General features: G+C 39.6%; 2 protein-coding genes across 3 annotated transcripts; one reads left to right on the top strand and one right to left on the bottom strand.

The window, feature by feature from the left end:
* Nucleotides 1-440: 440 nt before the first annotated feature.
* Nucleotides 441-55676, bottom strand: LOC128448108 (gamma-aminobutyric acid receptor subunit gamma-3). Of its 2 annotated transcripts, none has more exons than XM_053430655.1 (9): nt 55624-55676; nt 55266-55408; nt 33853-33920; nt 23331-23551; nt 16706-16788; nt 9485-9622; nt 5896-6048; nt 2461-2660; nt 441-719 (listed from the first exon to the last, which is right to left on the bottom strand). In XM_053430655.1, the coding sequence occupies exons 1-9, from the start codon at nt 55674-55676 to the stop codon at nt 441-443; spliced, it is 1338 nt and encodes a 445-aa protein (XP_053286630.1). The 2 variants fall into 2 exon arrangements, with proteins under 2 accessions (XP_053286630.1, XP_053286631.1); XM_053430656.1 differs by lacking the exon at nt 55624-55676 and adding an exon at nt 2317-2333 and having other exon boundaries at nt 2457-2660; nt 55266-55359.
* A 14012-nt stretch (nt 55677-69688) lies between these two features.
* Nucleotides 69689-117847, top strand: gabrb3 (gamma-aminobutyric acid type A receptor subunit beta3). The gene is made up of 10 exons (XM_053431413.1): nt 69689-69783; nt 88097-88144; nt 89816-89907; nt 90007-90074; nt 102632-102852; nt 103115-103197; nt 103777-103914; nt 105878-106030; nt 112857-113101; nt 115825-117847. Exons 1-10 carry the CDS (start codon nt 69689-69691, stop codon nt 116170-116172), a joined length of 1491 nt encoding a protein of 496 aa, XP_053287388.1. The 3' UTR covers nt 116173-117847.
* Nucleotides 117848-121896: the final 4049 nt, after the last annotated feature.

Raw genomic sequence — 121896 nt, 5'->3', positions numbered from 1 at the left:
AAAGCTCTGCATGAGAAAAGCCGTGATCAGTCAAAGCCAGGCTCTTTTAATTATCACTTAATAAATAATGTCTCCCTGATTATTGTAGCATATAGTATCTACCCCTCCAGAGGAAGGCACTATGAATGGTTTGAGTGTCATTGGAGTTTCATCAACTGGATTTGACTGATGGCTGGATAATAACTTGTCTGCACATTCCCTACGACACAAGTCATCCCCCTGACTGAGAAGTTAGGAGTCGTTCTTTGTCTATGTATTGTCATAGAAGACAGTCCATCGTGTCCTCACTGCCGCCCTGTTTGGCACAGGCCTACTGACACACGTTGGTTTCCAGGTGCCACAACAAAGAGTTAATTTGGTGTTACCTTGTATTACACTTGAATTTCTTCTGTTAAATTGTGCTGTACTCCGTTTGAAACCCAATAGGCTCCTGCAGAGTGCTAAAGGTAGAGATAGCCCACCCAGTAGACCACGTTGAAGAGTATGAAGGAGGTGGGGAAAAAGACGCGTGAGTACGCATCCAGTTCAAGTAGATCTACGTGGATGTGTCCTTTTCTCCATCCACCTTCTTTACACTCCTCGAAGCAGCAGAAGAAGCTCTGGCAGTCTTTCCCATCCAGACACTCGTATACGCAAGCGTCCTCAAAGTCCTGCCAGTACATGGAGTTGTTCAGAGTGATGACGGTGTGTGGAGGTCGCACGTCCAGGACAGAGTAGTTCTGAGGAGACAGAGTGACAGTCCTAATAGCAAAAACTTTGCTGGTGCAGATTAGATGGTTTATAAGTTGATTGTGTAAACTAGAATAGGTCTATCTTCCCATATTTTCCTGCTTATTCTCACCATCGTGGCTGACATGTGCCCTTAACCTCATGTTTAGTGATACACAATATGACACCAGCAGATTACAAGGTAGAGCAGCGACCTCACAGACTGTTTACAGTTGGTGAACGCTCTGGTAACTGGTTATTACTATCCACATTGAAACAAAGACGTCACATCTGAATGTAGGAACATTTGACTGAACACAAGATGTATGTGAATAAAATATAGAATATTAATCACATGCAGGAAAATAAATCTGAGAAATCCAGTCTTAGTTTTTTTAATTATGAAATAAATCCTACATCAAACAAACACTCCAGATTACCTATGGAGGTGGTTTGACAAAATGATCTTATATTTAGATTTATAGTACAGTGAAAACAAGTTTATTTGGAATAAAAAAGCTCATAATTATATTGTCACAGTTCAATTCAGAGATATACATTTAAAGATTCAGTGAGTATGATTTAGGTGAAAGGGATCTACTGGCAGAAATTGAACATAAAAAAATCTTAGGGAAGTTTTCAATAGTGTGTTTCATACAAATTGTACTAATTGTCGTTTTCTTTAACTTAGAATTGGCCATTTATATTGAAATACCTTATCTGTGGAAGATGACATGTGTTTCTACAGTAGTCCAAACTGGACAAAATCCAAACACCTTTTGAGTTTTTATGCCAATCAATCAATCAATCAAATTTTATTTGTACAGCCAATATTAACAAATCGCAATTTGCCTAAAGGGGCTTAATAGGGTGTGATATCCTCTGTCCTCAACCCTCAAAAAGAGGAAGGAAAAACGACAAAACAATTATTAAGAGGGGGAAAATAACAAGGAAACCTCAGAGAGAGCCACATGTGAGGGATCCCTCGCCCAAGACGGACAAAAGTGTAATAGATGCAACGTGTAACGGAGGACATCCGAAAAATAAGAGTATTTACAACATTGATTAGAATAAACTGTTTGTAACATGATGGAAGGTAAATGAATTGGGAGATATTGTCAGTAATGGTGTTGTAATGTAATAAGTATCTGAGTAGGTTTATCGAATATCAAGCAGTCTTGTTGTAATCAGACCACGGTCAGCTGCTACCAGGATCAGGATCCATCCCCACAATCAGATGCCACCATTATACCAATACAACTGATGGCTACCACAGGTTCTCTTTCATGTTTGGAAGGGGAGGGGGAAGTGAGGGGTCTTCAGCTGCAACATGCAACTTCACCACTAGATTTCACTAAATTCTACACACTGAACCTTTAATGTTCCAGAAATTGAACCTTTGAGTGATTTTAAGCTCTGCTCTTCTCTGGGCTCTCCACCTTTAGTTGTTGATGGGCTAGAAAAGGCCCTCAGTCTTGGAAGCTGATGACGTGTGTCCCTTAACATAGTGACAGTCTTATCAGAAGAGCTTATAAAGGGCAACAGCATAACATCATCTCAACGCTGAACAGTTTTCTCACTTCAGTCTTGTGATAATAAAGCCAAAGCATTATCAAAAAATCTTACTGTACCTAATAGCATCATCTCAATCTGCATGTTATCATTTCCTTATAAGTTAGTTAGTGGATTCGTTTGAGGAATGCCTTTAGGGAATATTGATTTAACAGATGTGTATGGAAAAGATCCACTTACTGGTCGTTTAGGCTTCATACAGCTGAGTTTTCTGGCGCTGTTTGAGTAGTAATTCAATGTTGCATACTCCATCAGAGCAGCGAAGACAAACAGGAAGCAGACAGAGACAAACAGGTCCATGGCAGTGACATAAGACACTCTGGGTAATGACGTCCTGGCCACAGTACTGAGAGTAGTCATAGTCAGAACTGTGGTGATACCTGAGGGTCAGAAGAGAGGACGAACAGACGTTAGAACTGCTCACATGTAGTGATGGAAATTCACAATCTTTAGCCTGATTCTGTCATATATACACACATCCTTCTCCCCCTGAAACCAAAGCTGGTCTTGATAAATGATTTAACTCACTCTCTGTGATATAACATTTGTTCCCTTTGACATTCAAATCGCAAGAGAGACCAACATTGCAGGACAACCAAATAAAATAAAATCTCGTCATTGTTTAAGTGCAAAATCAAACTGACTGAATTTTAAAAATGAAAATGTTCAGCAGTGACAAGCAGGATGACGACAACAGAAATTAAGTGGATCCTGGTCAATTGAAGTATTTAATGGATCTGTGCTGTGTTTGCCTGGAGACTCATCTCTGGAATGAGATGCACACTTTATTTTTCTTAGCATAGAGAGAACGTAGACTACATAAAAACCTTTTATTTTTTTTAGCAGAGGATAATGGTTTTCAGACCGTGTCCCAGATTTGCTACACTCTGACAGAGCTTAACAATTAATCATTTTTATAATAATAATTTGATGCCTGCGAAATGAATCAGCAGCTCTACTTTGTTATAAGTTTATCAATTTGCATTATTTCCATTCATTTTTTGCTTTATTTTTACATGCAGTGACACTTCCTATCCCTTCAGTTGCTGAACACTGCATCAACTTCACCTGTACACGCCTAGTTCCTGTCCCTGCATTTCCCTCAAGGGAACCCTGTATATGGTGTGCTCCGTGTAGCTGCCAGTTCCAGGTTGTGTTTTCTACCTCATGGTTGAAGGCCCTACACTTACACCAGCTTGCCTTACGTGTCCTCATGCTCATCTTAGATGGAGAACCTTACATGCTAAACATTACCTCCTAAACATTAGTACATTACAGATGCCATTGTAACCATGTTAGAATTTAACTTAAAGAGCTGCTTTATCAGCTTCCCATTGCTTTACTAAGCTGTAAAAGCAAACAATTGCCTATTTCATCCAGCAGACATGGTAACCATTAGAATTTATGGCCACTATCCTTTTTTTTGTCGCCATCTTGTGCTGATGGTGTCATTTTGAAGCCAGAGTCTGCGCAGTATTGTGGAACTGGAACTGTGGTGTCGAGGTCCCATCAATGAATGTGCTTGAGCAATCGCAAGTTAGTCTCAGCTGTCAATCATCACATTTCACTGCATTTTTTAACATCAAATGAATAATTGGAACCAAATTAGAAACATGAACACTTGAGCATAAATCAGTGTGTATGAATTACCTGAAATGACAAAAAACATCATTTGACAGAAACTTGTCTTATAAGTTTGTTGTTTTGGATTTAATTTTAGGGATGTTTTTGTTATCACTACGAACGACCTCTTTCACAAAGTAATTTTGGTGCTCTGATCATTTAAGGAAATGTGGGGATAGGGTGCTGCAAAAAACTGTAATGGTAAAACCATAGATTCATGCAGCTTTAGGCTTCTCTGGGTTACTGCATGGAGTCAACCTCTCTTTTATTATTAACAGAACCATATCTTTATCCTAACTGGGTGAATTAGCGCAGAACAGCAGATGTTTCTGAATTCACTCAGATTGACAGGCATTTCTGAATGATTTCATGTTCTCCTCTCCCTCTCCTCCATAATATGAGGAAAAAACACACATCTGCGACTGTTTCACTGAGGTTCCCATGGTAACAAGCTGGCCCCATCTATTTCAGGCGGACGTCTCACACTTTTCCTCTAGCCTCTGCTTGCCACAGTGATTACCCCTACCTGCCTTCTGCTGACGCACAGATCCTACAGTCTTTATTCTTTACGATAAAATAAGCTTTGGATTTTGAGAGAGGGAAAAGTCTGGGACACATGTATCCCTACTGACGGGCAGCTTAATGTGGATGTAACTGTTAGGTTTGCCATCGAATGTGCAACACATGAATGAGGTGTCAGCTGGTTGAGGGCACAATGCATGAGACGGCTTAACCTCCAAGCTGGTTTAGTCTGTGCTAACATGCTACAGTGCTTAGTTATAGCGTCATGTTTGTGCCACATTAGTGAGCGTGCAGTGGGACTCTCGCAAGCACATACTTTATATTTTGAACATAAACCATTAAACTGATCACACAACATTTTTTCCTGTGCGCGCTCAACTCTGCCTGAGCGATCCCTTGAGTTGGCACAGCGTACTTATAATATCACAAAGTCAGCCAATCACGGACTGGGAGGAAACAACTGTTTTACGTCCACAAGAAGCAAGCAAGGGATTTTTCAAACGACTGAGTTTTTATTCACACTTGAGTGGAAAAAATATGCTACGCGCTCAGAAAACTCCCACTGAGTGCTCACTTATACTTTTACCCATACTTAGTACAGCTAAATATTATATTATTATATTATTCTGACTCACACCTGAAGTGAAAGGTTTGCTTCCTGGCAACTCACTCTAGTTCATTACTCCATGTAAGTAGCTTCATCTTTTCTCTCACATGGTCTCCATTTGCCTTAGTACATTTACAATTAAGGTTCATTCATTGTCTTCATTCTTTCTCCTGATTTACAAGCAATTGTTCATGGTGCTTTGATGAAAAGATGACACACTCATTCCTTTTCTACCTTTATCCCTCTTCATCAGTGGTGAATGTAGTTTAGAGCACAGTGTGAGCAGATGAAACAACTGCAGGGGGTTTCACTGTGAGTAGTGGCTGATGTTTTCCTCACACTCGCTCACCTTCGCAAAAGTGATGCAATTAAGAGCCGAGTGAAAATCATGCATTCAAATTATTCCAAAGCAAAAAATCATAATGTCTTACATTTTTTGGCCTTAAACTTTGAAGTTGGTGTATCTCAATTAACAGTTTTCCCTGAAAGGCTCAGCGAACACATCTCCACTGAAACATATGAATTTTGGATAACATATAAACATAAAAAGGAAAAAAAAAAGAGACTGAAATCAGTTACCTTAACCAGAATGTTCCACAGGACTGCAACAACAACAAATGGAGTGTGTACACAGGAGGGGGAAAAGCACAACAAAACAGAAGAAGAAGCAGATGGAGTGACGCAAGTTAAGTGGCAAATAAATATCCACATAATAAAGAGAATGACACATAAAAACGGAGCATATTCAAATCAAAACATGGCTAAAATGGAAGTTCAAAAATGTTGACTCAAAAGCAGAGTTTCAGACACACCCTTTGTCCTGGTATGGATAGAGCTACTGAACCACAGTGAGTCCACAATACCTAAAGCCGTTCTGGCTGGCGTGGCGTCCTTTTTGATCCAGAAGGACACCCAGGAGAGGACCACGGTGAGGATGCAGGGGATGTAAGTCTGGATGGTGAAGTAGCCCATTCTCCTGCTCAGGTCAAAGAACACCGTCATCACCACATAGTCCCCTGTGGCCATGACAACAGCAGAGCTCCATGTCAAACTTTGCAGACACACACATACCTGCTGACATATACTAGACACTCTGTTCTGTGATGTGTATAAAACTCTACTCTATACATAAGAATGAAGTATTTATTATTCATTATAATATTGTGTTTTAATATATAATGACTATAATATTTAACATAAAGTGCTGTGTATACTATAACACTATCTTCAGCTAATTTCAGATAATGTTATTTGTAAGAAATGATTGGTTTATTAATTTGATATGAAACAGTGCTCATTAATCAACAGACCAAATACTGTAAATTAACCAGAGTTGGCTTTATTGGCCATTCATTATCTGTTGTTCCAAATCAGGTATTACAAGGCAACCCCGAAAAACAATATAATGACCTGTTTTATAAAATTAATAATTTCGATGGACAATTAATGTGCATTTGACATGGCAATCAAACTAGACCCTTAATATAGTATAATATAATAATTATATGAATAATCACCTTTGATTAAACACATAAGCAAAATAAGCAAAAAAAACATGATTCAAATAAATTATAAAAATCAAAACAGTGTAATGCAACACTCAGATACAACACAAATACACATGAAAACTCAATCACATTAGAGAAAGTGAAGTGATTACAGATAATCACAAGTTTATTTTAAGGCATGTCTGAAGTGAATATTGAAAGGTTAAACAATTACCAACGTTCCTCAAGTCAACAGGTCATTGATTGGTGGAGCTGACTGAAATTAGTGTTATTTTTTTTCCTGGTGTGCCTGAAGTTAGTGAGGTTTACTTTGATAGTATGTTGTCACCTTTTTAACATGCTTTTGAAATGATAGATTTGAATCTAGAATGATTCCAATGCATTTAAAATCCGACGCCCCCTTTAACTTGTCTCCTTTAACAAAGGCATCACGTCAGCTTTATATAAGAGAACCTTTGACATACCAAGTTATGTTACTGCTGTGCATACAATTTCAAATCATTTAAAAGCATGATGGTCACAAAATTTAACCCAATTTTTGATAGAATCTATTGTTGTTTTTCAAGAGTAAATATAATTACTAGGGATGCACCGATATATCGGCCGAACATCGGTAGCGGCCGATATTCGCCTCGTTTACTGATATCGGCTTATCGGTAATAAACTTGACTTTCACCGATATCATTGGCCGATGTTCATATTTGTGGTAAAACCGCTGGGCACGTGCCGCGGCTGGGGGAGCAGTCGCTCCGTCGCCCTCCTCTCCGCGCCGCCGGAGGCTCAGTGTGCGGCACCGGGAGGTCCTCATCCGGTGGCACCTCACGGCGTCACTGGTGGGGGGGCTTTCTTTCTCTTGGACAGCGGGGCGGTGTCCATCGCTGGCGCGGAAGGCGGGCCGTTGAAGGGGACTGGGTACGCGGTCGGCGGCGGCCACTCTGGACGCGTGTCGGGCCCTTCTCGCGGATCACCTCAGCTACGGCGACCGCTGGGGGAACCCTCCGGCTGGCGCCTAGCAGCTGACTGAGAACTGGTGCGGACCAGGGGAATCCGACTGTTTAATTAAAACAAGCATCGCGAAGGGCCACGGTGGGTGTTGACGCGATGTGATTTCTGCCCGACACTAAAAACAGGTAAAACTGAGGAGGGCTTGTTAAGTTATCTTGACTCACGCAGTGTAACTTGGTGTAAAAAGTATGAGCGTAGCGTCTGTTTAAGTATTTTATTCTCATGTGCATCGGCTCTATTCATCCGTCTCATGCACAGGTAACAAGGGAATTGACAACATACGTTATACACACAGAAGCCGTAACATATCTAATAAACGGGCAATACTGCTACCGTAAATCAATGAGAAGAGCGTTCTCTATAATGATACTTTAACAGGGCTGTTTTAGACAGGGTAAAAGGGTGCTGTTTTAAATTATCCTTGTGGTATTTTGACCAAAATATGTTACAGACATTTCATTAAGATCCCAAGGAACCATTTCAACTTGCGGTAAAATGGGCCTAATATGTCTCTGTTAAATAAAGTTTAGTTAAATCAGAGATTGTTTCATAAATCTGATTCAATTTGTGCTCATTAAAAGATAAGAGTAATGAATAGTGCTTTTTAAATAATGATTTAATTATTTTTCTGGCACAAAAGGGTGAATGAATAACAACAAAAAGAAAATAAACAAATATCGGTATCGGTATCGGCTATCGGCCAGATTGTTATTTTAAATATCGGTATTGGCCAAGAATTTCCATATCGGTGCATCCCTAATAATTACATTTTGTAGTTACCTCTATAGTATATACTTTACTTTCCACCATTCCTCACTGCTGAAGCATAGGATAGCTGTGAAGTAGATTCGAACTGCTTGTCATTTTACCACGCAGAATCAACCACAACTAAAACGTCAATTCTGTTCGACAGCTGCAATATGACAACTAAAGGTAATTTCTTAGCAAGCTGCTGGAAGTGAACATGATGCATTAGCCTTAATAAGGACCACTATTGCAGCTGTGACTCCGGAGGTCATCCAATAATCGCAAGGTTAGTGGATCGATTCCTAGCTCCTCCAGTCTGCATGTTGAAGTGACCTTGGGCAATACACTGAACCCTAATTGTCCCTGATGACAGTGTGTGAATGTGATCTGTGACCTATAATCACTTTGTGTGTTTGCGGAAGCTATGATTATTATACGGCTCCATTTTGTCCTTTTAACCCATGTCTGTAAAAACCTTGAGAAGATGTGCATAAATTAAGACAAATAGAAGTAGACAGAAGACTGTCCATACAATTATAAGTTAACCTATTATGACTACACTAAGCCACTTTGACGTTTTATATTTATAGATTTTTACAATACCCATGTTGTAGTTAACAGGTTAATCATGCATTGAGATGGTGCTTTGTTAGGGGAAAGGTAGACGGATCTGCAGCTCTAGCTGTCTATATCTGTTTTCAGACATGAACTCTAACAAATGTCCGGACTTTCTCCGGAGTTTGCATTTCACACATGAACAATGCAGCAGGAGATTCTCCTTCAGACTTGTTCCCAAGAACACAAATCTCTGGAGTGTTCAATGTCGCACCACTTTTTCATCCTGAGATATTTGTATTGTTTTTGTTTTTTCATTTTTTCATCAGCAGCGTGTTGGAAAAATGCATCAGCACACCCACTTGCTCGCAGTGAAACGTCCGGAGGATCTCCTGCTGTGTTCTCACATTAGTTAATTTGGACATTATCCGGAGTGTTTATTAGGAGGATGGCAGAATAAACTCTGGAGAAAGTCCTGGGCCTCTCACAGGGACAATTCTCGCATACATCTCCTCCAACTAATATGGGATTATTTGGAGTTCTGTGCATGACTGAAAGCATCTTGTGAAAGTCACTGCAAGCCACAGCCTCATCATATTGCATATATTAAACCTGGGAAAGTAACAGTGGCTCTTACCTGCTGTAGTCTTTATTATGTCTGTAGTGTTTCTCAGGCCCATAAAATCAAACTGGTAGAGACGCCAGTTTCTTTGATCAGACGCCTCCACAGAGTTCTTCCTCCACTTGTAAATCATCTCGTCTCGTGGGTATCCATCTGCAATTACATAGAGCATGTGTGTGAGCCTAGGTGCTACATGGCACATCCTCATGATGGATACCTGTGCAGACAGACCTAGGGCCACCCAGAGCAACATTTGTCTTGTGCCGGAGGCTGGTTAATGAATAGACAGTCTGGAATGAAGACAGAGGCAGAAGTAGGGCTGGGCGATAAACCGATTTTATCGATTAACTCGAGTGTGTAGCTCACGTCGACTTGTTTAAATGAAAATCGGTTTTCTCTTCAACATCCGCGAACGCCCTCTCAGCTCCCGTAGTTCGGAATGAGCTCACCCCTCCCCCCGCACAGAGCGCGCATTTACCAAAGTGATACGCAAACATGGCAGCGAGTAGGGAAGAATATGTTCCTAAGAAAGGCACGGTGTCATCCGTCATTTGGAATTGGTTCGCTTTCGAAAGGTGAGATTTAGAGCAGACAACACCCCGCTGCAAAGTCTGTTTGAAGTCTGTTGCTAGCAAAGGCAGCAGTACGACAAATTTACTGCAGCACCTCAGGCAAAAACATCCCGGCGAATGGGAGAAATGTTGCGCGCAGCGGAATGAGAGAGACCGCGGCACCACAAGCACCACACGCACAGCTAGTAAAATACAGACAACCCTCACACAAACCTTTGCCAACTGCATCCCATATGAGAAGAATTCGCCCCGCTGGAAAGCCATTACTGATGCGATTGCTATGTATATAGCAAAGGATATGGTGCCGATGTATACGGTGGAAAAGCCAGGCTTCATTAATATGCAAAAAGTTGATTTATTCACTGATTTATGCTGATGGATGCTTTGTTTAATGTTATGTTGGCACTTTATCAGAACAACCTCTTATTGTTATTAATATTTCATGTTTACAGAAATATTTTATTTTATATTTTATGTATTTTACATTTTATGTTATGTTACATGTTACACTGTTTACAAGGGCAGGGCCTGCCATAATGCCTGCTTGGCTAGTTGTTCGTGATTGCACTTAAACCCCAAGGGGGGAAATCAAAATAATAAAAGGAAATATATTATTTTGGAACAACTAATTATTTGTCCTCTGCATATGATTTTGGGGGGGGGGGGGGGGGGGGGGGGGGGGGGTGTAAATCGATTTAAATCGGAAATCGGAATTTTTGGGGAAAAAATCGGGGATTTTTTTTTTAGGCCATATCGCCCAGCCCTAGGCAGAAGGAATGTAGATTAAACGAAAGCTTTGGTTCAATAAGGTACTGAATCAATCTTGATGTTGTGCCTGACCTTCACATGATGTGCACCAAGCCTAGGAGTGCTTTTACAATCGATTAAGTGAGGTTAGTGATGGGTTAACGATTGTGTCTCTGTTTTGGTGTTGCACCAGCCGGAGTCCTTCTCGTCTTAAATAGACATATAATCGTTTTAAGAAGAAAGCTAACAACATTATGATCGTCCCTGATGGCACTTTGATGTAATAGGCTTTCAATTAGGAAAAACATGAACTGTGAGAGAGAATGTTGCCCTAAATAGTAATCGTTTTCAAACCTGCTTTAAGGATCAATTGCAATAACATTTACCACTGTTATTATTTGATATTAAATATGTTGTCACAGATTCACTTCTGAATTCAAAATTTGCAGAAAATAATCGTTTATTGTTGAATAGCTTATGAATAGACAGAACAGGCCAAGTTCTGGTGAAGCATCATACAGGGTACACACAGCAGACATAAAATGTTTATTCATCGTCGACATATTTGGTTGCAGGAACTTAAGCATAAGTGAATTTCTAAAGAATTTCTGTAGCCATCTAGAGTTTTGTATTTCACCTGCACTGGTATGCTGGTAGTTCGTGCCTCTTTTCAACTACCATTAATTCAAGGTCTTTTAAGTTTGCAGGATTCCTTGTCAAGCTCTCCAAAGGCTTTCAACAGGTGAACCCCTTGCCTCAAACCCAGTTTTCCTAATAATTTTGGTAATACTCTGATTCCATCATTCATTCACTGAAAGCCCTCTTCCTCTTTGTTGGACTTATTGGTGGCTGGCCAACAACGTCAAGGTACTTTATCGGCATCTACCGCTGTGTTTCTCTTTCCCCCATGGGTGACATATACATACAGTGCCTTGCATAAGTATTCACCCCCTTTGGATTTTTCTACATTTTGTCATGGTATAACCACAGATTAAAATTTATTTCATCGTGAGTTTATGTAATGGACCAACACAAAATAGTGCATCATTTGGAAGTGGGGGGAAATATTACATGGATTTCACAATTATTTACAAATAAAAATCTGAAAAGTGTTGAGTGCATATGTATTCACCCCCTTTACTGTGAAACCCCTAACAAAGATCTGGTGCGACCAATTGCATTCACAAGTCACATTTGCAAGTCACATAATTAGTAAATAGGGTCCACCTGTCTGCAATTTAATCTCAGTATAAATACACCTGTTCTGTGACGGACTCAGAGTTTGTTGGAGATCATTACTGAACAAACAGCATCATGAAGACCAAGGAGCTCACCAAACAGGTCAGGGATAAAGTTGTGGAGAAATATGAAGCAGGGTTAGGTTATAAAAAAATATCCAGAGCTTTGAACATCTCTCTGAGCACCATAAAATCCATCATAAGAAAATGGAAAGAATATGGCACAACCGCAAACCTACCAAGAGGAGGCCGTCCACCCAAACTGAAGAGTCGGACAAGGAGAAAATGAATCAGAGAAGCAACCAGGAGGCACATGGTTACTCTGGAGGAGTTGCAGAGATCCACAGCTGAGGGAGAATCTGTCCACAGGACAACTATTAGTCGTCTACTCCACAAATCTGGCCTTTATGGAAGAGTGGCAAGAAGAAAGCCATTGTTGAAAGGGATCCATAAAAAATCCCGTTTGGAGTTTGCCAGAAGCCATGTGGGAGACACAGCAAACATGTGGAAGAAGGTGCTCTGGTCAGATGAGACCAAAATTGAACTTTTTGGCCTCAATGCAAAACGCTATGTGTGGCGAAAACCCAACACTGCCCATCACCCTGAGCACACCATCCCAACAGGGAAACATGGTGGTGGTAGCATCATGCTGTGGGGATGCTTCTCTTCAGCAGGTACAGGGAAACTGGTCAGAATAGAGGGAAAGATGGATGGAGCCAAATACAGGGAAATCCTTGAAGAAAATCTGATGCAGTCTGCAAAAGACTTGCGACTGGGGCGGAGGTTCATCTTCCAGCAGGACAATGACCCTAAACATACAGCCAGAGCTACAAAGGAATGGTTTGGATTAAAGAATGTTAATGTCTTAAAATGGCCCAGTCAAAGCCCAGACCTCAATCCAATAGAGAATCTATGGCAAGACTTGAAGATTGCGGTTCACAGACGGTCTCCATCCAATCTGACTGAGCTTCATCTTTTTTGCCAAGAAGAATGGACAAACCTTTCCATCTCTAGATGTGCAAAGCTGGTAGAGACATACCCCAAAAGACTTGCAGCTGTAATTGCAGCGAAAGGGGGTTCTACCAAGTATTGACACAGGGGGGTGAATACTTATGCACCCAACAGATGTCAACTTTTTTGTTCTCATTATTGTTTGTGTCACAATAAAATTTATTTTGCACCTCCAAAGTACTATGCATGTTTTGTTGATCAAACGGGAAAAAGTTTATTTAAGTCTATTTGAATTCCAGTTAGTAACAGTACATAATGGGAAAAAGTCCAAGGGGGGTGAATACTTATGCAAGGCACTGTATTACTGAAATCCAGTAGCTAAACAAACGGATGCACTCTACTTGCAAATATTTCTATTCTGGTTCCATCTGTCCTTAGAATGTTATCCCAGAAAAAGTGTATCTGGGAAAGCTGTGGTCAATCCTCACTGGCCTTATCAATGGCGCCCTACTTGGTTTAGCACATGGTGTATGGAACCGGCTGAAACACAACTCCAGATTTCTCCAGGTCACCTTGAAGCTCTTTTTATGTCCTGCGTATTTCGACAATCCACAGCAGCCTTCAGACGTCTCTTTTTAGAAATATCTCCTAGCACTGACTTATTATCTTTTTGGATAACATTTCCTGTGCTCTCAGGCAGCTCTCTCCTCTTTGGCATTGTGAGAAAGAAACTGAAAAAAAATTGCCCCCTTTTTATGCAGTAAAACCATCATCCATTAGGTATTTATACATCTTTTGAAGAACTTATTTAATTTCATCCAGAGTAACCATTATTATCTGGAATACATTTTCTTATCTTGTGTCATTTATATAAGAAATTATTTTTTTCAGTAACCTGAGGAACCAATCAGATTTTCTACTTTATACAACATATTTTTTCACATATGAAGATGTAACGTGAAAAGAGATAAAATAGAAATTGATTTATAGATTTTGAATTATTTTTTCACATGAGTCTTTTTTTCCTCAAACTTTCTTATCTGGGTTTCCCTGGGCAGTGTTTCAGTACCAAGTCACTATGACGATGGTAACACAAAGATGCATGTTAGTTTAAAAAAAATATTTGGAAGATATTTACATGAGTCATACCAGTTCCACTGTTTATAGGGACATCTGACTATTGTTTTTTGACTTGGATCAGTCTCCTCAAAATGTTTCCGTGTATTAACGGCAAAATAATCATCTGCATGTTCGGTCAGTTTTGCATTCAAAAAGAAAAATAGGCCAGTGTAGTGATTTCTGCAGAAATATCCAGTGTAAAAGGGATTATCACCACCGTGCAAGAGGAAGATTAATTTACAACTGCAGGAAACTGGATAGCTCTCAGTAATGAAAAGGTCTTATTGTCCAAAAACATTTAATTCTAGCTTTCAGCAGCCTTATATTACTGAGTGTTTTGATGTCCCACATTGAAATGTCCTGATGGAGATGTGACTCTAACAGGAGGAACTAGGGCAACTACAAAAAAACAGACCGTAAAATTACAGTAAATTCAGTTTGAGTGGAAATATTTCACAAATTTTGTGAAATATTTTCACATAATCACATATAATGCAAACATGTAGCTGTGAACAAAATAGCCAAGTACAATGTTATGGTTTGTAAACGACTGTTAATTTGTCATTTTTTGACCGCAGCAACTTATCCAGTTTTTTGATTAACACGTTAGCAAACAAATGCTCTTTCAAACATCCAGCAGAAGCGAGGCAATGTTAGCAATTTATATAATTATATATCTATCGTGACAACATAAATGTCAGTTCAATATCCACTTTATTTTAGCTCTGCTCCAGTCTATAAAGACAAATATCTGATTGTCAGATGGAATATAGTTTTGCTTATTAGAATATTTGTCAGCAGCTGGTTGCTGTGGCTGAAAGACGATTAAATCATAACAGAGTAAATTTATAGTTCATAAAGCAAAACAAATAATAATAAAAGGCTTCATAGGGCTTTAATTCTCTAAAATAAAAAAAATCCACCTGTGCAGTTTTTTACTATTAAAATTTCATATTAAGGGAGCAATCACATTTTCTGTAACTTAAACTTCTTAACGAGAATAGTAATATTTGAGATTGCCCGAAGAAAGTCTTTCACCGAAATATCAGAATTTTATGATATGCACCTATGATACATTCTTTTTTTATTGCTTAACATTTTGTGCTAAACCAAGTAGGGCGCCAATGCAAAAAATATATTTTTTTAATACATTTACTTTTATGAATCAAGTTTTTATTAATTTCGTTTTAATTGTATTTTTAGTAATATATTATAAATTATATGATTAAAATATATTTTGGGAATATTTGGGAAATTTCTTTCCATGTGTATAATTATGTATCGGTTACAACATAATACCTGCATTGGTTCCACAAATACATATTGTTCTATTCATTTTACTATTACATCATTTCAGACATGACCTCCGGGTTAAATCTGGGGAAATAGCTACGGAGTTTTCCCAGAATTTTCCTGTCACACACACGCAACACAGCAGGAGGTTCTCCGCTCAGACGCATTCACAACAGTCACAAAGCCTCTGCATCCTTCAGGCAAGAGGCGGAACCGCCTGGTGCAACAGACAGAGGCAGGATTATACGTATTAACTCCACTGCAGAGATCACATGATCATATTTACAGCACCACAACACCATCAGCTCTTATCGCCACAAACTCTCTACATATCTACTTCGGTGTACTCTACATGTTTGAAAACGCCTTTTAATCAGGAGATATTTGTGTGATAGAAGTGTAGTGAACCCCCCCCACCCCACCACACACACGACTTCTCCCCAGAAACTGCGAAGTGTCTCACTCTGACATATATCATCACACATGCACCTCCTCTGCAGAAATACAGGAACTGTGGAGTTCAGTGCATGTCTGAAAGGAGCTTTAGTAAACAACCTGATAACTGCGCTCCCTTTATGTCTGTTTATTTATGCTTCATATTTGGAATGCACTCAGTTGATCATTCCAATTCCCCATAGACATAATGGATTTGTAATGGCTAAAAAAGGTTGTAATGTCCCCTCAGATGAAGCCAAGCAGTTATCTTGATACCAAACATGAAGGCCACTAGAGATCCACTGCAGATAACATGTCACTCATGCAGCATGATTCATTTAGTGCTAGATACAGGACAGTTAAAGTCAGGTAGATGAACGACATTCACTCTGTCGAGCTGTTATGAAGCGGATTTGCTTGAGCCAAAGGTTAGTCCACAGTACTTGGGGTCAAGTTGTGTTTTACTTATAATATGATAATATAGTATAGTATATGTGATAGGTTGAGATTTAATTTGTACTTCTGCCGCAGTATTCTTCAGTTTATTGTACTTTTGTGGACAGAGGAGCTGAATAAGGTTGTTCAAATGTTGCCATAGCTACATGCAAACCAGCCTCTTTATGAGAGGCTTCAGATACAACATGCTGCTGGCTTGTAAATGAACATGTTTTGGGGTCAGGTTTTGGTGAATGAGCAGTAGCCATGGTGAATGTTACATGGATCTCTAATGACAATGCAGCAGGCCAACACAGTCATGTTAACGTGTTTTTTTCCCAGATAAGCCGATGCATCTCTACTGCTGAGGCTTCCTGAGACTCTTTGGAGTTCACTTTTAATGAAAGCAGATATAGAGATCAATGTTGTGTGGCAGGTGTACTTACAGCTGGAAAAGATGAGAGGGCAGGAGTGCTCGTCCATGGGAAAGTTGTGCAGCTGAAGCTGGCATTCTGCGTTTATTGTCAGTCTGCAAGGAAAAGAGGGAATGTTTACTGTTTAGCTACAGTAGAAAACCACATGGATAAATACATTTTTATTTTATTTACTGGCAAAGTATCTTGTATAATTTGATTATTATAATACAACATTATCATATGAGTGAATGCATTGGTGCATATTTTTTTTTAAGTTGTCCCTCAGCCTCTAGAGCAGTTACGATTATTACAAACGTCTTGACCAGTTAACAGTTGCCATCCCTCTGCGGTTTAGGGATTTGATGAGAATAATTCATTAGCGTGAGACTGAGTTGTGAGATTGAAACTCATTGAGCTTCAGAACATATATGGACGGGAGCTGGGAAAAATCTGCCCTTTACAGCCTCATTCAGTTTCTACATAAATTGCCAATCAACTTCAATTGTTGTTAACAAAGACCTTAAGACCTTTTTTAAAAATAACCACCAGCCCTCATTGGCAGCTGCGGCTCAGGAGCTCGAGTTGGTTGCCCACTAAACAGAAGGTTAGTGGCTTGATCTCGGACCCGTTCACCCCCATTCAGGTCTTTGATTGGTCATTACAACTAGAACAGCGCTTTATAAATACAGATAACAAATTAAAGGTTGTGAGTCCATGTTTTGTTTGGATTTTTTAGATGTGCACAAGGGGACACATTCATCAGCAGGTAATAAAGTAAATATTGTAAATGCAACATCATTGCATTCTTGTTAAAATGCTGTGTGCTTTATGTAAGACTGCATTAAATGAGAGCTATTATCTATGAGAGAAATAACCTGAACTGGAAACACCAAGATGTATTCTGCTGACTTTTATCGGCCTCCGAAGGACACCTAGGCCCTGCAGTGTGGACAGACCTTTGACAGCTTCCATTGGCCAATAACTTACAAAAGTCATAAAACACACATTTCTAGATGTGATGAACATGTGTTCCAGTGAAAATAGCATTCAAATCATCTGACTGAGAAACAAGCAAAGTCTGCTTTCTGTTCAAGTTTGGGCTGCAATTGCAGTCATGCTTAAGTAATCTACATTTTTCTTTTAATTGGGTCCCAGGATTGTGTCGATTGCTCAACAAAACTGAAATAGCCGACGTGCAAAGTCTAAACTGAATCCAGTTGAACATGGACGTGCAACAGCTTCATTGCAGATACACCAGGTTGGATGAAAACAAAGCCCTACACATAACGTCCAGCACACAAACTATAGAAGGTGACAGTATATTCTAGAACTCCAGGGTATTACCAGAGGCCAAGAAAACAAAGATTTAAAAGGAGCACTGCACTAGTGGATGAAAATACTCAGCTCACTCATTTGCTTGGATAGTAGCGATCAGAAAATGGATTAACTTTTACTGCAAAGCAATTAAATAAGTATTGAGTTTTGTTTGTCCAATCACATATATGCATGCATAGACACCTATATATCCTTTTTCATATTATTAAAAAACAGTGTTTGGCAGTCTGAGAAGCCTTTCAATTCACAAATCTGTGTCAAACATTAGCATTGCCATTGTGAGGATGGTAGCCAGTCAATATTACATCCAGCTCAAAGCACCACTACTACTACTTACGGCCTCTCAGAAGTTCTTTAGCCCCTTTTATGAGTGTGTCTTCAAGGCAGCAAGGCTGCAGCTTCAGTCTACCTCACAATTATGTATTAATGGCATGAACCTGGATTCGAGGAGGCAATGTTCTTCTCTATCAATGTGTGTGCAAAAGGAAGATCTAGATGCTCCAGCCTGACATGGAAGCTGTGACACTGTTTCTGGCCTTGTTTGCAAAGGATTGAAACAGCAATTTAGTGGCATTTTTCTTTAAAAAGGGTCTTTTGTCCACTATATAGCAATTCCAAGAAAATTTGTATAATAAATATGTAAGATAACATAAAAGACAAGAGCAGAGAAAGCTCTTTAAAATCCCCCTGCTCTGGTATGAATTTCATTACAGCACGGAATTGGAAAATTACCATGTGTACGGGAGAGGCATGGATATCCTGAAATGTCATCTCTGTTTATTCCAGCCAAGCCACTGCACAATTAATACTAAATGACATTTCACTGTCTTCCTCTCAAGCCATCAACGGATTTAGTGCTAAAAGTGTGCACGCTCCTGAATAGTCAACATCAAAGGACTGCATGAGAAAAGGATGCAGCTGGGCTTTGTTTGTGACTCGACTAGCTCTCTATGAATTGTTACATTTCCCTGGGCCCAACACGATGCATCACAGATCGTGTAATATTCCACATCTGTAATACATCAGTATTTACCTGACAGTAGCTATTAAGAATCTGGAGTTACCAAGTTGTCATATTTGTTTTTCATGGAATAAGCGATAATAGTTGCAAAAGTAAAATACTGAACATCCTCCCTCCCACTCAAGTTGATGAGACGGTACCAAGAAAAGGAAAATTAAGACAAAAAACAGACAAATAAAAAATTCAATTATATTTCTCTATCATGATTGGTCACTGGTGGCGGACTGCCCGTGGGGTTCACAGGAGCATTTCCCATTGGCATGAGAGCAGTTTCGGTTTTGCAATGACCAGTCAACTTGACCAGCAATGATAAAACAAGCTGGAACGAATTGATGGATCTCTTGGCACAGGCACAACTCTTAGCTTACCTGTTAACCTACTATGTTGGCTGCTCTGCTGGATTACAGTGGCGCAGCTAATACCAGGTCTCTCTTTCTACAATTAGTTTGTCATGGATACATTTTTACATTTGTTGGACGATTATATTTTCTTAAATATATTTAGTTATCTGGTTGACTTTCTTGCCCAATGAACATAGTGGCCATAGTTGTCTACATCAAGAAAATAGGATTAGCTTACACAATTAACGGTCTCTAGGACTCCTAGTCTCTTGGTTTTTGGAAGGATGGCCAGGGATGGAGTCAGATTACCAGCCTGAATTATGATTTCTATCCGCACCTGTTGTGTATATCTACTCTTTTCAAGATGCAGGCAATTCATTAAACTTCTCTTCATGTGTATATGAGAATGAGATTGAGTAGACCTCTAGGCTGTAAGAATCATAGGCAAGTAATGTATGTTGGTAAAGACTGAAGCATCTTTCTGGGATTAAGAAATATATGGAGGAATATTCTTGGGTCAGAAGCCAAGGAAAACAAAGAATGATGATGGATTAATGAATGATTTGGGAATATAGTCAGAAATGAACTTCCTGAAAGTGCATAACTTCGCTGGCCGGGACGTCTCACACAAGCACAATAAAGGAAAACCGTAATGCCAAAGCCACAACACAACTACAAAAGCGTCTCACAGAATCACAACCACAGTTAACGTAAGTGACAATGCAACAAGCAAAATAACTTACTGCGGTCATGACCGCAGTAAAAACATCGGTTAAAAACGTGGACAAGCAGGCCCCTGCTTGTAATGAATTTGTCTATGACATTTGTTAAGGTACAGGTGGAGCAGCCAAAAAGGGAGAAAACTAAAGTTTTTTAATAAAAAAATGTTGGTGCAACAAGCACCTCTATCGTAACACCTCAAATAGACAGGGATCACATTTCAAGCGGCAGCTAGCTTGTCCGGGTTTTCAGAAAATACCGTCCCACTGTCAAAATCCATTGTTACTCACTTCGTTTGTGTTTGTGTTTCCGTTGTGTGGCTTTTGTTTTTGTGTTATCACTTTTGCATTCATGTTTTCTGTAAATGTGCTTGTGTTAGACATCTTGGTCTCTGTACATAATGTTTAAACCCAGTTTAGATCAGACTACCACTGCTATCTTACCTATATGTTCTCAGATGGTGTAACGTTTTTGATAAGGTCTTAATGCTGTAAATCAGCACCTTAATTGTGATCTAGTCTATAATCCAGTAAATTATTTAGAGTTATAGTAGGAAGTTTTGGGGAAGGTTCATTTTTAGGGACAACTGAGAGAGGAAGTAAACTTTTTCGTGACAGATATTTGAATGCTGGAATAGCTTTTGTGCCAAATCCGATAGGTACTGTCTTTGCTGTATTAACATTCAAATGTTATGACAATGCCGAAAGATGCTTATTAGTGAAAGAGCCCTTTATACTAATGTGGTGTGCTACAATTACAAAGTGTGCTTTAAGGCACAAGGGTGGCTGCCTTGGTAAATTGATGTTGGAAATTAACTGCAGTTTGCGCAGCAATTGCTAATAATAGGGGCTAATTGCTTTGTGGTGTTCTTTTTGGGGAAAGTTAGCATCACAAATTGTTTCACATGAGAGTCTTAGTGATAGAGGCTGCTTGAATTTGTGACAATGTTAACAAATTGGTTTATTGATAAATATTATTGGTTCCAAACAGGTCATATAAATTGTCACACTGCACAGAAAATTCGGGATTTGTGAATTGCATTACAGGAACAATGTTAAGAAATGCTAATGATGATTTCAGATAACACACTATGTAATAACCTGCACACCTGCACTTCTTTTCTTAGACCGTCGCACTGTTCGGACTGTTTGTATTGTTTTGTTTTGCTTTGCTTTGTTTTGTTTTGTTATGTTTGTTTTTGTGATGTGTATTCTGTCTAAGCACCTGAGAGCCACTTTACAGAGTCAAATTCCCTGTTTGTGCAAACTTACTTGGCCAATAAACCTGATTCTGATTCTGATTAGACTGAATGTATAAATAGAGATTTTTTCCCTCAAACTACATTAATTGAGTTATGCTCAGGTTTAAATGATCCAATTTAAAAAGGTAATTATTTCCATTCTAAGTATTCTCTCAATCTATAATAGCCCCTAGCTCTATAACTATGTAAGCAACTAATTTGGATAATGTCGACTATCTTGACTCAATAGTTAATAAACATAGGATATGCCCCAGAATGGGCCTGCCGGCTTTCCAACACGTAATCCTCTATTTAGAAAATCTGATTCTGCAGTGAGTATCACAAGGGTCATAGAAGAGGGTGCTAATGGAGAGTCGGGTGAGAGACGTCTAGTAATTAAATAATATTTGATTAGGTTGTCAGCCAGATTCAGCTATTGTATCTGTGAAATGCCAATCACTGGCACATTAATAACTTGTGTGATCAGTCATTTGGTGGAGTGTTTCAATATGATCACTTTCCATTATTGATTAATCAAAATAAACAGATTAATCTATTAATAGTTTTTCTATAAACAATAAGATCACGTTGCAATTTCCCCCGGAGATCTGGATTGTTGAAACAAGAGAACATTTGGCATTTTGTCTTGAAATATTACAGAAACATTTATGATGAATATACAGGGTTCGTACGGTCATGGAAAACCTGGAAAAGTCATGGAATTTTAAAATGTGTTTTTCCAGGCCTGGAAAAGTCATGGAAAAAAATAATCTCCCAAAAGTTTTGGAAAAGTCATGGAATTTTGTTATATTAATATTTTCATGTTGTTCATTTTAGGGATGGACATAATTAATAGACGATGAGTTTCGTCGATGACATAATTTTTTCATGGATGAAAACTATTGCATGTTCGCTATGTGGCAGGATGTCGGAATATCCGAGTTGCCTTGAACGCAGCACAGCGAGGACGTTTGCATTTGGAGAAAGCAGCCCGGAGCTAACCTGCGCTGCTCGGCTTCATTTCCGCACACGGACCTCAGTCCACATGGACGGGAACCCGGACAGACCCGGGTCTGTGTCAGGGGTTCCGGGAGTTAGGGCGTGACAATAACTTGATTGAGAGGGCGAGAACAGTCAAATTCAGCTAGCTCCAAACGGGGCTTAGTTTAGAGTACAGCAGCGCATATTTTCAAGTGTTACCAGTGAACAGATCCCGTTTAACTGCCACAAGAGTTGTTCATCTTCGAATAAAGATCTCAATGAGGAAACACGCTTAGTTTTTTTATTTTCACTGCATTTTAATATAGCTTATTAGTGAATATTAATATGAAAATATTAATGATTAATCGAAAATCGATCGTTAATTCTCCCAACGATCGATTAAGACCATTTAATTGAATGCCCATCCCTAGTTCATTTACGCTGAGTTTTAAATAATTCATATGCTTTTAAAGAAATACGCTCAAATATAAGCAGGCATACTTGGGTTTGTGTAATTTAAAGTATACTGTATGCCTTGGAATTCTCATTGTTAGTTTGAATACTACATTGTCACTTTTTCGCGAATACACCGAGATTTCACAAAATGTTCGGTCATGGAAATTTGGTTTAAAGTCATGGAAAAGTCATGGAGATCCACTGGTCAAAATGTGTATGAACCCTGAATATATGCATGACATAAATGTTGCAGCTCTACAATATACCTAATCACCTATAATTGATGATACTGTTTGAAACGCCACTGTTGACATGGCAAGGTTCAGGTACATGTAATTAACTAGTAAATGGGTGCAACAAATATGCACAGCCGCAGATAACAGTGCTAATTATTTTGCTGGTATTTTCCCTGACAGACTGCAGGAGCACACAGAAGAACTGGTGATAAGACATCCTGTATAATTAAGGTCGAAACTCCCAATATATGTATATACATTTTTAATCCTCGTCCCTTAATGGTAAAAGCTTTAGCTCGATTTATCTTTTAAAATGTGTTTTTACCTTAAGGTGTAAAGTATTTTCCCATCATTCCATATTCTGAGCAGCTGGTTCGGCATCGTAATCCAATGGGAATCCGCATTCTTGGAGTTCCTGAAGATGGTGTCTGGCAGCCAAATAAGTCCGACCATATTGCTGTTTAGAGTCAGTATCTTCATTGTGCTGTTGTATCTCAGACGGCTGTCAATCCACGTCTGGGCAAAGATGATGTCGATTTGGTATTCCTAAAATAAGGAAAAACAAGACATGGAAGTGGATAAATGTGCAGTGTCACTTGGTTTCGTTTAATTTCCAAAACATCATAATAATTCAGTTCTGTATTCTCAGCAAGAGACAAACAGAAAGGAACTAATTCACCTGCAACTCAATAGAATCGATTTTCCTTATAAATGGCCGTGAGTAGAAGCATTATGTGTTTCAGCAGCACATCTCTGTGTGCGATCTACCATTCATCACTTTCACCAGCAGCACCCACTGTCATTTTACATGTTCTCTGGGCCATAGGTGGAGCACAGACCTCAACTGGCATCTCTCACTGATCTGCCTAACTCACCATTGTGCTGACCACAAACTCCAGGGAAGCAGTGCAAGTGTTTTCAGCAATAACTGCACACCAGCACAAACTCTATTTTGTTGAAAGAGATTTACAGTTGGAAATACACAATCTATTAGATCTGAAGTGTCACACTTAGTGTCAGGTTCATGAGTATGCCATTGATATTGACAACTCCAGCCATCAGAGCGCAGCATTGGGTGAAGGTGGTGAGGGGGATTTTTGCACATGCCTGCAAACAGGGGAATTGCATTGAAATCAAGTAATAACCATGCATGTGTTGGACAGAGTAACACAGACTCAGTGCAGTTTATATTAACAGCATCGACCTCGGGTCCATTTCTGACGGAAAAAATGAATGCCTTTCAAGTTCAGGTCGGTAGTTTGGCTTGGACCAAATTATTCGTCCAGAGCTGTATGGAGCTGCTCTCTATTCATTCTTTTACAGGTTGACACAGAAGAGCAGATTTATCATTCAGATTCACGTGTCTCTTCTTGCTTGTGTGTTTTGCTTGAGATTAAAGTAGTTTGGGGTCCAGTCTGGGATGACCTCCCCCATCACCAGTCAGTTGTCTAGTGTGAACTCAAACGACTCCACGACTCCTGATTACACATCATGAAGTTGTGTGGTGTAAACTGTGCAGCTATCTGTCAAATTTGAAAGTTGTGTAGTGTGATCTCAGCTTTAGTGGGTTCACACGCTCGCACAAACAAATCCACAAATTCTCCTAAGCAACAGTTGGGCTTTAGAGGCATCTTTGGTGACAATATATAAACAGATAAATATGTAACATAATGAAAATATTCAGTCTGTCCTGCAACTTTCATAATGCTGACCTACCTTAATTACATTTGACCTTCTACCATGTCTCTGCACCAGTTTGAATAGCTCACTAATTAGAATAACGTCTATAGTCAAGAGAGCCACTAGGTGCTCATGACCTGTAATTGTTTGGCACTCAGCTGGTTTTAATAAAGGAGAAGAAGAAAAAACCTGAACAATTTTGTTAGATTTAATGACCAGAGGAGGAAAAGTGCTGCAAATAAAGTAAACAAGTGTAAAGCGATGGGAGAATCACATTAGGAAATGGTGAGTTACAGAAAACACACCTGAATCTCCAGCTTAGTAATGTCTTCTATAATTCCACAAGAGAGTGTATGTTAAACTATGCCGAAAGAGTCCCACCCCCCTCCGCCCTTGCGGCTGCCTGCAGCTGCTTTGAGCCCTTAAAGGAGGCTGCGCTGTGAAGAAAATGGGTCTTTCACTGCAAAACCTCAGAGGATCTGCTATATTAAGGCTGCTGAGTTAGAGGTACTGTATATACTCGCAGTAAAATCAAAGCTACTGCTGCACACTGAAGTGGACCCTACATGATGAAATTATTCAAACTGGAGTGCGGATCAGTTTTACCCCAGGGAAATGGGATGCTCGTGTTTTGCAATGCAGAGGTACACACTGCATAGACAAAAGTATTTCTGTCCTATAGCTTTGGTGTATTTATGGTCTTAGGCTGTTCATTCAGGGGCCTGTGTGACTGGGGTTAACTAACATTGACTGAATAAATAATTGTAACTTTTACATGATAAAAAAAGAGTGTAGATTGGAGTCCAACATTTGAGGAATTTATTATTTTCCTTTTACTCAAATTTCATCGAATGAAACCCGCTGTCTATTCTTATTCATATTTCAACAGTAAGGTTAAAGATGCAGAACAATTATGAATTTTACTTATTGGACAGTCTTTGGTTTTTATCACCGTTCGCTACATTAACACATGGTTTTTGCATTACCGACTTCCCAACATGGATTTACCATTGTTTTATAGCTCCTCCTCTATTAATTATATTGTAATTGTCATGTTGCAATTCAACTTCAACACTGTTAAATGCAGTTGTACCTGCTGCTCTTTTTGTCATTGTGATCTGTTGACCACACAACAAGGCATGACATTTAGTATATTTTTAATAGAAAAAACTGTGGCAACAAAGTGGCATCTAATAATATTGAATAAATCTAAAGTGCTGCGCTACAATTTAAAAGTTAAATTCAAATACTTATTGTATATGTGCTAATATATAAGTTAGAATAAGGACTGTTTAGTGAATCCAAATCAATTTCACCCTAATTATAAGGGACTGTAAATTCATTTTGTGCTGTTAATTGGTAAATCTAAATCCAATTCACCCATATAGTTAGTAAATATAAATGAGTTTCACACGGATAAATGGTAAATATAAATAAATTTGACCCAGATAATTAATAATCTAATAGATAAATAAACGTTTCTTGGAAAATTAGTAAATGTAAATAGGTTTTCCTTTTGAAATTGATTGTGATTAAACTGGTTTAGATAAGTTAATTTATTCAATGTTTTTTAATAAAATATGGTATGGAGTAGCATTTAAAATCCACTCAATTATATTACATGTAGCTTTGTTGCCATAATATTTAAGCAACCCTTGATCACAATTTGTACAGTTCAGTTCCACTTAAGAAAAATCGTACTATTACAAAACACTATTTTAGACACCGAGTGCAGTGCCTGTTCTAAACATGCCTACTGCGGTGGACTGTTTACTTGGGAGGATGCTGGTTGCAGCTTTCCTTCTGAAACTCCACACTTTGTATAACATGAAACTAAATTTGCTATATTACTGTTCAAATGTGTGTCTTATATACAAGTTTGAATGATTTACTCAATTTATTTGTTTCATGTATTGCATGTCAGCTGTTTCAGAGGACTGTGAAGCAATCGACACAATCTTCCATCTCAAGTTTACAGCTTTTAAAACAAAAGCTCTGTATTTCCACTCAATATAGAAATCCTTGCAAAAAACAAAAGGAACAAGGGTTACATGATTGTGCTCCAAGGAATTTTGCAGTCTTGTCAGAAATCTGAACCAGTGAATGTCAGTCCAATATGGTGAAATAAAAATAAGTACATTTTTCGAATGATCTGGCAGAGATTTTGACCTGAGGTTGAACCCAGGTGCCGACCACTGCTTTAGTTTATCAGAGGACATAGAAGAAGATGGTCAACAGACTCCCCAGCCTGTCTTATTAAACATAAACAGAGAAGTTATAATGTCCTTATCTGCTCCTTCTCCTACTTTCCTATTAGCATCCCCAACCGTCTCTGTCCTTGATCAGTGCTGTTCAGTGTAGAAGTAACTCCTTTTATTCAGACAAGAAATAGTTACAACTTTAACATTTTACCATAGGGGTGTGCCCAGTAGCTTAGTACGCATCCTAGCTTACTGGTATGCGAACCAGAGTATGAGAGTTAGATGGGGGAGCATCTTATCAACCCCTTTTAAGGTTGGTAACGGGGTCAGGCAGGGGGGTATATTATCCCCAGCGCTTTTCAATCTCTATATGGACGACCTTTCCAGGCAGCTGAGGGGATGCAGAACAGGTTGTATGATAGGTGATTCCCTGGTCAACCACTTTATGTATGCAGACGATCTAGCTATACTTTCCCCTAGTAGCAGTGGGTTTCAACAGCTGCTTAACATCTGCACTAATTATAGGGTAGATTTTGATGTGAAATATAATGCCAAGAAGAGCATGGTAATGGTCTTTAGGACTAAGGATGACATGGATATTAAGTTTCCTGCCTTTCATCTTTCTGGGCAAACTCTGGGGGTGTCCAATAGTACCAAATACTTAGGGCACATTATTACAGATACGTTGGAGGATGATGCCGACATTTTCAGACAGAGGGGATTGCTCTATGTCCAAGCTAACATGTTGATTAGAAAATTCCACCACTGTACAGTTGATGTAAAGATTAATTTGTTTAGAGCCTACTGCACCCCTCTCTATACAGCTCCACTCTGGGTCAATTACAAGAAGGAGAGCTTGCGTAAGTTGAAAGTGCCCCATAATGACTGTCTTAGGATACTCCTGAAGAAACCCAGGAGTACTAGAGCAAGTGAGCTGTTCTGTAATATGGGTCTAACCAACTTCATGGCCTTGCTGAGGAACCTTACTTTTAAGTTTATGAGTCGGCTGGACAGCTCTACAAATTGTATAATTGATATGATGACAGACCCTGGCCGCAGGGCAGTGGGGCTCACAAACAAGCCCCCTGCATCACACTGACTCTGTATCACACTGACTCTGCTGACCCTCCCCCCCTCGCACATAATTTATAACTCTATATTATTGGCATTATCACCAATCTATGCACCTTAGAACCGCACAAAACTCTTACTGTATATATTGTTGTTCAATATTGTTGTTGTTTTTATATTGTTGTTTCTAAATTGTTGTTTGTATATTGTTGTTTGTACAGTGCACCAACCACACCAAGGCAATTTCCTGTATGTGCAAATATACATGGCAATAAAAAGAATTCTGATTCTGATTCTGATCTAAGATCTGGGAACACTGGCATGAGTGCCTTTTTTAGCCCTTTTTCCTAGTATATTTTTATGTAATGTATTGTTTGTATGTATTGTTTTTTATCATGTGGGCCTTGAGCCTGTAATAAAGTTTATATATATATATAAGTAAAATAAACATGTTCCTGCCTAAATGTGTGGGTATATTTAGGGTAGAGGGCTGACTTAATGTTCAAAAGTCCAGTTCTCTTCTCTGCACTACTGTAAATTAGGACAAAGCATGCAGCTCCAGCTCGGCAGTGTGAGGCAGAACTTGCAGTAAAAGCCATACAGTCCATACTGTATCTGTCCTGTGCTTTGAGACGTCTTGTCATGTTCCCTTGTCCGGGACCTTGTGTCCTCATTAGACCCAGTTTAAGGTCACTTGCAACAAAGGAAACTTCATCACCCACCTGGAGTGACCTGCTGCTCGTTGCCAAGTGCACAGACACAGTTAGAAGGGGGAATGTCTACTTTGGTCCAAAGTGCTTCAGTGCAACCACAGCCAGGGTTGCGCTGACCACATATGCACTTTCTATGTGGGGAACTTCAGCAATCGTTTTCTGAGGTAACCAGTCCAACAAAGATCAGGGTCAATGCTTTTACATTTCTTGATGTATTTCAATAACAATTCAGGAAACACAATAGGTAAAAATAAAACATTTTAGTTTTTTCAAGTTTTCAAGAATTGCCTGCTAAAAGGAACATAATACACTGTATCGTGGCCCTACATCCAATTATTAGTTCAATGCCGAATCTAATGCACTCTGTTACGTGAATTGTTCCTTTTTGTTTTTACTACATCCAGTATCTGCTTCAAATATTACCCCTTCTGAAAAGATAAGGGCTTCGATCGTAGTAAGTAGAACGGTAGAAGTACAGGCTGTCTATTCATCGCTTATGGTAATCCAAACCTTACATTACTCTTCAAATGAATTTAGGGACTGTCTGTCGTGGCACTAGAAAAGACACAGAGGGAGATCGTAGTGTGCTCACACTGGTGTCATGAAAGTTGAGAGCACAGGTGTAACAGGAAAGATCTATTTTGATCGATCATTACATTCTGATTGAACAGCACTGGAAGCATATTAATATTCCACTGAGATCTGTTGTGTTTGTGGCATTACCAAGAGCCTCATTACATGATCCTCATGCTAGTGACTTCATTACCAAAGTCTTTCAGCCAGAAAAAAACGAACGGAAAAGAAATAGGAATTAGATGAACCACTGCGGTTTATTGAGGGAAATACACTTTTTGCTTTTGCTACCTGAGTCATCCAATAACTAAGTTGGACCAGCTAACTTACCCTTTGAAGATAATAAAAAATATCAAGCCCATCTCATTTCACAGCAGGTATGAGCCAAACAATTAGTGAGCTGCAAATTGCGGGGACATTGCAAATTAATATTGTGCTGGGAGCCAAAAGAAAGCCACAGTACCAGGCATGTTGCTTTAGCCCTGCCAGCAGCTCACTTATGCAGTTGGAAATGAACTGGCAAGAACACTGTATTTCTCTGGGTATCCGGTGTGTGACAGACTTTGAGTGAGTGGCTTTATCCACATATGACAATAGCATTGGGGATCCCAATGGCGTCGGCTTTTGCTTTGGAAGGAAAATCTGGATTGCACAAGGTTGCCTTTGACACTGCATGACCTCAGTGTAAAAATAGCTTCTGTATAATTACAAAAATGCTGCCTTCTCCAACTTAACATATTGTTTGTTGCTTCTTCTGAATGAGTCACTCATGCTGTGGTTAATCATTAGTGAGTCTGTGGAAGAAAAAAATGACAGTTGAGTGGATGGAAGGTGGTTGACAAAAAATAGGATGCTCACTACAAGTGTAAAAAAAAATGACTGATCACAGTCAAATATGCATGTAGAACGTTTTTGCACACACTTGCGATAGCCTGTAATCTCCGGATAGGTAATATGACTGCATGGAAACAGCTACTAGTAATATGTTGGGAATCAGACGGATTTTATTTCACAGTTTGGTCAACTACAACATATGACGCCTGTAGCACTGTATTGTATTTGTTGAGATATTGTTGCAGCTGTATGGAAAACATATATTTTCAACCAAGACACAATGCTAAAATCATAGTGTGAGTCCTTGTACACACGATACATACTGTATATGTGGAAAATTGCAAATTCAGTCCCAGGGTCATTTTGGTGCCTACAGTTAAAAGGGGTTGAAAGTGAAAATATTAAAATATCTTATAAGAATTGAACATGTCTTCTGAGTGAAAGTCCTATTTTATATACAACAAATCTTGTTTCATGTATGCACTTTGTCAGTGTTTGTACCTAAACTAAGCATTGTTGTTTTGGCAAGAACTAACCAAGTGGCTTCGCTGCCTGAACCTCACAAAACAGCAAGTGCCACCTACAAACAATCAGAAAGGAAAAACTACAAATAAGCAATATTACAATGCGTGCAACTAAACAGTGTGCCAATGAACAAGCTCCATTCTTACCATGTGAACTACATTCTTTGTCATCTATGCACTCAATATTTATGCTGGACCTAACCATAAACTTGTTTTTCGTAAAAACCTAACCAAGTCGTTTTATTGCCAAAACGTTTAACAACAAGATAAAATAAATAAAAAAATACATAATAAGTCTATTAATTCCTCAAAAACTCTGTAGATCTTGAGAACCATTCTTCTTATCTGCTTCACACTTAGAAGGTGTAGAATAGACTCCAGCAGCCAATCCTCTCAAAACATTCAGGCATTGTATGTAGGTATCCCCACCTGTTTGTCAAAAGTCTGATACTTTAATGAGTCAATGTTAATAAGTTTGAATATTGCAAATCTTTTTGATTGTACTTTGATAGTTTTCCTCTAAAGAGAAGGAAATGAATCACCATCTATCTCTTGGAGAAGTCATGACACCCTGAATTATACCCTGCATTGTAATTAGAAACAATACAAGTATGACAACTGTTGCCACTGTGTATAGCTCCTTCTGACAATAGGGTTTCAAATGAGCTAGTCACACGGTAAAGAGGGGATGTTGACATACTTGTCATAGTAGCACTGGAGATGCAGGAGAATGCAGCAGTGCTGTTTCACATTAAACAGAGTAACAGGCTGTTATCTGTGCATGGGTGCTGAATATTTCAGAAATACCATCATAAAAAACAGGACTTAACTTTTCAATACAATGTCCCATAGAAGGCTGATATGACAAGATATAAAAATGACAGGGACTGAACAATATTATAAATTACACAACTAGCAGAGATATAAAATGTTTCAACATGTGATTAGAATACGCACATTTGAAGTGTCATCTTACTGTGTCAAGAAAATACATGTGTTCACAACCATTGTATTGTCAGTGACTTGCTGTTTGTTGGAAGCACACACAGATCTGTGCAAGCACAGCTTATTCCTTTTTCAGATACTCAGACCCAATGCTGAGTTCAGCTTATACAACCAGCAGGTGTTCTGCAAGAGGTGGCACCAGACCAGGTAGAAAACACACTCACACATCACAACAGTGTAACATCCGTGTGTTACGCCCAACTTAGACTTGAAAATGAATCATCCAAAATAACTGATAATGCCAGTGTAGTTCAGCAGGGCCGTCCTGCTGATTTGATCTTAAACACATCTGTTTAACGATAAAATTATTCTACATATCGTATAAGTATTCCTGTTATTTCCCAAAATGCCTTTGCTGTACATATAAAGAATAATATGGTGTAAGTTGAGAAGCAAGAAGAGGCTTCTGCAACAAAAAGCTTTTGATGTATCTCACCTAAACCAAAATATATTTACTTTACTTACGCAGTATACTTAAGTTTAGATAATATGCAATGCTGCTCTGTAAATTGACTAAATTTAAATACCAATTATCACATAGTATCAGCTCTAAATCATTTAATGAAGAGAAACTGTTTTACAGAGTACAAGCTAAGGAAGAGAGCCATTATAAGCACCACTCAGTGTCTTGATTTAGCAGTGGAGCAGAGGGGTCGACAGTAACACAGCAAACAGAAGATCTTTAAGTGACTCTCATTTCTAGTGTCATAATTCAGACTTTCTCCAATATTTGTTGGTCCTCAGGGACATTATCCTATTTAGATAATTAGTAAGAAACAAGTGATTAGAATCTTGTCATTCAAAGAGAAATAATTTTAGTCATCATCATACTCGAACCACAGTATCAACATCAGTGTTCTTCGTGAGGTGGGCTGTCCAATAAAGCTGCTTTCAGACATACACTGGACCCCGGAGTTTCTCTTCAGACTCTATGGAGCAATGTCTGAGTAAGAGACTCAGAGTTTCTGCGGACCGTCCGCAGGAGGGGATCTCCCACTTGATTACAACGAGCAAATGGGGAGGTTGATGGTTCTAACACCCGACAAAATAATGAAAATAAATAAAATTTCTCCAGGTAACAAAAGTGGTGTCATACACGTAGAAGACACGGACGAAGATGTCAAGATAGTTAGTGGTGGTAATAAGTGTTGATGTGAATGCATCTGAGCAGAGAACCCCCTGCTGCATTGTGCATGTGGGAAAGACAAACTGCAGAGAAAGTCCAGACCTAATTCTCTGGAGAACCTCCACTGGTTAAAAATGTCTCAAGTCCCTTGTCTGTTTTGCTCTGCAGTTCTTTCAATCTGATGTTAAATCTGTTTTTCCTCTTAATTAAAGATCTCTCTCAGCCCGTCCATCTGACCATCGATACTCTTTAAGCTTTTCATAAACCCATAACTCCATTACTTGACAATTCTTTATGTATACTCAACTCTACGTATCCAGGAAAATTCTGCCTCTCACCCTCCTCTTCCAGTCAGTACGCTCCCTCTTATCTCCCACTTTCCTTCCTTCTCTCCCCTCAGCCTCAAAGTTAAAGCCTGTCTCTCTACAGACTCATAAAGTCTTGTAAGCTGTGATTTAAAAAGGGAGGATAAAGTCACGCCTCTGGGAGACAACCCTCGCCAGCCCCTGATAAACACAGTAGTGTCTAAACAGCATAACATCTCTCAATTTCAGATTCATACACCATTTATAGCTGCAGTCTAACACAACCATCCTGTGGTGTCATCCAAGTGTCCGTCAGCCCCGACATTTAAATTCGACTCGAAATGTCCGTTATCCTCCAAGCCCGGAGCCACGGTCGCTCCGGGCTAAGTAAAGTACGCTGTTAATGTCTACCATTCTTTCTAATTTTGCAACAGTTACAACTCCTTTTTATTTGTCCATCTTGTTTACTCTGTGTCATCACGCAGTCTGTAACTGTTGTATGTCAATGCTGAAGAAATCTGTGAAAACTCCAATCAGACGTTAGAATGAGATTGAGAAGAATAGATGTCTATATAACGTGACTACGGTCACAATACTCGACATGCATGAATCTGTCATTGGTTAATGTATGTGTGACTTTATTCAGGTTAAGATAATCAGAAAAGACTGTTTAAATGTCAATGTCTTATTCAGACTCTTGTCGGAATCTGGTTAACATTAGAATATTGTAAACATAATCTCTGTTCCCACCATTGCACCAAACACGTTACTTACGCTCACCTCATGAGCAACAGTTTTAGCTCGGGTCCACTTACCATATTTATTGAAGACACTGGTCCAATGCTGTTCACAAATATGTCGACATCTATGACAGTTGGTTTAACTGTGGAGAAAAGAGCAAAAGAATAATGTGACTTAATAATTAAGTCACATTTAGATAGCATAGCGTTGTCTTTTGTGAATCAATGAGAGGCAAAGTGAAATCAAACCAGTGACTTAATTGTAAAGAATCTTTTGTAAATTGAGTGAAACAATCTTCAGGGAATCTAATTGTAAATTAAAAGATATCATTAATATCATATGATGAGGAATGATGTGTTAATCTAAAAAGGCTGTTGATCGTGTCATGTTAAAGTTAATGCGTTACTACATATCATTTTTGACTTTGTTGTTGTGATTTATGGATGTATATGTATAAGCGTTAGGTCGTGTGTTTAGTCCTATGGGAATCAGAGATACCTTGAAAAATGTATTTCTGAACTATATATTCTCTGACTTTTGTTTGACTTCTTCATGACATCACTTGTATAATGTCATAAGATGCGGAATCATTTTCTGATCAATATTAGCTTTAACAAAGGTATTTTGAAAATGTGTTTTCAGTCAATTTATTTTCTTGACCTTGACCTTCGGCTGATCAGCTCTAATCTGATCATCAGAAGATACTCTCCCAAGTCATATTTTGTATATACAATCACTGACACAAACACACACCGACACACACACACGTATATATTGCAGTGAAAATATGAGTTATAATGTGACAGGAGCAAAAGGAAAAATGGCAAGGAACTGCTTGGGGTTCAGAAAATATATTACATATATTACACCAAAATATAATTTAGTGCAGCTATAAGCAAAACAGGGATTCAATGTTCCCCCTTATGGGTGAAGGATGGGCAATTCAGTATGTGAATCTTTTTTCCAATACTGGTTATGTACCATAACCTACAGCAGCACATCAACATACAGCAGTACACACAGCTCATATTTGAGGCTGTTGGACGGGAATGGGATTCTTCCTCCTGGTTCAGACTGCTTCTCTCTTGGTGGAACACCCCTGGCTTTGGAACAACACTGCTGCTCTTCAGGATTTCATGCTCAGTGTAAGAGTGTCACTTAAAGCTTGAACTTTTTAGCCAGCTAAGTGGCAGATGTGACATAGTGCTGCCATGAGCATTTACATTTGCATCGCAAAGAGCTCCTCCATCATTTTACATTACCTGTCTTTGGAGTCTTTGTGTCTCGGCCGATTAAATCCATAGCGAGAATTTTTCCACCTGCCAGTTTCCATTTCAGCATTGGGTTCACGTGCTAACAGATGGCACACTAGAGAACACTTCTGCAGTGTCCCTGCTGATGCAGCTTTTCTAATGCACTATATTTGTCACAGCACAACACCTGGTGAACAAAGAGACTCTATAAAGCAGTGGAATTAGGACGGCTTCAAAGATTTTAGCGTCAAATGATTCTAAAGCATTTTGTGATAACTCACTTGTATGTTTCTGTAAATCGAGTCTTAATCAGCGACCGCTTCATGCCACATAACCAGCGACGGGACAGGGCTAACTAGTCAATGTGTGTAACCTGTCAGGTACCTACATCAGCTCCGAAGCAGTATGTGCTGTGACCTGGGAAGCTGCCACCAAGGGAAGACATTTAGCGCAGCGAATCAGCCCTGCTGGTTTGTCCTCAACTCACCACGGCTCTGCTTCTCAAGCCTCTTCTTGTGCTTATATGCAGACAGCCTGCTGGTACCACTCAATTGAGGCTTTAATGACCAGAGATCAATAACGACCACAGGAGTTTCAAAGAGTTTGAATCAATTCACTCTCTAATAGTAAACCAATAAGTGAAGATAAGGTATTCCAATAACAGAGTTTCAGAGCAGTCATTATGTTAAAAACAGACAAAGAGGAGAAGAGAAAAACATGATACTTTTGTGATCCCATTGGAAAGATAAACCAGCTCATTACACTGTTTCCAAAAGAGAATATCACCAGCGCTAAAAAGGTTTCATTTTAATTTCAGTACAGCACATTCTCCATTATAAAAAGGTCCACTGCTACGTAATCCCCTTTCATATGAATTAGACTGATATGCAACTAATTGCATCAGTAATAATGTTCAGCAGGAAGAGGTCTGACATTCATACAGTGCAATGAAAATTAAGAATGTGTGGGTCCGTTTAGTGGATTGGCGCACAAGGACTTTGATCAAATTCACTGAGAGCATTGTCTATCTTCATGCACAGATTAGGTTTGAATTGATTCTCCTCACCTTGTGTCTCTTTAGATTATCGGCCCCTTAAAAGCCATAAAGGATGTCATGTCCAGCTGTACATTACACAAAGAAGACCAGCAGGAGCACCTATAGAAACAGTTGTACAATGCACAATGCACATATATGTGCCCACTACTTTCATTCATAAGAGCACAGTGTGCCATTGAAAGAAGAGTCAGGTGAAGTGGAACATAAGTCAATGCGTGGTGGTAAACTATTATTTTCCCAAATACATTTGTCTCATAGATTTTTTAAGATGCCCTTCATCAGTGGTGCATATCAGTGTAGAGCAACTAACGTAGTGTGGTTATTTCACCCAATTCAAATGACTGATGCTGTGGACAATGGTCTGACTGACACACCTAGCAAACTGAAAATAACAGAATGCATGACCCCTGCAAAACAGTGTTAGCATTTGCACGGGGAGGGGGGGGGGGGGGGGGAACACTCTAAAAAATGGCTAATTCCCTACAAATACAGAACAAGACGTATGTCTGCTGCATTAATGCACAATCCAAATCTTCATCAATACTTCCCATTTTTAGCTCGGTGGTTGTTTTTGTTCATGTAGCAAAAGGGCATATTAAAAAACAGTAACTGGGAGTGGAAGGGTAAGAGAAATCGGCAATAGGCATTGAAGGGCAGATTTGTACCAACACCGACATCCAGTTTGAAGCTGTTTATATCCATGAACTTCTGAGAATATTCTCACAATTGAGTACTGACTTTTTCAGGAGTTTACCTTTCACCCATTAACAACGCAGCAGGGAATTCTCCAATTAGAAACATTCACAACACTGGAGACTCCGAAGCGGTCAGGTGAGGGCCGGCGCAGAGGGCAGAAGCAGGATGTAAAGTATACGTTCCACTGCTAGGATCATTTTTTTTACAGCACATCAACACTGGCCTGTTTTACCATAAACACTTACATCTTGTTGTCTTTCTAAAGGGACATCATCATCAGTGTCCTTTATGTGTATGGCAGTTCTACGGCTTAGACAGGAAATTGTTGTACCTTGCAATGAAACACCAAAGGGATGGATGATGCACATTTCTTGATCAGGAAAAGTGATGTGCTGTTGCATTGCTTGTGTCGGTCTATAAAGATAATCCTGGGAAATGTGTTGTAAAGACAATTGGCTTTTCAATGGTTTTTCTTGTGTTCACTTTGTCCTTTTGACATTTTTAATATAGGCAATGAAGCTGGATTACATTACTTCCTCTATTACAGGGGTGTCTAAACTTTTTATCCTGAGGGCCACATACAGAAACAAATGTGAAGGTCTGGGCCACTCACACCACCACGCCCCCCTGCCCTGGAGCGGACTGTTGACAGTGCGCCTCAATCGCGTAGCTTAGGGCGGGGGGCGTGGCGCCACCTAGTGTCAAAACTGAGTAGTACAATACAGTGGGCCATAGTCCATTACATTACAATTCATTTAGCTGACGCTTTTATCCAAAGCGATTTGCAATCAGTGTATTCAAGGGAAGGGGAGAGTGGGGTAATGTGAGACTCCCCCTGTATCTAGGCAACGGAACACATTTGTGGTCATGTGATCATTATGTTTTCAAGCCCCTCCCATTCAACCCTTGCCATGAAGGAGAAGTTGGTGCTGATGCTGTAGTTAGAATGTTTTTTCACAAAAATGTTTTTGCATGTAAAAGTAAATTTTCTTGCATCAACTGTTGTATCAAAACAAATTGATTCAGGTAGAAAAACTTATATCTGTCACACCGCGGTGAGATCATGTCTTGTTTTGTGTTTTTTGTCTCGTCATTTCCGGTTTTATTTTGAAAAGTAACTCCTCTCGTTTCAGGTCACTTGCCCTTCCTCATGTGTCACCGGTCTGATCGTCTCCCCTGATTCCTGATTGTGTCCACCTGTTCCCTTTTCCCCCATGTGTTCATATAGTCTGTGTCTCCCTCTGTGCCAGTGTGTCGTCTTTTGTCGTCATTCAAGCCCGAGCCATAGATACCAGAGTCATAGTCTAAGTTTTGCTTAGCCTCGTGCTTATAGTTTTACCTCAGTTGAGTGATTATTCTTTGTAGCCTTTTTTTTGTTTCAGTGTTTAGTCTTACTTAGGTTTATTGAATGAAGCCTTGTTTTTCCTCCCTTTGGAGCGCTTTTGTTTTTGTACCATAGTTTACTCTGTGTGGAGGATAAATAAAACATTCTCCTAACACATCCACTCTGCGTCTGAGTCCTTCCTTTCGCCCGGCCTGACAATATCATACATGTTGGTGAACTTCCAACATATAAAACCATGTGATTGATGCTAGCTGAAGATTAGCCTGAATTGCTAAGAGATGTTGTTTTTTCTAAAATGTTGGCTGTGGGGTAAAGTGAGACATGTAGCACAAGTTAAGTTAAGTCTTAACCATATTTTAGTGTAATATTACATTACATATGTTTTATTTTTAATGCCTTAAACATTGTAGAAAAGCCATCATCCAAAGAAACTACACCAGGAAGACAACCTGGGGCAAAACACCCCTCCCAGAGATGGAGAGTGCAGCCGCTGAGGTCATGCAAGGAAAGAAGTCCTTAAGAAAAGCTGGAAGGGATAGAAATATTGACAAGACAACCCTCAAAAGATTCATAAATAAAAAAGAGAAAGGGAAAGTAAAATCAGTAGTCTGGGGTGCAGTAGCTTAGGCAAAGAGAATATTCACAGATGAGATGGAGGAGCTGGCCAAACACTTGAAACAACTAGCTGACCAGTTCCATGGCCTTGCTCCAGTTAAGTGCCGTGAACTGGCATTTGAATACGCAGAGAAAAACAATATCCCTGTCCCTGCCAATTGGACAGAGAAACAATGTGCAGGCAAGCTAGGGTGTGCAAGAGATCACATGAATCATAATAATCATAAATGTGCTTAATTGACCTATTACAACATGTGTTGTTATTGTAGTTTTAAAGTGGAAAAGGTAAGTGGATCACTTTACCCCCTTGATTTCTCTGGTCTGTCTCACTTTACCCCTAAGCTGGGGTAAAGTGGGACATAAGACCACTTTTTTACAAACAATCATATTTTCACTGGCCTTTGTCCTGAAGACATTCTGATCATTTCCATTGCTAAGAAACATCCTGAATTAATAGGAAATGTGTAAATTTTACTGATATATGATTTTAGCTCGCCTAGAGGGGAGCAAATGTAAAAAATGTCTCACATTACCCCGTTCTACTAGCCTGGATGCCAGACGAATTTAGCCCCGCCCACAACAGATTTGGTCGGGCAGTTCGGTCTGGAGTCGCTCCATTGGGAAAAAATTATGGCCGGACCGGGCCAATCAGATTGTCAGGGCGGGCTTAATATGATGATTGACAGATGATCAACGGTAACGTAATCAACCACGTCACCAAAGTGCCCTCGGGTTGAATTCGTTTTCAACAAACATGCCTGCCGCTGGCGAGCTGAGATGTGTAGATGCTGCCATTGAGTCTGTTTTAGAAGACATCGACAGCGCATTCATTTTGAAAGAGGAACACAGAACGTGGAGGCGACGCCAAAGCACCGCGCTAATCCCTATCGCCCCGGCGCTTGGCTGTTCACAACGGACACTGAAGCGACGCTGAACCGCCGGGCAGCGCTAATAATAACACCCGTTGATCCAGTAGTTCGCTGCACGGCTTTGTGCCAGTCACACCGGAGGCTGAAGCACCACGCTGCGCCAAGGCTGCCTCGCGGTGCTTCAGCCTCCGGTGTGACCGGCACAAAGTTTTAACATGGGAGTGGATGGGAGCCAGCTGTTATTTAAGGCTTGGCGCTGCGCTGCGATGCGTTGCTTAGCATACGTCACATACTACGTTGCTCTGATTGGTTGTAGGTCTATCCAATTGAGCGAAGAGGAATTTTACTTCCTGGTCAGTTGAAACACGCCCCATCATTTTTTCCCAATGGAGCGACTCCAGGCCGAACTGCCCGACCAAAATGTTGTGGGCGGGGCTAAGTTCGTCTGGCATCCAGGCTACCGTTCTACCCTACTCGAGGGTACAAACCCAGAACAACAAGAATCAAGAAAGTACAATTTCTTCAAAAATAGAGCAAAACTACAAAGTGCTATAAGTAACTGCCATTTCAGTGCTTTTTTTTTTTTTTTTTTATTAAAATTTTTTTGAGGCGGGCCAATTTAAAATGGATGGCGGGCCGCAGATGGCCCGCGGGCCGTAGTTTGGATACCCCTGCTCTATTATACAATGCTAATTGTGTTGGAGACTACAGTGCCACTGAGCAGCGGCAAGGCCGTCACTGGTCATTCAGTAAATGGGGACAGCTCATTAACTTTAGGGACATAGATTACTGAACTCGAAATTAATTAAAGTTGTGTGTGGGCTGTTTATCAGTGCAGCCATCTCTGAATGGTCAACTCCCAAATACACTTTACTGTTTGCGATGCTTTCTCCTCAAATGCCGATAAAAACGAAGCATCTGAAACTGGGTCTTTTTAAATAAGCGCAGATTAGACGAGAAAACAACAGTGAATGAACTCTCCCAGGGGGATGGTATACTCTGCTCTGCAATGGGTAATAAGTACTTGGAGATAAAATCAAGCAGTGAGTGGGAGAGGGAAGCAATAGCCTCTTGGGAGATTTATTTGGCATTAGGGTGGGCAGAGGATGATGAACAGGTCAGCTGAGGAACTAGCTAATTTCCAGGTTTTGCCCCGTCTGGTGAATGTACATTAGCTGCTGGTGAAGAGCAGAGAAAGACATGTAGAGACGTCTCTTTTTGTCATCCTGACTGATAGTTATGGAAAACATATCGAAATAGTATTTGAATGAGTTTTTCAGTACGTATTTTTATTCATACAAGACCGAGTAGAAAAAGCAAACAATGTAATGAATCTATTCAGCATTTATAAATTACGTATTGAGGAGAATAAATCCTGTAAATCTCTTTTTTTCCACCTCTCTCAATACTTTACTGTCTGTGTGTGCACCATCTCAGAAGACCAACTCTCTGTTTAGAAACGTCAGAAATATTTAATGACTTTCTCTGATGTTAAAGGTCAGACTGATCAATTAGTTTAACCTGTGATGCCCTGTGAAATGTCCAGAGTGGGTTTTTCATCTTCCCACCACATTCTCTCCTGAACGCCTCCTCTGTCTGGATGATAATCCATCTTTGATTTTCAATAAACCCTCATTACTAATCACAAAACGGTCCGAGGCAGTGAGTAGGTGTTGCCCACTCTGCATATTAGTGACTGTTGATCAGTGCTGGAATTAAGAGGATTAACTTCATCAATCAAAATCACAATACTCACTAAGAACAATTTCTTTTAGATGATGAAAATAGACAAATCACACGTGGTTTAATGGTTCATAGAACTAAAACAAAAAATGGTCTTATTATAACATAATGGGTTGTAGCTTATATTAAAGTTTGATTTACTGAACTGTTCTTTTTTTTTCTTACATTGAACGGCAACTTCAGAGGTCTGTAAGGCAAGCAACACAATTGTATTGCCACTTGATATAAAGAATTGCAGCAACAAAAAAGAACATGCTTTTAGTTTGTAGAGGAATGACAAAAGAGGAGCTGATTCAATGAATGTTGCTGCCATGATGGAGATCAACGCCTGTGTCTCTCGTGATTGTCTGTGTCAGTCTGATATGGGTGAAACAAAAATTATCAAATCATCAGAATGATCCGAAGGGACATATTTTATTGCTGGTGTACCAGTTTTTGAAATATAGGCCTCCTACCAGACATTTGGTCTGTTAAGCCCGGGTCTCACTGACTGCAAGGCGCTGTTTACCTGTTTATTTAAAGCGTGTTAATACTGAACTTATGAGGTGTCCAATGCCACACTGCACTTCCTTGGGCCATTAACAATACACATGTCAAATGTGAAGCCAAGATAAGGTCATTGAGATATGAGTTCCACATACAAAAAGATGGGTAGGGTGATAAAAAGATTTCATTGACATACTGTAGAGACACCTCCCCCTAAAATAAAAAACTCCATTATTCAGTGATCAAGATTTGTATTTACAGAGTCAATCTTTCCAGTTTCTGCATCATTCTTGTTCAACATTTCATAATCTGAAAGTTGTGCTTAAAGTTGATTTAACAACCCTAACCTTTGTAATTACTGTGATTTTCTATCTGACAATTGGGACTTATACATATCTATGAACCTATAACATAAAACCAACATTTTCTCATAACTTAGATATATTGTCTCATAATATTCACTGCAAGATTGTGTTTTGGTTTACACCGCATCTACCATGGTGTCGGCTCTCATCACCATAAACCCTCTTGGCATATTCATCGATGTCCTCTACAATTGTGATTCCGCTTTTTCACCCAGAGATGTTTGTCTTATTTTAGTTTTTATCAATTCTATGTGTTTCACATGCGATTCTGCAGACACTACACTACCAGGCGAAAAAAGTCCGCGGAAAGTCTGGAGGCTCCTCCACAGACAAACTGCGACGGATCCCTCTGTGCTAGTCTGAAAATAGCTATACTAACCGTATGAATCAAAGGCAGTGCTGTTTTTTTATTTCCTTCATATACAAATGGAAAACTTCAAGAGCAGATCAGTTCTATTACTGTGTAGATACAGCAAGCCTTGTGTTTTTTCTTTAAAAACACAAGGCGACTTTGGCTGAGGGGTAGAGTGGTCGTCCTCCAACCTGAAGGTTGGCAGTTCGATCCCCAGTCTGACCCATCTACATGCCGAAGTGTCCTTGGGCAAGATGCTGAACCCTGAATGGCCCTCCATAGAATAACAAAATGCTGCGAATAGATGCACTGTATGAATGTGTGTGTGAATGGGTGAATGTAAAACTGTACTGTAAAGCGCTTTGAGTGGTCATCAAGACTAGAAAAGCGCTATATAAATACAAAACCATTTACCATTTAACTATTGTTAAAGTGACCGCTGCGTTGTCAAGCAATCAATCACTTCAATAAGCAGGAAAGCAGTTCATGTAGTCAGTCACACAATATTCTTTCTGTAGTCTGGGTCTTCATTCTCATGATAACTGATGCTATAAAGACTTCAGCCTTTTGTCTCACTGTCTAGGTTTGCTACTTGAGAAATGCCAAAGGCTCTGAAATATTCAAAAAGCAGAACAGATCACCTCCCTCAGGCAATACTGTACCACAGCCGTTCATCTGTCACCCATTAAGGAAGGCAGCAGAGCTAGTTAAATGAAAATAACCGCACAATGGCATGAAATCCTTGACCCTTATTTAGGCACTAGTGCAGTATCTATTTTAAACCTGCCTGTTTAGAATATACTGTTCTCTTGTTCTGTATTAAAGCTCTGGAGCTACTTCAGAATTATACCTTGTCATTAGTGAGTCCTCAAACAGTTCTACAATATACTGTCACTTTTTATTGTTTGGGTGCAGGACTTTGTTTATGGTGCAGAGTGAAGTTAGAAAACGTTTTGTTCATTCTACCTGGTTTGTCTGCAGTAAAGATTTTAGGGTTTAACAATTGACACAAATGGAGCGACCCTTGCGAGCTAATTCAGGCAACCAACTCGAGCAGCACTGCTCTAATCATGCAACATACTTCATGTGACATACCTTACCCTCCACAATCATCTATGATACACACAAGGTATACAACTAAAAATAAGGCAACCAGAGTTCTGTAAAATGCACATCTGAGAGTTAAACAACAAGCTTGAAATTATTCCTCCATCCTCACGTTTCATCAGTTTTGTTCCCCTGACATTGCGACACACAGCTATGATTAACTACAATGAACTAAACCCACAATGTGTTAGCAAGATCAGTCAACCACTGTTATCTGCAGAGCTCCTTCTGACAGATCCTGACAGCCATTTTGGTAAACAATATAGTTACTGGGTGACAGTCCAAGTCTCTACTTGTCTATGATTTTTCTTGTGTGTGAAAAGGTGCTGGATGAAACAACATCTTCCTTTTGTACTTTCTTCTACACCAGTATTTTTTGTACTTATATTTCTAAATCTTCTGTTTCGTCGTGCCTTGCTGAAAGCCTATTATGTTACTGTGAAGGTCTCAGCTTTAAAAGTTTTGTGTCTTGACATTATGCACAATAGAGAAACAAAAAATGCTGCTGGCAATTACAAAGGGATTTTCTCCAAGTCTGTTGTAGAGAGACACTTGGAACTAGTGTTGCACTGTGAAGTGGTTTAGTTCAAATGCTTCAACATCACCAACGTCACTTTACATTCAAGACATGTGGTGGACATGCCCCTTGTTGCTTACCCAGGGTCAATTACAACCTTTAAAAAGTCACATTCATTTATGCTCAAAAGGACAAGGTCAAATTACTTCAGTGCACCGTCTGCTATGTAAGGGCCAGCATCAAAATAGATGACTTTCTAATTTACTCATCTCTGGTTTGTCGTTTGTGGAATTGAAAATAAAAAGCGAATTGCTCACATTTAGTCTATTGTTGTAGCTTTGAGGTTGTCCATACAAATTAATTTAGCCACGTTGGCCAGGCAGCCAGGGGGAATACAGATCTTTGGTACACTCAGAATATTTATCTGAAGCCTCAGACTTTGTATCTGGATAAGTGCTAGGTACAGACAAAATAATACATGTAGTATCCTGTTCAAACATATGGCAAAGAAATTGAACATTTAATAATATTCATATTAAACTCCTCTGACTTCTGTTTGACTGTCTTTGGTTAAGTTTGAATTTACAATAATGGACCACACAAAATTTCAATTACAGTCAGTTTCTGTCTGAAAAGGCTGTAACCGAATTAATGGAAAACTTATTATCTCAGCTTTATTCCCACACAAGAAGATGATCTTGTTAATCTTGCAGCAGCTTCGCTGCATACAACATTCAACCCTGCTGCCCCTCTGAAAAAGAAGGTAATGCATCAGAGGAGATTAGCTCGATGGAAAAATTCACTATCACATGCATTAAGCAGACCTCCGGATGTCGGAAAGGAAGTGTTGGGGTGCATTGAAATTTCACCATACTGGGTGAATTTCACCTCGCCTGGAAAGATGGTTTGATAGCCTACAATAAAAGCCGCCATAATACCAGAACCTCTTATTATTCATCATTAGTAGAAGAACAACCTCAGGTTCCACTTCAGGAGTGTAGACCGGCTGACAGAGAGTCATAGCTCTATTGAGCTGCCTGTTCCTGCAGCAGTAATGAATTCATGAGCTTCTTCACATTTTTCTTTTAAAATCATCAGAGAAAAATTCATCACTTTCTTACCATGACTGGTGGTAGGTTAAGTGTTGTCCTGTACAGCAGCCTTCAACTCGCCTGTAAAGCCTGATTTATTTGCTTCCCCTCTATAGATCTCTCTGAGCTGACTTTAATAGTTCTTTTATCCTAACCATCAACTTGTCTTTCAGACGAAGGCTGCTCACTGCAGAGATTACAGTAATTAAACCAGGACTTTAAAAATTCTACCCTTGACCCAGATATTTTAACACTATTGACCTATATCCACCCCTTCAATTCGTTAACCCTTGAATAGGCTTTTACAAACCAATTACATGATTATTTGTGCAGGTTTGTTTGAAGATTTTCAGTCAGGAATTAGGACTCATCCACGCACAGAAACAGTACCACTGTAAGATCCTAATGAAGCTTCTGGATCTTAGTGCTGAATCGATTTAAAGACACTGCACTAGGCTGATTAAAGTCATACTTATCATATTTATTGTAGCTCATTTACTCACTGACTCACCGATTCACACAAAAGTTATTCATGGAGTTCCACAAGGTTTTGTGCTGGGACATTTTACACAGATGAGACACAGCTTTAATTATTTATGAGGCTAGATGTAAACTAGAGTACGCACTTCTTGACTTGTATCTTGTATATTGGAAAGTATCTCATTATCCCAATAGATCAATACATCATTCTCCAAATACAAACTTACTTATGGTTCCTTTAGTATCTAAGAGTATACAATGGGAGGCATTCTACCAGAGCTACAAGCTACCAGAGCTACCAGACTCCTCTCTTGTGGAATCAGTTTCCAGTTTGAGTTTCAAGAGAGAGACACCATCTCTACATTTAAAGTTAGACTTTAAACTTCACTCTTTGATAGAGCTTATAGTTCGGGCTGGCTCAGGTGAGTCCTGAACCATCTCATAGTTTTGTGGCTCTAGGACTTCATTACTGGCGGAAGTCTCATCATGCACTGAGCACTTATTGTTCTTCTACTACATCTTCTCTCTCCATGCATTAATATCACACTACTACTGTAAACCACTAACTGTGTCTTCTCTCTGTCAGAGTTTTCCTCTTTCCTCTCTCTCCCTGCCCTTACTCTGAATTTTAAAACTTGCAAAGTTTTATTGATACAAGGAATGCCAGGGAGATACAGCTATTTTTCAAATATGACTTGATTAATTTTACAATATTAGAAACAATAATCCACAAACGTAAAAACAATTATGAACACGTAAGAAATAAAGCCAAATAAACATAAAATGCAATGTAAAAAACACACAATATATAACATTAAAGCAATATATAAACAAGCTCAATTAATACACAAGCATTGAGTCGGCCCTGAGTCAGCTAAAATGGATTTAACGAGATTAAAAAGGGATTAGCTCGTCTAATTTTGCTTTTTTCTTGAGGGATTAATAAATTGTAACAGTCAATTTCTCAACCATGAATCTCATAAACTATTGAGACCTAGTTCCGTGTGAAGGTCAGCTATAGCTGAAAAGAGATGTCAGGTAACCAGGAGGTTTGCCAATAGGTGCTTTGTAGATACAAATAAGGCTTTGTTGTTCTCTTCTCTCAGCCAACAACTGCCACCCACATTCTCATGATGCCTTCTTAAGTCGTCTGTAGTTACGAATCCAAGGGTGCATCAAGAGATTTAAGCACAGAGGCAGATAAGTGCCAATAAATGACATCACAATAATCCACGACAGATAAAAAGGTTGGCTGTACAATAAGATTTCTGTAATGACTGGTAATACATGTGTTAATTATATAAAAGAATATGAGTTGTGTGTGTCTGTGGATGTGTCTAAGGTTTCTTGGTGAAAAGGTCCTTTTCATAGTCTGAATATGATTTTAACACGTCTCCATCTCCTCCCTCTATCCAGAAAAGAAGACCTGGATACAAACGCTGCCATCTTGCACTGAGGACGTTATTTGGAGCCAGAGAGTGCGTGATCAAATAATTAATCAAAACAAGACCTACTGGGAAAAGAACCCTGCAACAAATCCCAGTGTGATAAGAACTAAAATGACAGGAACCATCTATGAGAGAAATGTTTTTGACGTGTACCATGAATTTCTAGTGTAGTCCATAGTCCATCCATTAACATGGAGGAGAAAAGTTAAGGACCTTTGTTGAGATATCTATGCTTCTCTGTATCTTGTGACTATATTTTACCTATATCCTGTGAATAAATATCAGCTGTTTAGTCTATATAATCAATAGTGCATAATACGAAGTATAAACTGTGAACTGTTTAACTGAAAACAACATGTTTTCTACCGTTGGTTCCTCAGACGAACTATGAGCCAGAAGGATGGAAACAGGAAGCTGATACCCAGACAATACTTAGAATAAGCTTGCGCTACAACTGTTTTTATAAGGTGTCTTCTTTTGACTCAGACGCAGGGTCAGACACAGGGCACAACCACAGAAAGAGCAACGAAACAGGAACCAGACATAGCAACCGACAGGTAACCATGCAAATAAATTTGTGACAATCTGATAAAGTAAAACACAGGTTGAGGTGACGGTGAGGGAGGGCTGCTCGATTATGGAAAAAATCATAATCACGATTATTTTGGACAATATCAAAATCACTGTCTCATTATATATAATGTGGACTTAGAAAGAAACAAGGCTTCTTCTCGACATGATCCAGAGAACCTGGTGACGTGTCCGGCAGAACCCCAGAGACTCTCTGTAAGTATTGTTCTTATACAATAAACTTGTTACTGTGAAACTTTTGAACATTGAACTTTTCTAAATCAGTGCCTTTCCCACTTGAACCTTGAATCTACAAACACGACGCTGTCCGGTCCGGGCGACGATCGGTCTCAACACCTTTCGACAGCCAGCCACCAGGAGGCAGTTTACAGGTTTTTGGCTTTCCTCCACTATCATGCGGATTGTAGGAGATAGTCTGTTAAGATAAACAGCTGATTTACTTGATATTACATTCTAGCCTGGATGCCAGACGAACTAAGCCCCTCCCACAACATTTGAGGTCGGGAAGTTCGGTCTGGCATCGCGCCGTTGGGGAGAAACTATGCCCGAACAGAAGCTGCTCGAACCAATCAAATTGTCAGGGCGGGCTTTATACGATGATGGAAAGATGATCAACAGTAACGTAATCAACCACTACACCAAAGAGCGCTTTGGCCCCCGGTCTCTCTTTTCGGCGTCGAGTCTATTTTTTGCGCTTGACACAAGCGTATCGCGCCAGGAAACACACTGAAAAATGATTTTAAACGATATCGATGACATATTTTATATGATATAAATGATCAAATATGTATCCCATACTTTGAATTCCCCTTCTGGAGTTTTAATTTTAACAATTTTACCAATGACATTATTAAATGTCCCCCTCTGCCCATCCACTTCAGCCACACAAGCAGTCATAAAGATAAAAAGAAAGAGAGGGGGGGCTACGTATTCTCCACTTAGGCTTTAGTGGAGAATACGTAATTTACCCTCGACACCCGACATTTAACGGAGCAAACAGCGGAGAAGTTCTTCAACATGGATGACATTAAATGAATAATTGAAGTGGAAAAGTACAGTGAGTTGTATGATCCTCGGAACTCTCAGAACTCTCAAAAATGCTGATCGTGCCGGTAAGTTCTCTGTGTATCCTAACATTATTTTTACAACACCGGCAAAAATCGTTTTAACTGATCTACTTCTTCTACTTCTTCCAGCGTGCGTGCAGTTGAGTTCTGTTGACAACAACTATGCGTCGCTTAACATTCATCACATACTACGTTGCTCTGATTGGTTGTAGGTCTATCCAATTAAGTGAAGAGGCATTTTTTTTTCCTGGTTCGGTTTTACAAACGCCCCATAATCACAGCCCAATGGAGCGGTATCAGACTTATATTCTGACTTGAATTATGAGTATGACAACGTCGGGCTAATTACATTCTCCATATTATCTTAAGTAATGCTTTTTTCCACTGCCCTCAAGTGGCAAATAAGAGAGGGAAAAAGTAACATCATATATTGTAAGTTTAAAGTGCTTAAACACTATCATGTATTTGAAAGCTCCTGATTGGTTAAAAAATGGTCTAAGAGGTGAGCTTGTATACAAGGCCACACAGAAATTCTCCTCTGTAAATGTATAATTCCTGATTCCCATTTCTTTTAATGGTCCTGAGGATAAATTATCAAGTTTTCCTGACAAGAATGATTTATATAAATGTAAATACACAGTTAATAACAGTGTGACTCTACAGGATTGGGTTATTAGGTAATAGGTGCCATAAGGTTCTAGTGATAGGATTCATTCCCCTGTTTCTCCCCTCACTGAGCCATTTACTTTCTATCAGGTTAGGAGGCTACCAGCTGATTCGTCAACATATATGCCTGGGTGATTCTCTGTCCATATGTCTGCTGATGCTGCTCGAAAATCTTTAACTTATTACGCTGAATGGTTTTTGTATGTGTTTCAAGAGACAAGCTAAGATTAAGAGCATGGAAGGAGGTAAATTAAATTACCTGAAAGGAGTCACAGCATGAAGCACAAAAAAACAAACACCATATGGCTTTGGAAGCAAGAGGAGACATTGGAGTCAAAGTGGCACTTATGGTGTGAGAGTGAGATAATCTTTCTCAGGACAACGTCAAAATGTATTTTTCACGGCTCGATGTGTGAGCAGTGATGTCAAGTGTACCGGTTTGTTCTTTTACATCCTCTCTTTCTGTCAGATGGGGTTTACCTGGTGTGGTATCCATAGTAACAGGTGTAATAAAACACTCAAGTAATTCAGATGATAGACCATGAATATGATCAACCCTACAGTTACCTAATTAGCTAATTCAATAACCACTATGGGCCCTGGATCCTCAAGGGGCACAAGAGGACAGCGGTTCATTGTGTGGAAATGCTGTAAGATTTGTTATGTACTGTATTATACCATGAATGGAGCCAGCAGTTGGTTAGCTTAGCATAGCATAATAAATAGCACAAGGAGGAAAGTCTAGCTCCATCTGGCTCTGTCCAAAATGAAAAAATCACCCTAAAAACACATTGTCTTCTTTATTCAATGCAAACACCAACACAAATGTTAATATGAAAGGTTGTAGTTCTACTTTGACAGTCACCCTGTAGTGAACAGGAAGTCACTGTGATTGGTTAGGGTCACCATGTGACAGTACTCTTCTGGCATTCTTTCCTCCTTTTGATATTAAAGCCAGTCAGACACCATATGAGACTTCCAGCACGCACATATTTATTGTCTTCTTACCATGAGATGATTGCTTGCGGGTCCCGTTGCAGAGACGAGGTGGATGAATGCTTGTGTGGTGTGAATTTGTGTATATGAGGTGGCCTGACGTCCAACTCAAGTCAACCGTAAGCTTAACGTATAATAATTAAATAATGTCTGAGTCCAAAGTAGCAAAATTTCAAACGGTAATTAACGAAAATCAACATTCTTAAGAGCGTGCGGTTGAAAAACTGTTTCTCTGCGGCGTCTTTGTCTCTCGTTGCCTGGTTTCATTGACCTCATTCCACAGTCTGTGACGTCACTGGCTGTATTAGTCTCAGCTATTCAGCTTTAGTCAAACTTGTTCTTAAAATAAAATGGCTCCAACCAGTACAATTCATAGATATATATATAGGCTAAATGTCTCGGCCAACCGTGTCGAACGTCCGCACATGGCGGCCATCTTGCCACAGTTAGCTCGCTCACCCATAACATTGTGTTGTAGTTGTACGCACTTTTTAAATAACCATAACTTGCTCAATTTTCATCTGATTTTTAAACGGTTTGATTTGTTATAAACGTCAGAGATGTAGTTATGACACTGCCTACTTATGAATAATTATGTTATTTTCTAAAAAATAAAATAATGTTCTATATAGGTAAAAGATTTCCCTTTACAAATATACATCAATAATTATTTTATTTAATTTTATTTAAAAAGTACATATTCCACTACCAACAAAATGTTATGGGTGGGCGAGCTGCCTGTGGCAAGATGGCCGCCATGTGCAGACGTTCGACTCCGTTGGCCGGCAACGCGGACGAGACATCTAGCCTTTATATATATATCTATAGTACAATTATCCATCTTAAACTTGTCACCTGTACATTTATGTTTGTTACGAGTGCATGTTTGAAACTAAGCTTAGATGATCACTTATTTGCCGTAGCTATCAAAAAGAGAGTGGAATAGATTTTTCGTATCTAAGAAAGAAAATAAGTACTTCACTGAAAAGGTCAAGGCAGATTTTGGATTCTTACGTAATGTTGAGGCTTTTCTTGTGGTGTTGCTGTAAGGTGCATGAATCATTACAAATTAACTATACTCGGCAACTTCCTGTACTGGAGAGCTGCATGAGTTCTGGAGTCAAGACATTGTATAAAGCTGTTTGCTTGTCTGGTCTGCTCTGTGCTCAGTGCATTTGATCCACAACACAGGATGCGGAGCCAATGCAGAGATTAGTTACCGTCTTTTTCTTGTGTCATTGCAGTGACCTAGTATAAAGCATAGATATGCACATCTTATTATGGCTTCTCCCTGAAAGCCAAAGACTCATATCATCAGTCAGCCTCCCCTAAGTCTACTGAGGTTCTTCAATTTGAGTATTTCCTTTTTTTGTCAGTGCAAAATTAACTACTTGGGACATTTTGCTCCCCAAATGTAGCTGCAGAGTGAGAGCTCATCACTTTAATGCTGATCTCCAAGGTAAAATAGTCCCACTAGGTGAAGTTGTCCTGTAACTCTTGATGTAGTTTACTGCGACAGGTACAAGGCGGCTGCAAACCTGGACCCAGGTCAACACTGAGGCAGTTGTCCAAAGAGAGAGAGAGAGTGAGAGAGAGAATCTCTACCCGGTCAAGCTCCAAGATAACATTTCTTCTGCCATCTGCTTAGACGTGGTGAATTTATAGGTCACAGCCACTTGCAACATATTCTTGCAAATAAATGTTGCACAGCTCTGATCCGTAGCATTGACTTGTGTATTGTATTAGGTGAACATTGCTGTCACCCAGAATGTCCCACTGAACCCTGTTCATAAATATGGCAGTATGATCCATCATGATTTATAATCATAGAATATTCATATATTAGAGCCAATACCAATTAGACTGACAAATCTTCTTTGGATGTGGCCAAACAACATTCATTTTCAGTTTGTATTTACATTTATTGTTGACCACTTGGGGCAGTACAACATGATAATGTAGCAAATAGATTTGTTAGCCTACACTTAGCTAGTAGTTACCTCTAGACGACACAACAAGAGTTTTGCATATATATATTTTTGTAGATTTAAATCAAGTAAACTTTTGCCTTAGCAATTCAAGAATCTATTCTTATCATTGACTGTTCTTATCATTGACTGTCCTTATGTGCTTAAAAAGATTTCGTTCTGGCACTGTCTTGGCATTGAGAAAAAGTGTTGCACCAGTATCATAGAAAACCCAAACATACTGAACCCTAGTGGCAAACATGTTGGTAACCAGCTCAACATCAAACCCGGGATAGCACTATCTCTTTAATTTAAAAAAAAAAAAGCATAATATTCCATTTCATTATACTTGTTCTTGTCTTGTGTGAAAAGCGAATGAGAGATCCATAGTATGTGACATTAAACTTTCAATGTTTGTTTTCGGCCTTTCTTTCAGCTCCAAGCACCTGTATCAAAATACCCCGAAATAGAACCGCATCAATTTTCAAGCTTCAGCTGCTGTGATCGTGTCCATGTTTATTACATTCTTTCATAGAGCCTAACATATTTTGTCGCGCCCCAGCCACACATGAAGAAAAGTAGTCTAATTTTAGGAAAAACCTCAACTATAAAATCTTCATTCCAGATAAACTAGGTAGGATGAACACAAAATTCCATCTACAACATAGACTGTTCCTAAAAACCTCTGCTCACCCCATCCAGCTCACAAACAATACAGAGTGTTAGTATATATAGTAGAAATGTTTGAGGAGAACTCACTGCTGACAAGGAATAATTCTGAAGTAGCTCTACAGCTTTGACACAGGACAAGAGAGCAGACATGTTTAGAACTGGAACTGCACTAGAGGCAATCATGTCTGAGATATCGCATCCTCTCAAGACTGTTGCTTTAAAACAAAACAGCATGGATGGTTGAAAAATAACACAAACCATGGTATTTTCTAGAGAGATAGAAGTTGCCTTGACAGACATTTGGAGTAACAGAGGCAGAGCCAGGCTCATCAAAACCAAGAAGTAACACATGGTCTGATCATCTCACATGGCGTGAGAAAATGGAAAAGGCTCAAGAGTAATTGAATTGTAGCACTCATATCTCTCTCCTCCACTCAAAGTTTCAATCTCCAAATGTAATTTGTATTCATGAAGACAAGCTGATGAGTTACATGCTGACCTTTGCTACTGTAGGTCAGCGGGTAGGCAACAAACATCTGAAGAAGTGGGTCATCTCACTTGGAGACAGAAACTAAGATAAGACTGTGCACAGCTTTCGAGAAAGATTACACCTATCTTTCTCCAGGTAGTATACATTAAACCTAACTATATTCATATTGTTAATCTAGTATCACCTAGATGTGTAAGAGGGTCAAATTTCAACTTGGCTCGTTCATATTCCAGGTATTCTTAAAAAAAACTAGATTTTTATGTCTCCATTGATTTTATGATGAATTTTATTCTTTTCTTTTTACATTTTTAGCAAATATTATTTAATCATTACCTTCATCAAGTGTGGACCTCACCTTAACTTCCATTCAGTCAAATTACTTTACCTGAATATATGAAGAATTCACAAAAATCGAAAATATATCTGAGCCGATGACTGCTGATTTACAGTATATTTACCATATAAGTACATTTACAGACAATAATATGTTGCTAAAATCTAATTTATTCACAGCTTGTTGTAACTGTGGACATTTTAGTAAGATATCTCACTGTAATATTAGTCAGTTTGATAAAATGATGATAGGTGTAACTTAAATAAACCTATTCTCGATTGCATGGCTTTGGTTAACAATTGGAAGCACTGCTGCCTATTGATTAGTTAAGTGTAATTCAAACCATGGCAGATAAACAGCTGACGTGGTCTCATATCCTTGATGGTTCCAAAATGAAAACACCAGACTTTCGAGACATGACCACACTGCGTCCTCTCCGGCTTCACTTAGGACTGTGTACATGAGCAGCTGACTGCACGACAGAAATCCAGCATCTTCTTACACTGACAAACAAAGCCCGTGCTTATCATATTGTACAGAATTCAAAAGGTGCAAACTTATGAAGACAGTTTATGTTTATAAAATGAGATTAGGTAGGATGGGGAAATTTGCTGTGTTATAGCAGCAAAGAGGTCAGTCCAAAAATAGCCATAAGTTAAAGTAATGAACCAGGAAACATGCTATGTAAATGCAAGGATATTTACAGATATAAATCGAATAGAATATCTACAGTTTGAACAGAATAAATAATTTGATGAATGAACAACGGATTTCGACTGCTGATGCTTCCCCCGGTGACATGTAGTCCACGTCTGAGGGTTTAATTTTCACTGATATCACCCCAAGCCACGTGAAGCAGACGATGAGCTGTCATGTAGGCGTCACAACCATTTGACCAAAAGCACAATGTAACACTTACACCACTGTATCGTTATATATTAACAAAAGCATAGTGATAAATGACTGTTGTGTTCCAGCAACTCATACATTACATTATACCACAATTGATGTATTCAAAGTGATATACAGGCTCATATTGTAAAATCAGCCTTTTTAATGAAGTGTTAAAGATTAGATATTAGTAGTGAATTAATTACAATTGACTAACGAGTGACAGACATCATATATTTGTTCATATATGATATAATTGCAGGTCAGGTCACTTTGAACTCAATATGCTCCATACACCCCTCAGCTCCCTGCATGCTAGGTATTTGCAATCTGCAGCTCTTTAGATGAGAACACATCTATTAGGACATGAGGGACAAAGGTGACATTACCTCCGATATCCGGTCTGAGTTTCTTATCGTACTCTTTCAGCAGATTGTTGAGTATTTCCGTGGCGTCGGTTTCATGTGATTTAGGAGCCAGCATTTGGTTCACTGTGACATCCTCGTAGTCCTCGTACTCCAGTGTCAGAGAGCTGCGGAGGAGGAAGGGAGTTAAAACAAGCGATGCCATGGACGGTGTTATGGGACACACATGTAAACATCAAGATCACGTCCACGCGGCTCCTGGACATAAACTCACACAAAGTTTACTTTTGGTTGACAAACATTCGCAGCGCAGCGCTTTGCTGGAACATAACACGGATTCGCCTTTACGCAGATGCGCCACAAAGAAGAGTGCGCCACTCACCAGGTGTGAAGCAGTGACAGCAGTAGGACACAGGCCAGTGGTTTGGTTGACATGTTTCTGCAGGATGACAACAAGTGGAGCCGTGTGAGAGGACGCAGCGCAGCCGGGAGCGTGTCACAGAGCTGGAGAAAAGCGCGTCATGGTTTGTACTCCAGCAGAAATGCACTCGTGGTTAAAAGTCTGGAGACGGAGTTGTCACATCCTTCCCAGCGGGTCGTCTCCAAGCGAAGCTGCAGCCTCTTTCGCAGTTGCGGTCGCATCCTCGGTTGCGGACGCACTGCTGGTCGAAGACGCGGGTGCGCGCACTGAGAGTGTATCCAGAGCTCCTCCAATTCATCACCAACTCCATGTGGCTAAGTGTGCGTCACTTTCTGAAGGACTACTTCCAGTTCTCGTGCAAACTGGAGCTATGATGATGACTATGAGCTCTCTTTTCTCTTTCTCCAGCACGTCGATCGTATGTGCCAAATACAGTACATGCCTCTGTAACTGGGTTCCAGAGAAAAAGACTTTGGAACAATATTTTAAGATAGATCATTTATACCAGTACCATTAACTTTAACCTCAAAGAAGCAAGTCCTAATCAATAATATTTATTAACATTTAAATAAATTGTCATTGTAATTAAATAGTTAAAAGAAGATGAAAATTCACTCATTATCTACTCACCACTATTTGATGGAGGGGTGAGTGAAGTTTTCGTAAAAACACAGTTTCAGGAGCAAACACTCTGCAGCAAATTGCATACCATTGCTGCAAAGTCTCCTGACTTTGGTACAAGAAGTATATCATCTTTTCATTGCTCTAATTTAATGATTATTATTTTGGTTCTGCACCTGCAGTTTGAGTCTATGCGGCTGCTCTATTGTATTCATTTGAAAGCTTGAATATCAATGTGCTGCAAGAGCTTTTTACAGCAGATGAATGCTACTAATTGGTATTCTACTTGTCACCAGGGTAACCCTGATCATGTCAATAGGTTAACCCTGGTCACTTCACCAGAGTAACCATGATAGCCCTGATCACTTCACCAGAGTAACCATGATAACCAGCAAAACCTAGATCCCGTCACCAGGGTAACCCTGACCACTTAACCAGATAACCATGATAACCAGCGAAACCTAGATCACGTCACCAGGATAACCAAGATAACCCTGATCCTGTCACCAGGGTAACCCTGATCACGTCACCAGGGAAACCCTGATCACGTCACCAGGGTAACCCTGATCACTTCACCAGAGTAATCATGATAACCAGCAAAACCTAGATCACGTCACCAGGTTAACTCTGATCACGTCACCAGGATAACCAGCAAAACCTAGATCCCGTCACCAGGGTAACCCTGATCACTTCACCAAATAACCATGATAACCCTGATCACTTCACCAGAGTAACCATGATAACCAGCAAAACCTAGATCACGTCACCAGGATAACCAAGATAACCCTGATCCTGTCACCAGGGAAACCCTGATCACGTCACCATGATAACCCTGATCACTTCACCAGAGTAACCATGATAACCCTGATCACGTCACCAGGATAACCAGGATAACCCTGATCACGTCACCATATAACAAGCAAAACCTAGATCAGTTCTCCAGAATAACACTGATCACGTCACCAGATAACCAGGATAACCCTGATCACGTCACAAGGATAACCCTGATCACGTCACCAGAATAACCAGAATAACTTTGATCACGTCACCAGGATAACCAGAATAACCCTGATCCCATCACCAGGATAACCCTGATCACGTCACCAGATAATCAGGATAACCCTGATCACGTCATCAGTATAACCACGATAACCCTTATCACGTCACCAGGATAACCCTTTTCGGGTCACTAGAATAACCAGGATAACCCTGAGGGTAAGGGATCAGTCCCGTCACCAGGGTAGCCCTGATCACATCACCAGAATAACCCTGATCACTTCACCAGAATAACCAGGATAACCAGTAAAACCTAGATCAGGTCACCAGAATAACCCTGATCACGTCATCGGAATAACCCGGATAACCCTGATCACATCAATAGGATAACCACGATAACCCTGATCACGTCATCAGTATAACCACGATAACCCTTATCACGTCACCAGGATAACCCTTTTCGGGTCACTAGAATAACCAGGATAACCCTGAGGGTAAGGGATCAGTCCCGTCACCAGGGTAGCCCTGATCACATCACCAGAATAACCCTGATCACTTCACCAGAATAACCAGGATAACCAGCAAAACCTAGATCAGGTCACCAGAATAACCCTGATCACGTCATCGGAATAACCCGGATAACCCTGATCACATCAATAGGATAACCACGATAACCCTGATCACGTCATCAGTATAACCACGATAACCCTTATCACGTCACCAGGATAACCCTTTTCGGGTCACTAGAATAACCAGGATAACCCTGAGGGTAAGGGATCAGTCCCGTCACCAGGGTAGCCCTGATCACATCACCAGAATAACCCTGATCACTTCACCAGAATAACCAGGATAACCAGCAAAACCTAGATCAGGTCACCAGAATAACCCTGATCACGTCACCAGGATAACCCGGATAACCCTGATCACATCAATAGGATAACCACGATAACCCTGATCACTTCACTAGAATAACCAGGATAACCAGCAAAACCTAGATCAGGTCACCAGGATAACCCTGATCACGTCATCAGATAACCAGGATAACCCTGATCACGTCACCAGAATAACCAGTATAACCCTGATCAAGGACCAGGATATCCAGGATAACCCTGATCATGTCACCAGATAACCAGGATAACCCTGATCACGTCAACAGAATAACCAGTATAACCCTGATCACGTCACCAGGATAATCAGGATAACCCTGATCACGTCACCAGGATTGCCCTGATCAAGGACTGGGATATCCAGGATAACCCTGATCACGTCACCAGGATAACCAGGATAACCCTGATCACATCACCAGTATAACCAGGATAACTCAGATTAAGTCACCTGGATTACCATGATCCCGTCACCAAGATAAAGATGATCACGTCACCTGGATAATGATGATCACGTCACCAGGATAATCCTGATCACGTCTCCAGGATAATCCTGATCACGTCACCTGGATAACCAGGATAACCCTTATCACATCAGGTCGATAACAGTGATTATCTCACCAGAATAACCCTGGTCACTTCTACAGAATAACCACGATAACCAGCAAAACCTAGATCACATCACCAGGATAACCCTGATCACGTCACCTGGATAACCCTGATCACTTCACCAGATAACCAGGATAACCAGGACATCCCTGATCACATCACCAATATAACCAGGATAACCCAGATTACGTCACCTGGATAACTATGATCACGTCAACAGGATAATCCTTATCATGTCAACTGGATAACCGTGATTATCTCACCAGAATAACCCTGATCACTTCTACAGAATAACCAGGATAACCAGCAAAACCTAGATTACTTCACCAGAATAATCCTCATCACATCACCAAGAAACCCTGATCACGTCACAAGAATAACCAGGATAAGCCCGATCATGTCACCAGAATATCTCTGATCAACTCACCAGAATAACCAGGATAACCAGCAAAACCTAGATCAAGTCACCAGAATAAGCAGTGATCAAATCATCAGGATAACGCTGATCATGTCGGCAGAATAACCAGGATAGCCCCGATCCCGTCACCAGTGTTATCTGACAAATGAAATTAATTGGCCGCCCCTATTAAATAAATAATCACACTACCCTTGGACAGTCAAATGCAGAACGTCTCTTGAACACGAGAGGAAATAGCACAATTGACCACATGATATATACGAGGGTACCTTCAGTCAGTATTAAGAAGTGAAGTGGCTCCTTTAATCAGCCCCTCTAGAGGAGCAATGAGAGTTTTTTTTCTTTACAGAATATTGCACCTACATCCTGGCCCCTCTTACTTATCATTTGAGATGGATGTATAATTCTAGCAGAGCCTGAGTGGCGCACTGGTGCACAGACAAAGAAAGAGAAAACAGCTATTTCGGCCTTTGTCTGCCCCTGGACGTCTCGCACTGACAAACACAGAGGATTCTTGTAGGGTGGGAATCGACTGTTCACATATATAAATAGTTTCATTTGGATCTGATGATACCAAACAACGTGAATCATGTCTTTACAGCATCAGAGTGAGTCCGACAGCAGATCTTCATGTCAAAACCAAAAGCCACAGCTCCATACAGAGACTCACATGTCTGTGCATGTCTATAGGTGACTGGTTCAGTATGTGGCTCAACAGAGAGTGGGATCCCCTGACACCCATTCTGTCCTGTGCTGCTGCAGCTGACTGCTGTCGTCCTCTGGTGGTTAAAAAGAGAAAAGCAGAAACTAGATAGTGAAGACTGATGATATCATCAGGACTTGAACTCGATAGGGAGGGAACCAAATCTGCGGGAGGAGCACAAACAAACTTGGACAGGATATATATATCATCTACATGAATCAACTGGGACCTTCGTGCTTTGTTAACTAGAGGTTCATAAACTACCCACTGTAATAGAATTACAAATAAAAAGACTCAAAGGAAGGGATTAAGAACACTTGTTTTTAAATTTTCTGTCATAAATTATTACAATTATTAAATACAGTTAATCGAAATATATATAATTATTAAAACAAACAAACATCTATAGGACAAAAGTGGGGTTCCAAGGAAAGCACAGCATGATTTAGAAAATAAAAATTATTTCATTTAGGGTACTCTGTGAAATTTCGCAGGGGGAGGGGGGGGATCTAAGTTACATACACAACTTAACATTTGTAAGATACCTGTTCAGCACCTGCCTGTTTGGAATGAGCTATTAGCTTGGTCTGTGCAAAAGCTCTGGAGCTATTTCAGATTTATTTCTCAGTCATTAGTGAATCCTTCTCAAATAGTTCTACATAAACTGTATTCTATATAAATACAGTATTGTTTTGTGTGGCGGACCTTGTGTGCAGAGTCTATGATGCAGCTTGAAGTTAGAAAAACGTTGTGCTCATTCTACATGGTTTATCTGCAGTGAAGATTTTAAAATCAATGTTTTTCATAAAATTAAACGGAATTAGCTTTATAACCGTTCATGTGTGTGGATTATAAAGAATTTCTAGTGATTAAACTGCTGTTATTTTTCCATACATTACATGTAGTCTATATCAGTGGTCTGCTAACAGTTTTCAGACCTGCACTCTGCGTATTTAATCAATATTTTAGCCTATGAACATATACAAGATCATTGTATAAGCAATCATCCAACCACCAAATTAAAAAAACACACTTTTGCCACATTTCCTACACAGTGAGATTTGATTGGCAAGGGAGTAGAATAATGTGTTGATTCGGTTAAAGGTCACACAGATAATGTCACATTATGCAGTGTTGCCCTGGATGTAAAAGTGTGAGCAGAGAACTTGAGTTTTTCAGTCAGGTCTCTTTTCCTTCACAGGAGGTTTCCAGGTTTGTAAGTTAAAAACAAGAAGTGAAGATGAGCGTGCTTTTTCCTCAGGGCTCCTATAGTAGACTTTCAAACTCCTTCGAAGACAAGGAGGGATATCAAAAGGAAGCCTATCAACAGGATAGTCTTGGCTTTCTTTACTTCCTTTTTATGACACTTTTGTTGATATTGCATTTTTTATTTAGTATTTTTTTAGTTTTAAAATACTCTGTTTGATATGCTGTAGACCTTAATTGCAAATGACACAAGGAGGATTATGTGATGTTCCATGAAAATAAACACACTCCTGAGAGGGTGTCTTCCAAAAATCCATACATAGATATAATCAACGAAAGAGTTTGTTCCTTTGATGCAGTGCAGTAACTTAGTGTGTATGGTCGGTGCATAGATATGGTCACTTAAATACAGAATAAGGATATATACTGTATAAATAAAGACATAATACAGAGATAAAGTCCCCTGTGCTACTGGGGAGGAAAAGCTGATTCAAACTTGAGTCTGCAGCTGAAGTGTTCACTCAGCATCCAGAAATCAATTTATATCAGTGAACTACATGAACAGGCTATAGAAACCTTTTACCCTGATAAATTAGCTGCAGTACAAGTCTGAACATAAGGTACAGCCAGTGTCCTCACGTCCCTGCTGACTAAGCAGTTTTGAAGACATTTCATAGATAGTTCCCATGGTAAAGTTTTCACCTTGTGAGTCTGTGTTTGTGTGTCCTAGTGGCAAAATGTGCTCCTGGAGAAACCCAATGTAACACTGAGTACTTTGGTATGGAATGTCATTTGTGCAGTCCTTATCTTCTCGTCACACCTCTCTCTCTTTTGGCTGTTCTCATATATAAAAAACAATAATACATTTAGTGTCTTGATTTTATTATAATAATTTGGTGGAGAGGACAGGGAGGGAGGTCCAAGAATATATAATATTAAAACACTATTCATCGCATTATGATGATAGTAGTAGCAATATTTATGTTAATAATCAGACCACTATGATAAAATTATTATAATGATCATTACAGTAATAGTTGTTCTAAATAATAGTAAACAATAAGTAAAAACAATACTTATCCTCAACTTGTCGCAACCAATGCTATTTCATATAATTTTGTAAATAATCCATTACTATTATCATCATTACGATCATTAATAATAATCATAACCATAAATAGAATGTCAATTAACTGGGAATGTGCACTCCCCTGTCCACATTGTGGTGGGGGAGAATCTGGTAACTATCGGGGTAAATCCACATTCAGGGAGGACAAACATCGGATTCTTTTTTCATTTCGTTGTTGTGGGTATAATGTTTCTACCTTTTTGTTTGTTTTGTTATTTTAGCTCTAACTGATTGGTCCAGATTTGTTGTGGCTTTTTTTTAAAACATAAAACGGAGCATATACTAATCCATATACATAGATTCTGGACCTTTTAATTTAGTCTTTTATAGCTTCAACCGGTCATAATAAATAACAGATTTTCTTGGCTGGATCAGTGTGTCATGTGTAAAATGTGTGTTTAAAGGTCAACAAGCAAGAGGACAGCGTGGAATATGTCTTGATGGAGCTGTGATGCAGGATGAGAGGATGTCCTCTCCATCAGTATATACTGTAGCCCATCTCTGCTTCTCAAGCTATATACTATGATTGATGTCATTTGGTTCCATCAGTGACAGCTTAATTTGGTGTAGAGTATGGACATGCTGAATGGAAAAAGCAACTTAAATGGAGCTAAATCCTTGACAAACAGCTGTGAGCCAGATGTTACTGCCACAGAGACCCCCAAGATGGATTTAACCGTCCACCAACTGCAGAGGCAGCATGATCTGGATGTGCATGTGTATAATCAAAGGAGAAACAGCACGCGCTGACCGTTGTTCCATCAAGCAAGATTAAGCCAGTGTTTTATCACATCCACTGCATAAATGTATCTAGATATGACCTGTACTCTAGATCCATGCACTATCTACTGAATTATACTATGTGCATTTGTCTGACATCACACAGGAGAGAAAAGTAAAATCCTTGACTGGTGACAATTATTATGACATAATGTTTACAACGTTACCCTCCCCAGCCTAAATTTCATCCTAACCGCCAGGATAGATAGTCGACAGACGGAGTCATCGAAAGCTTTATTTGGAATCCGGTATGCATAACAATTCAGAAAGAAACAGGCGTTAAGGTTTCAATCAAACCCATTGGTCAGCACAGCCTTTTACATAAAAAGACACAATTTAAATAAGATGAGATACATTTAAAAAAATAAAAAATAAAGAATATGGTCAAAGAGAACTGTGCTTCCAAAGAGGGAAGGGCTCAATTGAATCAGAGTGTTACCATAGATAGAAAAAGACTATTGCCAAAAGGATCAAATCTGGATAAAAAGACATCAATAAAATGAAGGTCAAATGAGAACATATTACCTCAAAAAAAGTCATTATTCATATGAGCATTATTTATTGCTTGAGATATTTGCATTTTTGCAACAGCCTCTAACTAAAATTCCCTTAAATGTAATAATCATAATACAATACAACTGGTGTGCGCCATAGATGTATTGAATTGTTGCAGGCCACAGAGAAGGCATAAAGTCACATGAGTAGATCATGCTCATATGTCAGTTGTTCATAGAGCCACACAGACAAGAGATTTAAAATGTCAATCTCGGAGAACTATGAAGACAGCGAAGCCAACTCTGCCCAAGTGTATGTTGTGCATGCAGCCATCGCTCTGACAATCATGCAAAACGCTCGACATTACGAGTTTCAATTTGTTTCAAGCAAAGTTATACTAACCACTCTCACATCTGTGCACTAAAGCTAGGGGTCAAAAGCAGTTGTCTTATCTCAGCATGAAGACTTTAAGATGGAGGATACCGTCTCTCCAAGGTAAAAGTCAATAATAACACAACTTATTCTGACCTAAATTGAAACAATAACTGAAATAAAATAAAAAAACAAGTTGTGTTTGTGACCTGTAGTTTTTTCTTAGCTTAATACAAGTTCAAAATATAGTATAACTGTTTGATAGCATTCAAGCTAATGCTATGTTAGCGTTAAATGTTGAGCAGTGGTGCAAGTCTTTTTTTCTGAGATGGCCACTCCCTCTTTTCTTTATGATAAGCTAAGCATTGTTATATTTATTGTTCGTCAACATGACACTATCGTTCTTCTTATTTATCTCTGAGGAAATAACGAATCAGTATATTTAGAAAATTGGCTCCTTCAATAGACTAACCTTTATTCAAGTCTTTATACTCAGCTAAGCTAACCAGCTACTGACCATGGCTTCAGATTTACAGCACAGACATATGAGTGGTTTCAATATTCTCCTCTCACTCCTGGAAAGAACTGAATAAGCACATTTCTCCAAGTGTCAATCTAATCTTGTGAGTGGTCTTCATTGATAAATTGATATCAATATTTGATCTTACACTTTGGCCTGAAACCCTAAATTTAGCAACCTTAACATTGTTTAACATTATAAACATTTAAATTTCAACAACCTTGTCATTGTGACTTTTTGTCTGTGATTAGACTGATAACCTGTTCAGCTCAGGTCAATCTCTTAACCACATAAGTTCCTTATGACAAAAACATTGTGTATCCAGAATATTTGCAAGTTGTCATAAAAGCTCATAGAAACAAACTTATCTACAAAATAAAATGTTTAAAAAAGCATCATATATTCTGTCAAAATTGCTAAAGCTTAAGCTAGTCTGCTCTTCTTTTTCAACATCCAGTCAATGACACACTAGACTAGAGTAAAACTGGGTTGCTGTATACGCATAACATTGAATCTAACTTTACTGGCTTAGTGGTGCTTTTCTAAAAGCAGGCCATATATATACAAGTACATGTTTCTTCAACTACAACCAAACGTACATACATGATTTCTTAATATAGAAACATAAGCTGCCATTATCCCTTTAGCTTGAAGTCTGGCCATCTCTACATAAACAGAAAAACAATATTAATTGAAAACTAGCCATTCTAGATTCAGAGAAGTAGCAAAAGGTGAGCAAAAAGCATTTGTACTTTATCATGACAAGTATAATGAAAGTTTAAAACTTCTGAAAAATGAATTGCAGGAGATTTCAGTGCATTCATAATGAGTTATCACAATCTGAAGGCAACACATTTATCATGGCTATTCAACTGCTTTTAACAAGGAAGCAAATTCCATGTGCCTGGGCCTAGCCTTGCATTCCTGGACTTGCATTCCTCCTCCAGCCCATTTGTACAAAGTAAGAGTTACAAAGATAAAAGCCAGTTTTGAGTAACAGTACAAATTTTGTTTTTGCATAGCATTTGGCCTTGTTTACCATCATCTACTGTAGACTCAAGGAAAAAATATTATGCCAAATGCTTAACTTAAAAATGTATCTGAATTTGACAAAACCTAAATCTGTGACTGTGATCCCAATGAGATAAACAAAAAATTGTGAGGAAAAGTTGTGTATCCTATCTGTACAATTCTAAGGCAAACATGGCAACATCTTCCTGAAGCAACAGACATGCCATGTAACCCAATGACCTAAGAAAACACATCTATGATACAAGGCCTGGCATTGCAGAGCTTACATAGCCCCTTTGATTACTGGTTCTCTATTGAGGTACGTGGCCCAGTACACCAGGTTGAAAGTCCCAAACAGGACTGGGAATACTATCCTGGACATCTTGTCAATCTTGCTCACGCTGTTGTAAGTCTTTTTGGGGTCTGGGGCCTTGGTTTCAGAGGGTTTGAGCTGAACAGCTGTACTATTTGAAATGGTGGAGATAGATGTGTCCTTTGTAAGGTTGGTGGTATAATTCACACCGGCTGAGCATGTGTTGTTTGGCTTTTTAGACAGAGCCAAAGGGTCTTTTTTCTGCAGAGGAAAAAAAAACATTGATTTAGCTTAAGTACACATAACTCTGAACAAAAGCAGTGCTCCACATCCAATGAATTAAATTAATAACATTGGCACACACACGAAAAAACTAAGATAACAATAAGAGCTGGCCAGTGGTGTTTGAAAGTAGGGATCAATGTGCTCGGGCAATAATGAACTGGCATTCTGCCACAACATCGGCACACTGAGCAGTGTATTAATTGATCCACCATTTTTAACTTCTACACTCTGCCCAATTTATCTCTTACTTTACATAAACGTTTTCACTCCTCCTCCTTTCGTCGCCTCGCACCACTCTTTTACTATCGGGAAGTAACACAGTGAAGACAGTAACAGAGCCTGTCGCTGTGTCGTTAGCTGATTGTGTTACAACAATGTTGGAAATAGAAATGTAAATTTCTATTACTGAATGTGTGAATTTGTGTGTTGTTGACTGTTGTTGGGAATGAGCTGCTGGGTGAATCACAAATACAATAATGTTCCTGGTTGAGGATGTAAATGTGGGGCTTCCTGTCACAGACACTGGACCTCAGCTCTTGAAGAGGGTTTCATCTTTTGCAATTATGATAAATGTTTCTTCAGTTTTTCCAAATTTAAGCTGCACTGCTCAATATTGCAGTTGCTTATATGAGCCCACACAGACTTTTCACCCAACTCTACTGTCACAATAAGTTTATGGGAGCTGTTTAGCTTTTTAGATCATTGTTTTGTAGTTTTACAGCCTGCAACTTGAATGTTGTGGTTCTGTCTCTACATTCTATTCAACCTCATTTAAGCTGCAGCAGGCAGCTGTTTTCAATGAAGAACCTCTCCATCTGTCGAACCAACCAACCAGTAACCTGTAATGTTATCCTTTTAGAGTAGCAGGGTTGGAGAGGCGGGGTAAACTATGGATGGGTCAACAGTCTATCGCAGGGCTGGCATATAGAGACAAACAACCATTCAAGCTCACATTAAAACCTTCAGGCTATTAAGAGTCCTCAGTTAACTTAACCTGCATGTCTTTAGATGGTGTAAGGGAGCCGCAGTACCTGGAGAAAATCCATGCAGGCACAGGCAGAGCAAAACAGAGCAAGGCCCTGGCCCACAGCCCTGACAGTGCCAACCATTGCACCATGCAAAACTCTGATAAACCCAATATAAGGTACTTGCCAAGTACCAAACTGCAAAAGAACAAAGTGTGTAAACAGCTAGTGAACACAGTGAAGCATTTAGCAGCAACTTTACTTTTTAATTCTGGTAAAACAACTGTACTGTATCTGCAGCACCGAAGAGTACATAGAGTCAGCGACTAGCTGGGGACCATTGTCTCTAAAAGGAGAACCACTCCTTAACTCACACATTAACTCACTCACTCACTCACTGACACACACACGAATAGAAAATACCTTGGGTTGTTGGGCTTCCATTGCTTTTTTTCCATCCCAGGCCCAGCTCCTCTTGGTGAAGTAGTTGACTGTTGCAAATTCAATGAGTGCAGAGAAGACAAAGGCATAGCAGACAGCGATGAACCAGTCCATGGCTGTAGCATAAGCCACTTTAGGCAGCGAGTTACGAGCACTGATGCTGAGAGTTGTCATAGTGAGCACTGTGGTCACACCTGGTGGGAAGGAAAACTAGGTCAGTTTTTCTAACTAGACTCACAATTCTGTTGTTCCAACAGATCCAATTATAGTAAGGCACATTCTACTTTCATTTTCATTTTTATTGAAATATTTTTCAGGGCAAAATTTAAATGTTCCATAGGAGATTTATACATTTAATAATGTAACCAGATGCTATTATCAATGTAAAGATATAGAGGATATGGTATTTTGTGAACTAAGCTTCTCTGTTCTTTTGGTTAAGCTCTGGGTACTCGTTCCTGTGAATGTGAGTCCTTCCTTGTAAAACCATGGGCCCTCCGAATGTTTATATAGCAAGATAGCTCCAGGTCCGATTTCAGAGATGGTAACATGACCCATAGGTGGACACCCTAACTTAAACTCTCTTTTTCTGTGCTGTGAAATCTCCTGTAAACACACACAAATACTGTAAACACACATGTCCCAAGCCCACTACCGGGCTGTGAAACCCCCCAAAATAACAGCCTATAGGCTATGCTATAGACTGCACAAAAGATGGACGTGTACACTCTTTCCCATCATCCACAAATCAGCCCAAAATATCCCGGTTACAAACTCTGACATCTTGCACATTTGTAGTCAGAGTCTGCATTGTAGCGATTGGGGGATGTTAACAAGGTCCCACAAATACATTCACTCTGATAATTGACCAATTGCAAGTCGGTCTCGGTTTTCAATCACAATGTTTAACTCCGATCAAATAACTAAAAAAAGCCGAACCAACTGAAAAACACTTAAGAATTCTATGACCTACAATGGAAAACCATCTTCGAGAAAAATTTATTTAACCTGTACTTCGACTTTAGTTCTGTCCATAGGAAGGTGTGGCTTATTTTAGTCCGAGATGCTCACGGTAGTGAGATATTTACCGGCAATGAATACAAAAGTTACAAATATTAATAAAGTGTCTGTGGTTTACAAACTCACCAAAGACAGTCCGTGCTGGAACAGACTCCCTGTTGAGCCAAAAGGAAACCTGGGACAAGATGACTGTCATGAAGCAAGGCATGTAGGTCTGGATGACAAAATAACCGATCTTCCTCTTCAGGTAAAAGTGAGCCATCATCACGGTGTATTGACCTGCGAAAAACAGCAGAGTGTGTGCCTTTTACTTTTCTGACAGTGTCATCCAAATTCTGAATTTCGACAAAAATAGCAGGGAGTAAAACTGGATAAAATAATATCTAATGAACGGGGGGGGGGGGGGGGGGGGGGGTTCTAAGAATTTTAAAAGAGGGTTTGTCTCTCTTCAAGCATTTCCTTTATAAAACAATGTGGCTTCAGTGTTTTTGGGGTGTGTTTTTATCTACTTTAGTCAGCAGCTGTTTACATAGTAGCAAGTGTAAACTATACTTGACAACCTCTATGCCAGACTACAAATATGAGAGTGTGAGCAAAATTTTGGAAAAACAGGTTGGTGGAGAAATCATCATATCCTGTTAACCAACTGAAGATTGCATTTGAAGGATTTTTTTTCTCAAAAATCCTGTCGAGCCATTGAGTCTGATAAACTATAGAAAATCCACAGATGACTGCTGCTTTCTCCTGGCAAAATCGGATTTTTCTGTCTCACTAATCCCTTGTCACAATCTGCATCCTGTATATCTCTCTAGTTCTCTCTCGGCCACCCTCTGTCTCTGCCTCTCTCTCTTTCTATGCGTGTGTGTGTGTGTGTGTGTGTGCGTTTGTGTGTATGTGTGTGCGCAGCAGACAGTCCATCCCATTCTGTCAGGCCAGGCCACACTTGATTGGGGACATACATCCTTGCCTTGCCTGAGCTCGAGCACTAAAACAGACCTGGATAAGCGGTGATTACAAGCAGATGCACAGATGACTGAAGCGGAGGGGAGTTGAGAGGGACCGGAGAAAAAGTTTGGATGGTCTGTGCGATGCGACGACCAGCAACATGTCCTTAATGAAAAGGACACCTGTGTCGCCTTTGCTCCAAGGACTACTATCCAGCAGCCCTGCACTGTGGTGGCACGACCGGGCAAACCCCACTCTGATCTGACCGCCTGCTGGGCTTCAAAGTGGATGGAAATCTCTGAGGCGTGAAAAAATGCGGTTGTGGATTATTTTACTGCTCAGTTTTGGGAGTGCCTGTGGGGAACTGCCATTCATAGCAGAGAACAATGCAGCGATGTTGGTCAACTGGTGAGTACAGATCGAAACCATCTGTTGAGCTTTGCCGCTTTCTATTTTGATCTGAAAGCGCTGATGTGTGTAATGTAATGAAATTACAAGGTTTGCCTATCATCAATTCAATTCCTGTGTCTGTAGTTTCAGCCTCTTTATTTTAACCTGCGGGGTCAAAGGTCAGCCTCGCCCCCTGTGAGCACTTTGCAGAGCTATTCTTGGCTTGTTAAAGAGGGTTTGCACCTCAGATTAGCAATGCTAATTAAGGCCGTGCAGGCTCTGTGTGTCACCCTCTTTAACTGGTCTGAACTCTGATGGGTGGGGAGAGAGTTAGCATCCTATGTGGTAATCTGAAGTCGTTAAGCGTTTGGAGTCGGGATGTTTCAACAGCATGAGCTCAGAATTCTCCCGCTGCGTAGAAATACTTAACCGTTAATGTTACATTATCCAGTGTCAACAGCATCTTTCTCAGGCAGGATGAAGCAACACAGCATAAAGTACAGCTATATGAACACCTCCCATGTAATAAAGTCAATCCCAACACGCATCATAAATGTATTATCATACTTCTTTACATAACAGAATTAAGCAGATGCCGCTTGCCCCCCCCCCCTTCTATCCATGTCTCCGCCGGAGCAGCCACTCCCTGAGCTATGACGTCACTCAGTAAAAGCACAACTGATGGGCCTGCGTACGGATTAACCCTACAGACCCAATGGCTCAGACCATGGATAAGTGATTTTTTTTTTTTTTGCCCACCCCCCCAGCAACTATCCTCTCTTGGCAGCCCCAGAGACAGCTGGATATGTGTGGGAGGCATTCTGAAATCCTTGTGATTCATTCATTGTCTCTATCCCGCTTGATTTGAAAACATTTTCTTCTCACAACATCTTTGGTTGGCACACGCCGTAATAACACAGAGCTGAAAAATGGGGTGGAAACAGGGACTTAACATCCCTGCAGCTGCCGAAAGCCACTGTTTGTGAGTCAGTCTCACTTCACTGTACCTCTGCTGGTATAGATGTCCTCCGTCCCTGCAGTCTGACCAATCAGATGGTACTGATTGAGCCGAGACCCTTCCTCGCCCACCACCACCGATTTGGCTGCTCCCTGTGTCCACGTGTAGACCACCTCTGACACTGGATAAGCATCTGACAAAACAACACAGACAGATTAACACAAATTAGAAAAAATCTAATATTTATCTAAAGCCTGCTGTTAAAAATGTGTTTAAATTTGTGTTTTAATCTCTTAATTTATCTTTTGATATGAGCGGATAAGGGGGGCACAGGGGCACAGTGGGTAGCACTTTTGCTCTTGGTTAGAATCCCTGTGTTTGCATAAGTTTTTTCCTGTTAGGCCAGCTTCCTCCAACAGTCTAAAGACTTGTAGACTGGGGAAACTCTTACTGGTAATTTGTCTGTAGGTATGAGTATAGGTGAATGGTTTTTTGTCTCTGCATGCTGGCCCTGTGACTCGCTGGCAACCTTTACACGTTGTACCCCACCTCTCGCCCAATGTCAGCTGGGATTGGCTCCTGCTCCCCCTGAGACACTCAAAGGATAAGTGGTATAGATAATGGATGCATGTATGTTAAGTGGTGCAGATTAATACATCTTCATTAATACCCTAGCCAACAGCTGACCTATGGCTTTTAAAAAGTGCAAAATGCGAGTAAAAAAAAATGATGAGGATGCACCAATCTCACTTTTTTCTCAAAAAAATAGCAATTCATTAATAATAAAGATAATCTATACATTTTATTAAGATTATCTAGATATTCTGAAATGAGCACAAGGCTGTACAGCAGCTATTACAAATGACCACATGACCACAAATATTCATACATCAATATTTGTTGTGGCTCTGTGCAAAATAATCATATTGTTGTAATATATAGTTATAGTATGGACATTTAATGTAAAGAGAAAGATCCAGTGTAAATAGGTCCCATACTGAAATATGGACCATTAATAATTTCTTTAACTTTGCCTCACAGATAGGAGCCACATGGGTGGCAGTAGATGGAGAAGTAAGGTTGATGTTTCAGTTCCAGGTTTCGTATATCACCTCTACATGTGTTTGTGTGTCAAAGTGCTCTTGAGCAGCACCCTGAAGTTGCTCCTGAGGTACAAAAAACAAACAAACACACACACACTGACTATGTGTTCCCACACACGTTTAGACGGCAGTGGCAACAAGTAATAAAATCCAAGTTAATGCCCTCCAGCCTCGGTGCATGTTCAGTTCATTATGTTCATGTTCGCTGTGAGCTTTTGTTGTTGCTTCCTCTGAGGAAAAGATGAGTTTGACAAATAACATGTTATGTGAATGAAATTTTACATTTATAGTCATGTTAGTTTACAGCTGCGGGCTCCACCTCTGAACTCCGGCAGATACACTCTCACAGGTCAGTTATTTCTACATCTACTGATGCGTAAAAATAAAACCTATTTCCCACGTGTATTGAACTCAGATACATCCAGGTCCTTATTCATATCGACACCGAGCGTTATTTGCACTTTCCACGCGTCTATTTTCGGTCACTATATCTGCACTACAGCATAGAAAATTCACAAAAATGTCACATGATGCCTTCTCTAACAATGTTAAAGAAGGTGAAAACAACTTGCATCAAATCCTCTCAAAAAGTCAACGGCTGTGTTCGATATCACTCACTTAATATATAGTGAGTGATGTGTTGCTGTCTGACTGTTGAGTGACATTTTTATACCCTTTATAGTGGACTCATGTATCCCACAATGCACTGTGATATATAGTGTAAAACTGATGGTCACTAAGCGAGCAATATATACCATCATGCATTGCGCTTGCATGGTTGTCAGGGAAAAAATGGAGGAGAGATGAGAGGATGGAGGGCAGCATGTCTCAGCCTCTTCTCTCTGGCAATTATACTCTTTCTTATTCAGAAAAATATGAATCACCGTGAGGACAGACAGTAAAATAAACATTTTAAGTATAGGTATATAAATGTCCCAAAGCGTTCTGATGCAGATGAAATCGTAAAGTCCTTTACAGAAGTTCTTATATAGTGAGTAGGAGGAAGTGAACGAGTGGGGGAAATTGAACACATATATATAGTCACTCAGTGCAACTGTTATGTGGTCACAAACAATTTTGGCTACAGTTGGTTTTGGTCTCTTCTGGACTTTATTGACCAAAAACTAAAAGATAAATCAACATCAGCCTTATTCCTGATTTGATCTGGTTCTGTTCAGGCACTGTATATTAAGGTGTTTTAAACCTTTGTTTCCTCTAATTACTGATTCACCAGCATGATAAGAACTTGTTCCCCACAAATATTCTAAATCATTCCCACGTTGGTGATATTCTGTTCTCCATCTTCTCAGATGTTGCTAAAAGATGTTGTATGGCTGTGATACAACACTTGACCTTTCACCCACTTTGCTTCATTACACAGAGATTAAGTTGGTGTCACTGTTAAGAGCTGGTGTTTGGATCTGATGTAATCACTCTGAGTGTAACACAATTCGCAGATGTTACTAATGGCATGATCTTATGTGTGAAGGTTGGCACATTTTGACAGATTCGAAGTTTGCTCACAGGGTCATAAGGAAACTTTTTAGACGAGTTGCTAGTACACCGACAGGATGAAGATCTTCTGCTTTAATGTAATTTCAAATACACGCTGAATAAAAACATGTGTTCATTTATTCAAGTTCATTCTGAAGACGAGCAAACAGTGCAAAATGCAAAAGAAAACACCCCTCTTGCTCACAGTGACGCACAAACTGCACACGCTGTACTGTAGCTGCACTAAATCTGTGTGTGTCTCTCTGAGTGCACTGCACTGCAGTGTCCAATCTAACAGCATTGCCTTAATCCAGCAACTGTGGTGTTAGAAGACATCACAGCAATTTAGATTGACCCCAGCCAACCAGTCTGTGGATTATTGTCTCAAAGACACTCCTCATTGTCTTAAACACATCTTTGTACAAGTGACTATGGAGCTATGGAATTTAAAAAAAAATTGTTCAGAACACTCACATGTGCAGGCGTTGTGAGCAAACTTAAATTATTGTGATGTATAAATAAGAAATAAATATACATCACAACTTCATCATCATTAAACCCCCAAATTATTTTGTGTACAGATGAAAATTTCAGGGAGCTCAACCTCATGACTACACACTATGTATAAAAGCAAAAAAGTAGCCATTACTTTCTTTAGAAACTGCATTCTGTTGTTTTTGATTGATTTTAAATATCAATATCACCTTTATTTACCCAGGTAGTTAATCCCTATGAGAGTAAGATTTCTCTCAATATTTACATGAGGCAATCTAAGAAAAAAAACAGATAATATTAATGAGACAATTGAGCATCTTAGATCTGAAGATCTCAAACTGAACTGCCAAACCCCTGTCTATAAAGTTGCCCAATATTATGTTTGGATAAAACAAATGACCTGTAGCATGTGGATTTGTGAGCTTTAGACGTGCTGGTAGCTGGATTTCTACCTTTAAACTGAGCCAGGCCGGTTGTTTTTTCATTTCTAGTCTTTATGCTTAACCAAGATAGGTTGCCGAGCCGCAGCAGCTGGGTTCAACTATATATATATATATAGCTCACAGTGATGAGAATGGTACCAAACTCTTGACGTCTGTTTCTTGAGTGCGTACTGAAAAGAAAAATGTATGTGTACACATCCCTTGCTTTGTTAAATTGTGAAACTATCCTTTACAGAAATGTAAAGGACTCCCTCACACACACAATTTCTTTGTCACATGAACATAACAAAAGCATTCTGCGGGACACATGTACGGTTCGACTGATTTCAACCTTTCCGTCCTTCTTTAAATAATCCAAATCTCCGAAAAGAACCTTTAGATTCTAGCTTTGACATTGCACTATAAATCATATTTCCGGACATGTTGTGTTTGTTCTCACAGACAACGATGGGCTGACATTGCTGTGACGAGTCTGGAGCTGAACTTTGAAGTAGGCCATGTAGTCACATCCTGGAACTGATTCTCAATTAATTTGGGTGAATTGTTAACCTCCTATTAAGCAGGAAGGCGAAGCAAGCGAAATGCAGGTTCACAAATGCAGAGTAATCCACTTCTCTACTATCTATCAGTTCTATCATCATTTAAAAACTCCTAAACTATAGCTAAATTCATTGTGTCTGTCTCAGACCTCAGCTCACATATCAGCAGCTGCATGTGTCTGAAAGTGTTGAACATCAGACGTTAGCATGACCAACTCAAACTTGAATCTACAATCAGGACGTCACACTTACAGAAACACAGTGAGACTTTACATGACACCTGTGCTGTACACAGGAAATGCTGCATGTTGTTCCTCTGTTAAGGTCTGTGTCTACTTCGTGGAACAAAAGCCCACAAATTGAGCTTTTAACAATACAAGTAAATAAACGGACTAACTCATCCTGCCCCCATTTTTAAAACCTTCCCCGTGTTGTCAGTCGGTTGGATATTGTTCCTTTTGCAAAATATTTTCATTCTCTTTATTGTTGAGAATTAGATGAACAGACTGATATCACTCTCATGTCTGCACACGAAGCTACAACCACAAGATGGTTCACGTTAGCTTGGCAGCTACCTGCTAACTAAACAACTCTATAACAACACAATCAAACGATAAACCGACTTTATGAATCAACTGAAATGCTCCTGTAGTGTGAGGGATTTACAGACGTAATGTTACCAAATGTATATGGTCTCCCTGATTTTGACATGAAGTCCTGTGACAGGAACAGCAAAGGCCTACTGAGCGAAAACCTACAATAACCAATTAGGGTGAGGTGTCATTAACCAGATGTTGCGTGCCGACAAAATTTTTATTTTAAACTATTTCGGCTTATCTCCAGATCATGTAGCAAAAATCTTTAAGCTATTCTGATAGCATCTCTTCTGTCGTCACAGTTCTTTTTCTTGTATTTAGTTTTTCGGTTCCAAACACTGCACACAGATGTGCAACCAGCAGCCAATGACGGCCCCGCCTCCATATTTGTTTTCTTCTCTGAAGTCACTTTCTGTGCCCTTAAATCTGTTAAACCTTATATAGACCTTGCTATGTAGCGTTAGCTTTTCCAATACTTAATAGCAGCGAAATCATTTTTTTCATGTAAGTGAAACACTATATCCATTTTTATTCCTCCTAATTGAACCACAGATACAGTTGGTTTCAGTTCGGAGCTCCAGTGGAATAATCATGTAGCAGAGAGCGAGCTCAGTCCATGAGAGGTGATTAACACAACGGCAAAGGGCAGGTCTACCGGAGCTCTGAAAGCCTCCAGCTCGGGGGTGAGTGCTGTCCATTAGGTCAGAGGATTAGCTAGGGTTAATGGAGTCGGAGAAAACAGGATATACTGCACCACTGTAACTTTTCCAGTTTATAACCCTACATGGGATATATTTTTACTTTCACATTAGGATTTCAAAGTTGTCTGGACGACAAAGTGCTTCTTATTCTTCCGTTAACAACCAACTCACCTCCACTGCAGATGGAGAGAAGAGAGAATATTCACGTTCACGTCATAGAAACAATTTTTGAAGGACTTTTCATACTATAGTATATATTTGTAATATTTACATGTATTATCTCCATGAGGTTATTTGATTGATAGTTTGTTATCAGGATTAGGTAAAACTCCTACTTTTCTGGAGGAGCAGACCCCCACATTGATTTTTTTCACTTTCTTTAATATTGCAAGATTCTATGTTTGCATTGACTTCTCAGGGAATAATTAATGGATCTTAAAGAAAAATCTGATTCATATTCATGAGCATGTTCAATTTGGATTAGTTCCACATAAAAATCAGGACCAGCCAATTTAAATGCAGTTTCATAAGGGGACACTACTGAGTGACATTCTAGTTGATTAATATATTTATTACAATTTAAATGTATCGTAAATCAGCAGTTTAAGACAAGTAAAGTTGTACAATGTTGAGAAGTATTCTTATTGAACTTATTTCTACACCATCTGATGCATGAGGATTGTCCTGTAGGAAGTTTAGTGTGTATCAGGCTTCACATGACGAAGAGCAGCCCAGTGACCTGAACCTCACTGTTTATAATGAATAATGAAGGCAAAGCAAACTACTAGTGTACAACATTCTTATGAACTTCTGCGGCATAAATATTCTTTCATTTCCATGGTGTACATTTTTTTTTATGAATATGTTTGGTTCCTGGATGAGCTCAATTCAACAAAAACATGAATGATAAATGAATCCCTGTTTTTAAAATGGTTTATTTTTTGTGATTTAATTTCAGTAACACTGATACATTGAATAATGTACATTTGAACGACAGCTGGGGAGAGAATTCTGAAACTTTCTACTGGTTAACATATATAGCATATAAGTGTGCTTATAAAGAAAATGGAAATCAATGTGCATTCCCGTCCATATGTTCCTTCAGTATTTATTTGCTAGGTCTCTTTTCATTGCACTTTACAGCATATTGCTTACCAACCCGTCCTTTACTAACCTTAATGTTGGTTTTTCTCTGGCTTTTTTCATAAATTGAAAATTTGCATATAAACAGATGGAAATGCACTTTGTGTGTTTCCTTTCTTTGACTGTTAATTGTCTGTGATGTAGCCGTTGCAAACAATTGGATAAATACAGTTGTACTGAAGTTTCTCAGCTAACTGTGATCTCCATCACTGTATGTACGGGAAACCAGGTGAAGACTGCAGGCAGGTTCTGTCTTTCTGAGCTACCAGATAAGTTAACGGACAAAGAGCGCTCGGTGTCAGGTGGAATGTGGTCATGGTGTCTGATTAACACCATCAGCTCGGGCTGGAGGTGACCAAAGGGGGCGTGGGAATGGCTAAATGTCATGACAAATGCGCCGTGCTGCCTTTGAGTCCAAAGAGGCCAGAACCAACCCTCCATACATCAGCGGCAGGGGATACCTTAAATACTAATCTTAAGCTTACATGACAGGAGCTCATCAGATATTTTTGTACCGCTGGAGCTGTGGGAGGAAACCTAACTAGCTTAGAGGGCTGGGCACAAGCCACAAGAGGGTTTTAGCTGAGCATGTGGGAGGTGTGGGATTGGATTTCTAAATCTTACCTTGGTGGTAAATGGTTTGTGTGTAAGTGTGTGTTTCAAATATTTCCCATTAAATGTAGCTGAGGCAGTGAAGGATGCAGGGGAGCAGCCCTGACACGATGATTAATGGTTTAATCAGGATCAGTGTGTCCGTGTCTACATGGCTATCTCCGGCTCTGCCACAACAATAGCTTTGCACCTGAGGGACACAGGCTGTCAGACACACAACGGTCCATATGTCCCCGTGTCCCCTGCACGGATAATGACACTGCAGCTGATGCCATGCCAAACCTATAGGTGACTTCTCTCACTGATGACCTCACATGCTTTAAGACTTTGCTCTTGTGTCAATGATGTGCAGCTCAACCATATGACACATTAACACTGTAACCTTTCCTGCATTATTTAATTTAACCCGCACTGTGTCAGTTACTTAGAGACATGTTTACTCACAGCTTCCAAATTTAAGGGGACAAGCATGGGCGTCCATTGGGAAGTCCTCCAGCTGCATGGGGCATTCTGCTGATATCGTCAGTCTGAAAGGAGAAGTTGTGCAGAAAATCAATTGAATATGTCATCATCATTACCATCACCATTTTCACAAATGATCCTTTTCATCCTTCAGATCTTTTTAAATGAATACTTGTTTGTCGTTTAGGTTCAGCTATGTTTGGTATATGGAGATAAAAATCACAGTGTTTCTAATATATTTAACAGCTGACTTCAACTTTTCCCAGCACAGCAGAGTGAGCAGCTGAGCCACCAGAGGGAGCCATAGTGATGCAAATTTAGTAAAAATTACACAATTTTATCTGGAAAATGAAGCTTGAGAAACATTTAAATATTTGAGCTTTATATTATGCAGTGTGGCGGCCACCTGTTTTCAGAAATTGAAATAAAGTTTTACTGAAAACAAAACCGAGAACAAACATACCCATACCGTGATGAAGATGTTTAACTGCTGAGCCTCCACACAGAAAAGCGTGAACTACACAACCTTATCTAATGCTGCCCTCTGCTGGCCACACTCAAAACAGTAAAAGCTACTGTCACATTGAACATGTATACAAATACCTACTAATGCCAGGGGACAATAGGAGTGACTGACCACAAATCATTAAAATGTCTCCTTTAAAATCTGATCTCCAGCTGTGCAGCCAAGCTCCATTCACAACCACAGAACTTTGTATCAAACTGTAGTAGGAATCCAAGATGTAACTATGCCAGGTTGAAATAGGAGGGGAACAATATATACCAAATCAAGAATCAGAGCTGCAACTAGTTGATGTTTTCAAATGTTTTCATGATCGTTAAATCACCTGATTTCTTTTTTGGAAATAGTTGTTTATTTTATGACACATGGAAATAGTCAGAACTTTGAAGAGCCAAACGTCTTGATTTGTTTGAAAAGTGTTTAATTCAAGAGGCTGGAGATGCATCATTGATCACGTGTCATTGTTTCACTGAAGCAATAATCGATTTACACACTAGTTATTCTCTGCAGATCGACTTATTGATTAATCAACTAATTGTCTACTATAATAATACATCACCTTTAAAGAAATCATGCTGCATAATGAATCGTTTTCATTTGGACACTCAACAAAATTAAGTACAATTTTGAATGCAGGGTGTTTTCTTGTGTATATATAGTAAATATTGTGCTATTGCTGCTTTAATCTAAAGAGCACAGTATGTCCTCTACCACTAATAAAAGCAAATATACTCTACATACATGAAATCTAAATGGACCACAGAAGTGGGACTTCAGTAACTGAATGGCCACCTGCTGGCTGAGCTGTGAAAAAATGCAACACAACAACACACACTGACCTTCAATTGTAAATAGTGAAAAGAAGAATAGAAATACTGAGGCTGGACTGAATGTGTTATATTACCAAGCAGATTACTGTTTTGTTTACTGGTTCATTCGGTGAGTTTCATCATATATCAACTCCTAGTGGAGCTTAACAGGGACATTTCTGGTGTTGTCTATTGTATATTGGAACTTTTATTCCCTATTGAAGAACATGTTGTATGTCTACATCAGGGTATAATTAGTTGATTATTGATTAACTAATTGCTTCTCACATGTAATAATTGACTGTTTTTCTCTGTTTTTAATCGTAACCTCAGCACATTTTGTTTTATGGATTGTTGGTGACACATAAGAATCAATACGGACATGGCACTTTTAACTGTTCTTATAGACAAATATCTTTATTTTGTCAGTGGAAGTAGAGTAGAAGCGGTTATTTAGAATTTATTTGAGATAAGACAAAGTGTTATTATCTAAGTGCCGATCTACCACCTGATGTCCTGGTCATCTAGGTTCCTCTAGCTGCACAGAGCTCTAAAATATTCCTGAGCATGACTAATATCCAATAAGGGACTTTGAAGTAAATGGGCCTCACTGAATGGCTTTAATTAGTCAAATGTATAGGGTACTGACTTTGCAATAAATCATAACGACCCATAAGGAACTTGCAGACACACAGATGAATAACCCATTTGAACAAAAGAGGGGAACTGCTGTACACTGGTTCATGTAATGCTTTAGATAAATAGGAAATGATCGTTATCTGCTGTGTAATACTATAAATACACTGCATGCGAGGCGTGCACTGCTTTGATCAAAACAACATCTTTCCTCTCAGAGATTTCTTCATGGTACACGAGCTGGGGCACTGCACAGTAATGCATGCATAAAATGTTTCTCTAATAACCTTGTTCCCAGAACACAAACGCATTAACGGGCCATTGTGAACCCATTTCTAATGGCTCGCAGTGTTTGAAAATGAGCCGTAGATTTGAGGTAATTTTGAAGTCGGTGGATCAATAGTCATTTTTGACTTGCAGCCATCTCCATTTCCTCCAACTTCCTTTGTTAATATTTGATTTAGAGGATTTATTGTCCTGATAAGATGATGATCCAGCACTGAACTGAGAGTGGATGTAAATTAGATGATTCCTTCTGAGATGTAATATCACTTTCCATAGAATTGGCCGTTTTATTTTCTCTCATTTGGCTTCCACAGTTAACATTAAAGAGTGCAGATAAGCAAAAATATGTAATTTTCAACCCTTAAGTGACACCTGTCTATTGCAGCTCATTCATCTTATCTACTAATTCCACTCAAGTCTCTGTTTTTCTGTCTCTGCATATGTATTCTTAATGGCCCAGGGAAGGGCAGTCTCAAATCTGGTGTGATTTGGACATACTATATGTTCAATATTAATCAGTGAGACCTCAATCCTAATCTATGTCCTCGGATAAACTACAGCAGCAGTCGGTGACTGGGTCAAACAGCCGGTCAAAATCTCTGTCAATTATTAATTGTATTATAATTCCCAGGTGTTGCAGGGGCTGATCGTTTACTTTCTGCAATGTGTTATATTGAGCTGAATTAAAGAGCTATTTGACAGAGAAGTTGTGAACCTGGGACTACAGATTGTGTTGATTGCTGAACAGATCTCTGAAATAGCCAAAATGCAATGAATGGAAAAAATAACAGCAGTTCATTGAAATCATTCAAATTGAAGTATAAACCACACATGTGAACATTAAATCAGATTAAGTCTCAATTCATAAAAAAAAAAAATATATATATATATATATATATTCACTGAAGATACACCAGGTAGGATGCACACACAGTTGTCTACCTTCATTCTGCACCATAGGCTGTTTAGAAAAGGCTGTGTACACAACATCCAGCAATAAAGCAATAAAAAGGTACCAGTATATTGTAGAACTGTTTGAGGAGGAATCACTGATGACAAGGAATAAGTAGCTCCAGAGCTTTAACACAGGACAAGGGAACAGCCCATTCCAGACAGACACTGTACTAGTACTTAAAATTAAAAAAAAAAGGAGACTATGACTGAGTTGAGGAACAGTCAGAAGCCAAATAGGTCATGCAGTTTTTCTGTGATGTGAGGAGTGAAACCTCCACTTTCCTGTGTCAGAGTACTGGGTGGAAGCAAACATTTCAGGTTCCTCTGACCACCAGTATACAGTGTGGGGACAACATGATGACGCATCAATGCACCATTTAGGCGTATAGTATGAGTGTGTGAGCTTTGTAAGTGCACCACGGTTCTTAAAAAAACATGGTTATAGAAGTTTTACATACTGGTGGAGGTTTTAGTCCATTCTGCAGCTCTTATTGGATTACACAACACTTCTCGTAGCACTCGTCAGGTCTCATGACTCAGTTAGTCTGTTTAGCAAAGACCAGTTTATCCCACTATCGCCGAAGCAGGATTAAAGATCAACCTGGGAACAGCTTACCTCATGGTGTAGAGGAGTGTTCCGTCGTCTTGGAGCCGCAGCAGTTTGTTGGGTGTCGTCATGTTATGGGCGATGGATTTCTTGCCATTGAGGAAGAAGGTGTCGGGGGTCCAGATGTTACTGGCCAGGAGATTATTCAGGGAAAGCCTCTCCATCGGGCCTTTAAAACATAGTCTCTCATCCTTCCAGCTTTGGCGGAAGAATACGTCAATAGTGTATTCCTATAAGATAACACAATCGACACATATTTAACGGGTCAGCCACATAAATGTTAATGATGCTCTTCTCTTTGTAGTATGTTCATGGAGCCTCATTTTAGGAGAAAGAGGAATCTAAAAACATCACAGTATCAGTACGTAATATGCATTTTATGTTACAACTGACTCTTTCACACGCTGCAGAAAATGTGGCTTAATTCTCACAGAAGAAGGTTCTCACCATTTCAGTGTCAGACACTGGACCGAAACTTGTAACAAAGATGTTGGTTTTGATCTCCGTCACCTTTTCTGTAAAAAACAGAGTGAGTACAGTAAGCCATTTTTATTTTGGTTAGTGTATTACAGTGAGCCAAATGTCTGTTTTGAACTTGGTACACCCAGAGCCGCTGTAATAGTGTCTATATCTGTAACGCATCAGCAGCATCAAACCTACTGATCCTCTTTTTGGCAACTGCAGTGTGTGGCTTCAAAACATATTATACCATTGATAGGGGGGGTACATATACAGTACTGATGTAATTCATGTATTGAATTGGTGACAATTGCATTTGAGTTTTCCTAAGAAAATATCAGTCTCTGACTTATTTGGTGAATGGCCGGAACTGATGACATTTCGAGTTTGAGTTAGTATTCCCTGTGTCCGTTTTGTGTTAAGTCTGTAGTCGTATTCGTTTTCATCTGTTCCCCACTTTCCTTGTATTTCCCCCCCTCATGTTTTCTGTGTCTTTAGATGGCATGTGCCTGCCTGTTGGCCAACTGCTTCATCTGTAAGCCAGTTAATCTGTAGGCCCAACAGCCCCCTAAAGTCGATCAAGCAGCGCCACATTGCACACACTGACAGATACCAGTTCCCCAAATGTGCTTGATTAGTTTTAAAAAGACGAACTCATTATTCACTGAGAAATCCACCAAAATATTAAAAGTGTCCTATCTCGCAATGTGAAAGTAAACCAACTAACCAACAGATCATAAACAAATGCAGACCGAGGGGATGTTTTCATTTGCAGCTTATGTACCTGCCTTGGTGCTTTTGTGAAATCTTTACTAATAACAGGCCCCAGCTCAAGTTAGCATCAGTGAAGAAACTGACTGAGCTTGAATTTTGAAAGCTAAACTACCATTGCTGAACACAATGTGACCTCTAGGCTCAGATTGTGATACTTTAATGCTCTACATTAAATACTGCACAACATACAGTGAAGGCTTTGCACCGTGTCACCACTGACACTGCTGATGTGGAGACATTTTCAACCACACTTTCCCTGCTGAAGCTATGTTATGTTCAGTTAGATAGAGAAGTTAATCAATTACAATGATCCATAATACAGTCGCAGTGAATCAGATAAGGTGACATCTGAATGTTAGTGATTCAATGTACTTTTTAACATACTCTATTTCAAGGCTGAGATATATTAGATTTACAGTTGTTTAAAATATTCTTCTCCTTTTAGTAGCAGAACATTTTAGGTAAAAAATGTAATATGCATTCTGTCCATTCAATGAGATATAATAATATAATATTTTAGATATAAAGGGACTTCTCCTGCATAGCATTAAAGTTATTTCAAGTCCAAATACTGTAAGAAGACTTAGATTTGAGTTTGGTGACTCCTAGACCTGAAACGAGATACATATTTTTTAAGACTAAAATGTATAGATTAGAACATATGAATACAAAAATAAAATGCATATGGAATATATTGTAATCACACTATACATTTGTGCTGTCTTTTGTATACACTGCTACACTCTGGATGCATCCGACTTGAATCTTACACCCTGAATCTATCGGTGCAGCCCCTGAAGCTCCGGACAAACATCTGCAGGACCAGTGTGATACAGGCAGAGTGTAGTTTTATGCAACACTGTAAAACAACAGAGCTGCAGAACAGAAACGCTTTCTCGAGGCTACTTAATGTGTTGACCAGAATCAGTGAGAACTTTTCAGCTCTCGCCCACACAGGCCTGAATCTGCTGAGAACAATGGAGCGGTTTTTTATTGAGAGCAGTAATGGCTTTCTCAAGGTCACACCTATGTGCTGGCGGGCACTCGCAGTGCCATTAAATCATACTTAGAGGAGGCCTACGCAGCTGATCATTTGTGGAGGACTTGATGAACACGGACAGATGGCAGATGTTGCAGTGCGGAGCCTTGTTCTCTGTGAGGACGGTAATCTTTCACGCTGAGACGTCCCTCTCTCATTTAGAGCTTTCTGTATTCTGTGTATTAGACTAGAGAGAGAGATGTCCAAGACACTGTCACGACGCCATAATCAGTTCTCACCTAGCATATGTGTGACTGCATTAATTACCTCAGTGACAGAGGTGTAGAAGCTTCTCTATGCACTGGGCTTACCTCCCAGTCCGGGGCGGAGTCTGTTGTCATAACCATCCAGCAGTCCGTCGAGGATGCGGGTGAAGATGGTGATGTTGTCGTTTAATTCTGCCTCTTTGGGAGTTCCAGTTACATCCTGCGAGAGGCTGCACATGAGAGCAAATGATCATTTAGGAGATGAGGGGAAAGAAACTTAAAATAAGAAATAACTCAGTGTCATCTCAGAAAACCGTAATTCATTTTTTAAAACCGTAATTCATCATCCGAGTGAATGTTAAAAAAGTGTTTCACATTTCCTCAGAGGTGAATAATTCAGAACGTGCCTTTATGAAGTGTTGAGTCAGTTCCTTACCTCAGACGGCAGGTGATGCTCGCAAGCAAGACAAAGACCCACAGACGCCTCATTGCAGAGCTGTAGCACATTCCATCACCCATTCCTGAAACGAGATGTCCTCACAATCAAGATTGAACATTAACTGTAGCACAAGCAATAAGATAAGATAAGATACATTTTATTGATCCCAAACACATGCACAGTCACACGACATGCAGATTAGACTGTTTGCATCTATAAAACAAAGCAGATTTGACTGAATTTATCTATTTAAAAACTCTACATTTCTGTCAATCATATCTTGCCCCAGCAGCTACACTGTGAAAACTAAAGAATAAAGTATTTATCTATATAAATTTATAGATTTTATTTATCATTATTGTAGCCTAAAATGTAACTTTAAGTTATTGCAGGGATTCATTGGCATGGCAAATACTCAGCTGCTCTAGGGTTATTAAATCAGTTTTTTTCACTACAAAATGAAAAAAGGGTATTCTATTACAATCACTCAAATGCAGCAACGCCTGTGCACCCAAAACTGCCATTCACTTTTCTAAACACAACATCTGGCCTGCTTGTCTAAATAAAAACTGATCATGCAAAGTACTGAGTTCCCTTTCTTCATCTCAGAATCTCAAACACTGTGTCCTATCTTTCTCTCTGTGCTGGACCCCCTCCCAGTACAGACCCTCTCCTCAACCCCACTGATCTGCCTCCTCCACAACTTGATCACTTCTGGCAGGACACAGGCTGAGCTGCATGCGCTGTGTTTTCCACCACAAAAGCATAACGCGTGTGTGAAAACGCCTCACGCACACACACACACACACACGCACACACACACACACACACACACACACACACACACAAACACACACACACACACATCTATGAAATCTAGGATCTGCACCCCGGTCCGAGTTCCTCTACACCAGCACCCCTGTAATCCCGCAGTCCTCCCTGCACCGCAGCCAGTCTCCACACACAGTGAATCCCTCTCGGTGTTGTTGCTGTGACTGTGCGCACCCTGCACCAGCATCGTGCACGACTCCTACGCGCCCACACCCCCTAAAAAAAAACACGCACCCTCTTTCAGTACCTCTGCTCCTCTCCTCACCACCGGCCACGCTTCTCTACGAGTCTGTCTCTCCAGAAGCAGCAGGAGCAGCAGCAGATCTCGGGGGTTACTCTCCTCTCTATAGCCTACTCTCCTCTGGTGCCCACACGTCCCACTACATCTCCCAGTGTACAGTCCTGGTCTGTGCCGCCAACGCGCCTTGCCGCACCGGCGCGGAGCTGCAGTTGGCAAATCTTACCACACAAGACGATGCGCAGTCAAACTTCTCCCAGCTGCTCCAGCAGATACTGAAGGTCTCGCACGCAGATCGCACAGTTTCAGCAGCGGGCATCAATTCAGCAGCGCGTCACATCCATCGGCGCACAGCGGCCGCGTAACACTGGAGAGACAGTGAAGGAGGGAGGAGGTGGTAGAGAAAAAGAAGAAAAAAAAGATGTGGACTAGTTTCACTTTCGGCGATTAAAAGGTTGGCAGAGAAAAACCCGAGTCCTCCACAAGACGCTGGTGCTGACTAACCATCCTTTAGTTTAACATGGAACTACAAAAATCCAACTCAGTGGTCGAAGTACAGTACAAATACACTGGTGGGAATTAAAAAGGGGAGCGAGCTGTGTGGTGAGAAGCAGGAGGTTGTGTGGTCAGAGAGAGAGAGGGAGAGATGCTGAGGAGAGATGGCGAGAAGGGAGAGAGAGGAGGAGGGGTGTGATGAGAGAGAGAGGGAAGAAAAGAATAAAGTATAATGCCAACCAAAGGAGGGATGCTCGCATCAACACAAACCCTTTAGAGCTTTAATGATAATAGTTTATCAATATATTACATCACTGCAAACAATTTATAGACTTGACTCTGGTAACACTAGGCAACACTCAGCACAGTCATTTTATAGTGATAAACAGCTGTGGTTCTTCAGTGTGTGTGTGTGTGTGTGTGTGTGTGTGTGTGTATTTTACAACAGTAGTGGTTCTCAAACTAGGGTTTGGGACGAGAGGGTACATCCATACTATCGTATTAAAAGCTGTAAAAGAAAAACACTTGCCATTGACCGAAAAGACCCAATCAGCAAAGGGTAGTGAGTGTCTACGTCATTGTTTCCACACATCACAGTTTCTGCCCGTCCAGACTAGAACACAGCCCTGGAGTTTTCAAACTAAAATAGGGCCAGCAGCGTTTCCAAACATGAGTAATTATTCCAAAAGGCAAAAAATATAATAAAAAAACTGGTGAATTTTTAAGTAAACCCTGCAAATAATCCTCAATGTTTTTCTTTGTATCCATGTGACCTCTGAGTGGACTGTGATGTCAGTTTAATGCACAACAGGAATATTTGCAACATGGGGCAATTTTTTGGGTGAATAAGCTCACATCAATTTCCTTTGAGATGATGGTAGTTGCAAATCTCAGGCAGGCTACGGAAAGTATGGGAGCCGCTGTGTTACATGAAATGCAATGACGATGGATTGTACATTTATGGAGTATTTGTTGTGATTCTGATCCCTGAATGTATAGTTATCCTGATTTCAGACATTGGAGCCAAAGACCGATGGGTGCGTCCTTAGTCAACCATATTGAGAAAAATCCTCATTTATGATTTTTTTCCCCATTGTTGGTGGGTCGACCTACTCCAGCGTTGTCTTAAGTAGGACACATACCTGAAAGTAAAAGACTAAGAGACACAAGCGTCTGCGAGCCGCACAGACAAAACTCAACTCTCCAACATTCATGCATTCACATCCACCGGGGTTACTGTAAACTCACTACCAACTGAGTAAATTATAGAAAGGGATTTTCTTCAACTTTAATAAAAGTGATTGTTTGTGAAGCTGTTGCACCTTTATTGATTTTGACTGTGCACGCCTCTTCTGGTTCCTTTTTTCCTGAGATTTATGATTGGATTCTGAAACAAGTCTCCAGCAGAGACATAGAAGAGGTCAGGGAAACACACAGTGACAGTCAACTCAAGCAGAAAATAATGTCTTGCTTTTTTTGTGTGTTTACAGGAATGCTGTTGATGGGAACAAAAAGTTGTACGCCATCTATGATACGAGGTAAGAACGTTTGTTTCTCGAGGAAAAAAAATGTCTCGCGTGAGTTGAATGAGTTGAGTTAGAAATGCAGCAGAAGAACATGATTTATTTTCTTATTAAACAGTAGAAAAAACTTACACTTCCACACCATACCTGTATACCTCTAGAATCGAGAAAACATGTCAAATGTCTTGAACCAAATATAAAGCGATTTAATCTAAATATTGCTCATCTGCAGATACTGTGGTCTATTACAGGATAATGATACTCTGGCTAATGTTAGCTCACAGTAGCCACCACAAGCTAATGGTTATACCAGACTAAATCCGTTATCTGCTGAGTCATTTCAGCGGGGAGTGAATGCCGATTTAATTTATTCCCTTTGCAGAAAATGGTCAGATGTTGGCTGGTTGCAGGTGCTGGTGGATTTTTCGACCAGTGGAAAGGGGGCTTAAAGGGATGGTTCACCAAAAAATGAAAACTCATAGTTTACTCACCACTATGCTGCTGGAGGGGTGGGTGAAGTGTTGAGGCACTTTAGAAGTTTCAGGGGTGAACAGTGTTGCAGCCAAATCTGATACAATTGAAGTAAATGGTGACCACCACTCCAAACGTAAAATTAAAAATAACAAAAATGCCTCCACACTGCTCCTGTATTGTCATCCAAGTGTCTGTAAGCCGTGACATTCAAATTAGACTCAAACCGGTGTCTTTTAGACCATATTTTAGCCCAAATTTCCTCTGAAATCCTCCTAGCCCGGAGCCACATGCACACACGGATGAACTATCCGAAGATTTTTTTATATAGTAGTTCAAATGTCAAATAGTCCAGCTCTAAGATAATTGTATTATTACAAATAGTATTTGTCCAATAGAAAGTGCAGCAAAAACAGTTGTGTGTGGGGGCTCCAGTCCATCCTGCCCCTGCCTCGGCACCGTATTTACTCTCCTGCTGTGTGTGTCAGATCAGGACAGTCTCTTTTATAAGCTCATACAGTATATTCAGACTGGCACGTGTCTTATCATCGTAACCGGGACAGCCTCGCGCATATGAAGAGCCATTTTTCCAAACTCGGAGATTATCCGGAGCCGAGGAGCCTCCCTGTTGGGACGATTGTCCTGAAACTGTGCGACGATAGAAAGTGTATTTTACGCACGCGGCTCCTCTGGAAATCGGACTTGTATATTCCTGTGGTTATAATGGATTATTTGAGGAAACCCAGTGTGGCGTGAGCTGCTGGCAGACCGACAAACAGTCAGTCAGTCAGGCAGGCAGTCAGTCAGTCAGACAGACCGACAGGAGGAGGAGGAGGAGGAGGATGGGGACGCAGAGCAGCCTGAGTGAGACTCCACAGGCGGAGATGAACACTTCTGACATCCAAGTCTGCGCGCCTCCGCCTCCTGGCGGGTTGAGGGGGGACATGATGTGGAAGAAGTCTCCCCTGATTTCACGGAGCAGCGTGTGAGCACCGTGGCTTCCTCCCATTGAGCAGCAGCCCTCGGTCTGCGCACAGCTCCGGAGGGATGTGGTGCAGCCACAGAACAGGGCTCTTTGACGTCCTCTCTGTGCCGCTGGTCGTGGCGCTGATGTGCGGTGCCCAGAGGTGAGTGTCCGGGGCATCACACCGGACCGAAGGCAGCCTCTCCTCCTGCAGAAACACTCACCGTCCGCGTTGTTCTCTTCTCTTGCAGCGTCAACGAACGGGGGAACATGTCTTTTGTCAAAGAGACTGTGGACAAACTGCTGAAAGGATATGATATTCGTCTCCGGCCAGACTTCGGAGGTATGTCTCTGAAACCCTCATCATCTGTGCGTGGTGTCCATCAACTCTACTGCTTCATTAGAGTCCATCAGTAACTTTACTCTGCTTGTTTTTCCTAAGGTGCACCGGTGGCTGTGGGCATGAGTATAGACGTGGCCAGTATAGACATGGTGTCAGAGGTCAACATGGTAAGTTTGATGAAAATCTCTTTTAATTTTTTTTTAGCAGACTGTAGTTATTTAGTCGACTTTACTGGACTTATTTTACTTTCAGTAGATACAATTCACTTAATTTAGGGTGTAAATGGTGATTTAGTTCACTGGAATCATCTGCACCATTTTCTTAATCACACCCTTCACGAATGGTTTAAGAAATGTAACCAATTGTTTAATTTATCATTAGTCATTATTTTGCCATTTCTTAGTTTGTGAAAAAGCTTCGGCTTATCTTAACTGTGTCTTGAATAAAACATATTTAGAAATGTATTTGTAAATCAAGGGTTTCTTATGTCAGCATATGGTGGTCAGTCATTAGCAGGCTTCAATGATCCATCCAGAAGCTAAGTGATCTAACAACCCATTAGAGCAAGCACTCGCCAACCCTAAAGTTGTTCTTATGAAAATCGTAAATGTTAAGCTTTGTTAAATGATTTTGAAGTAATAATGAAGCCATGGAAATTCATAAGCCTCTGCAAATGGTACCCTCTTAGAAATATAACAACAGTAGCCACAATGAAATGTCACAAACTAGCAAATCCAAACTTGAGCGTGTGAATAGCTAATAACTGATCTATAAGCCATTAGTAAATAATGTATTAACCATTATTAAAGCAATGCTTTATAAAATCATCTTAGGGTGACTAAGCAAATGCTAGCTTATCCATATCCAATAGTATAAAACAAATTATATACACAACCAAAAAACATAGAAAAGTTATATATCACAATTTATAACGTTTTTGTATTGTCTAGAGTGGTTTGGTCTTCAGATTAGGAGAGCTGTGTGGCTTTACATCCTGGTTCATTGGCTATGCGGCTATCAGTGATAGCCACCCTAATAGTCCTGTTTAAAGATAAGGTCACGGAAGTCCTGTGGACATATCTTCTTCTTTCAAACATAGAAAACATGTCAGACCTTCAGAGGAGGACACATTCCTGCTACCTCACTGGGGGCTTTTCTGGTAGACACACAGCCCTGTCAGGACCAGTGGTCCTCATGGGAACCAAAGCTTGGTACTTATCAGGCAAGAGGTCATTTCTGAGGTACTAGTTAAGGGGTAAGTTAGGACTTATGGAAAAGTCAAGTTGAGGGTTTTGCACAAATTGGTTATGGCTAAGGTTAGGGTTATGTTAGAGTGTCCTCAATGGTTAGAGGTCAGTGCTAAGTCCTATAAAGGATAACTGTGCATGTTTGTGTTTCCGGATGTGCGTGCAGAGTGGGGGTTGGCACACCATGGGTTCTACAGTTTAGTGCCTGTATGCCATCTATCATGAGTCTGAACTGCTGACAGAGCTTGATGCCTGATCACATGGTACCAAGAGGAAATAGCCACTGACATGCTGTCCTGACAAGTGTGTGTGATGAAATGTACCCGCAGTGCATTTTAATGCATCTCTACGCAGCAGCAGAGACAGTGAGAGCCACAGAGACCCTTAACACTTCCCTCCAGTAACAACTCAGATTCATATTTCTGAAATGAGTTAGATGCTGGAGTAACCATAGTCAAAGATTATGGTTATATTAAAACAGGTTTATTTTATTGTCACAACAGTGGGATGAAGGTTAAGAGGTTTTCATTTTCAGCATGATTGTGGATTTCTTAAAAGATCAAATCCGAAGTTTGTAAAATAAATGCAGTCGAGCACGAAGAGAGGTGGGATGAGATTTTCATCAAAATTCATGCTCCTTCTAGAAGTCATAACTCTGAATAATTTTGTATAGATTCAATGTGCCTTACACTTCCATATCCATCACATCTTTTATGTCCATCGTGAATAAATGTCTAATCTGAAACCACGTTGTAACCCTGGAAAAAAAATGCATCTCTGAAGTCAAGAACTAGGCTTAAAATGATCATGTTTTAATTTTCTTCAGTATTAAAGTAAAGCAGTGACAGCTACATGAACATCAGTTGGCTCATTTCAAACAGGAACAGCTGGCAGCCTATTTAGCATACTTTTAATACATTAGTCAAAATTTCATCTCGGGGTGGGGCAATTTTAGACTTTAAAGATCCCTGAAATATAATAACTGGCGTTACATTCGGATGGATGGAGTCCTCAGTTTGCTTCAAAATCTCATCATTTAACATGACTACTATAATGTCATTTAAAAATACACATGAAAATCAATAATCACTTAACTAAATTTCAGCACTTAACGGGCCAAACTTAATTTCCCTATTAGAAACCACACCTGCTTTTAACTGGAGAGTTTCTGTCTGTGCCATCATACTGTATGAAAGCACTTGGCTGCCTCAGTGGTGATCATATCAGACCGTGTTAATGGTTTTGTTAATGGTACAGCTCTTCATCAGGCCGGAGGAACTGGACATCTCTGGAAAATGCAGACTTCCAGTCAGCATGTGCTAAAAAGGATTTTCTCATGATATGAATGATTGGACACCAGGAGCTGATTACATTCTGTTCATGTGGGATTCTAAAAAGAGTCACTAGCTTTCCAGTGACAAACACACAGGAACCTTCAGGATCTCTGCTCAGGCTCCTCCAACATGTCAATCGTAGGAAACAAACTGACCTCACCTCAGTTCTTCCATGTTTTTATTAAAGCCTGGAGGCATGATTCACATATAACAGGGTACTCTGAGCAGCAAAGTACCCTGAACAGAAGCAGTTTGTCCTGAACAACATTATTTGGTCCTGTTGTGTCTTCCTATGAGAGCGTTTGGGGCTTTTCCTCACATTTTGTTCACAAGAGCTCAAGGTTTGATGTGTGTGGATAAAAGGGGTTATACCAACATAATGATTGAAAATAATGAATATTAAATTGCTGGGAACTCTTTGTACCTTATAAGATACATTGTTTTGTGACAAGATGTTATTTGAGGCATTCACTCTGCCGTCACTGCCGGGTTTCCATATATTGATTATGTTTGGGCAGGCTGCCGAGGTAAATTTACAACCACTCAAGCAAATTCATACTATTTCAGTTGTTGAGAACCTGAAAATGACCTGGAATCATTCTTTCTCAGAAACGGTAAAAAATTTAAAAAATCATATAACAACAGCAACCTGCACCCATCATTGTCAATCCACATATCAATAGGCTTTTCCCTCACAGGCAATATGATCCGTTGCTTGTTTTTGGTGGTTTGCCAATCACTTAAATGGAGGAAAAAAACATAAAGGGATCATTAGCTGCCTGTTAGTCATTGGCAATGAGGCTTCAGTAAACTGATCATATTCTGTGTGGACTCCTTCATGGAGTCAGAGAGATTAGTATCTGACTTGAGTAAAAGTTATGTTGGATGCGTGTTTTTGCCCTTGATGAATTTTCAATTGTGGTATATACTATTTATTAAGCAGAGTAAGATTTATATATACACCACATATATCATTGGTCATTTACAATGGTAAATCTCATTACAAGTAATATATTCAAGTTGAGAGAAATAAAACATATTTTGAAATGCAAGTAATTTATTTAAGTTCAGAGAAAAGTAAAGCAGTAAATAAATAAATAAATTTAATAGAAAATATTTTAAATTCATATCATACTTATAAAACTTTACCACTTCTTAAATAGACATAAGTAATCATTTAGTTCCAACATTTTACGGTGTGTTTCAAACCCTCAGATTTGTTTTAAACTATATTTTGTACCAACAGAATTGTAGGTAAATCTAATTCTACATATACATCAACTTTGTCATAAATACTCAATGCAGTTATTCACGTTTCATATTTAAAGCTACTTCAATAGAGACTTGAGGCACATAAAGGACAGGTTCGGGAACAAATGAACAAAAATCAAAGTTTTTACAATTTTTTTGTTTTTATTCTTTTTACTACTTAACAGTTGCATGGAAATATTCAAAATGGGGTATTTGGTGTGTTTGAAATATCTGTACTTGACAGATTCCACAGTGAGATATGTGCAAGAAGGAGTCAGTCCATCTTATCATTCACCAAGAGGAGTGTTGACGCCACATTCCCTCTGATTTACTGTAGCTGCAGCAGCCTCAGCAACAATACTGCCGTTGCTCCTTCCTGCACTTTAAAACATTACATCTCATCAATTCATGCCCCTTTGTTGGTCCTGTTATTACCTTCTTTGTCCTGGCTCTAAATGGTCCCAGCTTTGTGTTTCAGGCCCTTTGAGGTTGTCTCTTTACAATATACTACAGTAAATGGTTAAAGTTTGGCCCCACAATGTCATAAAGTGCTTCAGTTAATTGAAGAAACTGAAAATATGGCATCTTCTTTTTCCTCAGATCGCTTCTTAGACCTTTTATTTGTGAGTAGTCGGTGTTGGAGATTTTACGTTTCCAGAATAGTTGCCATGTCTGTCCGGTTAAAAGATGTGAAGCCAGCACCAGCGACAGCTCAGCGAGAGACGTGTCCAGTCAGATCATGGACGGCTTCGTTTTGATGTCCAAGTGAAAATGAGATCTGTCAGTCATCTATTGAGCGACTTGGCAGGAGGGACATGAGTCCTGAGTAAATCCTTATTGAGCCTGACCCGACGACACTGAGCAGAGACACACTTTGTCCAAATAACAACACAAAAAGCCAGAATGAGCTGAACCAAATGCAAAAGATCATTCTAATTGATAATGAAAAATATGTTTTTTTTTTTGGCATTGTTTTTATTTTTGTTTATGCGAAGGAGGAAGAACCACTTACTACACTAACTGATCATGAATTATCTGCCTCGTCTCCGTAGCTCCACTTTGACTTGCTGACTGGATGCTTTTAAAGTGTGTTGGTTAGAAAGTGTCTGTACATGCCGGCCTGTTATTTGCAGTAACCTTTAATCTGTTAACAGGATCACAGACCACATTTAGTAAATCAGTGTCAGTTGTTAATTCCGAGTTGAGAGTGGTGCTGTAAGAGATGCACTTCAGTGCACCGTGTGTCTGTGTCGTCTCTTTGCCTCAACACGTTCTCCTGTTAGTGCCGTGTCTCTGAGTGTGTTCACTTGTAGTCCAGAGGAAAATATGAAACTCACACCTTGTCAGATTTTCATCTGCACTTTTCCCTTTATTTAATTTTTTTCCCTTTTCACACCCTGAGCTGTGATCATTGAGTGACGATCCGAGTTTAGTGGGTCATTTCACTGGACCTGTTATTTTGAATGTCCTCAGATGTCCTCAAAGGAGACATCTGAGGACATTGTGTGTCCGTAGATTCTCTCATCGCATTGTCAGTAAAATCTTATTTCACTGCAATGGATCAGTAAAGGTAGAATTTACTTCAACAAATAATTGAATAAGGCAGAGATGTAGTATTTAACGTGTGTGCTTGGTTAGAAGTTGTCTCCCATGTAGCAACTGGCTCAGGAGGTAGAGAGGGTGGTCCACTAACTAGAACGTCAGTGGTCCGATTCCCTGCACCTCCAATCTGTATTCTGAAGTGTCCTTTGGCAAGATATATATTATTTGTCTGGGGAGGTATAGTTTGTTACTTTTTTTTGGACAAGGCTGAGCTAACCGGCTGCTGTTTGGACACACATGAGGGAGTGGTATTAATATTCTAATTCTTGTAAAAAATGTTTTACTAATTTAACAAAATATCAATAAAAAGGAGCCAAGGAAAAATATTGATTATAGCTAAACTGACCTTTGAGAATGATTCTGAGATATTTAAATACAAGTTAAACTCAATCAAGCTGCATCAAATTTCTCACACTCATAGATATCAGTTGCTTAAATGTGCCTGACTTTTTTCATGAATCCAAGAAAGATCAGATCCATCAATCAATCAATCAAATTTTATTTGTATAGCCCATATTCACAAATCATAATTTGTCTCATAGGGCTTTAATAAGGCCTTAACCCTCACCAAGAGGAAGGAAAAACTAAGAAAAAAAACCTTTAACAGGGTAAAAAGAACGTAGAAACCTCAGAGAGAGCCACATGTGAGGGATCCCTCTCCCAAGACGGACACAAGTGCAATAGATGTCAAGTGTTGAGGAGAACACCATCAAGATAAGGGTTTTAGCAGTATTGTTAGAATAAACATTTTGAAGCATAACTGAAGGTCAATGAATTGATGGATTCTTGTCAGTAATGGTTGAGTACAGGACAAGCAGTCCTGCTGCAATCCTAGTCTATGGTCAGCAGCCACCACGATCATAATCCACCATCAAGATAGGACTACTATAGTCGACAGTCATTTTCCACTGCCGCAAGTAGGATCCACCATCAGCTGCCTATGTCAAAAACTAACATAAAAAATATTACCAATAGTTAAGAGTGAAAAAGCAGCATAACACATGTAAAAGACACAGACAAAGATTTTAAGAGAGCTTTTGGTAGAAAGGGCTGATGTCAATGTGCTGTAAACACAAACACGAGACCTCCACAGCGGAATTTATAGGTTACGTCCTGCCTCTGTCTGCTGCACCACCTCTCTTCTGGATGTGGTGGAAATGTCTGTGTTGTGCACACGTCTGAACAAAGAATCTCCTGATATGTTGGTCATGTGCGAAAGGCAAAGTCTGGACAATATCCGGACCTAATTCTGCAGACATTTGTACAGTTGAAAAATCAACTTGCTCTGCTGTACTGGATTTCTCTACTCTTTAATCTCCGCAATAACCTAATATCCGCCAGTTTATCCACCAGCTGGTTTGTTTGGTCAAGCTCTAATGTTGATATACTGTAGATCTATGGTTTATATATACTTTACCTCCTGAGTCTTAACAAGCTGATTGGCTTTTGTGTTTAAGCCACAGATTAGTTCACCTATACAGTGGTCAAAGTTTTATTATGAAGACAAGAGCTCTGTATTAAACTTGTATTGATTTTGTTTATTATACTATATATTATTTATATTTATGTATCTATCTATGGACAGAACAGTTCAACTCAAACCTATTTACAAGATTTTTAACAACCGTGGCAAACTAATAACAGCTGTCTTTCAATCCTGTTAAAAATGTTAGAGATTCTTTAGGAGCCAAATCAATATAAAGGAGATTGATGACTGTTCAGTTAGGCTCCTCATACTCTACAGATCAGGGAACCATTAGGTTTCTCTCCCTTTAGAGGAGTGCATAAAGGTGTTGGTAGCACGTGTTCAAAGAGACAGAGTCACACAAGGTGTTGGCCCGTTATAGCCCGTGTGGGCGAGCGGCAGAGCCTGTTGTCTTGGAGATGAGAACATGAATATATTTCTGACTTAACTTGCTCCGCTCTTTTATTTTTAGCTCCAACATTAAGATTGTTCTGTATCTTTTCCATTCTGTTGTTATTTTTAATAATCCTTGTTAAGTGGTTGTTCATGTTACACAAGTTTACTCTAAGAACAAACTGCAATATTTGTGTATTATTGAGGAATCCCTGGCTGTGACCCTACAGAGTCTCTGTCCAGGCATATAAAGCACCTTAAGCTGTTAAACAGATCATCCCTGCATTGTGGTTCCGTATTTATTCAGCAAAGACAGTATGAGTCAGATGGAAGAAAAATCCATCATGTGCTTTAACACCCATCCTAAAGTTGGCACTTTAACATTATCCACCTTCTACATGGAGGAAGTGTTACCCTTAAAGACCGCACACTAAAGATGTTCTCTCTGATTTATATCAAATTGCCGAGGCTACAGCTCCTCATACGGAAAGAAGAACTCAGCTAGAAATACTGGAGTCGCCTAAACACAACATGCTCAGTTTCACACCGTGCCGGAACAGTCATGAGTGTTGCCATTAGTGGGATGGGACCCGACAGGAATATATATCCTCTGTGCAGCAGAATCCTTCATTACTCTTTACAAGTAAAAATGTGGCTTTTATCAAAAGGAACCAGATTCCAGTTGAAATAAACTGTGGGAAATACATTTGATTTATACTGTAAGATCAAATGTGTTTTAGGTTGCAGAGCGTTGAGAGAAAATGCTGCGAAAGCTGACATGATTCCTAACTGGCATGTTTTAGGGAACTTTTACACCTACCTTATTTATTCAGGACCTTCAGACCCTTTTAGGTGTGAATGGTACTAAATGGACACAAATTTGGTCCCAAGATTCCTTTATTGGTCCCACAGACATGCACACACACTTCATGCAATAGGGGAAATGTGTCCTCTGCTTTTGACCTATCCATGTGAACACAGCACACAGGACACAACTATTCATTTTCTCCATTCAAATGGAAAAAAATACTTTTTTCTATGGACTTTATTCAAAAGCTTCACATAGTATTTAAATACTTAAATAGCGTGAATAGTTTGACATATTTAGAGGGGAAACAAACAAAGCTTATAACATTGACAAGTTTTTTCCGCTCAGCTGGAATCACTGAATGTAAAACCAAACTTTAAAGCTGCACTTATAATTATTTTCATATTGACATGACCCATTGAGGCTTTAGGCTTCACTGTATCTAACCAAGCAGCATAAACTGCTTTATGCATAGCTTAGTTAAAATTCATCAAGAAATTGTCTGTTTGCTATTAAAAATTTAATAATTTTACTTGTTTCTCTTGTCCATTTTTCCGTCATATATGAATGGATTTCCAATTCTATCATTGTGCGCTCCCCCCATGAAAAAAACATTTTGAATTTAGACAGGACACATTCTATTTAACCTGTGATCTTAGATTGAACACCTTTCATTATGAAGTTTTTTCTTGATCTCGCTATACAACCAAAATAGCTCACCTGCAACTTTTCTCTCATAACATAGCTCTTACCAGTAGCCTTTTTTCTAATGTGGTTGAAGGAAGGAAGTGATGTAATGACTGGTTTGTTAAATGCTGCGTGGGAGGATGCTGTTACCAAAATGGATGAAACACGTTGTTTGTAAAACACCTACAGTACCCTTTGGAATCCTATGGCAACAGGCAGCTGTCTCATGGAGTGATGAAACCTCTCCCTCTTGTGTGGAGTAAGTGCTATTCCTGTATTCCCAGCAGATATTGTGGTGTTGACTTGACACAGACGATGTTTGACTGGCACAAAGTAACCATGTATGAGAATGAGACTGTGAACTCTCCGAGCTGAAGATGACATGACAGTGTCGTCCTCCCACTGGGCCTCATTTACTCACTGGTGCTGAGAACAAACCTCTTTCTGTCTCTTGTGGTCTTCATATCTGACAACAAACAACAGCACCCTTCAGTGTGACCAAACATAAAAAAGACACACAGGAACATCTGCAGGTATCTTCACATTCTTCAATTGTGGCCAATTGCTCCACTGTATGCTGAAAGCCTTTGTTGTCAGATATAGCCATTAGTAACATTATTTGCATAATATGGGATTTGACAGTCAGTCACCCTCTGGTCTATGGTCTGCACTGGAGGTTCAATTGCAACATAGCTGTCCATAATTCAAATTCCTTTTGTGGAAACACAATTTAGCATTTTACAAGACTCTGCAGTTGCATTAGCCAATTCGCATGAACTTTTCATTCAGCTTTGGAATCATTGGCTCACTCAGCAGCTGTGTGGCTACTGGCGACAAGTCCTGGCCAATCATGTTCAAGCAGCAGTACAGCAAAGCAGTTATAACCTGACAATCACTATTAGTCTGCTGATATGCATTTGCCAACACTTTGTCACCACTTCCCCCTCCGAAACCTCCCACTGTTTTATTATTTGTGTTGTTTTGGGTTTGATGATAATTATCTTTTATGGAATAGGTATTAGATCTCTCAGTAGAATTTGTCTTGAGTGACCCAAATGCACACATCAGACAAAGATGGGCAGAGCAGAAAATAATAATGAATTAAATCAGCAGGTTAACAGTCTCTATTTGAAATTAGAAATTAGCACAAAAAGCTCTCAACTGAAAAAATGAAAAAGGGAAAAACAGAGACCATATATGCAAAGGGGGCAGGGATAGTTGAACACATTAGGACAATCACAAGGGCAGTAAACAGGACAAAGATATAAGAGCTGTGTCTCAATTCAAAGGGTTGCATCCTTCGATGGCTGCATTTGAAGAATGGTCGCGTCACAGCGATGCAACCAGGCTACCCCTTTTCGAAGGTTCCTTCCAATGAGTCCTTTACCTCCCGAGACATGAAGGCTCCAACGGGTGGATCCTTCCCAGTGCAACCAATCCCAGGATTAATTGCGCCTCAGTGATGTCAAATGCTTGGGTATCGGATTTCAAATCAACCCAACTTTTAACGGTACATACTGTATATTACATTTCAAGGTGTATTAAAACCTTTTTGTTGTTTCCAAAAGGTTGGTGACACCAATCATGGAAATCTTGGAAAGATCAGACCATCTCATATCAGCCCACAAAGCCAGATGAGGCAGCCCCAGAATTGAGGCACATCTCTAATAACCAAGAAATAAACAATATAAACTAAACTAAATACAAGAATGAGAAACATTTCCCCAAAACAGTCTTTCAAGAACAACAATCTAATCGAAGTCCACAAAGACATAACCAAAGACAACGACTGAACTGAAGTCTTACAAAAGTACTTAGTCCACAAGAGTTATTATTCAGGGGCAAAATCATGCTAAGTGCCTCCGACAGGATTTTCCTGCCAAGTTGTATAATATATCTTGTTGATTTAGCTTTTGCTATTTGTTGATATTGATTTAAACTGGTTCAACTAGCCAAAATATTCAAACAAGCTTATTAATTCAAATTTAAATCATACTGTGACCATTGCATTCAGATTTTATTCTGAATGCAAATGTAATTTTATAATCAGGAAAAGAAAGTGTGACTGGTAATTTTGTCGGAATATATATGTATTAAGGAGATCAGAAGATATTAATATCGGCAGTGGCTGATCAAGGATTTTTCTAAATCAGGGGCCACAATTTACAAAGAGGAGCCAATTATATGTTAAACATTCATGAACAATTCCTGATTCAGTAAGGTTCATATTTAAGTCTGTTAGCTCTATAGTTTTTTAGAAAAGCCAAAACATCATTGAATACATTTAATAACATTCCTTGTTCAATCACATTGTGTTCCTCAAATAATTAGACTACTGTCAGGTCCGGGACACCTAAAATGACAACCACATTCAGCTGAAGCCAGTGCCCCCCCCCCCCCCCCCCCCCCCGGTCCATCCCCGTTATTCGCCCCATTGTATCTATCAGAGGAGCCAGTGCCTTCCATTAAAAAAGTTACAGATATCCAGTATGATTGTCAGAGGAAAGCTCCCTTGGTCCAACATTAATCTCCCTGTAGAGAATAAACTGAGGCATGGTTCAAGCCCTGTGGGACCCTGCAGGTAACACAGGGTACTGCAGGGGAGCAGGAGGGTTCATTGTGTGTGTCCATTGAGACAGTGTTGTTTTTGAGATGCTAATGTTCATGGCAGGGAAGGACAACAGCTGAGGAGAGATGTGAAGATGTATAAGAGTCAGAAATAGTTGCGGTCCAGACACTGAGTGAGAGGGCTGCTCCTCTAGATGAGCTCCATCTCTGTAGAGTAAGAGCTGTTGTGTAAAGCTGATTCACCCCACCCACACCTCTGCTGTGTTGGGGTGGGAGCGTAATGAGGCCATTTTCTGTTCACAGGAGGTCACAGGGAGTTGGGAGAGTGAAAGCAATTCTACAGAGAATAGAAAAAGTAAAACAGCCAGGTCTGAAGCCATGCAGGGATATTCTGGAAAGACACTCAGGATATTACTCACTACTCACTCTGATGTATTGGAAAGATGTCTGTGGCCCACTTCTGTGGTCAGATGCACCGTTTTGTTCTTTGTTTCATTTCTCTTAACTGGCAGCTTCAGTATAAAGGACATTACTTGAGGTAACTTTTAACACGTTCTTTTATATCATAATATTTTATGTTATATTGCTAGTCGTATCACATTGGTAGTACAGCCCAAATACGATAGATCAGTGTCAGGTCAGCAGTTTCTGACATGAACAACAACATAGACCAGCTTGTACTAATTATTAGTTCAGTGTTGAAAAAAAGAACATATGGATTTTTATGTCCAAAGGAAATCCAGGTATTTTTCTAAACCACTTCATTATGAATATTGCGTCGCACCAGAGAATTGAAATGTAGGCATTTTCTGTGCCGCCAAGTTTTTTGTTTATTTCTTGAGTCCTGCTTATTTATTTAAGAGAACATTAGTCAGCAGAACAAGGCCGAGCCAAGTGAGCTAGTAAAGAGCCCCATTAATGGCCTGGAAAAGCTTTTGTGTTTGATGGATACTGTTGTAAATTATTAACAGTTTCATATCATAGCACATATGGCTGATAATATACCAGGGTATCTATCTATCTATCTATCTATCTATCTATCTATGTGTTTGTCTGTCTGTCTGTCTGTCATCTATCCATCCCTCCATCCATCCATCTATCCATACATCCCTGCACACAGAACAGCAGAGAATGATTTTGTCATTGACGCAGGTCTTGAAATACTAACCCTCGACAGACTGATGAGAATCTGAGTTGTCGGACAATTCTATAAATATGATCCTTGTTATAAAAATCTATCCTAAACTATGGGCTGAAAAAAACATTCAGTTCAGACAATGTGGGCGACAATGGCCTCGAGAAATGTATATCACTGACTCATGTTTAACTGCAAGTATAACTACCTGACATTCTGTTTTGCTTCCAACAGGACTACACACTGACCATGTACTTCCAGCAGTACTGGAGAGATAAGAGACTGGCCTATGCAGGGATCCCTCTCAACCTGACACTGGACAACAGAGTAGCAGATCAGCTCTGGGTCCCTGATACCTATTTCCTCAATGACAAGAAGTCCTTTGTGCATGGTGTCACCGTAAAGAACCGTATGATTCGGCTCCACCCAGATGGCACCGTCCTTTACGGCCTCAGGTGAGCATTGCTGTTATTACCTTATCAAACAGTGGCACAAAGGGAAACATTTATTTATATAGTTTTTATTCAAGATTATTCAGTGGGTTTTGGTTGTTTGATTAAATTGGCTTTAAATTTTTTAGGATTAAATTTTGTTTTAATTAATTTGAACTGATCCTCCTTGCTTTATATATAAGGTAACCAGTTTCTTAAATTCTACTGAGTATATGCAATTATTTGGTTAAGTAAGACTGCCTCTGTTGGTTTTGTTCTGGTTCAGAATCACGACGACAGCAGCCTGCATGATGGATCTGAGGAGATACCCGCTGGATGAACAGAACTGCACCCTGGAAATTGAGAGTTGTAAGTTTTAGTTCCGTGTCTTGTGCTTCGTAAAGAAATACAGCGGACAGCTTTACTTTTTCATCACTTAAAAATATGAACCGCACTGTAATTGTCGTAAAAAGTTCTCACAATCCTCATCTCGTGGAGACAGAAACTGCACCGACAGCTGAATTGCTTTCGATTTATTCAGACGTCGTATCTCAGGGAGATTGCTTGCTTCACCCTCTCCAGTCAAGCCACTTGGTCTATACAGACAGGTTTTAACCAGACAGTGGAGCAGCACAGTAGAGCATGGTCATAATTTGTCCAACTTCATATATCTTGGTGATATGTCTCTCTGTGCTGCCATTAACTCTGCATGGATGCAAGGATTCCATGCATTTTGTGTCTGCCAGCAGGGACACACAGCCCTGTGAAGATTTACATCTGAAGCAATCAGCACTTGTCCATGTGATTCTAAGGTTTTGTTGTAAATCAACCGCAGCTACAGTAGACAGAACACATGATTAATACTACAAAATGAGACGACTATAATTTCAGAGCTATTTCACTCATGAGAATCACGTCACACCTCGTCATCTATGTCTCTCTTTGCAGATGGTTACACAACAGATGATATAGAGTTCTACTGGAAAGGAGGAGACACTGCAGTAACGGGGGTGACGCGCATCGAGCTGCCTCAGTTCTCCATAGTCGACTACAAACTGGTGTCGAGGAATGTGGTCTTTTCCACAGGTAAGTGGACAGTCATCCTGGAAGTGGAACTCGGAAATCCAAATAATGCTTTTCAGTTCACACATAACTGTTTATATTTCTCATCAAATCCATGAGATAGCATCCTGCGGAGCACTTTTGCCTCTTTTGCGTAAATATTTCAAACTGAAATCCCACTGCATCAATGTTCGTATTCAGTCCCTTGCCCTTAAAGCAGAAGGAAATGTTACAGTTCTATAGTATTTATCCATCACATGAAATAATTTATTAAGAGTTCAATGCTTCAAAACTCAGCAGTTCTGCTCCAGGGGTGTTTTTATGTCGTTTGAAGAGATCTGAAATAAGATCTATAATAAGTAACTCTGCTCATTGCTTTTGTAGTAGAAAACTAGTTTTCTTGTGGTATTCCATCAGTCCTAGTCAGAAGCTGAGAGAGAAAAGCCTCTAAGGTTTCCTGAAGGTGCCCAAATGTCAGCAGATCTCCTGTGTTTTGTTTTCCTGCAAGAGTGTATGCATTCTTAATTAACGGATTTTTCATCATATCATGGCCTCTCACACTAGAACACAAGAACTGGGAATAATTATTGAGAGGCATGTCTGTGGAGGGATAGGAGGCAATTATCCCTTTGTTTCTTCAAGCTCCTGATAAAGGAAAGGTGGCTGTACTTACAGCGGTGTAATGTATTCATAAAGCAGAAAGCACCAATGATTCTCCTGTAATACAAAACCTCAGAGGCACCAAAACGGTGATTATTCCCACTATTAGTGACAAGGAGAATGGATATTTGAACTGAACATTCTGTGGGGGATGATACTGAGAGAGCTGATTACAAGTCTATAATATTTAACATTTTCTATTTACAATGGCATGATTGGGTACACATTTACAAAACACAGATGACAACACTCACAACGCTCATACTGTAATTGCCAAATTCCGAAGCTACAGCCGGTTAGATATTAGCTTTGCATTATGACTGGGAGCTAGCCTGGCTCTGTCAGAAGTGTCACGGTTTGTGGAAGGAGATGGACCCAGGATGCAGAGGTTACGAAGAGAAAGGTATTTAATATAAACAGGAGTCTTAAAACAAGACAAAATTAAAACAGGAACACTAACAAATAACACTGGTGACAAGGTGCACGGAGAACAAGGAAGGATAAGCAGGGGAAAACAAACCATATCTGACGACGTCTAGAAACGTGTAGAACAACAAACGAACCGACAAAGGGCTTGGGGAACACAGAGGCTTAAATAGAGACACAGGGAAGGCTGGGGTAACTAGCCACAGGTGCAACACATGAGGACTGTGAAAGACAATCACTGAGACAGGAAGTGACACACCCGAGAAGCTGGAAACAACACACAAGGAAGGAGAGACTACAAAATAAAACAGGAAACAGAACACACAAGGAGAAGCAGAGTGCACACATGAAAACAACAGAGATCTAACAGTTAACATAAAACACTTTTACAAAATCCTTACTGTTAGACCGTTACAAGAAGGTCAATTTCACGTCTGTTTATCAGCACCTAAAGGTCACTAATCAGCATTTAACATCTCATCATTAAATCCCATTATATTTATAATAAGAATTCGAAGTCCTTTATTAGTCCCACAATAGAAAAAATAGACTGAATGTAAAGATGGACGACATGACAACTCCCAAAAAGTAAAGTATTTTTATATCCAATTTATGATGCAGACATTATAATATTATCGAACTATTCCTTTATTCAATGTCCTAATATTGATAGCTGCGTAACCAATCTGTGTGTGTTCATATTTTTCTCTGTACCCTATATTGTGGTCCTTGCGCACAGATAATCTCAAAGCTAAATTTGATCAGATGATTTGAATTTCAGGCCACACTTTCTATGGTGATGAAACCAGGTCATGAGGCCGTTGCCACAGGATTCAAAACAATATTCTTGAATTAAAGGTTTAAGCTGTTTCCCCTTCACCTTGGACTTGTTTTCCTGCAGGTGCCTACCCTCGACTGTCTCTGAGCTTCAAGCTGAAGCGAAACATCGGATACTTCATCCTACAGACGTACATGCCCTCCATCCTGATCACCATCCTGTCTTGGGTCTCTTTCTGGATAAATTATGATGCCTCGGCCGCCAGAGTTGCATTAGGTATGATGTGTCCAGTAGATTGACCTCAGGTCTGTGGTTTCACCTTCAGATAGACTGTTGTATTTTATGGTTTGGCCGTATTGGTTCGTGAACAGTGACAATCTCTGTCCCACAGCTACAAACCGGACAGACGACAGATACTAGGATATCCACCCAGTCAAAATTATTTTCTTAAAAAACTTAAAACTTAAAACTATCAATTATTTCTATCAAATTAACATATTTATCTTAAGAAAAAAGAAGACATTAATATAGCATGACACTATAGTGTTCTTGATAGTTAAAACTTGATTTGCAGTCTTACTGCTGCGGTGTGCACAGGCTGAAAAATATTGAAGAAACTGTTTTGCACCAAGAAAATATACATTTTCTTGAACACTTTTCTTTTCAATGATCCATCTTAAAAGGGTTTGTTTGATATGGGGCTTTAGTTATTTATTGCTAAAGAATCCTGAATGGATTTTTTAAAAGGGGTTGTGAAAAAAAGAAGCCTTGACTGAAGACAACTATTGACTATCTGTTGTACATCTGGTACTATTCAGTTCAAATGTCTTTAAAGAAGTGTCAAGGCAGCGGGTAGCAGGCCTTTAGGTGCTGAATGTTTTCTGTCTATGCTGCATAGGTGGTGGAAATATGCCAAATGAACCATACAGAGGTCTGATGTGGGAGGGAGGGGCTACACAGTAATTCTGCCTGAGATGGAGTTACAGACTATTTGTATTTTCTTTAGAGTTTTATCTGTGAAAAAAGGTGCAAAGTCACTGCGGTGTGGCAACATGTGTTAACAACTATCCTTTACTACATCATAAAATAGATTATTGGACTTAATGCTGATACCAAAGTGAGCTAGATCAAATACTTTTCTGATACCATTACACTAATAATATGTATATGATATATCATATTGATATTTTACATATTGTTTAATCATACAATGTATATATACTTTATTTTGACTAAATATAAAGCAAAAGAAAAAACACAAATCTAACCAAATATCTAGACCTCAAATTCTGAAATATAAGTAAAATGTAAACAAAACTGCACATCTTCTCTACAGTTTATTCTGTAAAATAAAAAAATTCATATCGGCAAACATAAATAAAGATGCCAACATTTCATTGGACAACCAATATAGTGGTTGGGTTCTATTAATAAATAATACTAAGCTTTTATTCTTTTTTAATTGCGCTAACTTCACATTTCTCTTCAGTTTGTGATTTGATAATCGCTTCTCACAAACCCCAGATTTGATGGTACTTTGCTGCAGTTGTGAACCATCGCTGTCACACAGGTCATAAAGGACAAATTAAAAATAGGAGATAAACATAAAAGAAAAAAGATGACATTTAAGTGGGAGGTAATAAGATGCTCTGAATGGATGGCTACACAGCAGAAAATGTCTGTTGTTTCACAGACCATGCCTATGATTGATGGCCTTTCCTCGTCCTCTGAGGCATTGCAGTGTGGAAAAAGCGTCTGCTGTGAGCTCATGTCAAGCTCATGAAGTTTACCATACTGTGACCTGACAGGATGATGGGTTAGACCTTGTTACCGAACACAGATCATAACCAGGGGATGGGACCTTTTCCAAAAGTTAGTGGAGTCACAGAGGTATTGAGAAAAATAGCTTTTTAGGCCTCAGATTAGTGCACTGGTGGTGGTTAAAGCAGTACCAGTGAATATGTTATATTTACAATAGATCATATTATGATGTGTCATGTGAAAGGTGTAGCTAATTATCACAAATTCAAAGAGATTCATCACATTGTTATAATTTTACATCTGGTTCCAATTCAAAGCTTGAACTTGAAAAAGTTGTCCTTCTGTCATGAATGGATTTGTAGAAAAATATTAAAATAACTTAATTTTGTTATTAGAAATTATGGCTTTTGGACTAACACTCTGTGACCCATCCCTGGGTCCGGGGCATGACAGGAAAAGATTGTGATATGACATAACATGCTAGTGGTGAATTGTTCCCACATTAGTCATATGTTGAGATAAATAAGATACAAAAATAAAACAGAATGAAAAATGATACATACTGAAAGTACCATCACGTGTGTTGCTTCGAGTCTGTTTGAGTCAGATGCTCAATGGTGTAATAGGAGAGTGACTACTCGCACTTTCCACAGGCCTCTGGGACTGAAACAGATCTGAGGTTCAGTTCACTGGAAAACACCCTACTTCCTCTCTACTACATTGATCTCTGCTGAAATATTTGCCTTAATGGAAATCCTCATTCATCATCTGTGCACTCAAGCGAGAAAGAGCAGCTTCCTGCAGCATTCCTTAAACATCAGCTGTGATAAGAAGGATGAGGTTGATTATACAGAAGCACCTCTCCAGGGTCAGACCTGTTCAGGGGACACACTCCTCTGGTTGAACTGGTGTAACACCTCCTCCTTTAGAAAACCACTGTCTGAGACAATGCAAGATCAATGCAATTTAGAAACCATTTACACTTAGTGTATAATCCAAATCCAAATTCAATTCTCTTTATATGATTTGTTTGAGGTTTCATTCCTCTCCACCATTATGGAGGCATGAATATCTCCATAACTAGGCTGCATTTGTAGGTATATCTATCAGGCTTATGTTAGATAAGTGGAACATTATGTGTAATGTGGGACATTAAGAGTTCATATTTTATATTTACTTAGATTCTCACTGGTCTTTAGATTTATAACAGTTAATTGACCATTTGCTGAATGCTCTCTCATCTCTAGCAGATAAACATTTAGTTTGGTAGATTTATTGTAGCTGGCTAATAAAGCTAACAACAGCATGAAAACAATGTCTTTAAATGGCTTTTTAATGTTTACAAGTTCCCTAAGAGGTAAGAACCTAGTTAAGAGGTTAAATATGATAATCATACACCTGATTAAAAAACTGTGCTAAAGCTGTTTTCTTACCAGGCAAAATTGTAGCATCCTCATGAGGTTATGATCCATGTAGAAGAGAGATTCCCAAACTTTTCAGCCCCAGACCCCTAAAATAGCCATGCCAGAGACATGTGACAAAACCAGAAGGCAGATATTTTTAGATGGTTGTATTGTAAATTTAACTAGTATTTTTGTACTTTTGGAACAATTATGGCTAAAATATGATTTTGAGAATTGTATTTGACATGTATTTGATTTATTGATTTTTAAGATGTGTGTTAACCAACGTACAGACAGAGCTACTACCATTAGCTTACATTCTTGTAGCATTCAGGTGGTTCTATCTAAACAGTAGGGAGGCATTGTATATGATGAGTGAATGAGCTTTTTTTTAAGATAACCTACAACACCACAAACTAATTGATGTCCTCCTTGACCTTTGACATGCTGATATCTGGGGTGTACGCTACAGAAAATGCGTATTACTTTATACTTTACTTTTTGTTCCATGTATTGGTTTGGATTGCGAACAAAACACCTCCCTATAAACTCTTTAAATGCCCACAGCAGCCTAATGCACATCTCTGTAAAATAAAGTTGTGATAAATCATGGTTGAGAGGGATTTATCCTGAATGCATTTAGGGAACTTCTAAAGTAAAAATAAATGACAAACCAAAAAGATGTAGCATTGATGGTAAATACAGTCTGTCCCTGTCTGTTTCAACTGATAACCAGCACATAATCAGTTTGCTCTCTAGGACAGAGATGATCCACAAAGCACAGAAGAGTCTGTCCATGTGGTTTGGTTCTTTATGGAAAAAAGACGACTTTTACACATTGATATAACTTTATGTCATTTCTAAATAATATACATTTTCTCAATATGTTGAGCTAATATTTTAAACATATATTGGTTAAAAGTCTCGGAAGTCAAAATGGCAAAAAATTATCATCAGTTCTTTACCCGCCATGTACTAGTATCACTGATGTGATGTCAGAGGTAAAGTCCACAGTACTGCACTGAAAATGTTTGAGGGTTTGTTGAGAAACCATCTCCTCTGAGCTCCAAGAGGCTTTGAAGAAATCGATGCCATGTACCTACAGCTCTCTTGACACCCACACATACAGTACAGTGCAACCGTTTTGGTCTAATTATGTAAGCCTGACAGAAATAGACACACTGTCCAGGCTGGAGACATCCAGGAGACCAAAAACAAAACTTTATTAGGTTTATTAGTGATCATGCAAAATATCAATAGCGTTACGACACTGCTGTTCATTTAGCTGCTGTATTTGCTGTGTCTGTTCTGTCTTTGTATTCTACATGAGCTGTAAACCATGTAGTGGAGCGGTTTCATCTTAAGAAAGGAGAAGGTTCATAACCAGGTTGGAGGGAATTGTATCTGCAGCAGATGAAAGTGACTCATATTTCTCATGTTTAGACCTTGACATACAGATAAAGTATATTCTCTCTTAATGAGTTAATACAATTCTAATGAGTAAACCTTCATTTTAGGGATTGGGCCATGACAATTTATTCCACTCCTCTAATTATATTTAAAAACGAGTCTTATCAGCAGCAATTTGACCCGTGTACCTTTAGACCAGGGGTGTCCAAACTACGGCCCGCGGGCCATCTGCGGCCCACCATCCATTTTAAATTGGCCCGCCTCAAAAAAATTCAAATTAAAAAAAAAAAAAAAATGGTTAGGGTTAGGGTTTGTACCCTCGAGTAGGGGAGAGCAGGGTAATGTGAGACATTTTTTACATTTGCTCCCCTTTAGGCGAGCTAAAATCATTTATCAGTAAAATGTACACATTTCCTATTAATTCAGGATGTTTCCTAGCAATGGAAATGATCAGAATGTCTTCAGGACAAAGGGCAGTGAAAATATGATTCTTTGTAAAAAAGTGGTCTTGTGTCTCACTTTACCCCAGCTTAGGGGTAAAGAAATCAAGGGGGTAAAGTGATCCACTTACCTTTTCCACTTTAAAACTACCATAACAACACATGTTGTAATAGGTCAATTAAGCACATTTATGATTATTATGATTCATGTGATCTCTTGCACACCCTAGCTTGCCTGCACATTGTTTCTCTGTCCAATTGGCAGGGACAGGGATATTGTTTTTCTCTGCGTATTCAAATGCCAGTTCACGGCACTTAACTGGAGCAAGGCCATGAAACTGGCAAGCTCCTCCATCTCATCTGTGAATATTCTCTTTGCCTCAGCTCCTGCACCCCAGGCTGCTGATTTTACTTCCCCTTTCTCTTTTTTCTTTATGAATATTTTGAGGGTTGTCTTATCAATATTTCTATCCCTTCCAGCTTTTCTTAAGGACTTCTTTCCTTGCATGACCTCAGCGGCTGCACTCTCCATCTCTGGGAGGGATGTTTGGCCCCAGGTTGTCTTCCTGTTGTAGTTTCTTTGCATGATGGCTTTTCTACGATGTTTAAGGCATTAAAAATAAAACATATGTAATGTAATATTACACTCAAATATGGTTAAGACTTAACTTAACTTGTGCTACATGTCTCACTTTACCCCACAGCCAACATTTTAGAAAAAACAACATCTCTTAGCAATTCAGGCTAATCTTCAGCTAGCATCAATCACATGGTTTTATATGTTGGAAGTTCACCAACATGTATGATATAAGTTTTTCTTATTTTTTTTTTTTAAAGAATTTTTTTTGGCATTTTTATGCTTTATTGATAGTGTAGAGACAGAGTTGAAATGGGGCAGAGGGGGGAGTGACATGCAGAGAACGACCGCGGGCTGGAATCGAACCCGGGTCCTCTGCTGGCTGAGGCCCATGGGGGGGACGCCCTACCAACTGAGCTAAGGGCGCCCCCGATATAAGTTTTTCTACCTGAATCAATTTGTTTTGACATAACAGTTGATGCAAGAAAATTTACTTTTACATGCAAAAAGAACATTTTTGTGAAAAAACATTCTAACCACAGCATCAGCACCAACTTCTCCTTCATGGCAAGGGTGGAATGGGATGGGCTTGAAAACATAATGATCACATGACCACAAATGTGTTCCGTTGCCTAGATACAGGGGGTGTCTCACATTACCCCGCTCTCCCCTTCCCTTGAATACACTGATTGCAAATCACTTTGGATAAAAGCGTCAGCTAAATTAATTGTAATGCAATGGACTATGGCCCACTGTATTGTACTTCTCAGTTTTGACACTAGGTGGCGCCACGCCCCCCCGCCCTAAGCTACGCGATTGAGGCGCACTGTCAAAAGTCCGCTCCAGGGCAGGGGGGCGTGGCGGCGTGAGTGGCCCAGACCTTCAAATTTTTTTCTCTATGTGGCCCTCAGGATAAAAAGTTTGGACACCCCTGCTTTAGACTGACTGCTTAGTAAATCATTTGATTTCACATCCCAGGTGTCCACGCTGCCCCGACTGGCACATCACTGATATCCTCAGAAAGAGGTTGATTCAAACAGGGTTGTCCAACCAGAAAGAATCTACTTTGTTATGTTAACTTTCATAAATGATTATGATTACAGCATTACCTATGCACAGTGTTGGTATTTTACTCAGAGATTTGTTATAGTATATTAAATATCCTGTGGATATATCAGTATTATATCTCCATATTACAACTTTTTTTAATTTATTTTTTATTTTGTCTCTTGAACATCTCCCAACTATATGTATTGTAGCTGTAGCAGAATAGTATAACATGAATAAATACTATTTTAATTGACATTTACATAAATTCACCCAAAAAGTTACATCTGCATAATGGCTAAGACACATCTTTGTGCATATAAAAATGTGTCACATAGCAAAAATCCTTGGCGCTCAGGCTCTTACATGACAGAACAAAATAATCTATACCTAAATATGTAAGATAACTTGTGTTGTCATGTTGCTCATCATGTGTGTCTCTTAATTCATTTTTTTTCTTTCAGGGATCACCACTGTCCTGACCATGACAACCATCAACACCCATTTAAGAGAGACTCTGCCCAAGATCCCATATGTCAAAGCCATCGACATGTACCTGATGGGCTGCTTCGTGTTCGTCTTCCTGGCTCTGCTGGAATATGCCTTTGTCAACTACATCTTCTTTGGGAGAGGTCCTCAGATGCAGAAGAAGTTGGCAGAGAAGGCACAGAAGGCCACCAATGAACGCAACAAATTAGACCGGCCCAAGGTGAGGAAACCAGTCACACTTTAGTTCAAACGAGTTGCACAAGCAATGTCAACCTGCTCTTAAGTAAATATAATGAAACCAGGGTCTATTCTAGATCTGGGTGTTGTGACTCAAATCGATATGATGATGAGGATGATGAGATCAATAGTAATATTTGTGATATAGATATTCAGTATTTTGTGCAAATGAAATTAAATGAAGCTTGGTTTTCCATGAATGAGAATTATCAGAGGTGTGAGGAATTTATTGACAACCATATAATTTAGTGCAGATTACCTTTTTATACTGTAACATGGCCTCTTAAACGTTAAGAGTATAAAGTAAGTATTTCTTAGTAATATCTAGGCTCATTATACTGTGTTTGGATTTTACTGTCCCATCACAGACAGCAGCTTCTAGTTAAAGAAGTCCTGTAAATAATGATATATATCTTAAATATCTTAACTGCGATGTCAACAGCGATGATTCATTTTCAAACATAGAAATGAAGATACAATTTGCAATGGAGTATTTTCCTATATCGTTCAAATTTAGGTGGATATAATTAAAATTTTATGAAATCATTTCCAAGTCTCTGTTGCATCAGAGCCTGACTGGTCCTCACAGCATCCTCTCTTAGAACAGAACACAGCTCAGACAAAGGCGTGTGTTTGTGTTTTTCCTGGATAGTCTTCCATTCTGGAAGGAGGCAATTGCAAGTCTTCATCTGTTAAACTGTCCAATCAGGCACAAGGGCGTCATCCCTCACAACGGGTGAGTGTCTGTCACTTCCTGTTGTGTCATATCTGTGAAACCTCAAGTCAAACTTCGCTGCTGCAGGGCAAAGTTTGACCTCCTCGTGTGACGGAGGAACGTGCTTTATCCCCAGCAGCCATGTCCGTCATCATCACCATCACATATTCCTGTACGTTGCCTTTTCCTCTGTGGTGATTTACCTTGGTATTGTCCTCATGTTTCACTTGCTTTCTAATTATTCAAACCAACATGTTATTCTTAGATACATGTAGATGCCTGCATTGTTGTGTAATACTGCAGGAGCCATCAACCTCTCTACTTTGTAATTGTTGGCAGGGCGGCTCAATACTGAAAATCATCATCACCAATATTAATTTGAAAAGTTATTTAATATATCCCATACAGTAAATTATTAAAATAAAAAAATAACTTCAGAATTAAGAATTGTATTCTTCACTCTACTGATTATGGAGCATTTGGGGTAATTACATCTACACTGAACTCAATGAACTCAAATACAAATAAAATGAACATGAACTACAAACACACACCTAGAAAGACACTCAGAGGGTCCATACCTCTATCAAGGCTGAATTCAACTAAAATCAATGAAAATGCCCCCCAGACTAAAACATCCTCATTATCATAATTATGATGACAAAACTTGTATGTAAAAAAAAAACTACAATAACTTGTATTGTGTATTAAATATTTATCAAAAGATCAATCCACCACTATCAATGAATTGCTAGATTAATATGTAATTCATAAATATATACAATTTGAACTACTGTCTTTCCATTAGTACCTGCAGTCTATGTTGCAGTCAATGTCAATATTTTCCGATGTCAATTTTTTAAACATTCATTTTAAGTATTGCATTGTTTTGACCAAGAAGTGGAGCATGTCTCAGAGAGGCTCAATAGATCTCTCAGTGAATGGTAAATGGTTTTGTATTTATATAGCGTTTTTCTATTCTTGATGACCACTCAAAGTGCTTTACAGCACAGTTTTACATTCACCCTTTTACACACACATTCATACACTGCATCTATTAGCAGCCATTTGTTGTTCTATGAGGGGCAATTCGGGGTTCAGCATCTTACCCAAGGACAGCTCAGCATGGAGATGGGGAATACTGGGGATCGAACTGCTGACCTTCAGGTTGGAGGACGACCGATCCCTCAGCCACAGCCGCCCGTGAAGTGAATCATGTGTTTTTTAAATGTTTAAATAAGTGAGAAGAAGGACTTCAGACTTCTGTTGGGATTGTCTAAATGATCTTTAAACAAATGTCATATATCAATTTTCCCCTCAGCATACCATTACCTAAATATGTAACCACTATGAATGTGGAAGTGCAGGTTTTTCTGTGAGAAATAAGACAGAAAGTGATTTTAAGTGGTTTATAAAGCTGTTCAGGCATCATGTGAAGTATTTGTCTGAATTTATAGATTATTTGTTTTGTTTCCAGTCATGTGCTGCTCTTCAAGGGATCAGTGGAAAGTTTTAATCTGGCTTGAGCTTTAGATGGCACAGATACATATAAATGATTTGTACTGAGAGTGTGAGGGCGCATGTTGGTCGTCATTAGTTTGCACCGAAGTGGGACCAGAGTAGGAAAATAAATATTCACTTTGTCACTTCCTCTCGTGGCTTGTGACCACATTTATTTATGTGCACACCTTGTGCCTCTACTTTTGCCACATGGGTCTGAATGATTTATTTGTTTTCGTGTGGGAAGAAATAGCTGTCATGACACTAGTATTAGAGCCATCCAGTCCTTGAGCTGATTTGTGAGAAGTGATTTAACTTTGGGACAGGAACCCTGCTTTTGAAGGCCGCTCTCTCTGTTTCCAGGTTGTAATCTATCAGCCTGCAATGAGACGCCGGCCCCGGGGCCTGACGTATGCTGCACATGTGTCATCAGTCACTGAAGCCTCAGCTCACAGACCATTTTTAACGCTGCTCCTGTCTGTTGTGCCCAGGTCGACTCCCAGGGGAACATTTTGCTGACAACCTTGGAGATCCACAACGAGATGGGAGGGAATGAGGTCACAACCACCGTGAGCGAGACTCACAACTCTTCCTCCATGGTGTTTGACAACACGGGGGTCCAGTACAGGAAGCCGAGTGGGCCACGGGAGCCGGGCCGCCTCAGTCTAGACAGAAGCGCACATCTAAAGAAGACCCGTCTGCGGAGACGATCCTCGCAGCTCAAAATCAAAATCCCAGACCTCACCGATGTGAACGCCATCGACAGATGGTCTCGGATAATATTCCCCTTCACCTTCTCCCTCTTCAACCTAATCTACTGGCTTTATTATGTCAATTAATGCACAGACGTTTTTTAAACCCAGCTCGGCCTCATTCTTGTTTTCGAATGAGAGAAAACATTATGGTGTGACCCTAATGAACTTTTTTTTTACACAGCAAGGCAGACTTTGATCAGAGAACTGTCACGCAGGCAGTGTGCGCATACAACATCACCACAAGGATTTATCTACAGAATGTGTATGTATGTGAATGACACTGCTCTGTCCTTTCTCATGTGGAGACCTGGGACATTGTACAGTATCTCATGGGTTGAAGCACAGACTCTTATTTGTTTTAGGTCAGTTATGAAAACTGTACCCATAATTTTCAGTTTAAAATGTGGTCACTTTGTTACAACATATTGCGACTGACAAGACAACTGACGATGATTCATTGCATTATTACATTACATGTTTGTTATAATGGTATACACACACAGGCCAAACTCTGAGTTTATGATCTAGACACTATTTGCACCAAAACCAGACTTGAAGGAATGGTTGTAAATTTTGGTAATATGCTTTTGTTTTCTAAGAATAAGTGTAGCAAGATAAATATCATTCTTATGATTTGATATCATGTTATCCAGAGTAGGGGCTAACCGAAAAGCACTTCCCCCCCAAATGATTTCCCCCCCAACTATTCCTTTAAATTGCCTTGCAGTTGATACCACCAACTGTTGCAGTTTTTAAAGGTCCACACAGGAACTGCGTTATAACCTAAAACCACAGGGGGCCTTGTGGAAATCCATACCAGCATTTTATAAAAGCCATTATTCTGTCATTCACTGCCTCTTTTTAAAATAAAATGTTAACATACTGTTGGAAATGGGCTCAGTCTTGCTGGAGTTTGATGAACAGATTGACACCACTCTCATGTTTGTCTGTTGAGTATAAAGATAGATATAAGCATAGCTTAGCTTAGTTTAGCTTAAAGACTGGAAACAATGGGAAACAATGGGAAACAGCGAGCCTGTAATCCAACCAGATTGGGTCTTTACAGCCGGTTACATGCTGTAGCAATTTCTTTGGCTGGAAAAAACTGGTCATTTTAATTTGTTTGTATGTTTAGATTAGACTGAAGAATTGTTATATTAAGTGTTAATAAGTGAGCTCTAGTACTTCTGGTAAGTGGATTCCAACATTGGATCATTTTGTTTCTAGCTTTTATGCTAAGCTACGCTAAGAGGTGCTAATCTTGGCTAACTGGTTTTCATGCTAAGCTAGCACGTGATGTGGTATCAATTTTCTCATCTAACATGCAGCGGGAAAGTGAATGAAAATATTTCCCAAAATATCAAACTATTTCTTCAACAATTGCAATTACCCATTTAATATTACTTATTTGAGATGAAAATTCAAATACAAACTAACAAATGAAAAATGTCTAACATGACAGCAGAAGAAGGTGCCCATGCTCGTGTAGTAAACGTTTACATTATCTTGTCAGTTTACAATATTTATTTTAATTATTGTTTGTCATTGTGCTTTAGGACTGCCATCATATTTATCATAATAAGTTATTCAATACACCATGTCTCACATGACGACCTTCTTCTTTCTGTCAGACTGCTTGTTGTATTTGGGAATGAGTGCAGATCACTGTTGCAGATCTCATGTCAGGTTTTCTCCTCACGCTCACATTTCTTGACCCTCCCTGGAGTTTAATGTACATACTGTAACTGCACATTTTCGTTCAGCTCAAAAATGTTTTGTTCAGTGAATTCTGGACTTGCTGTTTTGTTTTGTTGGTCTTTACTCAACATTATCATTTCCTGTTTCTGTTGTAAATATAAAACACAATATCGCAGCCTGTGATTACTTCTATTCTTTCTTGGAGGAGGACGTAGATGTCGTGAAATACTGCAAGTGGAGGAATTGGGAGCTATAAGCAGTACCCCGTCTCCAAAGCAACGACACCTCTCGCAACGCACCATCTGTACCACTTGGTTGAGCGACTTGCAGCGCGTAGGAGTGACACCACCTGTCAGCAGTCCACTCAGCTTAGCGCACCTGCTTGACAGAGCCCAACATTCCATAACAAGTCAAAGAAAAACACATTACTAATGTGCAGCACTTCGCAGCACTTCCAAAGAGTGTGGAGACTTGAAATATTAACTGCACATGAATTCCATTGGTTTCCTAAATTGCCCCAAAAAAAACATTTCAACTGCTGTATTTTTTTTACTTATCTATACTGGTAACTGTACTGACTTGACAAAAGAATAATGTGTGTGTCATTTTACTAAACCCCCAATTGTTTAGTATTTATAAGCATTAAGTAAACTTAATAAAATGTGTTCCTTGGCAATACAAAAGAACTGTAACTGGTATAGTAGTAATTATCAGGGCTGCCCCCAAATAGTTTGACAAACATTTTGTCATCGAAAGTTTTAGTCGCCAAGTTTTTATTGGTTTGTTGATCAAAGGAAAAAAGAATCAAACTCCACAGGAGGTGACTGCACTCAGCTACTGACAGACATTAACACAGCCGGTCCCTGTGGTTATTAGCTCGTAATTATACATGGAAAGTGTGGGATCGTTTTGAGAGAGTGAAGACCTCTGGAGGCAAACTTTCACCTACAGTTTTTTTTACATAAGACATGGCTTGTCTGAAGCATGTAAGTAGCCCAACATTAGCCACTTAGCATGGCAGCTCACTGGAAAACTAGCCTGGAGATATAAAAATCCCCCATCATCACATTCATAATCATAACCAGCCAATAGTCTGCAAGTCTATTAGTTAGTTAGTTAGCAATGTTTTGACATGGTTAACATTTCGCTACATTGCAGAAAAACGCAAAGTTGTTATATTGAGCCTTTAAAACGTACATTTCACAAACAAACACAAAGCATTGTTGTGATATTTAACCTTTAGATGAGAAATAAAACCCTGCGGTGCCAGGTACTCAAAGAAAAATCAGGGAACAACTAACCCTTCTTGGGTTTCATCCTTTTTTTCAGACCATGAATGTCAGCGCAAAAGTTAATGATCCAAAATCAGTTGAAAACCCCTGGTCTATGGTATTAACACCACTGAGGTCATGGAGCAGCGCCTCTCACTGTTGCAATACTGGTATATTTTTAACCTGTAAAATAGTTGTCACCGTTCCTTCATCGTTCATTAGTCGTCTACATTCTTCATTATTGTCCTTGTTCTTTCTCTAATGTATTTCATTTCCTCAAACGTTAATCATCCTAATCTCGTTTCTGTCACTATGCCTGTTTGTTCCTCATTCCCCCGCTTGTGTTAATGTTGTGATTGCTGTAGTGTGGGATGAATGGATTGAAGGATTTTTCTGCTTGATATGCCGACACTGTTCTAAATTTATCTGCAAATTAACATCTGATTACAGTGCTTCACCTCAGATAGATGTTACACACAGGCAGCCATTTTTAGGACATAATCTGACTGAAATTTAAAGTGGCAGCTGGCTTTAATGTTGGGGTAGATGTGTTTTTAACTTAATCAAGAAGCCATTGAAATTAATTGAAATTAATTGAAACTATAAAATGTGTTTTAAAGGTTGATGGTTCAGAAATGACTCTTTAAACAAAAGATAGAGGTGTGTTTGTTACTTGTGTTTGAGCTAGAGCCACCAAGCTCTGCTGAGATTCTGGGGCCCCTGGGAGCCTCGTGGCCCGAGATGCACCTGTGTGGCTTTAAGCCAAAATAACCTTCCAGCCTCATCTTTGGACCTGTAACTGGCAGAGCTTTGAAAACCAAACGGACCCACCAGGGCCCCCAGAGGAGAGCGCAGCCAAAATGTCAGACCTCTAGCTCTTAAGTGGCCCTTAGCAGTGTCTATTTGGTATAGGAGTCCTGGAGCTCACTGACTCAGGCCTTGGAAGTGGAGTACTGGTCCTGGAGCTCACTGACTCAGGCCTTGGAAGTGGAGTACTGGTCCTGAAGCTCACTGACTCAGGCCTTGGCAGTGGAGCACTGGTCCTTGAGCTCACTGACTCAGGCCTTGGAATAGGAGCACTGGTCCTTGAGCTCACTGACTCAGGCCTTGGAAGTGAGGCACTGGTCCTGGAGCTCACTGACTCAGGCATTCGAAGTGGAGCACTGGTCCTGGAGCTCATTGAATCAGGCATTGGAAGTGGAGCACTGGTCCTGGAGTTCACTGACTCAGGCATTGGAAGTGGAGCACTGGTCCTGGAGCTCACTGAATCAGGCATTGGAAGTGGAGCACCTTTCCTGGAGTTCACTGACTCAGGCATTGGAAGTGGAACACTGGTCCTGGTGATCAATGACTCAGGCACTTCAATGCCTAGAAATGTCCAGAACTTGTGGTTACGGAAGTGCAATACGTGGGACACTCTTAGCACCTATCATCATAGCAAAACGCCTACAAATGTCCCACACTTTTGGTTAGAGATGTAGAATATGTGGGACACTTGTAGGCACTTTACTTTAAAGCAAAATGCCTAGAAATGTCCCACACTTGTGGTTCGGGAATTGTAATACTTAGGACACTTCTAGGCACTTTACATTATAGCAAAATGCCTAGACCAATCACAATAAGCCGGACAATTATCATTGAGACAAAATGCCTAGAAATGTCCCACTCTTGGTGTTAGGCAAGTACAATACATGGGACACTTGTAGGCACTTTACATTAAAATAGGCTACAAATATACACCAATCAGCCACAACATAAACATTTTAAACGATAGACGGCTTTCTGTCTGTGTGTGTGTGTGTGTGAGAGAGAGAGAGGGAGAGTGAGAGAGAGTTCTAACTTTACAAAAATACTGCTCCTGTGATGTCATCCAAATTTCTGTAAGCTCCGATATTCAAATTTGATCAAATCTGCAGCATTAACAGTATGTTTTTAATGTAAATGCCTGCTTCTGGGAGAAGCAATGCTACCAGAACTATTGATACTACCACACACACCCTAAGGCGAAAGCTTTTGTGCAGTGTGTGTGCAGTGCATCCGTGCGAATGAGGCTCCAGAGGTGGATAGTGACGTTTTGAGTCGAACTTGAATGAAACAGTTTCATTCAAATTAGACTCAAAACGACATCATTTACAAAACTTTAAATCTTCACTTCACCCACCCCTCAATCAGCACAGTTGTGAGTAGATAATGAGGGAATTTTCATTTTTCTGTGAACTATCCTTTTAAGGTACAAGCTGCCAGAATCATCTCCAAATCTCTTGGTATAAGTATTTAAGCACAACACAAGCCTTCAGAAATGTCAATCACTTGCTATATGATGAAAAGGAAAACACAACAAATTCGCAGAACTTTTAAAGAAAGTAAAAGCCTCCTGTCGGATAAAATCCCTGTGGATGGTGGACAGTAAACTCCCCTTGAAAAATGCAGCCTGGAGGATTCGAGTGCATAGTAAGGGTTTTTACAGGAGAACTGTCAGATGGGCGGGTGTGAGGGAGTCACTCAAAATAAAGTCATCAGGCGTTACATTGGCTCAGTAATTGGCATGTAAATAAGGGATCAGATGGTTCAAGGAGAGAGAAAGCTTTACTGTTTTATGGTGGAATAGGCGAATTTATATTTAATTATGAGATAAGAACATAATACTATAGATTCATGAATACTTTTTTTGTTCGATGTCTTCTGAATCTTGGATAAGGAACCTCAGTGTGTGTAAGTGCAATAAAATCTATAAAGAAACCAACCAAAGACTTCTTTGGAAAACTCAGAGGAAGATAATGAGACCAAAAGCAATAATACTTTTGAAGATGTAACGAGACAGTTTAAATATCTGTGTGTT

Source organism: Pleuronectes platessa, chromosome 9 (assembly GCF_947347685.1).
Source record: "Pleuronectes platessa chromosome 9, fPlePla1.1, whole genome shotgun sequence".
Classification (NCBI taxonomy): domain Eukaryota; kingdom Metazoa; phylum Chordata; class Actinopteri; order Pleuronectiformes; family Pleuronectidae; genus Pleuronectes; species Pleuronectes platessa.
This window is presented reverse-complemented; position numbering and strand designations above follow the sequence as displayed.

Bases quoted from the DNA above. Each gene is read 5' to 3' on its own strand.
- gabrb3 (XM_053431413.1), top strand. From the start codon at position 69,689: ATGCGGTTGTGGATTATTTTACTGCTCAGTTTTGGGAGTGCCTGTGGG. The intron at 89,908-90,006 runs GTATGTCTCTGA...GTTTTTCCTAAG, and splicing joins TCTCCGGCCAGACTTCGGAG to GTGCACCGGTGGCTGTGGGC. The intron at 106,031-112,856 runs GTATGATGTGTC...TTTTTCTTTCAG, and splicing joins GGCCGCCAGAGTTGCATTAG to GGATCACCACTGTCCTGACC.
- LOC128448108 (XM_053430655.1), bottom strand. From the start codon at position 55,676: ATGTCAACCAAACCACTGGCCTGTGTCCTACTGCTGTCACTGCTTCAC. The intron at 6,049-9,484 runs GTAAGAGCCACT...TCATGGCCACAG, and splicing joins CATAATAAAGACTACAGCAG to GGGACTATGTGGTGATGACG. The intron at 2,661-5,895 runs GTATTGTGGACT...TCTGACCCTCAG, and splicing joins GCCAGCCAGAACGGCTTTAG to GTATCACCACAGTTCTGACT.